This window comes from Capra hircus, chromosome 17 (assembly GCF_001704415.2).
Source record: "Capra hircus breed San Clemente chromosome 17, ASM170441v1, whole genome shotgun sequence".
Lineage (NCBI taxonomy): Eukaryota > Metazoa > Chordata > Mammalia > Artiodactyla > Bovidae > Capra > Capra hircus.
In genome coordinates this window covers 6782208-6911254 of record NC_030824.1, presented here as the reverse complement: position 1 = coordinate 6911254, position 129047 = coordinate 6782208, and the positions used below count along the sequence as shown (strand labels likewise).

The window sequence follows — 129047 nt, the reverse complement described above, 5'->3', positions numbered from 1 at the left end:
CCTGGTGGAGGCAGGGTGGCGACTGCTCCTCCAGGATGCACCTCCCAGTGGGCACTGAGAAGGAGGGCAAGACGAAGCCCCTCCAGAGTTAGCCCTGCTTTCCCAGGGCCCAAGCTCCTCAGACAGGAAAGTGTGGGGCTTCAAGCCCAGAACCCCTACTCCTGGCTGTGTGACCATGGACACATCGCCCAACCTCTCTGAGCCTCTCTTCCTGTACAATGCGGCTGCTGCTGATGCTGGGAAGCCCCCTAGGGTTGCTGGGATGCAGGTGAAGTGTGGAGCACACAGTTGGCACTTCACAGATGCACCGGGCACAGCTGTCTCTCACTTTGTATAGTACAGCTCTTGTCTTCCATAGATGGAGAAACTGAGACCCAGAGAGGGCCAGTGTCTTGTCCAAGGTCACAGAGACTATATCTTGCTGGTTTCAGCTGTGGCTTTAGCTATTTTCCCTGCACAACCCCAAATACCAGCAGAGCCGGGCCTCTGGGTAGACAGACAGGGGGTCTCCTGGGCTGAGTCGATGGGGAGAGGGTGGAATGGAGCAGAGTGTCAATAGGAATAGCCTCCCTTGTTGAGGGCCTTACTCGTTGTCTCAATAAATCCTGAAAAAGCTATGATTTTACAGATGAGGAGACTGAGGCTCAGCGAGGTGAAGTTACTTACTTGCTCCAGTCACACAGTGGTGGGAAGAAGGGTCTTGACCGCAGCCCCATATCTGTTTGTTGAATCAAGGAGGAGACAGTGGACAATGGAGGAACCCTGAGTTATGTGGGTTGGGTCGGTTGCCTCCCCAACCCCAACCCTGGGATGAGAGGTGGGGGTGGTGGACACCATATCAGCAGCATCTGGGGTTGGGGTATGGTTAGTAGCTCCCAAAGTATGGGAAAGGGGAACCCTGTCATCCTTACAGACCACCCCTGAGTCAAGAAGCCTCCCGGGGTGGCAAATGAGCATCCAGCTGACTTCCGCAGCCTCAGGCGGCGGGGTGGGCTGGGCGTTACATCCTGCAGCCCCGCCCACGGGGTGCGGCCAGAGCAGCACCGCCCAGCCCCAAGCAGACGCCCACCGGCCTCCTCCCTGGGACTGCCCTGCACCCGGACCCACTGGGTCAGTCGTGTACAGTCTGGAAGAGACAGCACTCTCAGTGCGCCTCCCGGACTCCTGGCATCCAGGAGCACCGTCTCCAGGGAGCCCACCAGGGCACAGCGGGAGCCATCTCGGTCTCCCCACGCGAGGACCCACTAGTTTCGAGGTCCGAAAGGTAGAAGGCAGAGCCCTCCACTGGAAAAGGTGAGCACTTTTGGGAGCGTCCCTTCCCTGCATTGGACCTGCAGGCTGCTTGGGCAGTTAATCCTCGGGGGCATCTGGGCACCTGCGTTCTCAGTACCCTTGCCCATTTGTCAGTGACTTCGGGCCCTCTCTGACCCTCAGTTTCCTTTTCTCTGCCACCATGGCTTGGAGCTAGGCCTTCCACCTTAAAACCCAAAGAGGTGACTTCATTTTGTGAAAGGCTCTACCTGTAGGATTATAGCAGTGCCTGGTCCATTCGAACCTCCTTTCCCTTTGAATTCTCACAGTAACCCTCCTGAGAGGTGCTGTTACCCATTTTACTGATATGGAAATGAGATCATGGGACTTCCCTGCTGGTCTAAATGCTTAAGTCTCTGCACTTCTACTGGAGGGGCCATAGGTTTGATCCCTGGTAGAGGAACTAGATCCCACATGCCACTTGGCATGCCCACCCCCATAAAAGAGAGTCGTGAGTGGATGGATGTTGCTGTTCAGTCACTCAGTCCTGTCCGACTCTTCCCAACCACGTGGACTGCAGCACACCAGCCTTCCCTGTCTTTCACCATCTCCTGGAGTTTGCTCAAACTCGTGTCCATTGAGTCAGTGATGCCATCCAACCATCTTGTCCTCTGTTGTCCCCTTCTCCTCCTGCCTTCAATTTTTCCCAGCATCAAGGTCTTGTCTAATGAGTCAGTTCTTTGTATTATGTGGCCAAAGTATTGGAGCTTCAGCGTCAGTCCTTCAGGGGTTAATATTCAGGGTTAATTTCCTTTAGGATTGAGTGGGTGGATGAGAGTTGAAGAAATGGGGCCCAGAAACCCCTCCCACCCCAAGGCCTGACTTCAAAGCCCCATGCTCATCCCACTGAAACACTTCCTCCTCAGATCATCTGCTTGAACCCCAAAAGGGCTGGCTTCCCAGAGGAAAGGTCAAGGGGTCCTTGCTCCTGTTTCCGGTCAGCACCCTCAGGTCCCTGAGACCACCTTTCTGCCTTATCCCTGGGGAACATCCTTGGGAGGAGGGACCACGGATGTGGACATTGGGTCACTGGCCCAGCCTGTCACTGCCTCACACACAGAGGAGGAGGGCCCCTCACAGATGTCTAAGGGGGATCCCCAATTTGGGAATCAGAGTGAGGTGAAGAAGTGGGGGTTGTGTGGGGAGCGGGAGTGAAACATGTTCTGGGCAGAGGGGGGTTCTGGTGTAGAGGCCCAGCGATGGGGGCCAGTGCTCTGGCTTCTACAGACTCTCGGCAGTCAAGATAGCAAGTAGAGGCTAGAGCAGTGCTCCCCAGCCTCTTTGGCACCAGGGACCGGTTTCGTGGAAGACGGCGTTTCCGCAGACCGGGATGGAGGGGGGGGTGTGATTTGGGGATGATTCAAGTGCATTGCATTTATTGTATACTTTGTTTCTATTATTAGTACATCACTTCTACCTCAGAGCATTAGGCATTAGATCCCCGAGGTTGGGGACTCCTGGGCTAGAATGATGAGCTGGGTGCAGACTCTGCAGGGCCTTGTAGGCCATTGTCCGGGGTCTGGCTTTGATCCTGAGGGCGCTGAGGAGCTGAGGAGGTTGCGGACTCTGGAAGGACATGATTGACTTTCTTTTCCCTCCTGAGCCCCATTGTTCAGTACGGTTGCCCCCAGCCCCATTGTCATGGACTGGATAGATCTGCCCCTCCCCCAAAGTCATGCTGAAGCCAAGTACCCATGTATGGGACCTGTGAGGATGATAAAGAGTAAATCTGGTCATAAGGATATGAGGCCCTGGAGCTTCCCTGGTGGCTCAGTGGGAAAGAATCCAGGAGAAAAGTAAAGAATGCAGGAGACCTGGGTTCGATCCCTGGGTCAGGAAGATCCCCTGGAGAAGGAGATGGCAACCCACTTGAGTATTCTTGCCTGGGAAACCCCATGGACAGATGAGCCTGGCGGGCTACAGTCCATGGGGTCGCAAAAGAGTCGGAAATGACTTACCAACTAAACAACAAAACGGTGAACCCCCAACTGTGTAGGGCTGGTGCCCTTATAAGAACAGGAAGAGACTCAGAGCTTTCTATCATGTGAGGATATTGTTTATAAGCCAGGAAAACAGGTCAAACCAGGAACTGAATTGGCACCTTAAATTTGGACTTCCCGGCTTTTGGAACTCTAAGACAAAAGCATGATAGCTTCCCCAGCCAGGGATTGAACCCGTGCCCCCTGCATTGAAAACGAGGAGTCTTAACCACTGAGCCATCAGAGAAGTCCAATAAACCTCTTTTGTTTGAGTCTCCCAGTGTGATATTTTTTTATGACTGTATTAGTCATTAGTCAGCCCAAGATGACTAACACACACATGGTTCACTAAAGCAAAAATTCAGTTCCTTGGGACTTGCCTGGTGGTCCAGTGGCTAAGACTCTGAGCTCCCAATACAAGGCACCTGGGTTCCATCCCTGGTCAGGGAATTAGATCTCACATGCCGCGGCTAAGAGTTCGCATGCCGCGACTGAAGATCCTGCCTGTCGCAGCTAACACCTGGAGCAGCCAAATAATGAATATTTGTTTTAGTGACTCAGTTCCTTACTGTACTAGTCACGTTTCAGGCGCTCAGTACCTACATTGGTCACCATACTGGACAGTACAGATACAGAATATTTTCATCGCTGCAGGAAGTTCTGTGGACAGCGCTGTGCTGGAGAGGTCACTCAGGGTTCTGGGAGGAAAATGTTGTTGGAGGAGGAGACCAGTGAAGGCGGGGTACCAGGAATCCAGTGAGAGGTGCCAGTGACCAGCACCTCCCATGCTGCTGGAAACACAGCAGGCGCTCAATAAATGACCACTGAATGGGCGAATGGGCTGGATTTGAGTGAGGTCATGGGGATGAAGATGAGACGATGACCTTGGGAGGCCAGCAGGAGGCTGAACTGATAGAGTGAGGTGACTGGTTCAAGGGCCAAGGACGACACCTCGGTTCTGGCTCGGGCAGCTGAGTGGACGTTGGGGCTGTTTCCTAAGGTGGGGACCTGTGAGAGAGGCAGGTGGGTGGTGGGGGACAAGGATGAGCTCATGTCTGGGTGCTGGTGCCGTGGCCACGTGGAGATATCCGGGAGCCCATTGGATTTTGGTGCCCAGAGGCCGGCAGTGAGGTGTGGGCCAGGTAGAGGTGTGAGAAGAGACACAGATAAAGAAGAAGCGGCTTGGCGGGGGCTGCCCGGGAGATGACATAGCCCGAGCAGCAGCAGCAGCAAAGCCAGGGGCAAGCAGTGCTTGAAGGGCCAGGCTCACTAGGCACCTGTCAACCGGGACCAGCCAGCCCTGGGTGCAGCCGGGTTTCTGGTGACTTTGGAAAGAGATGATTCGGGGCGGGGGAAGAGAGAGAGAGAGAGAGAAGAGGACAGTGACAACTGGCCCGGCCAACTGGAATTGAAGAAATGGCTGCAGGTCTCGAGAAGCTTGTTGGTGAAAGAGTTAAGGCTGTTACTGAAGGCGATGCTGGCTGGAGGAAGGGAATTTTTTTCTTGGAGATGGGAAAAACCCAAGCTTGGTCACAGGTCACGGGGAAACGGGGTGGGGTGTGTTAAAGATTAGGGGGAGGAACAGGTACCGTTAATTCAGCGAGGTCTGGTAAGTGGGGTTTGAACCCTGCTTGACCGTCTGCAAGCGATCCAGTGGCTGACCTCCGCATCCCAGCCAGGTGGCTGTGTCTTATTTATCCCCACTTCAGAGATGAAGAAACTGAGGTCGGGGCACTTGGCAATCTGCCCCCATCACTCTGGTCACCCTCTCCTAATTCTGCAGAGGCTCCATCTAGGCCAGCAGGGCCTGGTCTTGAATCCGGCCCCTCCGGCTCTGACCCCAGGGTGCGTCCCAGACTCTTCCTCCTTTGGGGCTCAACAAACCATAAAGTGATAAAGGAGCACCACGATTCCCAAGTGGGAATCATTTAGCCAGAGAAAAAGAACAAGAGATGCCATTCATTTAGTGCTGATATTTCCAGACTTACAACACATGTATGCTGTTGGCTCTGTTCCCGAGTCCGGCACCGTTCCCGAGTCCGGTGTCCCGTGGGTCTGAAAGTGAAAGTTGCTCAGTCATGCCTGAGTCTTTGCAACCCTATGAACTGTATAGTCCATGGCATTCTCCAGGCCAGAATACTGGAGTGGGTAGCCTTTCCCTTCTCCGGGGGATCTTCCAAACCCAGGTATCGAACCCAGGTCTCCCACATTGCAGGTGGATTCTGTACCAGCTGAGCCACAAGGGAAGCCCTTCTTTCACTGGGACTGCCCCATTTTAATCCTGAGGACCACTCACTATGCTCAGGTTTTGTGCCATACACTTTGCTGAGCCTTTAGATGTGATCTCGTTGTACCTCACAGCACCTGTGAGAGACAGACTCTCTTCAGCATGTGTGCATGCGTGCTCAGTCGTGTCAGAATGCTGACACCCCACCAACTGTAGCCCGCCAGGCTCCCCTGTCCATGGGGATTCTCCAGGCAAGAATACTGAAGTGGGTTGCCATGCCCTCCTCCAGGGGATCTTCCCAACCCAGGGATCAAACCCACGTCTCCTGCATTGGCAGGCGGATTCTTTACCACTGAACTACTGGGGCAGCCCGTGTAGACCCTCTTACTCTGCCCTTATTAAGGAGAGGCAAGGGAGGCACACAGAGACAAAGCAACCTGCCTGAGGCCTCTCAGCATGTCTTTGGCAGAGACAGAAGTCAAAATGAGGTCCATTTGCTGCCAAAACCTGTGCTCATGGGCCAAACCGCTTCATCTCTTTTCAGATTATAGCAGGAAGTCTTCTTTTTCCCTCTCACCTCTGGTTTGCTGACTGAGGCAGAGGAAGAGTTGGCATCCAGCTCTCTCAGGCTCTCATTCTCTTCTTCCTTAGGGATGGAATTCTCCCAGGCTCTGGGGGTAGGACTCAGTTTTATCTGCAGGGAGACTGCAGCAGTCTGGCTGGACAAACCCATGTTTGCATGCACTAAAAGCTTTTTGAGATCTGGAAGCCGTAGGGAAATAGGGACAGATGGAGCCATAGATTTATTCCAGAAATTGTCTCATTTTCTTTGCAACCTCTGATAATTACTGTGTTGGAGGCGGGGGTGGGGGGGAGGTCAGGAAAATGCCTGGTCATTTTCCACTGGACTCGTGGAGGGAGAGGGAGTAAGGGATAAACGTCTGTTAGTTATTAACAGGAGAAGGCATCTCCCGTGGCCCTTCCAGCCCTGGATACCGGAGAGAACCCTCAGTGTCTTAATCAGTGTAGGTGACAGAGAAGATTGGAGAAGTGGATGAGAACTGACCCCTGACACTGAGCTGGGCAGTCTGCTTCTTGGGATCAAACCCTATAGCAGACTGCTAAACCTCTGGAAAGATAGCCTGGTTAAGAGGGTGTTTCAGCCATACAGGTGCTCAGAAGCTGAAGTCTTGGTTTCGCTTCCCTGGGGGTGTTGAGGAGAAAGAACCTAGCAGGATGGATTTGTCAGTGAAGACCTCTCCTCCTTCCTACTTCATTCAGTCCCACATCGGGGCACTCTGAACCTCAGTTTCCTACCTATAAGACTCAGTCCCACGCCCACCCGCAGCAATAGCCATTGCTCAAAGTGAGATAACGTCCTCCCAGTTCCTGTCTGGGTATCTGTGCTGAAGCCAACTCAGCCTATCTTAATGTAGAAGGAAACATAGATTGTTTACAGTTGCTTACTATTGTAAACAATGCTGTGATAAGCAACTCTGTGCCTGAAATCCTTTGTAGCACCTGCCATCTTTCCTTAGACCTGGTTCTCAGAAATGGCAACCTACCTCCAAGGGTCCCCCCCCAGCCATCTACAGCTCCTAATAGTCCCAGCCTTTATGTCGCCTTCCATGCTGAATTATGCTGACCTGAGTGGACAGTGTGACTTTCTTTTTCACATTTTTATTTAACCTATTTGGCTGCACTGAGTCTCAGTTGCTGCACTGAGTCTTAGTTGCAGCATGTGGGATCTTAGTTTTGGCTTGTGAGATCTAGCTCCCTGACCAGGAATCAAACCCAGGCCCCCTGCATTGGGAGGGAGGAGTCTTAGCCACTGGACCACCAGGGAAGTCCTGACATCGTGTGACTTTCAAGGCTAAGTTATAAAAAGCATTGCAGCCTCTGTCTTGGTTTCTTGAATCTCTTAGTCTGGGGAAGCCAACCACCATGTCCTGAGGGCACTCAGTCAGACCTGAGGAGGAACTGAGGCCTTACACCAACAGTCCCCCTGTTTGTCAGCCATGCTTGTGGACCAATTTGGAAATGGAAGTGGGGTCTCAGGCAAGCCTTCCACTGACTGCAGCCCTGGCTTTCACCCGACTTCAAATTCATGAGAAGCCCTGAGCCAGAACCACGCAGTGGAAGCTTCTTCCAGATTTCCAGTCCACCAGACATGATAAATGATATTTCAGTTTTAAGCCAACCTGTTTTGGGTGATTTGTTTCACAGCCATAGGTAAATAATATGCTGAACCGAAGACCAGAGCATTCTTTAGACACATGATGGAGAGTGCCATTTTTTTTTCCTTTTTATATTGCCAGATTGTCAGCACTGACTTTGACATGTAATTGACCTGATGATTGAAAGTGGCCTCTTGATAGGAGCTCCAATTAGCTCTGGAGATGTGGAGTATATTGGAAAGTCCCATATGTGCCCAAAGCTTCCCAGGTGGCGCTAGTGGTAAAGAACCCACCTGCCAATGCAGGAGAATCAAGAGACGCTGGTTTGATCCCTGGGTCAGGAAGATTCCCTGGAGGAGGAGGAGGAAGTGGCAACCCACTCCAGTATTCTTGCCTGGAGAATCCCCGTAGACAAAGGAGCCTGGTGGGCTTCAGTCTGTGGGGTCACAAAGAGTCAGACACGACTGAAATGACTGAACATGCATACACACATGTATGTGATCAACAGCCCTTTCCAGGCTGTTCCCATATGCAGATTGGTTTTTGATTTGTGGTCTTGAGCCCCTCCAGGAAAAGATGTTCACAACTTGCTTCTGTGCCCAGCTAAAACTTATAATAACCTGAGTTGCACAGCAGAGAAAGCCCAGGCTGTTGTCAGTTAATTGCTCCTTGCTTTCTCTGGATTCTCAAAAGCTTTTGAAAGCATCAAAGATAAAAACATCTGGCTCACAAGGACTGTTTCACCAGAGGACATACAACTCGAATAAGGGTTATTATGAGCAAAGTGGCTTCCATGCCTCTGACTCATGTGCTCTGAAGATTCCCCACATGATGTACAGACCTGGGGAACCTGCCTGAGCACTTGGAGAAATACCAAGGGCTCCATTCATTCGATCATTAATATGCTCAGTAAATATTTATTCAGCATCTCAGACACTGCTGAGATGATTCAGAGGCGTGTAAGTCATGGTTTTTGTGCTTGAAGTCATTCACAGAGGCAGCAAATGGCGTAAAAAGTCCATAGTTGTAACTGTGTACTGGGTTCAAATCCCAGCTAACCTGTCTAACAAACTGTGTGACCCCGGACTGGTTTCTGCCCTTCTCTGAGCTTCAGTTGCCTCTTCTAAAAGGAAAAGATGATAGTAGTATCTGTTTGCAATGGTTTGAGGTTTACATGAGATATGCCTATGAAACAATTGGTTCTGGACCTAGAACCCGGCATGAATTAACAAGTACTGAGTTTTTTAACGGTTGGTAGTAAAAGGTCCCACAGGGCCTCGAATGAGCTCACATCAGGAAACACGACAGACTCATATAAGTATATTTTTAATTTTATTGAAGTATAGTTGATTTGCAATGTTGTGTTAATTTTTGCAGTGTAGTAGAGCCATTTGGTTATACATCTATATATAATATGTATTCTTATTCATATTCTTTTCCATTATGGCTTATCACTGGATACTGAATATAGTTCCCTGTGCTATACAGTAGGACCTTGTTGTTCATCCATCCTATATATAATAGTTTGCATCTCCTAATCCCAAACTCTTTATTCATCCCTCCCACTGCCCCGTGGCAACCACAGATCTGTTCCCTGGATCTGTGAGTCTGTTTCTAACGAGTACTGACTTCGTTACTGTTGGTAATACAGTAATACAATGCCTCAAATGAACCCACATCACAAAACAAGACAGATTACTATTTGAATCCCGACTGTGTGACTGCACACACATGCCTGCAGCAGTCGGAGCCTCTATTCTTGATCTGTTGCTGCTGCTAAGTCGCTTCAGTGTCCGACTCTGCACGACCCCATAGACAGCAGCCCACCAGGCTCCCCTGTCCCTGGGATTCTCCAACCAAGAACACTGGAGTGGGTTGCCATTTCCTTCTCCAGTGCACGAAAGGGAAAAGTGAAAGTGAAGTCGCTCAGTCGTGTCTGACCCTCAGCGACCCCATGGACTGCAGGCTTCCAGGCTCCTCCGTCCATGGGATTTTCCAGGCAAGAGTGCTGGAGTCGGGTGCCATTGCCTTCTCCAGTTCTTGATCTGTAGACTGGGTCTAATCAATGCACCTTCCCAGCTTATTGTGCAGATTAAATAAGACAGTGTCTGCCTATGGACACTCAGCACACAGACCTGTATTGTACAGTAGCTATTTCTGTAGCTACTGTAGCTATGATCAGAAAAGCAAATTATTGCAATGCAGTTTTATAATTGCTGTAACCAGGTCTTTCCCATGGTTCTTGAGGACTGGGCATGGATTTCTGTAACCCATTTGTGTAGCTAGGAACTGACAGAGCAAGTCCTCACTTGACTCTGGGGCTGGAACTCTGGCTGCAGAGGCAGGACCCTCGGTGGCAGGCAGATGGTCCTGGAACTTCCAGGAATGATGGAGCTGTTACGAGAGTTTGTCAGACCACGGTCCACGATTCTGCTCACCATCAACTAGCTAAGTGAAATTAATCAATGCAGTCACGTCTTTGAGCCTCAGTGTCTTCATCCGTGAAGTCGTGTTAATGATGACCGTTGGCATGCACTGAGCGCCAGCTACGTGCTGGACGTTGTTTTCAGTGTTTATATTCATTAACTCACTTAATCTTCATAACAGCCCTATGAAGCAGTTGCTAGTATCACATTCCCATTTTACAGATGGGGAAGGCGTGGCACGGGGAGGTTAGCTCTTTCACTCGTAAGTGGCCTGGCCAGGATTTAAACCCAGGCAGTCTGAGTCCTCAGCCAGCGTTCTTTTAACTCTGTGGTGTGCGTGTGCTCAGTTGCTAAGTTGTGTCCAGCTCTTTGTGACCCCATTGACTGCAGCCCGCCAGGCTCCTCCATCCATGGGATTTCCCAGGCAAAAATACTGGAGTGGGTTGCCATTCCCTTCTCCAGGGAATCTTCCCCACCCAGGGACTGAAACTGCATCTCTTGCGTCTCTTGCATTGGCAGGCACATTCTTTACCACTGTGCTACCTGGGAAGCCCTTTTGACTCTGCAGCTTTATTTTTTTAAAAAAATAATATTTAATATAACGTCCATATTCCACCTACTTCTCACACTACCAGGCTTCCCTGTTAGCTCAGCTGGTAAAGAATCCACCTGCAATGCAGGAGACCCTGGTTTGATTCCTGGGTCGGGAAGATCCACTGGAGAAGGGATAGACTGCCCACTCCAGTATTCTTGGGCTTCCCTGGTGGCACAAATGGTAAAGAATCTGCCTGCAATGCAGGAGACCTGGGTTAGGAAGATCCATTGGAGAAGGGAATAGCTACCCACTCCAGTATTCTGGCCTGGAGAATTCCATAGGCAGAGAAGCCTGGCAGGCTACCGTCCATGGGGTCACAAAGAGTCGGACATGACTGAGCAACTAACACAGTACTATTGCCAGGCTCTGTTCTAGGCACCGGGAATACATCAGCTGGAAGAATTTCTGCATCCTGCAGACACAGAGGAAGAGCTCCCGAGACCCCTGCATCGCACGGTTCCTTCCTGCTGCCAGCAGTTTGGGAGGCAAAAGCATCTGTGTCTCAGAGGATTTGTTCTCCCATCTCAGCCCCCCTTTGGGAAAAGCCGTTTTTCTCGCCTCTCAGAAGTGGAGGGACACTTCCTTGGGAAAGAGAGATGATCCTCCATCCAGCTTTTTCTGCTGGGAAAGGTAGCCGCTGATGGGGACTAACATCAAAACCTGTAAAGAAAAAGGGAACAAATCCAAACCACTTGACGGGGGCTCCCATGGCCCTGAGAACCGCAGGCTGGTTTGATGTCCCTCTGCGTGTTCAGGGAGTTCTGATTCTGTACGAGAGCACAGTACCCATTAAGTTCCACATGCAGCCCTGAGACAACAGTGTTTGGGTACAGGGTGTAGGGAGAGAAGGGTGCAGGTGCTGAGTTAGGAAAATTTTTTATTTTAGCTGCACCATGCTGTGTGGCACGTGGGATCTTAGTTCCCCGACCAGGGAGTGAACCTCATCCTTGCCAGTGAAAGCACTGAACCCAACCAGGTCCCAACCAGGACCCATGGTCCCTGGTCCCAATCACTGGACTGCCCACGAATTCCTGCAACATGATTCTTGTTTTGTTTCTGACTGCACCTCGCACCATGTGGGATCTTTGTTCCCCGGCCAGGGATCGAACCTGCATATCCTGCATTGGAAGTGTGGAATCTTAACCACTGGACCACCCAGGGAAGTCCCCTTCCTTCAACACGATTCCTGATTCTGCAAGATGGAGTCATAATCTCAGGTTTCCTGCTGAGCAGAAGCCTCAGTTTCTTCTTCTGTAAAATGGGCGAATAATGGGCCCTATCTCCTAGGTAGGATTGCTATGAGGATTAAATGGGATCTTTCCTGTAAATCCCCTGGCCCAGCCAGACTTAATAAAGTTCTGTGTTGGCTTCCCTGGTGGCTGAGACAGTAAAGAATCCACCTGCAATATGGGAGATCTGGGTTTGATCCCTAGCTTGGGAAGATCCCCTGGAGGAGGGCATGGCAACCCTTTCCAGTATTCTTGCCTGGAGAATCCCCATGGACAGAGGATCCTGGTGGGCTGCAGTCCATGGGGTTGCCAAGAGTCAGACAATGCCTGAGCGACTAAGCACAGCACAGTACATGTTTGACTCAAGGTTTCTCAGTCTCACCACTCTTGACTCCTGGGACCTAAGCCTTTTTCGTTGTGGGCTGGGATGGGGTCTGTCCTGTGCACTGCAGGATATCAAGCAGCATCTCTGATCTATACACACTAGATGCCAGTAGCACCCTCCTAGCTGTGACGACCAAAAGTGTCTCCAGACAATGCCAGATGTCCCCGGGGAGGAGGTGAGGAGCAAAACTGCCCCGAGCCTGGTTGAAAACCTCTGGTCTAAGCCTTTCTTGTTGCTATTATGAACATTAGTTCCCTTCTCATGTGAGGCTGAGGCACCTGATTTGCAAGGGGAGGCCAGGTTGAGCTTTGGAAGCTGCAGCTTTGCTGCTGCAGACTGCCTGGGCAGTTTGCAAGGTTCGTAATAAACCTCAATCTCAGTAATGAGATTGACGCGGATGAGTGATTTTTTTTTTTTTGACCAAAATTCATGTTTAAATTTTGGAAACTCTTTACAGGAGCATTGTCTGGAGAAATTGTTCCAGCTGGGGTTCTGCTGAGGTTGTCAGAGGGTGACACTGGGCTTGGAGTCTGGAGAGAACACCTTGAATTTATAGAATTTCTCCTTTCCCTTTAAAAAGGTAATGTTTTTCAAAATTTGTATCATTGAATGAACTTTGCAAAAGAAGTAGAAAACTCAAAACAGGAAGTGTAAAATGGAAACTCACCCGTAACTGGGATCCTGTCACTCAGAGATAATTTCTATTGCGGCATGTGTAAAGAAAATTACCAGCCAGTATCACTGATGAGCGTAGATGCAAAAATACCATTACAAAATGTGTGTTTTATAAAGACAGGACATACTGTTTTCTGACCTGCCTTTTTCATCTAACAGCGGCTGGAACATTTTCATGTATCATTAAACGATGAATATTCTTCCATAAAATTTTTTTATTTTTCCTGCTTGAAAACCTCCTGTGGCTCCTGGCAGCCTGGAAATAGTCAGGATTCACAGGAGGAAAAGGATGAAGCCACACTCCTTGACTCATGTTGTCCAGGTGTTACCTGGACACATGGAGGCAGAGACCATGGACCCCATGAAAGGAGAGGGCAGTGGTTGGGTTCTGGGAAGCCATTTTTGCCTCCAGGGCGAGGCGCAGACATTTCTGGCTGCTGTGTATCGTCTCCAGTGCCTAGCCCTGTCTGTCTTTCTGATCGTGTCCCTCATTCATAGCCTTCTGTCCAGTTCCTACCCTGGAGTGTATTGATATTAATCCATCTCGTCTCATTGTTACCCTGGAGGGTTGTTTCCCTAGCAGACAGTGGTGTGATAAGCATTCTTCTGCATAAACAGTTAATCCTCATTATTTGTGGACTCTATATTTTCAAATTCAGCTCCTCGTTAAAATTTGTGACCCCCCACAAAACCATACTCTCTGTCCTTTATTAGTCATTCGTGGGCATGTGCGCATACAGAGTGGAGAAAAATTTGAGTTACTCAATGCACAGGTTGCGAGCTGAGGTTGAAGGAGGTAAAGCTCTGTCTTCTTGTTTCAGTTCGTACTGTGAACAAGTATCCTTTCCCTATAAATCGAGTACCACATTTTTAGCATTTGTGTGTTTTGGCATGATTTTGCTACTTATAATGGCACCCAAGTATAGTGATAAAGTGCTGTTTAGAGTAACTAAGGACAAGAAGGCTGTACAGTGCCTTATGGAGAAAATACATGTGTTAGTTTCGTTCAGGCATGAGCTGTGCTGTTATTGGCTGTCAGTTCAATGTTGGTGAATCAACTCCGTGCGTGTGTGTGTGCTCAGTTGCTCAGTCGTGTCCAGCTCTTTGAGACCCCATGGATTGTAGCCCGCCAGGGACCTTTGTCCATGGAATTTCCCAGGCAAGAAGTGGGTTTTCATTTCCTTCTCCAGGGATTCTTTCCAACCCGGGGATCAAACCCGCATCTCCTGCATTGGCAGGCAGGTTCTTTACCACTGAACCACCTGGGAAGTCGAATCAACTACACACACACACACTCACATATATATATTTCAACAATGTACACGTTAAATAAGATATCTTCAAACAGAAGCGCACATAAAACCATGTTATATATTGATTGGTTGGTGAACATGTGACCAGAAGCCTGTAGGTACCTAATATTATATTTCTCCCAGAAGCAATGATTCAGTATTCACTCATTTAGTGTGTGTGCTGACTTTATAGAATATATCTCTTGAGTAATGAGAGTTGATTGTGATTTTGCACGTCACCATGATTATTGCCTTAGGTTAAATTTCTGAGAGTGGAATTACTGAGCCCACATGGAATGCCTCTACTGAGGTCTTTTCAGTTTGTATCAGTTACTTCTTACTGCATAACAAACTTGTTTCCACCTCTGTAAAACACTGATTTTTAAAAAGCCATATTACTTCCTGTCAACTTATGAGGAATCAAAGAGGTAGTGTCTGGCAAGTTGGTTAACTCTGGGCCTGGTGAGCAGTATGTGCTTTATAAGTACAAGCTCCATCATAGCATTTACTTGTATTGAAGATCTGTAGCAGGTACGCTCACAAACATAATCATAGGTTAATGTTATTTCTCCCCATTGAAGAGATAAGGAAGCTGAAGCCCAGGGAGGTAACACGACTTGTCCAAGATGTCAGAGCCAGGAAATGGCATGACCAGTCATTACATCAGAGTTTCTACCGTCAGCTCAGTCCAATAGGGCTGTTGTGCATGGACTCATTATGATGGCCTAAGACTGAACCCACAGTATCTCTGAGGTCTGCCTGTACCATATGACCCAGCAGTTAAACTCATGGACATTTTTCCAGGAGAAATGAAGACCTGTGTTCACACAAAAACCTGTACATGAATGTGTATAGTGTCCATAGCAGCTTTATTCATAACAAATGATCCCAAACAGGAAACAGCCCAGATCTTCTTCAGTGGATAAAGGGTTAAACAAATTCTGCTCTCTATGGAATATTACTTAGTCATAATAAGGGACAAAAGAAAAACAAAAAACTAACAACAAATAGTAATAAGGAGCAAACATATAACAGTCTCGGTGCATCTCCAGAGAGTTATACTGAGTGAAAAAAAGCCAGCCCCCTAGGGTTGCACAATATATGAATTCATTTGTCATTCTTAAAAAAAAAAATTTTATGTACTTTTTGGCTGCACTGGGTCTTTCATTGCTGTGAGTGGGTTTTCTCTAGTTGCAGCAAGGGGGGCTACTCTTCATTGTGGTGCACAGGTTTTTCATTGCAATGACATCTCTTGTTGCAGAGCATGGGCTCTAGGGCCCAGAGGCTCAGTAGCTGTGGGATATGGGCTTAGTTGCCCCTCAGCATATGGGATCTTCCTGGACCAAGGATCAAAGCTGGGTTCCCCACATTGACAGGTGGATTCTTAATCAGGGGAATACCAGGGAAGTCCCATTTGTCATTCTTAAAATCACAAAGATTATAGAAACTGAGAGCAGATGAGCCGTTGCCCGAGGTTAGGAGGGAATGGGGGCAGGAGGGAAGTGGGGGTGGCTGTAAAGGGGCAATGGCAGGGGTCTTCCTGGTGGTGGAAATATTCTGTATCTTGTATCAAGATATAAATATCCAGAGTGTGAGATTATATTCCAGTTTTGCAAGATGTTACCACCGGGGGGAGGGCTTCCCAGGTGGTGCTAGTGGTTAAAGAACCTACCTGCCAATGCAGGAGATGTAAGAGACACTGGTTCGATCCCTGGGTCAGAAAGATCCTCTGGAGGAGGAAATAGTAACCCACTCCAGTAGTCTTGCCTGGAGAATCCCATGGACTCAGGACCCTGGCAGGCTAGAGTCCATGGGTTGCAAAGAATTGGACACAACTGAAGCGACTTAGCAAAACACACACCACTGGGCCCTAGAGCCCATGCTCTGCAACAAGAGATGTCATTGCACGTGATCTCTTTGAATTATGTCTTATATTTACATGTGTACTTACAATTATCTCAAAATCAAACATTTAAATTCAGAAAGGCATTCCAGACTATTATATATAGAATGGATAAGCAATAAGAACTACTGTACAGCACAGGGAACTATATTCAACGTCCTGTGATAAGCCCTAATGGATAGAGTATGAAAAAGAATGTATATGCATGTATAACTGAATCACTATGCAGTAGAAATTAACACATTATAAATCAACTATACTTCAGTAAAATAAATTTTTGAAAAAGACATCCTATCCATTGCCAATCAATGATTCCTTGTTCTATTTTGCAGAAGGAAGCACTCCAAACAGTGAGAATCAAAACTGATCAATGGAGGGTGAATTTTAATATTCCCCAAGTTTTATCCCCTTCTGTCACTCAAGCAGGGGTCTTGCCTACTGAGATTATTTCAGTAATCTGAGATTACTTCCAGTCTTTCATTTAATTAATAGTTTTATCATTTGTTAATGCTTCCATAGGGCTAATCCAGCTCAGCTTCCATGTTGCCCTGGCAATCTAAGACTAACGTCCCCATTTGCTACTAAGAGAAACTAGAAAAAAAGATTTTCTTAGGAGCTTCCAAATGCAGGTCTCACAGTTCTTTCTTCTTCATACATGAGCTGGCATGTGTATCATGTAGGATATGGGACCATTCTTCTTTTTCCTAATCACTGAATTCATCTTCATCTAGCATCTATCTTTTCAGGCTTCTTCAGAAATCGCCAGCTTTTGAGAGCAGAAGACACAAATCAGGCATCTTACCTGCACCTAAATCTCTCCATCTGCGGCCAACCTGGGCAGACCCAAGGTTTCCTTTCAGACCCATGAAGAGGTTGCTATGGATTCAAGAACAATGGGATGATTTTTTTTTTTTTTCCCCTCAAAGAGTTACGCAATTTTCCAGCTGCTTCTGGAAGTAGCAGCTCTCCACTGAGCACATTTGGGTCAGGTGTGGGGTGAGGTGGGGATGTGGCATTGCTTCTGGCTTTGGTTACTTTCTGTGAAAGAATCATCTTCTTCACCCTAAGGATAAAACTGGAAGACAAATGCCTTGGGATCCTTCTCAGTATATTTCATGGTTGTGGTATGGTGGTGTCATCTGTGGGGAACTGATGTCCTAGCAAATTTTGCTTTAATTTTATCATTTATAGAACTGGGAGATGGGAATCAACACATTTTAAATAACTTCTGCATGCCAGGCACTATGCTGGATGCTTTGCCATGCCTTAATTCATTGAATCTAAACTCCTGAATCTTCAAAACCATTCACTGAAGTAAGCACTTGGATGAGTCCCCCTATATAAAGGAGGAGAACTGGGTGCAGAGAGGGGAAGTGACTTGCCTGAGGTCACACAACTGTTAAGATGTGGAGCCTGGATTTAGAGCCAAGTCTGTCAGCATCTAAAGTCCATGTTTTTTCTATTCTGTCATGCTGCCAGAGAGGCATTTTAATGTTTAGCGAAATGACTAACTGAGGGCTTATGCCAAGTCAGTCTCTTTGATAAGTGTATTACTAACTGGGACCTCATGGAATCCTTCCTAAGGTGCGTCTATTATCTATATTTCACTGAGGCTTAGGTGGGCCAGTGGTTAAGGCTGTGGGTCCAATGTAGGGGGCGCTGGTTTGATCCCTGGGGAACTAAGATTCCATATCTTGGATGGTGCAGCCCGCCCCCCCGACCCCAAACCCTGAGGCTTAGAGAGGAAACATAATTTGCTTTGATAGCTGTTTTGGTTCAGGTGGACCATGCTTTACATAACACACACTTCTGTGGCTGATACTGAAAAATTCCTCATTGTTAACTGCAAAGGTGTTTTGCTTTGGGAAGTAAATAGCCTACCCCATCAGAAGATCTGCTTTGTCAGTCCAGTTTACCAGGCCTGAAGATTAGCTTCCCCAAATCTTGACATTTCAGAGCTTGGTATTTGAGAAAGGGACTCTGGCTATCAAGCGGACAGCTTCACGCTACAGATCAGGAAATTCAGGTCCAGGGAGATGAAGGCAACTGCCCCAGGACACACAGTCTGACAGCAGCAGAGATGGACTCGAAGCTCTGCGCTCTGACGTTTTTAGGCCTGGGTCGCCCAGTTATTAAGTCAGGGACTTCGGCCAGGAAAAGAGAGGGAGGGACCCTGTAATCCTTCATTTCCCCACCTGCGAAATTGGTCAAGATAGGCCCTCCTGTGTAGTGGTGGGGGATACGCGGGTGTGGGAGTCCAGGGGCCGCCACCTTGTGCTAGCAAAGTGACAAGGTGTAGTGGAATGAAGATCTCAGCCTCAGGAGTTCCCAGAAGGGGTGGGAGGGTGTGCCGGCTGCAGAGGCGGAGCTTCGGGAGCCAGAGGCGGGGATTCGAGGGTTCTGGGCGGGGCTTGAGATTTAAAACAGTTAGATGGGCCCTGGGCGGGAATTCAGTCGTGTCCGACTCTTTGCGACCCCATGGGCCGCACCACGCCAGGCCTCCCTGTCCGTCACCAACTCCCGGGCGGGAATTGCGATGCCACAAATGAGGGTTGTTCGCCCGTGGGCGGGGCTTCTAGAAGTTGGGACTGGGTTTGTGACGCAGAAGGGACAGTTCTGAAGGGATGGGAGGGGAGCTGGGCTTAAGGACCCAAGAAGCCGGCGAAGGGTTCGGATGGGGCAGTGGGCGGAGCTTAGAGGAGCTGATGTTCCGGTTTTAAGGGACTCTGGGGGAATTTTTGAGGAGCCAGGGAATGTGGCTCGGCCGAACCAAGCAGGTCAGTGGGCGGGCTCTAAGGTCGCCGCTCCCTGTTCTGAGGGGGCAGTGGGCGTGGCTCTCCGGTCACTCCGAGGGCTAGTGGGCGGTGCTTGCGCTTGGGCACCGCCTTCTTCCAAGGCCTACCTGCATCCCTCGGCGCGACCAGAGGAGGCGCTAGGGAGAGAGAGGCGTGGAACGCGGGGTGGGAAGCGGGCTTCCCCTCCCGGAAGTGGGCGTGGCGTGCCGCAGTGCGGCGGCCCTGGTTGGGCGCGGCACGGCGCGGGGCGGGGCCTGCGTGCGGCGGCGGGGGCGGTGGCGGCTGTCCGCGCCCCTCCCCCGCGCAGCGCTCAGTGCCAGGCGGGAGGCGGTAGCGGTTGGAGGCTTTGCCGGGTTTTGCGGTGGGGACTTCGGCAGCGGCGCCTCAGGCACCTCGGCCCCGGTGAGCTGCGCGCGCCCGGCAGGGCCGCTTGGGAGCAAGCGAGGCGGGTGGACGGATCTGTCCTCTCAGCATGTGCGGGCGCCGGCTGACAGGAGCCGGCGGGGCGTAGGGCAGGGCCCGGTGGAGCGGACAGGGTTGGGTGGGCGCGCGCGGCGCGGGTCCCTGGGTCGGGGGCCCGCCCTGGCCGGTGTGCAAGGGGCAGGGGTCGGGGCTGCTTCGGGAGACTTGGGGTCCGGCGGGGCGGGGAGTTGAGGACCGAACCGCTCGGCCTGAGGAGAGTAAACCCAGGTCGCCTGTGGGGAAGAGGCTGCTCAGGGGAGACTTTTAGGGGTCCGGAACCCTCCTGGACGGGTGAGGAGCCGCGTGAGAATGGGGCTACCCCGGGAAGGATTGTAGGGGTCAGGGCTCCGCCGGGTTGGGTGGGGTCTTGGGTGGGGTGGGGCTGCGAGAGGCCAGGGCGCTGAGCCCGGGGGCGCCAGGCCTGGGGGCGGGGCTTGAGCCGCCCTGGGGAGCGAGGAGGGGGCGGGTGCCAGGGTCCGGGCTCGCGTGGGGTCTGGGGGAGCTGGGTTCTGCTTGGGAGAGGTGAGGGCGGCGGTCTGGCCTCGGGGTGCCTGCTTTGGGGTGAGAGGCCGGCGCTGGACCCTGAAGAGCTGGGTTGGGGGTCGGGAAGGGCGGGGCAGGGCTGGGTTTGGAGTGATGTGGGTGGGGGCGGTTTGAGAGGAGGCTGAGCCGGGCGGTGGGAGCCGAGATCTGGGACTGGCGGGGGAGGGGCGAGGGGGCAGGGGAGAGGAAGAATGGGGCAGGAAGGCGGCAGGGTCGGGGGCCTGGAGCGTCCGCGTGCGCTGGGTGATTCAGAGCTAGGCTCGGGTGAGAGCGGAGCAGCTGGCGAGGGACGCAGTTAAGACGGAGCGCGGTGCAGGTGGGGCTCTGCTGCGCCTAAATGACTGAGGATGAGCTCAGATGTAGAGGCTGGAAATACGGGAACCGAGCCCTCCCGCCTGTCCACACAGGCGCGCACACTCTGCTCTCCGTCTCGAATGATATGAATGTGTTGGGGGCAAGTGGCCGGCTGCGGGAAGAGCCGAGAAGAAAGGGGCTTCCTTTTGCAGGAGAGGCGCTGGCCCTCCCGTCCTTTTTTGGGAGTGTTCAAAGGGTTTTGATGGCTGGAAAAGGAAACGTAGGCTTTTCTGCATCGCGGTTTAGAATCACATCCTATATTTGGCTTTAATGTAGGCTGTCCTTGTTTTGTGGTGTCTGAAGTCCTTGCTCTACATGTTGCAAACGTGGGATTCAGGGTAAGAAGCAAATTGCAAGTCGCTCATCTTCCCCAGGGGAGCAAGATACAGAGGCCTTTCTTTCGTATAAGACATTTAAGCAGAATTGAATATAGTGCGTGTTTGTAAACTGGTTCTGGGGAACGAATGTATTTACTTTTGGAAATGGTTACAACAAAATAGCAGGCCCTCTCACTTAAGCCTTCCTGCCCAGGGTTCCAGCCTCAAACAGCACTTGTAGGGCTGGTAGTCACTCTATAATAATACATTTCATTGTCCTTATCTGGCAGAACTCTCTCCTGACACCAGCCTGCTAGAATAGACAGAAACATGATTAAGTATAAGCAGTTGCTTTGTACCGTCTGCTGTTCAATTGTGAAGGCAAATAGATATCTGTTTATAGGACTGCGCTTTCTGCACTGCCTGTAAAACTGAAGACATGGGAAGACTCTATTTTGGACTTGATTCTATGTATTTCAGGAAATTAATTAAAGGAAACATTTTTTTTTTCTTTTGCCTTGGAGGTACATTTCAAATTCACAGCACCATGTTTGGATATGAAGCCTAATAGTAACTCTTGGGTCTGGGAGTTTGCGTAAATAAATAGGAGGAGAAAGTGAAATAAAACTGGGAATTGTGTTGTATATTAGGCCTCCCGGTGCCATGTTCTGTGGTGGATGTTTGTCGTGTGTGTTGGGGATTGAACAAAGATTGGTATAAAGGTTGGGTACACACCTTTTTGACAAATCAGGAGTGTCCCTGTCTGTGTTTGTTTTCAGTTATTTGTGGAAGGTACATTAAAGCCTGATGGATTCTGATGGACACATACTAATGAGAGATCACTGCACAAAGTATTACATTTTTCATGATCATTTGTTTCTTTGCATGCAGATTGTGCTAATCAAATGTTATGTCTATTACTTAATATATAGTTTGGGATCAGATTCAGGACTGATCTGATGTGTATGACAGGACTTTTGATGTGTATGCTGCTTCATGATTTTTTTTTAAAATTAAGGTGTAATTGACATGTAACATTGTTTCATGTGTACAGCATAATGATTTGATATTTGTATACACTGAAATGATCACCACAATAAACCTAGTTACCATTTGTCACCATACAAAGTTACATTTCTTTTTTCTTTGTGATGAGAACTATTAAGATTTAGTCTCTTGACAGCTTTCAAATATGCGCTAGGTTATTGACTGTAGTCACTGTGTTGACTGTAAAATCCCACGACTTATGCATGTTTTTACTAGAAGTTTGTACTTCTTGACTCCGTTCACCCCTGACATATAGCCCTTTTTAAATACTTGGATTTTTTGATTTAAGTTTTATGCTTACCACAGCTGTCGCTGTTGAGATTCACTCCACCCATGAAGAGAATCACTCAGATACCTACGAAATGGAATGTACAAAAGGAGAAGCGATCAGTTCTTAGTTATGTCACTGGGGGTGTGGAAATTCATTTCTGTAAGATGGCAGATTATTTCTTAATACTTTGTTTTGTTGCAAACAGTGTTTTAGAAATATTATATTAACCAAGTTGTTTTACCTTTGATTTCTTTTTCAGAGGTGGAACAATAAAAAAGTTTGGGTGCTATTTTCAGATGCAGGGTACAAATCCAGGTTTGTTTTCCTTTGGATTCATCCTATTCCTGAATTATAAGAACTCTTTTCTGACATGTGTATGTCTTTTTAAACATAAGATGCCTTTTCTCTATTAAAACATGGAAATACTCATGAATATTTTAGTATGACCTAGTACCCAGAATGTTAAGTAATAGAATCTCTCTGGGTTTTCATTGCCCTAGTTCAGATCCTTTAAAATGAGTGAACAAGATTCTACACTCCTTTTGAGAGCTTATTTTGTATTTCAGTGGCACATAATGCAATCCTTTTTGTTTTTTAACTACTTTATGGAGCTATAATTCACATATCATGCAATTCACCCATTTAAAGTGTAGAATCCACTGATTTTTGGTATATCCACAGAGTTGGACAGTCATCATAACAATTTTAGAATATTTTCATCGACCCAAAAGAAACCCTGTACCCATTAACAGTCTTACCCCCATCCCTCAATTCTTCTCCCTTCCCTGCTCTAGACAACTGCATACCTACTTTTTGTCTTTATGGATTTCCCTTGTTTTGGACATTTTCTATAAGTAGAATCATACAATATGTGGTCTTCTGTGTCTTTTATTAAGCATAGTGTATGGAAGGTTTTTCTCTGTTGCAGCATGAGTAAGTACTTCATTCTTTTTCTAATAGTTGAAAAATACTCTGTTCCATTGCTTATCCCTTCATCAGTTGATGGACATTTGGGTGTTTCTCCTTTTTGACTATTATGAATAATGCTTCTGTGAACATTTGTGTCCAAGTTTCTGTATGGACATATGTTTTCCTTTCTCTTGGGAATTACTGGGTCATATTGGTTACTCTGTGTTTAACTCTTAGAGGAACTGCCATATTTTCCAAAGCAGTTGCACCATTTTACAGTCCCACCCGCAGTGTATAAAGGTTTCGATTTTTCTGCATCTTTGCCAACACTTGTTATCCTCTGACTGTTTGATACTAGGCGTCCTAGTGGGTGTGAAGTGGTATCTCATTGTGGTTTTGATTTTCATTTCCCTCTTGTCCTTTGGGATCCGTGAAACCTTCCTTAGTCCTCGAAGGCAGACATTGTCCCTGTCCTCATACCTCGGATATTCATCACTTCCATCTGCTACAAGGAACTGTATCTGAACTTGAGCTCACAGTCTGAAAGGCACCTTCCTATAGAAGGCAGAATGTGAGAGAGAAATGGACATGGAAGGCAGATCGAGATTCGCTTGCTCATAGCATGGTCTCTAGTGCTGAATGATTATTTTTATTGAAGTTAACTGGAAAGATCCTGAGGTCAGTGGGTTTGTTTCTCTGGTTATTATTTATACCTTTGTTGTCTGTGTCAAAATAACATAAAGTACAGAGGTAATTCCCCTCTGCCTTTCTGGCAGAGTCCAGCTCTTACCGAAAAATTGCTCAGATGTAAACTGAGTGTTTGAAACATTTTCCTGAGGGCAGAATATTCTCATCCAGGCTCTTTCCCCCTGATAAACAGTGATGACTGGCTCACAGCCTTCTCAGCAGGGCAGATGGCCAGGGAGCACATTTGGTTGGTATGATTTAGCCACACCAAGCGCAAGCAGGCTTACCCTGATGGTGTTGAGTCAGTCAGTCAGTCAGTGCTGGAACTGCTCGTGTGCACCCCTGATGGTGGGCGAAAATTGAGTTTTAAAGGCGCATACTGCCTTCCTTTTCACTTGCTCTTGCTTCTCTCAGAGCATCTGATTAACGCTTTAATTAAAAATACTCCAATTAGTATCTTCCTAAGAATTAGAAAAAAACCAGTTGGCCATTTGAGGTTATGTTTTCTTTTTTGTGTGGTCACTGAAGTGATTGGAGTGGAGTGAGGTAAATTTCTAGGACTCCCTTGGTGGTCCAGTGGTTAAGAATCTGCCTTGCAGTGCAGAGGTGATGGGTTTGATCCCTGGTTGGGAAACTATTAATAAGATCCCATACGCCGAGGGGCAACTAAGCCGAGGTGCCTCGACTACTGAGCTTGTGCTCCACAACTAGAGAGTCTGGAGCGGATCCCTCATGATGCAACAAAGATCCCGTGTGCTACCGCAGCCAGATAAATAAACAAATGCTTTAAAAAATAATAATAAATTTCAGATTTCTTCTTTGTCTCATCAGGCTCAATGAGCTATCTGTTCTTACATTGTTTCTTGCTCTGAGAGTTTTGTCTTTAGAGAAATTGAAGCAACGAATAATGCAGACCTTCAGAGCCAGACTGAGGGGGTTTCACTCTCTACTCCTGTTTTTAATAGCTGCGATTTTGTCAATTACCTGACCTCCCTGAGCCTTAGTTTCCTCTTCTGTGATACAGAGATGCCAACAGTACCTTGCTAGGTTTTGAGTAGACTCTGAATAAATTTGTGTTCCCTCTGTCTTCACTCTTAAATTAATGGATGGAATTGGGGAGAATCAATGAGGGGAAGTTTAATAACATTTTATTTTTGATGTTAAGCTATTAGTGTATGGATTCTCACTCCTACCTCTGCATTTTAGACTTCATATCCAACTTGAATCACTGGAGAGGAAAAAAGTGTTTAATTTTAGGATAGGAAGGTAGTGTTAAAAATGAGACAGTTTTTGGCCATCCATCTGAATTGGAACTGTCTATTCAGACGAGCTTCTCTTATGCAGGCCTTAGGCTTGTATTCAGTCTGTGTATTTTAAGGAAAAAGATTTAGCTACTGGCAAAAAGATTGGTCTTTTTAGGATTTGGAAGGAGATTGTGCTGCAGTGTGTGAGATGCTCACGGGATGGAGTACGATGTGAGTGGCAGTGTTGTGAGCAAGTGTAACGTTCTGTGTGGGAATAGAGCCTCCGTTGTCTCATGGGATGTTAAATTAGGCCTGTCATTTGAATCCTACATTAATGACAAAAATCATTCCTTCGGTTTGCCATAGTCAAGAGAAATCAAATTAATGCGGAGGTTGGGGGTGAAGGTGTACTCTAAGTGGAAGTAGAAACGCTTGTGTTTTGCATGACTGAAGGTGGGAATTTCACAATACATATTTTTCCCCCTTTGGTCATGCAAGTATCTCCATTTTAAAAAATTATGAATAATAGATCATAGTTTTAGCTCTGGTAGGTCACTGTCTTTTGACAAATGTATCATTTTAGTGGGTTTGGGAGATTATTTCTCAGGCCCAGAGGTCCTCAACTTGATGCCCGTGAGGTTCAGCTCGGTCAGTCCAGCTGCCTGGGCTCCAGCTCCCTGGTGACTCTGAATCACAGCTCGAGCGGAAAGTACCTCGCTGGCTTGTTCCTCATCTGATGACCAGGGGACTGTGGTCACGGGCGTTTGAGAGACTTGCCAAGATCAGGAACTTGACTGTCCCTCCCTTCTGCCTCCACCTCCTTTCATGGATGGTGTAAGTTCACTTTTGTAATTGGTGGTGTTGATTTATACTATAGTGTGGATTTTTTTTTTTTACAGTGTGAACCCCGATGGGCTTTCCTTGATTTTTAGTCCTTGACACAATGCAGCAATTCCCTCTTAAGCTTCCACTGTGGTCTTTTGCCAAACTTACACACTGAGCCCACTCACTGTCATTCACTTCAGTTCCTCATCCAGATTGGTAGTTAGCACCAATTTCTTTTTTCCGCTTCTCATCTGCAGATTGTTCATGTACTAAACTAGGAAACTTGGTCCAGATTTTCAGGGTTTCTTTTTAGATGTAGTTTGGGGAAACGTGAAAATACTTGGACTCTCTTGGATAGTCTTTGGTAGACGTCCTAGTTTCCATGTAAAGCTCCTTGACACTATTTTATTGACCCCTTTTTGTATCCTCAATCTTGTAATCTGACCATTATAGTATGTAGTTATGGTAAGGATTTATCTTGGGTGTTTCAAAGACCAATTAATATTGCAAAGGTCAGCCCCATTAGGCCATCCATACATGAAAAGGCTCATTTTGACAGGAACAAGATCTGACGGGTACTGAAACTACAGACAGGTGTAGTGAAAACCCCATGGGGCTGGCAGAAGTTGATCATTGCTTCCCATTGTGGTCATTATGTTTCTGGGGAACCAAGGTAACCTGGGCAGATGGCCATTTGGTGGAAGAGCCTTTTTTGCCCCATTGTGAACTCATAGTGTGTCCCATGTTCTGACAATTGCTGAGGTCTTCATCCTGTATGAACAAAGCCATAGTTTTTTCAGTTTTGTAAATGGCCGTAAACACACGTGGGAAAGAAAGTGTTGGGAGAGTGAAGCCTTTGGGGGTGTATTTTCCACTCTTGACATTATCAGATTCTTGACAAAATTCACAGGCTCCCCCTCTGTAGGATGAATGTTTACTCACCATTATTTGCTTACTGCACATGAAAGATACTTAAATTCCTTTTCATAATGGTCAAGCATTCTTTTCTAGTTAAAGACTCTAATTCCTTTCATTCTTAGGAACTTAAAGAATTGAGGCCGATTTATTAATATAAGAACTCAAGCGCTGCCTGAGCGGTGACTGAGAAACCCATGTAAACTTGAGCTATCATCTCCGTTAAGCAGAAGGATTTATTAGGAGACTAGTCACTTTACAAGCTAGATGATAAATTAATTTTGCGGTTAGTAGTGTCTTTAGTTTAACATTTTCATCCTAGTTTTTCTTGGCAAGCAGGCGAGAGGCCAGAGCCAACAAGTGTTGGCCATAGCTCTTTGGGGCGATACTTAATAAGATGCGTGTTGTCCCCTTAGACTCCCTGTCTTTTGTGTGAACCGCTGTTGCTTACAGTGTTACAGAGGAAAAGGGAAACTGGAAGTGTGTATGCTTCTTTATTTTAACCCTGCGATGTCCTTGACCTTTTGCGGTATAGAGCTACCTTGCATGCCCTGGGCTGAATTACAATGTCAAGTGGAACAAGTGATATGTCTTACCTGCAAAGGATAGTTGTGAGTCACTCGTTCCCTGACCCTGAGCAGTTCAGCTGCAGCTTCTGTTCTGGAGGCAGCGTGTCCATTCAGTCCCCAACCCAGGACTGGGTTGCATTCCCAGTCTAACTCAGTTATTTGGAACCGAGAAGGCATTTTTTTGGTATAGATTCAGTGTTATAGCAGTGGGTAAGTTCCCAGCCTAGACTGAAGAAATCTGTTTAAGTCACAGCACAACTTTTAAAGTGTTAGTGATGATAGCTGAATTCCAGGCCTTGGGAGCTGGGAGTCGAGTAAGGAAGGAACCCAGCTCTCCCCGGTGCCCAGTCCATGCCTGTCTGTGCAGGGACATCCTGCAGCCTCAGGCCACAGCAACCCTCCAAGTTCAGCTTGCTTCTCTCTTGACTTGAAGCTTCCACTCCCCTGTTCAACTGATCTCCTTTAAATAGTAGTGGCAAAGCAGTTGGTTCAAATGCATTTCTACTAACTAATGTGCTTCTGGAGGGCCACAGTTCCTACGAGACTACCACTGTCAGTGCGAGAACAACTGTGGCCCTAATTGTCTTAGCTTATTTTGTTCATGTCTCTTGCCCCTCTTAGAGATCCAGTATTACTATTTTTACAAAGGAGATTCCTTACTGATAAACATCATCTCTGTGAAATGTTGGCCTGTAGTCAGTGTAACAGAGTTTCAAGGGAAAGGTTGAGGGAATTTGAGCGGGCTCGGGCAGAGCCCATGTAGGAGGCAGCCCTGGTTCCTGGAATTGGGAAGAAGCCTTGTCTGCTTTGGAAAGGTTCCTTCTGGAGAGCAGATGATGACATAGTCTCCCATATCCACAAGACCTGGGAGGCGGTGGACCGGCTGTGTCTGGAGGTGGAGGGGAATATGGTCAGTAGGACAGAGGGTAACATTGGCGACTGGCTCGTTGGTGGCTGTGCCTCTGCTGAAGTCCCCAAGGGCAAAGGTGCTGAAAGCACAGTAATCACTGGTGTTGATATTGTCTGAACCATCACTTGCAGGAAACCAGCTTCACAAAAGAAGCCTACAGAAAGTACATCAAAGATGATATAAAGTCAATCAAAGGGAAACTTGGAGAACAGAGACCAGAAAGAGTAAAACCTTTGATGATAGGGGCTGCAGAACACATCAAGCACATCCTTGCTAATTACTGTCAGTTCTTTTATTGATGAAAACATGAATCCAGATGGCAGGGCTGCTCTGCTGGACTACTGTGAGCATGGTGTGGCCCCGTATATGGTTTTCTTTAGGGATGGTTTAGAGATGGAATATGTTAATACACTTGGCAGTTACTTTGGGTCTGTCACCTGTCGTCATAACTGGCTGGCTGCTGCTTTTCATCCACACAGCACCAGGGCTTAGACAAATGGGACTGATGTCATCTCAAGCTCTTCATTTGTTCTGAACGGTGATTTATTTGGCACAAAGGCATTGTTTTTAAGAAAACATGTCATGTACATTGTCTAAAAATAAAATGCATTTAAACTCAAGAAAAAGAAAAGTTCTTCATTGAAAACAGTGAATCTGCTCAGCTTTTTTTCAAAACACTCATGATCTTTTTTTTTTTTCTCTCTCTTTTCATTTGGGAACCGCAACTTAAAAGGGTTTTAAGTTTTAGCAGTGACTTGGTTTCTGGAATCTTGGAGTAGTGCTAGATCAGGTCAGGGTACTAATGGCTGTAAGTTGGGGTGACTTGTGCTGGCCAGAGCTGTGTGCTAGTCTCCACCTGTATTTCTAATCCTTTATAAACTCTTATCACAAAGCCCCTTCTTTCCTCAAACAAAGGGAAATAATTGATCTTTCCTTTTTGTTATTACCTCTTTAAAGGGTTTGGATTGTTTGGTTTTTAAAAACATCTTCAACATTTTATGAAACTAAGTATAATAAGGATTAGGGACTTGATTTTCCTGGTGTAGGTAGAAAAGACTTCTTCACAAAGTGTTCATGGCAGGCTTAATGTTTGGATTTACTTTTAATATGTGTAATAGTTGTAAAAATACATTACAAGCTTCCTCTAGCCCCCAGGTATACAATTCTTGATGCTGAATTCTCTGTGTGGGGCCTGAGCCCTTTGGGGGTTGAAAGGACAGGGCGGTGGAGAGTCAGTGTCTCTGGGACACTGGGTTGAGGCCCTGCCCTTGGGTTTACGAAATAGCACTGGGCTGACTCAGGGCAGGTGTAACAGGGGAAGAGTGATGTTGACGGATAAGGCAGATGACCCAGATCGTCCAGGGTCATGAGAACAGAATACACGTTTATACAGTGCATTTGAGTAAAATGGAAGTATGGTTTAGCTATGGAGTTATAAAGGTAGATGGAAATGTAAGTTATGGGTGTCACTAACGTTACTGATTTCTGTGCTAATAGTAATTACATTTTGAGCTAAACGAGTAGAAAGTTTAAAACAAGTAAGTGTGGAATTATTATTTTCCAGTTTGTGAAAGTGAACACTGGCACCACTATATGCCATGTTCCTCGAAGGCAGAGAAGTCTCACGTTTTTTGTGCCTTCATTGCCCAGTCCACTGCCGTGTGCCTGGCATACAGTAGATGTTCAGTAAATGCCAGTCAGATAATTGAACTTCAGTTTTGCATGTTATACTTGTGCTAGGGATTGTTAGTCTTCCTATTTTGCTAGAAGATGAAAGGAATAGAGGGAATTTTCTGTGGTGTAGAAGGACTGCTGATTGTAAACATTTGCTGGTTAAATTATCTCAGGATAAGCTAGTCATCATTTTCATTTAAATGTGTTAGCATATATATACACATTTACTCACTGAAACATGTTTTATCTGTGAAGCAAATTTTGGAGTTCTAGTTATTTAAAGCATGAATTCTAATGAACTAATTTATTGAGTAAATTGAAAGTACTGGTAGCATGGAGTTCTCAGGGCTTTGATTTGTGGTTTGGTTAGCAACTTTGGGGCTTCCCAGGTGGCGCTAGTGGTAGAGAACCTGCCTGCCAGTGCAGGAGTCACAAGAGGTACCGGTTCGATCCCTGGGTTGGGAAGATCTCCTGGAGTAGGAAATGGCGCTCCACTCCAGTATTCTTGCAACTCTGACTTTAGAAAGACTCTGAAGAAATGTCCTAGTGGAAGTATGCCTTTGGCTGGAGAGTTTTTGTCAAAACAGGTATGGGAAGAAACCTGATGTGTACCAAGGTGAGGATTTATAGTTCAGGTAGCCCTCGAAAAAATGGAGTTTTCTTTTCTTGTCTTTCTCCTTCTGTCCAGTTTCCTGTCCTTTAATATACTCGCTGTAAAGTGCCCATAGTGGGCACTGCAGGGCTCCCAGGCCAGCCCCAGGGAGTCACAGGGCAGGTCTCAGCTCATTTCAGTGGCTCCTAGATCTCCAAGAATTTAATGTGCTTGAGTTCATTTCACTTGAAAAATTGACAAGAACCAACTACATTAAGGTAGGGTGAATTGGGCATCCTTCCAGCTGTTGAATCATTTAGGAGTTCATTTGTGCAGTTTTAAAATTTGAAAATCCGTAGGCTTTGGTTTATATCCTGTTATAACATGTGATCACAAAAAAAGAATCATTTTGTAGCTGCATTTTTGTGTGTGTTAGTTTGGCCATTTTTAGAGGTTCCTGCAAACTATACATGTAAGTTTGTTATAAATGTAGTTTTTTAGACAAGTACTGTTAGGGGGTGGGACACCTCTGGTCTTTCCACTGGCCTTCTACTCTAAATGCTTAAGGGATTCTTCCTGCTTTCATTTGAGGCATTTGAAAATTCTCTTTTAGTTACTATTACGTAGTCCAATTAATTTAACATAAAGGATTAAGGGCTATGATTTTCTTTTCAAATCGTTATCCAGTTTGGAGGGAAATTGGATTTGGAATGGATGAGGTTACAGTTTTACCAGCTAAGGCTGGTAAAAGCTTCTAGTAATAGAGAATTCACTCCCAAAATACTTAGCCCAAATGATAGCTCATTTTGCTTCTGAAAGTGAGCTTTGTCTCCATTTCCCTGGAGGTATTTCCATTTTATTAGTAAAAGAAGATGTGTGACATTTCCCACTTAAAGAACTGAGACCTTCTAAAGGTATTGAGTGGAGGCAATGGCACCCCACTCCAGTACTCTTGCCTGGAAAATCCCATGGATGGAGGAGCCTGGTAGGCTGCAGTCCATGGGGTCGCTAAGAGTTGGACGTGGCTGAGCGACTTCACTTTCACTTTTCACTTTCCTGCATTGGAGAAGGAAATAGCAACCCACTCCAGTGTTCTTGCCTGGAGAATCCCAGGGACGGGGGAGCCTGGTGGGCTGCCGTCTCTGGGGTCGCACAGAGTCGGACACGACTGAAGCGACTTAGCAAAGTATTTATTTGATAGTAATTACATTTTCCCTAGTGATGTTACATTTTACAGTTTCTTGATTGTAGACACTGATATTCTGAGTTTTTTGTGTTTCCCCCCTTTAGAAGAGAGGTGTGCTGATGAAGTAGTTTGTAATTTTACCAAAAAGGATTAGACAAAATGATCTGTCCAGAGGTGCAGTAAGACTTCAGGAGTACAGGCGTGTGCACGCTCAGTTGCTCAGTTGTGTTCAGTTCTCTGCAACTGCATGGGCCGTAGCCCCCCAGGCTCCTCTGACTATGGGATTTTCCAGGCAGGGATACTAGAGTGGGTTGCCATTTCCTTATCATGCTTCACAGATAGAGTCTTTTCACAAAATGGAAGGTTTGTGGAAACCTTGCATCCAGAGAGTCTGTCAGCACCGTTTTCCCAGTAGCGTTTGCCCACTTCACGCATGTGTTCACAGTTTGGTAATTCTTGCCATATTTCAGACTTCTTCATTATTATACTTGGTATGACGCTCTGTGATCAGTGCTCTTTGATGGTCCACTGATGTTTTGGAGCATCATGAACCACGCCCATGTAAGTGGTGAACTTAATCAGGGGGTTTTCTAACTGCTCCACTACCTGGCTGCCTCCTTGTTCCTCTCTCCTTGAGCCTCCCTATTCCCTGAGACACAACAGTGTCGAAATTAGGCCAGTTCATAACCCTGCAGTGGCTTCTAAGTGTTCACGTGAAAGGAAGAGTGTTAGGTCTCTCACTTAAATCAAAAGTTAGAAATAATAAGCTCAGTGAGGGAGGCTAACAGACTTCTTGGGCCAGTTAGTCAAGTTGTGAATGCAAAGGAAAAGTTCTTGAAGGTCGCTGGTGAACCTGGAATGATAAAAGAAAGCAAAGCAATCTTATTGCTGGTATGGAGACAGTTTTGGTGGTCTGGAGAGAATACCAAACCAGCCACAGCATTCCCTTAAGCCAAAGCCTAATCTCGAGCAAGGCCCTAACTCTCTTCAGTTCTGTGAAGGCTTAAAGTGAAGAAACTGCAGAAGAAAAATTTGAAGCTAGCAGAGGTTTCTTCATGAAGTTTAAGGAAAGAAACTGTCACTTAACATCAGAGTGCAAGGTGAGGCAGCAAGGCCTGATGTAGAAGCTGGAGCAAGTTATTCCGAAGATCTAGCTCAGATTATTAACGAAGGTGACCACACTAGACAACAGATTTTCAGCATAGATGAAGTATTCTTCTAATGGAAGAAGATGCCACCTGGGACTTTCATAGCAAGAGAGGAGAAGTCAGTGCCTTGCTTCAAAGCTTCAAAGGACAGGCTGACTCCCAGTGGCTAATGCAGCTCGTGACCTAAGGTGAAGACAGTGCTCGTTTACCATCCTGAATATCCTAGGGCCCTTAAGAGTCACTCTGAATCTACTTTGCCTGTGCTCTATAAATGGAACAACAAAGCCTGGATGACAGCACAGCTGTTTACAACGTGGTTTCCTGAATATTTTAAGCCTACTGTTGAGACCAACTGTGCAGAAAAACATTCCTTTCAAAATGTTACTGCTTGTTGCTGACATACTTGGTCACTCCAGAGCTCTGCTGGAGAGGTAGAATGAGGTGAATGTTGTTTTCCTGCCTGCCAACACAGCTTCAGCTCTCTAGCCCATGGATCAAGGGGTAGTTTCAACTTTCAGATCTTACTATTGAAGACATAACGTTTTTGTAAGGCTATAGCTGCCATAGATGGTGAGTCCTCTGATGGATTGTGGCAAAGTCAATTGAGAACTTTCTGGAAAGGACTCACCATTCTACATGCCACTTGGATCATTCATGATTCATGGGAAGAGGTCAGAATACCAACATTAACAAGAGTTTGGAAGAAGTTAATTCCAGTCGTCACGGATGACTTCAGTGGAGGAAGTAACTGCAGATGTGATGGAAATAGCAAGAGAGCTAGAACTGGAGCCCCAAGATGGGCGTGGATTGCTGCCACCTCCTGATCAGACTTGGGCAGAGCGGCTTCTCACGGGGGAGCAAAGAAAATGGTTTCTTGAGGTGGATTCTGTTCCTGGTAAAGATGTGAAGATTGTTGATATGACAACAGAGGTTTTATTTAGAATATTACGTAAATTTAGATGATAAGGCAGCAGCCGAGTTTGAGAGGATTGAGCCCAATTTTGAAAACAGTTCTGTCGTGGGTAAGATGCTGTCAAACAGCTTTGTGTGCTGCAGAGAAATCTTTCGTGAAAGGAAGAATCAATTGATGTGGCAGGCTGTTGTCTTAAGAAATTGCCATAGCCACCCAGCCTTTCACAACTACCACCCTGATCTGTCAGCCATCAACCAAAAAGGATTATCACTCACTGAAGGCTCAGATGATAGCTGGTTATTCAAAAAAGCAATTAGGTATTTTAAAATAAAGATGCATACATTGTTTTCAGATATTATGCTGTTGTGCGCTCAATAGACTATGTGCTCGCTAAGTCGCTTCAGTCGTGTCTGACTCTGTGACCCTGTGGACTGTGGCCTGCCAGGCTCCTTTGTCCTATGGATAACGTGAACGGAACTTTTATATGGACTGGGAAACCCGAAAATTCTTGTGACTCACTTTACTTTGAGATGTGCTTTGTTGCAGTGGTTTGAACCTGAACCTGCATTATCTTTGAGCTGTGTACACCTGTGCACTTTCCTGTCTCTATAAAATGGCTGAAAATTCTGGAAACAGGGAGATTTTTTATTTTAAACAGTGTTAGTTTTGTTTTCAAATAGCTTGTTCAGTATGTTTACCTTCAAGCTCTGGGGCACCTCTGTGGGCAAACTACCTTAATTTTAAAGCCACAGATTGTTACTAATCTGAAAAGTCATGTAAGTAATTTAAATATTTCCCTCTAGCTTTTGCTGTTTTCAGATACCCTGCTTATAAAGAGAAGGCTCTTGGGATCTCCTCCTAAAAGGTGGTTCTTCACCCTGAATTGACTCCCTGCCCCATGTACTTTGCGTCCCAGCAGCACAGTGACTTTGGTGTGAATATTCGATTGCAGGGTCTCCTCCTGGAGACTGCCAGCTCCATGAGAGCCTGGCCGGTCTTCTTAGCGTCATGCCAGGCACATGGTCAGAGCTCCGTAAATAGTTGGTGAATAAATGCATGATGAATGACTGGGATTAAAGACCTCTTCAGCATTCACAGTCGAGCATGTGTGTTATGAGTATAACCCTATGGGTGCTGGTACTCCATTCTCCTTGAATTGTGTGTGTTTTATGGGGGGATGTAGACTGCATTCCAGTGAAAGAAACGTTCCGTATAGACTTGTAGGCTTTAGATTAATACGTTTAATAGTAATTGTATTAATAATAGCACCATAGAAATTCTTTTAGTTCTCCCACTTTTATATGAAGAAACAACCAACCATAGGACTGAATTGATTTAGTGGTTAGGTGACTGTGTCAGGATTTATCTTGCATCCAGGCCAGAGTTATTCCTACTCTACCTCCCTTGAACCAGGGTCAGGAGTGTGTTTATTTGATCACTGCTTGCCCAGGGTATATGGTATTAAAAAGGGAAGACAGCGGTTCTTCAGTTGAAGGAGATTAGTGTGTTTTTTTGACATTGCTACTTTTTCCTATGGCTAGCCTTATGAGGGTCTTCATAAAAATGCCTCTAAAACCCCACAGAAAGATCTGGGAGTCCGATAATTTCATTTCCTGCTCTAAGTATATTGCTAAAGAATTATTAAAATTTTATTCCAAGAGAAACTCCACCTCAGTAGTGCATACAGACTTAGCAAGTTTGAACAGTCATACACAATGTGCTTTCCCCCAGCTGTTGATAAGAAAAGTAGGTCAACAGTATAGAAAGAGCATTTCAAAACACATTCGTCATTAATTTTTAAGTGAGAGTGCTGGGCCGGTCATGTCGGTAAAGGTTCTGCAATTGGGATGAGCACTCTTGGGATTAATTTGGCTCTTTGAAGAGGGAGGCAGAACCAAGCTTCTGAGCCTGGTCTCCTGTGGGGCACTTTAGGGAAATGCTTCAGCTCAGAGGATTTTATTTGGTTCCATTGTGTTGTCTGGGCAGGCGGCGCCTGTCTCTTCGATGGGGGATTCTTCAGCGATCCTTTCTTAAAGCTCCAGGGAAGCATGGCGTGGCGTGTTTATGAAAATGCTGGTGATAGCTGGGAGATACAGGGCCTGTAAACATGTCACCCTTATATGTGACCTGGGGGAGACCTGCCCTTCCTTTGATAAAGTAATAAAAAAAAATTCTGTCATCGAAGAGCTAGAGATGGCCCTCGCAACCTTTTTAAAGTTCTTGATTTAGTAACTAAAATTCATGGCATGTCATTCTTCTTCATTTTAAGGGAGTTCCAGCACAGACCCCTTTGGTTGATGAAGGGTCTTTCTTTAAGACAAGCATGCGAGCGCTGAAGTGGGATTTTGAGGTTTCGTATTTAGGATCTTTCTCTGTCGCTCTTTTGCTGTTCACGTCATGCTCGTTTCTTTTTTAAAAGTTGCAGGCTTATGGAGTGTGTTGACAGTTAATTGTGAGACGTCTGCAGCCTGCCTCGTGATTTGGCGCAGGTTGATAGCTTGTTTGGGCTCTTGTCACTGCATTTTTTGCTGTCACTCTGAGCTGCACTTCCTACTCTGTGGCATCGGGGAGCGCCTATACTGGTTATCATTTTAGGAACTCTTTGTAACTCTTTGTAACTCTTTCCTATGAGTACAGAGTTATAAACTGTAAAAGTAGGAGTTCTTTTCTTAGAAAGCTTTAGAAAGAGTAAACCTGTTCTTAGTAGCTCACCTTTTAGAAAGTATTCTTTTTTAAAGAATGATTGATCTTATTTTCAGCTGTGCTAGGTCTTGGTTGCCGTGCAGGGTTTTCTCTGGTTGGGGCACACGGGGCTCTCTCTAGTTGTGGTATGTGGGCTCTTCACCGCGGTGGCTTCTCTTGTTGTGGAGCACGGGCCCTAGGCTCGTGGCTTCAGTAGTTGAGGCACTCGGGCTTAGCTGCCCCAAGGCATGTGGGATCCTCCAGGATCAGGGATCGAACCCATGTCTTCTGCAACGGAGCAGCTCCCAGGGAAGCCCAGAAATTATTCTTGACATGTAGATCTCCAGCTTTTTATACATGCCTGGCTCTTCTCTTGGACAGTTGAGCACAGAGTCCCTTGACTTAAACCTAAGGGTTTTCAATCAGAAGCAAAGATGGGTTTCCTTCGGCATGCCTAATGTGCTGTGTCGCCTGTCTCAGTGTATTTAAATGCAAACAGCCAGCTTCTGTAGTTTATAAAGTGTGAGCCAAGTGTCATTTCCTATTTTAAAATGGCACCAGCAGGCCAAGTGGAACTGTGAACTGTGGAGGCACCGCATGGAGGAGTTCTGAAAGGCGTTGCTGGCTGACGTGGGAAACCCAAACTGTATGTGTGTGTGGAGTTTATCACTGAAAAAGTATGAAAGTTCAGGGGGTGAGAAGTTGAACTGCCCTGTACTTTGTGGTTCGAGGTCATCCTGTCTCTCTCTGAAGTGCTTTATCTTTGGGCAAGTCACGCAGTGTCTCTGGACTAAAAGTGAAGGGCCTGGAGCTGATGACCCTTTTTACTCCAGGCTGCTTCTGTGGGGCCCGGTCTGGATACTTCTTGATAAATCTTACTTGCATTTCTTTGTATTTTCTTTCCAAGAAGCATTTAAAAACCAAAATGTCGTAGGATTCTTGGGTCAAAGCAAAGTGCACTTATTGTTGGTATGCCTCATTTGTGGCATTTTATCTAGAACCTGAGTGGATGAGGGGATATCAGTGTTTGGAAAGCTATAATGAGTGAATTTTCACCCATTACTTTTGCCATTTTTTTAAAGTCTTTTATTGAATTTGTTACGATATTGCCTGTTTTACGTTTTTTGGCAAAGAGGCCTGTGGGATCTTAGCTCTCAGACCAAAGATGGAACCCACACCCCCTGCATTGGAAGACAAAGTCCCAACCACTGGACCTCCAGGGAAGCCCTGTCACCATTCCTGGTGTCATGATGAATTGAACCAATATCAAGGCTGTTCCATAGTTGCAGTCAGTTGTCTTAAGTGGTCAGCAGTTTTTCTAAAAAAAAATTTCCAACATCTCTGGAGTGCAAACTTTCACCCTTAGCTGCTGTGTGTGAGGACTGTTGTGTGTCTGTCTGACTTTCTGCTGTGCTTAATATAAAGCAGACTGTTGCATGTGGTCTTTTTCTTCTTCCTTTGTAAAACAGCTTCTATTAAAGTAAGTAAATTAGGCTTTTTTTTTTTTTGGAGGATCTCATAAGTGGATCTATTAAGGGACTGGATGCAATAAAAGTAATTTGTTAGGTGAACTCTTCAAGTATCACTGGTGGGTTTGGTTTAAGGAAATTCAAAAAAGCCGAGCCATCTCATATCCAAAGGTGATGAATCTTGAATTTTTTTAATCAGAGTACCTCCCGTATTTGCTCTTGGTGTCTGCTGTCTTACGAATGTACATCCTACATAGGCCTGCGTAATACCTTTATAACTTCTCACAAAGACTTTTTAACTGTTGGCGCTGCCATTTAAATAGCGGATTTGGGGACCCTTGTTTCCTCCTCTGCTGTCCTGCTTGCCGCTTTCTATTAAATAACGTGTCTGATCTCTCCCCACATCTAAAAGGGCCAGAAAAACAGCAGCTCAGAGGGAACATGTCCTTTCCCTGTTCGGACACTCTGGAGTCTTCCTGTGGTTGCTGCTGCTCAGCCTCCTGAGGTCTTGAGTGATCTGGACTCTGGAATGGTCTCGGCACATGTGCCGAGCAGGATTTTGCTGCTAGTAGGGGTTTTCCTGTATGTGTTCCTAGCAGGATGTGCTTCCTTTCATACACACCATAGAAGTGCATCTGCTGGAATCTTTAAAACAGATAACTTTTCAATAAACAGGAAAATGTCAAAATTGTGGTCCCTTTTTTATGAGATTGATGGAAGCAGAGAGAATGGAGAAAAACATGTAGTAACATTTACTCAGGTGTTTGAGTGTTTTATTTGGTGCCATTACAGTATTATAAACACCCTGTTTTGTCTATGTTTCCCCCTGTAAACACCCAACACATTTCTTTTATGGCCTTTGAAATAAATTTTCTCTGTTAACTTGACTAGGCATTACCGCAAGAAGCATGCCTTTAAATTCTGGACGAGGTCGATGATGATCAGCTGATTGTGAGATGGAAGTTTTCTTCTGAGAATGATTTTTAGCAAACTTTGCTCTGATGCCTGTAAAATAGGTCCCTAAAACATGGACCTTATTTTTCAGTTTGTTCTTGGTTAAAATGTTTACCCAACATGTAAAGAAAATTTTAATAATTTTTTGTTTCTCTAGCTGAACTGTTAAGTATTGTGGGCATTAATAGTCAGCTTGTAGGTTTTCTCTTTTTAGAGTCTTTCTTTGCAGACCAGCTTGCTGTCTGTATTTCTGGCTGTGCTGGTCTCAGTTGCTGCGCTCGGGCTCTCACTGGTTGAGGGGAGCGGGGGCGCTTTCGGCGGCAGCTCCTGTGCTCTTTGTGGTGGCCTCTCCCTCAGCTCCCAGGCTGTAGCACACTGGGCTTCAGCAGTTGAGACGCACGGGCTTAGTTGCCCCCAGCATGTGGGTTCTTACCAGAGCAGGAATCAAAAACCCGTGTCCCCAGCATTGGCAGGTGGATTCTTAACCACTGGACCATCAGGGAAGCCCTAGATTTTCTTCGTGAAGCTGAAAACAAGAACATATTATCTACTGATTAGAAATTTATGCAGGAATGTAAATTGGTGTAATCACTATGGAAGATGGTATGGAGGTTCCTCAAAAAGGTAAAAATCGAACTGCCATATGATCCAGCAATTCTACTTCTGAGTATTTATCCAGAGGAAACTAAATTATTGTCTTGAAAAGGTATCTGTACCCCTGTGTTCATTGCAATATTATTTACAATAGCCAAGATAATGGAAACAACACAGATGTGTGACAGATAAATGGATGAGAAAGTGTAGTGTTGTGGAATATTGTTCAGCCATTAAAAAGAAGGAAATTCTGCCATTTGTGACAAGATGGATGGATCTTGAGGGCATTATTCTAAGTGAAGTAAATCAGACAGAGAAAGACAAATACTCTTTATCACTTACATGCTGAATCTTAAAAACGAAAGCCAACACAAAACCCAAACTCTCTAGGAAAATAGCACATTTGGTGGTTGCCAGAGGTGGTGGGTTAGATGGGTGGGTGAAATGGGTGAAGGGGTCTAAAGATACAAACATCTGGTTATAATATAAATAAGTCCTAATATATAGCCTGTCGACTATAAAAAGGATAAATGAATTAAAAAGAGGCTTGCCATGATGGCTGCTAAACAGTCAAAGACTTAACTTTTAATCTGCTTGCTTGGCTTTCAATATCCTCTAGAAACTTGGGCAGAGGAGATGTGTCTGTGAGAGTGTTTTATAGTTGAACCTGTGCTCTCAGCCTGTTCTTACAGTCTTTGTCTTTCAGAGATTCATCAGTTTTTATTATAATGAAAATCATTCTAGAACAGTCCCAGTCATACTGGAAATTTGGGCGGAATGATCAATTGCTTATTATAAGGCCTTACGTAAGGTTCATAATTCCCAACATTTTGTGAAAATTAAAAACCACATTGCATTTTTTCTATCTAAAATCAGTTTATTTTGAAATTTGTAAACATTGATTTGCTTAATGATTGCTACATTGTCTCCCTCTTTATTACCAGAGGCTCCTTAGTTACTGTGATCATTGGAAAGAAAAGGCCCTATGCAGTTCAAAGAACTTGACTTGAAAGACTAATGGGCAAGCAACCTCTCCAAGATTGAGCTCTGATAAGATATTTGAAATTGAATGTATTCTATCCTTGGACTTTGTGTATTTGTTCAGGATTGTTTCATCTATTCTTTTTAATATAACTGAAAATTAAATTTACTTATAAAATGCCTTCATTTGGGGGATGCTTTAGTTGTGTAATTTGGGATATGATATTTAATAAAAGAACACCTAAGTTTGATGGTATGACACTTTGGAAATTTATAGCTGAACATTTAAAAAATTGGTGAAACACTAATGTGGTTTGATACTACTGGCTTCTTTCTCAAGAAGAGGTTTGTTTTTCTGTAGTAAACGCAATGCTGACGTGGGAGAATATAAAATTTTGTAAAGGTTCGTTGATAACTGATGCTAGCTCATTAATGTGAAATCGTACTTTTGGCTCATAAATTGGCAGAAAATTGACTTGGTTTTTTTCCCTTGGGGTAGGGAAACCTATTAGCAGGCTCTGAAATAACAGTTGCAGACATTTATCGGACAGTGCTTACTATGCTTCAGATTCTATGCTAGGAACATTGCATATTTTTAAAAAACATTTTTATTGAGAGATAATTCACATAGCAGACAGCTCACCCTACTTAAAGTAAACAGTTCAATGGTTTTTAATATATTCACAAATATGTACAGCTGTCACCACAAATCATAGAATATTGTCATCACTTCAGAAAGAAAGGCTGTACTCTTTAGCTATAACCTCCTGTTCTGTGATACCCCTTCCTCCTCGACAGGTAATCACTAATTTGCTTTCTGTGTCCATGGGTTCGCCTATTCTGGGCCTTTGTGTGAATAGGAATCATAATATGTAAGCTTTTGTAATTGGCTTCTTAGCATAATAAGGTTTATTTAAGTTGTAGCATGTATTAGTATTTTTTTAAATTGCCAAATAATATCCCTTTGTGTGGATATATGCCATTTTGTTTGTCCATTCATTGTCCAGTGGGTATATCGAGCATTTGAATTGTTTTCACCCTTTGGCTGTTGTGAATGTGCTGCTCTTAAAATTCTTGTTCAAGTATTTGTCTGACTACCTGTTTTTAGTTCTTTGGGGTAAGTTCCTAGTTGTGGAATTTCAGGGTCATAGCGTAACTCTGTTGAATCATTTCAGAACTGCCAGATTGCCCTCCCAAGCAGCTGCGCTGTTTTACATTCCCACTACCTGTGTCTGAGGGTTCAGATTTCTCTGCGTCCTCATTGACACTTATTCTCTGGCCTGATTCTAGCCATCCTGGTGGGCAGAAAGTGGTATTTCAATGTGGTTTTGATTTACATTTCCCCAGTGACCAAAAATATCCAGCATCTTTTTTCCTGTGGTCATGTATGGATGTGAGAGTTGGACTGTGAAGAGGGCTGAGCGCCGAAGAATTCATGTTTTTGAACTGTGGTGTTGGAGAAGACTCTTGAGAATCCCTTGGACTGCAAGGAGATCCAACCAGTCCATTCTGAAGGAGATCAACCTTGGGATTTCTTTGGAAGGAATGATGCTAAAGCTGAAGCTCCAGTACTTTGGCCACCTCATGTGAAGAGTTGACTCATTGGAAAAGACCCTGATGCTGGGAGGGATTGGGGGCAGGAGGAGAAGGGGACGACTGAGGATGAGATGGCTGGATGGCATCACAGACCCGATGGACGTGAGTCTGAGTGAACTCCGGGAGATGGTGATGGACAGGGAGGCCTGGTGTGCTGCGATTCATAGGGTCGCAAAGAGTCGGACACGACTGAGCGACTGAACTGAACTTTCTTGTGTTTATTGAACATTTCTTTTTTGGAAAGATCTATTCAAATCCTTTGCTCATTTTGAAATTAGATTATTTGTCTTTTTTATTACTGAATTGTAGGAACTCTATACTAGAGACAAGTGCCTTATCAGATATATTATTTCCAAAAATTTTCTCCCATTCTGTGAGTTGTCTTTTTACTTTCTTGATGGTGACTTTGAAGCACAAAGGTTTTTAGTTTCAACGCAGTCCATTTTGTATACTTTTTATTTTTGTTGCTTGTGTTTTTGGTGTCATATCTAAGAATCCTTTGCCAGATCCAAGGTCATGAAGATTTACTTCTGTTTTCTTCTAAGAGTTTTAAAATTTTAGCTCTTAGAGTTATATCTTTGATCTATTTTGAGTTAATTATTTTATATTATGTGAGGTCAGGGTCCAGCCTTTTTTTTTTTAATCATGCGTTTATTATGAAAATATAACACATTTACAGAAGACTTGGAAAATACAGAACAAAGTTACATCTAGTTCCGCTTCCAGCTTCTTTTGTGTCTGTTCTGCGGTCTCAGCACCATTTGTTGAAAAAAAGAGGCTTATTCCCCACATTGAATCATGTTGAAATCTGTTGATCAAAGATGTAGAAAGAACTTTCAGTTCTATTCCATTAACTTATATGTCTGTCCTTGTTCTGATTTTGTCAGATACTTTTTCTGTGAGATGGTCATGTGATTTTTGTTCTTTATTTGATTGACACGTTACATTGATTGATTTTCAGAGGTCACACCAACTTTGCATGGTGGGAAAAGTCCCACTTGATCACGGTGTAGATTCCTTTTCACATGTTGCTAGATTTGGTCTGCTAGTATTCTGTTGAGGATTTTTGCATCCATATTTATAAAAGATATTAGTCTAGTTTTCTTGGGATGTCTTTGTCTGCTTTTGGTATCAGAGTAATACTGGCCTCATAAAGTTAGTTTGGAAGTAATTGGTGAAGAACTGGCATTGATTCTTTAACATTTGACAGACTTCGCAGTGAAGTCATCTGGACTCAGTGTGTCAAATACCGTTTTTAATTCTTATTATGAGGTATCATCTCTTTCATAGATGAGGAAACTGAGGCTCAGAAAGGTCAGTGGCAGAAGTGGAACATGAATCTGGGTTACCTTGTGTCGAGGACCAGGATGGTGAAGATGGCCGGTCTACTGTGTGCTTGCCTCTGACTGTATAGGGCGCTCCTGCTGCAGTCCCGGTAGCAGGGGCTCGGTTATGGTCACGTCACCTTTGTGTGTACTGTGCCCGTTTCCAGGCAGAGACTCTGACCCTGCAGGAGGTTATGACTTGCCCTGCTGAACCCCGACCAGGAGGTAAACGGCATGCTCCGCGCTCAGAAGGCTGCCTGACTCGCGAGTCCACCCCGTTCCCTGCTCCTCTCTGTTGTGTGCAGTGTGAGCAGCCGTGCCACACGTGGGCAGCTGAGCCCAGATGAGGTTCGGCCTCGGGTGTGGATGGCCTGGCCCCGACAGCGCAGCGCGGCCAAAGCCCTGGCCTCCCCCTCTCTGCTCTGTCGCTAACACTCTGCTCCATGGTTGTAGCAAAAGAACCTCTCACTCTGACTTCCTGTACTTGGGATGGAAATCTGTGTAACATATGTCACTCTGTATAATACAGAAGTGACTTTTAAAGGTATTTTAGTATGTCAGACACCCAGCAGCTTTGTGAGATGTTTTCCAGTGAAGACATTCAAAGCATATTTATATTAATATTCATATTGTTGGTGAGATTAGATGGTATCCTGGCCTGTTTGAGTGAAGAGGAAAAACTCTCCATTTTTCAAGTTAGAGGGCTTCCTCACGTGTCTGTTCACGCTGACTGCTGGCAGCCTGAAAAGCTGACCCAGTGCCTGCGTGGGTGGAGGGGCTGGGTGGGTGGAGGACTTCCCAGAGAGGTGATCTGGGGGGCAGGCGAGCGCCATCTCGGCCTGGCATCCAGTGTTCTGGGACCTGCTGGGACACCGGGGCTGGAGGCTCCGCTGTGCAACCCCAGGCTGTCTGGGTGGCACTTGCTGGCACCTCTGCTCACCTGTGCTGTGCTGTCCTGTCCGGAGCCCCCGTGTGGCTTCTGGGGCGGGTGAGGGCAGCGCCTGGCTGTGCCACACGGGAGGAGCAGAGCTGGGTGGCTGCTCCTAACTAGGCTGTTGGTCAGTTTTCCCTGTAGCCCCCCTCCGGCCCCCAACACCAGTTTCCCTTCTGAGCGCTGGGCCTGGCGTCCTTCTGTGAGCTGCTCCTCCGAGACCTCTGCTGCAGGGAGAGCGCTCACTTCTGCCAGCTCCACGGGCTCGACAGCATTCCTCTTGCACAGGCTCGTGGTCCCATTTGCTCTCTGTAGGCTCCTTTCCAGTGTCTGCTTCTCTTTTGGCGTTTATACCTGTGTTTATTCCTTTACTGTCATTTTATTAGGATTTCGGGAAGGAGTGGAGAGAAATGCCATTCATGAATTTCTTTTGTAAATTACCTTGTCCTGTAGTTCACGTGATTTCCTTTTGGGATTTTCATGTTTGAAATCTGTAAAATCGTTACTTAAGCGGGATCAACTCTTTGGCACACAGTGCAGGTCTCCCTTCCTCTGCGTTAACTGCACTTCTGAAACGCCTGCTGGACGGCCATGGCGGGGGTTCCGGCTTCTGCGGCTTGTGGAGGTGGTCGGGGAGGGAAGCGGACCCTGAGACAGGCTGACTGTACGTCGGTTTTTGTATGGATGTGCTTTTCCTTAGGTTTCACCACCTTGTGGAAGCTGTCTTGTCTTCTCCAGCTTGAGATGAATTCATTCTGCTGCATGGATGGAGGGCCCTGGCCAAGTGGGAGGAAATAATTTACCGTCTCCTCACTGAGGGCTTTCGGCATCTGCTCTTCCTGGTCAGCTGGGAAGGTCTGGCAGCAGCTGCTCTGAGGAACACGGGTGCTCAGCAGCCTGCCAAGGCTTTGTTGCCTCAGCCCAGCCACATGCCCTGGGCTTCTGCACTTAGCAGTGGGCCCAGAGCCATGAGGAAGGGAATTTAAGGGTGGGGGCTGGTGGTAATTAGCGGCCGCCCCACATGTGTCCCATTTGGCACGCGTGGACAGGTATTATTTGCCCTCTTCTGTCCTTGGGGACAGGGGGACCAGTGTTCAGCTGAGTTGTGAAGGTTTGCCTGTGTTCCATCGTCACTTGCGTTTTCCGGGGGCTCCTTCCTCCCTGGCCAGCACGAATGGAATGTCCTGTGTGAACGGACAGGAAAACGACACTGCGGTGCAGCCCAGGAGGCCTCAGTCAGGCGGGGCCTGCTGCTCCTCAAGCCTGACCGCTTTCAGGGTTGGACAACCCAGTGGAATTTGGGGTCTGAAATGACCCCTGAGGAAGCCCGGGAACACAGGCTTGGTGTCCCTTCCTGTCCCCAGGTCCTCTGGCCTCCTTGGGAATTGGCTGTGCTGAGTGGTCAGCTCTGACATACTGGTTTCCTTTCCCCTCCCTGAGTTTTTCTTTCCCTCTGCTCACGGCTGCTGGCACGATGACCCCAGGCCTTTCTCCATCATGGCAGCTTCGTAGCCCGGCCCCTTTCTGCCTAATCAATCTGGTGTGCTAGCGGCACCCCTCTTGTCATCCAATTCATCTCCACTTTTCATGAAAGCTTTTGCCTTGCTTTTTCTCTTCCTCAACCTGGTTTTGGCCCCATGATAGCATAAGTAGTCAGACTCCAGGTAACAGCACCAGAGATGTGGTTCTTAGTTGCTCTGATTGTTCTGCTTGTGTTGGAAGCCTCTTGAAGGCAAGGGCGGTTTATTTGTGAATTCTCCACTGCTCGTAGCTGGTCTTGTGGAAACATTCGTGAGCAGACACTGTTCTCAGATGGCAGAGTGCTGATGTCTGGGGAAAATGCTTAAAAATGGAAAAATTACCTTGGCAGACTGAGGAAAAAGCCACAGTATCATAATTTGGGGGAGGAGGGGATTCCTCCGCTTCAAATCAACCAAATGACTTCACTTTGGAGTTTTCCTTATCTATAAAGGGGTGGGGATCATAGTGGATCGTCTTTCGAGTCCCACCCAGCCCTGAAAGGCTAATTTCCTTCATTCTTTACCTTGATCTTTCTCTTAAAATTAAAACTAATGAGCTGTTTCTGGATCTCGAATTTGGAATTTTTCATTTCTTTGTAATTTTTTCCCTGACACATTTTGCAGTTTTCTCTGAGTACGTGCTGCTAAAGGAAATTTGGGTTTGCCATTTGGCCACCATTTAGGAGAGCAGACAAAATGCTATACTGTTCTGTTTTGTTTTGTTTTGTTTTTTTTTCTCCTGACTTGGAGCTCTTTATTTCTAAAAGTAAATTTTCTCTCAGGGGCATGATTTTAACTTACTTTTTGTCCTCGCACAGACACGATGAGGCGAGTGGTACGACAGAGCAAGTTTCGGCATGTATTTGGACAAGCAGTGAAAAATGACCAGTGTTATGATGACATCCGGGTTTCTCGAGTGACCTGGGACAGTTCCTTTTGCGCTGTCAATCCCAGATTCGTTGCCATAATCGTAGAAGCGAGTGGGGGAGGAGCGTTCCTTGTACTCCCTTTGCACAAGGTAAGTCATCTGACTTTCCATCCTGTGAGATGACACCCTCCAGTAATCTCTGTTTAGCCTGTAATGGATTGATTTTGGAGACGGATAGTTCACTCAGCATTGTGTGATTTCTGGGGCCATTAGACTCTGATGTAGTTGAGGTTAAGTTCCACACGCTTTACTAACCACATCAGGTTTTCTCTGGCAGAGAATCATTAAGCAGAATGGTGAATGCTGTTCTGGACGTGCCCTCTATGGACAGGAAAGACTCTTAGGGAGATGCTGTGAGTGCGGAGAGGCACAGGGACTTCATGATTTGGTTAGTAATCAGCCGCTCGCCTTAAAAGATTCCCGAAGTGCAGCTTTAAAAGCAGTAATGTTCTTAAACGGGCAGAAATTGTAAAAGATAGATAAGAAACGCGTGTGTATGTGTGAGTGATCATGCGGACTGAGACTTCTTGGTTTTATTTTGTTTTTGAATGGTAAGTGCGATGAGAGCCCGAGAAAATGTCCCCAGACAATGCAAATTGCAAGTCTGTGCAGTAGTAAGTTTCAGCATAGGATCTAAACAGCGTTCACAAGTGGTAGAAATAAAGGCTCTCTACTGAAAGTGGTTCCATGTGATTTTCAGCCTTGCTGGGCTTCCTAGTTCTCCCTTCTGACTTCATCCTTCCAGAGAACCCTCTCCAATATGCGGGAGCAGATAGGCGGTTTGTAACTTTCTGACCGTTCTTGAAAATTGTAGATGAGGTCTGTGCAAGCTTTAACAGGAAATCCCAGAATTGCAAATAATGGGGGGGTGCACAGGCGGGAAACACTGAAGGGAGAGCCTGGAAAGAGTCATTTTCTGATTAGCTTTTGGGAGGAAAATAGGTTTGGTGAGTCCTGAGCCCTCATGATAAGGACGCAGAGGCTGGGTCACGTCACAGCTGTTTCCACTCTGCTGGGAACAGTGGGTCTCCCTGAGCCCGAGCCCGGGCGTGTCTCCTCATGATGGGCCGTGTGATTCTGAAATGGTTACGGTCCGTAAATTTCTGTCAAAGTTTGTTTCCCATTGTATTTTGGTGTTTTTTTCTTAGGAAGACTTTTGCTGGGAAAGCTTCCAGTTTTTTTTGACTTTTCATTCTCTCAGATGCTCGTGACTAAACTCGTTTTATTTTAGCATCTGATCTGCACCTCGGTGACTGGATTGATGTGGTATTATACAACAGAACCATCTCACTACAGAAACAGGACATGGATGCCTTTGGGGAACAAATCTGATATATGTCTCCAAATGTACTTTCTTATTGGCAAAGTTGTCTATCATTTTTTAAAGAAGACTCTTCGTTAAATTGAAATTAAATTTTGTACTCAGATACTTTCACTTTTGTGGAGAAGACGTCTGCTTTGGTGGTGAATAATTCATTCATTTCAGTTCAGCCGCTCAGTCGTGTCTACCTCTTTGCGACCCCATCGACTGCAGCACGTCAGGCTTCCCAGTCCATCACCAACTCCTGGAGCTTGCTCAAGCTTGTGTCCATTGAAGTCGGTGATGCCATCCGACCATCTCATCCTCTGTCATCCCTTTCTCCTGCCTTCAATCTTTCCCAGCAGAATAATACATTACACTGTTACAACTGTACTTACCTGATTGTGGAGTGGGATTTGGAATCTGATGCCAGTAGTGCATTTGATTGCCACAACTTTTTAGTTGATTTGTCTACCAAGAGCAAGGAGCACTTGAAAACTTGACTTTCAGTGGTGTCTTAATGGTGGCTAGCTAAGAAGACACCTCAGCTTGTTAACCAAGATCAGGCTCTGAGGCACCGCGATCTCTTTTGAGTTCAAGAGGATAAATTTAAGACTTTGGTTTTTTTTTTTGGCTTCAAAGAAATGGAACAAGCCAATTAAGAAACCCAAAATCAACTTCCAAGTGGCTAATCTTCCCCTGAGTTCAGACAGTTCTCTTCAAGTCCCACATCCACAGAAGGCTTTGTGAATCCACCTTAGCTTTCACCAACCATGGGAAGCTTAGGGTTCTGCTTATACCGTGTAAGGGAGACTTGTGTGCAGGTCCAAAGCCAGCTGGATCCGGTGCTTTGGTTTTTAACATGAAGTGGTCAATAAGTAGGTTTTGCCATTTTGTTCTTTAAGCAACTGTATAGGAATTAGGATAGAATAAGTTGCTTCAGAAATTGTCATGTTTGAGCAAAGTGGTGGTTTTGGAGGTGCCTCCAGGGCCTGTCTTTCCCAGGCTTGTAATAGCATTCTGTGTGGCTTTGGTCCTTAAATATTAATATGTGTTGGAGGAGGTGACATTGGCATGAACTAAGCCCAGTGACACCCATTGAAAATAAAGCCAGTACTTGGGGCTATCACATTTTATAATCAGTGGGTTCACACATACTCTGGGGTTTTTGTGTATTAAAGCATGTGTGTTGCGCCCTTAGGATCAGCGTGGTGTTGAGGAAGGAACACGGGCCCGGGAGGCAGGAGCCGGGCGCTCAGTGCTGGCTCAGTCACTGACTTCTGGTGGGGCCTGGATTCCTCACTCTGTCCTTCTCTGCCGTTTCTCTGTCTGGAACGTGAAAGGCTCTGTATTATATGAAAGCGCCTTTCTGCTTTGGCAGTTCCAGATGATCTCGGAAGTATTTCCTGTCTCCCGTGGCACTCAGTGTTAATATGCTTTCTCATTTGGCTACCCAGGAGTCAGCAAGGGAAATGCTGTTGTTCCTTTTTTCCCTCCTTAGTGCCAACACGTAACTTTGCGAAGGAGGTGCCTGTTTACTCCTGGTTGCTTTTCCACCAAAGGCAAGGCTGAGCCAAGCAAAGAAAAGTAATCCTTGGCCCCTGTAGACAGTCCTGTGTCTCAGGAGCTCTTGAAAGGCTCTGCTAGGATGGCAGGGCCTAGCCCAGAGCCCTGGAGTGTCAGATAACACTCCCCTTTCTTTTCTTCCTAAGACCCTGTCCCTTAACTACTTACTACCCGTGCTTTTAGAAAATAGAACTCTGTTCCACATTGTCAGGAAACCTACATTTCTGCAGGCTTCGTAGGGCCAACTGCCCCCGGATATCTGTTTCCTTTTAATTTTGGTTTAATAGTATATATTTGAATGAGGATCATAAGTTTTACGTTTTCACAGTGATGGTTCATTGTTGGATGTGCGCAGTTGGTTAGATGTGCATGTGATCAGTTGGTCTGATCGTCTGTAATCTCTGTCCTCCAGGAGTGCTGTGTCTACCTTTTGTTGTGGTCAGTTTCCTTCCACCCTCCCCCCACTCCCCTGGAGATTTCTGGTGCTGAGATGGTTGTCTCCCCTTTAGAAGGGCAGCCTTGAAGGAGGAAAACACTCAGGACCCTGAGTGCATGTTGAACCCTTGATCCTGAACAGGATTCTGCCCTGGAAAAGAGGTCCTGCGACTTCAGTGTCTTGGCAACTTTGAAAAAGTTTTATAACGAGGTGCTGCTTTTGTTTAAAGGGAAGGGAAAACCAAATTCCCACATGTAATATGAAGCGATGCTTGAAATGAAGATTGCAGGAAATGATGCTCTGGGTGTGTGTTGGACTCCTGTGTGTGAGGATGGCAGTCTAGGATTTCTCTAAACATGAACCTAAGGAGATGCGTATGCTTTTAAATAACTATCTCAGAGATTTCTGGTAATGTGTGTCGCCCCCTGCTCCCCACCCGCCATGTCCTCCCCCCATGACCTCTGCCGCTGCAGTTTTTACCCCTGGTTATAGTCAGCCAGGCTGGTTTTGGCGGTGTTTTGGGGGTTTTCTGTCCATATTAATATTGAATATGTGTGTATTGATCTTAAGATGTATTGTGACTCTTTCTGAAAGGCTCCCCATTTTAAAACATGGTCCCTGTGAGTTTCTCTTCAAAGTTAGTGTCAGCAGTACACTAACTGGTGTACTGGGACTTATTGTAGCCTCATGAGGCTTGTGGTTAGAGTCTAGGAGAATCATGGTCTCTGTCTTCCAGGACTTTAAAAATGGAAAGAGTATTAGAGACAAATACATTGATGTGTACACAGCAAGAGGTAAGCTTAGGAATGAATATGTTTATTTAAGTGTATTGGTTTATGAGGTTTTTATCCAGAAGATTTTATAGGATTTTAAGGGGTCACTCACTGCCGGGGGAATGTGGAAAGTACTGAGCCCTGAGGTGGGGCAATTTAGATTAGCACACGTGATTCAGGGTTTCTTCCTAATGGTTCCATCAAGCTGCGGCATGCTGTCCTGTCATGACTTCTCAAGGTGTGGCCTAGTACATGTTCTTGTTCTTTGGTCTTGCAGAGGATGAATAATAGCATTCTTGCCGAACAGAAGTTGGCTCTGTGGTTTTGGCCGTGGGGGTTTTTTCCCCACAACTGCACAAGCTGCCATGTCAGAAGCATAAAAGTCTGGCCCGCTGTGCGCTCTACCACGTGGGCCTGAGCAAGCCTTCCTGAGTGTGGGAGCCATACTCAGGACGTGGGACGGAGGCATTGCCTTCCCTCTTGTGAGCCACTGTGGCTTACGTGAGCACGGCAGTGTTTGTGGGTAGGTGTGTGCATGCACGTGTGTACACACACACACACACTAAAGCTGCCGATCACAGAGAACCTGGAAATCCTAACCTGAACAGGGGTTGAGGAAGTTGGTTAGACTTCTTTGCTCGCGATCTCTTATCCACTTGGGTGTAGGATGCAAAGTGGAGGGCTTCTGTCTTCCTTCCTCCCTGGACGGTTCTTACTTGGGAGGATTGACATGATTGCTGATTTCTTCTTCCCAGCAATTGCCTTGGAGAGCAGGTGTGCTCTTGGCCATGCCAGGGTGGATGTGGCTCAGTCTTTGCTAACCTTCTGGGCCTCTGTCTCCTTTCTCCTCTTGCTCCTCTGGTGTAGCTGTGTGCTGCCTTCTTATACATCGGTATGTTTCTCCCATATATTTTATGGGAATCTTTGGGATCTTGCTTTATTTATGTCCGTGAACTATCTTTCCAACTCATTTGTAGCCCTTTACAACTAGAGTTTTGTGAAAGAATTCGGCCCTACAGAAATCATCTCAGTGAATATATTCTTTTTTTTTTTTTTTTTTGAATTTTTTTTTTTGAAATTTTTTTTTTGAAATTTTTTTTTTTTTTTGAATATATTCTTAGTTCTCTCAAGGAATGGACATTGCTAAGCCTTGTAGATGCATAGGAAAGAAATTAATCCACTACATAAGTAGCTGCCGTAGGGCGTTAGGACTGAATTCTTCCATGAACTCAGATTGGCAAGGGCTGCTTTAGAGTACTTTTCTGTCATATTTGTTGAAGAAGAAATTTGTTGAGGAAGAAATCTTGATTGACTGTAGTCAGTATTCTAAGTGCTGCTGCTTGACATTTAGTATCCAGCTCAGCGTTTACCTCTGATTCACTGAGACAGTGGAAATCACACTTTGGATTTCCTTAGCTGCTGTCTCAGGCTGCATCCTCACATTGTCAGGTAATTATACTTTTAGCCAGCTAACAGATAAAGGGAGGGTGATGGGGATGGTGTGTAAGCTGGATGGCTGTCTGTGCAGCAGGGCTCTCCATCGTCTCACTTTACCGACTGTGGCAGCAGCCTCCAGAGTGGCCGCCAGTGGTCCTCACCTCCTCGTGTCACGCCGTCAGGCGGTTTCCTCCCACATTAAATGGAAGTGACCTTTGTCGCCGCTAGGATATGGAGGAATCAATGGAGTGTGGCTTCCGAGACTAGGTCTTAAAAGCATATTGACTTCCACTTTGTTTCTTTTGGAGCTGCTATGTTGTAAAGACCCTCAGTTAGCTTTATGGAGGTCCTTGGGACCGCCTGCCAGTGGCCAGCACTGACTTACCAACCTCGTGAATGTGCCGTCTTGAAGGTGGATCCCTGCAGCCCTGGCTGACACCTTGACTTATGAAAACCCTTATGAAAACCAGCTGGAACCACCCAGATAAGCTGCTTTTGCACTCCTGACCCCACAGAAACTTTGTGAGATGAGAAATATTTATTGTTTTAAGTAGCTAAATTTTAGGATGACTCATTAAGCAGTCGAAGACACTTGGCCAACAAGATCAAACCAGACAGTTCTAAAGGAAATCAACCCAGAATATTCATTGGAAGGACTGATGCTGAAACTGAAGCACCAATACCTTGGCCACTTAATATGAAGAGCCAACTCATTGGAAAAGACCTAATGCTTGGAAAGATTGAGGGCAGGAGGAGAAGGGAGCTGCAGAGGATGAGATGATTGGATGGCATTGTCGACTCAATGGACATGAGTTTGAGCAAACTCCGGGAGGTAGTGAAGGACAGGGAAGCCTAACATGCTGCAGTCCATGGGATCGCAAAGACCTGGACACAACCGAGTGACTGAGCAACAACACTTGAGCAGTAGTGATAACTAAAACACTGTACAGTTGACACTTGAACAACTAGGGTTACAGGCACAGACCCCCAGGCAGCCGAAAATACACATTTAAGGTTACAGCTGGTCCTCTGTATTCATGGTTCTGCATCTGTGGATTCAACCAACTGTGGATCTTGTAGTGCATATTCATTGAAAAAAATTTGCATCCTAAGTGGACCTGCCTAGTTTAAACCCGTATTGTTCAAGGATCAGCTGTATTCTCAGAATATGATGCTTACTTGACTCATAATGTTAGATCACACAATGGGTAAATAAATAACTCAAGATAGTCCTTTGCGTGCATGCTCAGTCACTTTAGTTGTGTCTGACCCTTTGTGACTCTATGGCCTGTAGCCTGCCAGGCTTCTCTGTCCATGGGGTTTCTCCAAGCAGGAATAGTGGCGGGGGTTGCCATGCCCTCCTCCGGGGATCTTCCCAACCCAGCCATCGAACCCATGTCTCTTATGAGGCTCAAAGGCCTTTTGGGTAATTTTAGATACTCTTTCTACCTCTCCTTTAAAAAAAAATCTATGTAGATAAATACATATAGATATATAGGATTCTTTAATAAATCTTAAATGAATATTGAGGGATTGTGTGCAGTAGCAAGAGAAGTTTATGTTAGATGGCAAGATACTTTTATCCTATGTTCTGTGATTTTGTCATAACCCAAAAATGTGTTATAAGGTTATAGTCTGCCTTAGGTGTAACTTCAGATTATGTTATTAATTTTGGGAGAAAACTGTAATGTTAACATAGATGGTGGGACTAAAGGTGATTTTTATTTTCTTCTTTATAATTATCTGTACTTCTTTCAAAATGTTTTATAATGAATTTATTACATGTAAATATTATTTTTAAAAAGCATTATCATTAATATTACCAAAGTGTATACGAAGAGCTAATTGTTTAAACTTTAATGAAAGCTAATTCAGTACTTTAGAAAAATTACATTAATTCATTCACATGCTTATTTATGAGACATTTGAGCACCTGCTCTGCCAGAACATGTGTTGGATTCTTGCTCTTAAAAAGGTTTTGCCAACAGTTGACACTTATCCCTGCAATGGGGAGATATGTTTGTGCCTAAAGGGCTCTTGACACAGCTATGGGAAATGAGTTCTCACCGAGCCTCAGAAGTCAAGGAAGATGTCACAGAGAATATATACAGTCTGTGAAAATAAAGTCTTCCAGGATAGAATACTGGAAGTTGGGTTTCTCCTGAGCATGGGAGCCAGAGGTGAAACAGAAGAGGAGCCCAGCCAACTCACTAAACTCGAGTGAGAAGAGGGGCCTGTCCCCAGGAGGGCAGAGAACCAGGGAGAGCCCTGTCCCTCCTCCCTGCATTGGGAAGACCTTTTCTAATGTTGGAGAAATAGAATGTTTGATTAGGGGGGAGTTAGGAGGAGCTGTAGAACAGCCTTTTGGTAGAAAAATCTCACACTTTTGGGCCATTTTTTCCTTCACTTCCAGTGTAAATAGTGCAGAAGTGGAATTTTCCTTCACCATTATATGGAGGAAAACCAGAGTAAGCATTGCTCTGCATTTTAGGATTATTGTTAAAACTGGATCCATATAGCATCTTTGCACTGTTTCAGCCTCAGAAAGTGGTGGTGATTTCATGTCATATTCACGGCATCAAGAATGTGCTTGGCGGGTCCCATTCATACATCATGTCTTAGTTTTTGCGTACAGCAGGGTTGCTGTCATACACCTGTTCTACAGTTGCAAAAATTGAAACTCAGACCGAGTGACTGCCCAGAGCTCTGAGTTCTTCCATGGATTAGAACTTTGAGTCTCTATTTGATTTGTACATGTATATTTTTGATTAACATTTATTTTTTCCACTGAGGGTGAAAGATGTAAAAAAAATAGAAACCATGGCCCAATTGACACTTAATCCTTTGCATTCTTTCTCTGGGGTTGGAAGGCTTAATAACAAAAAACACTAGCCTGTCAGGGCTCCGATTCTTGCAGCTTGAGAATTGTCTCGAGGTTTGGAAAGTGCTTGGTCTCCACCGTGCTTTGCGCGCAGACAGCGGCTGTGACGGAGTCGCAGCAAGCTCACATCATTGAAGGCTTCCTTTAAGTGCCAGGCATCGTGCTGATAAGTGCCTTCTTTCATGGACTAGTTCAAAAGGAACGGCAGTCTCCCGATGGCGCTTTTCTCTGTGACCCTCAGTCACTGCCAGCACCTGCTGGATTTGCATTGGCTGCGACTCGCCCTGCTGTACGCCGCTGACAGGCAATTTCCATCCCCACAAATAGCGGTGCCCCGTTTTGGAGAGGGCTGGCGATGCCGGTAGCCCTTTGTACAGATGTGGACGTTTGGCACAGGGTAGCTTTGGTATGACGGGCCAGAGCATTTACGCAGGGCCAGTGTCCTGATGTGTCCTGGGATGCCCATTTACTGCCTCCTGAAGTAGATGCTGCCTCCTGCCCTGAGCACCTTAACCGTTGATGGTACGGACAACTGTGAAGGGCCAGGGGGTGGGGGCCGGCAGTGGCGGTGGCGGTGGCAGGCACCAGGTGCAGAACAATGACTTCCAAACTGTGTCCCGAGCTGCTGGCCCCAGGAGCGCCGCACGGCCTCATTACCACATGAAGCGCCGCAGAAGGACCTTTGCATTTTCTCCCAGTGACTGTTGGGGGGCCGGGGGGACACCCTCCTCACCCCCAGTTATTAACAATGGAGCACAAAGTCCTGGCAGAAGGAACCTCACCGTGTACCCGGGGGCTATTTTTGATTATAGCAAGTGGCTATGTCTCAGCATATGCCCTGGCAGATGACGCCGCACCCCCCCCCCCACCCCGCCCCTGATCCTCCACCCTCCCCTGGAGATGAGCAGGCAGCCTGTCCTTTGTGCGTTTCCTTGGCTGGCCTCTGGCGCTGCTGCAGTTCACTGATATGTCCACAGCAGCCGGCCCGCAGGCCTGACAGGCTCTGACAGTGGTTTTTACCATATATGGCCATCAGAGCTCTGGGGCTGTCAGCCGGCCAGCATCGTTTCCTTCCTTTGCTTTGATTGGCTGCGCAGCGGGCTTGGAGAATGGTGGGATCTGGGAGTCTGTGGTGAGGGGAAGCCACTGAGTCAAGTGCAAAGAACGTTTAACTCTTTCCTGGTTTTCTGGAGCCTGTGAGCCCGGGCTGAGCACACAGGCAGTGCTGCTGGCAGAAGCCTCTGTGTATAAACGTGATGATGATCCCACGTCGGGCACGCAGTGAGGAGCAGGTTTCTACATACCAATTACGCTACTAAAATAGACCCCAGGTGCCGTAGACACATTCCTGCCATCCCTGCTTGTCCAGAAGCGTCTTTATAACCATATGTAGTAGACATTCTGCTCGCGCCAAGCTGAATTCTGCGCTGACTGGGGGTGGGGCCTGAGCTGAGTCCAGGCTGAGCCGGAGGGCAGTGATGAGCACGTGTTGGCCTTCTCAGAGGAGCGGGGACTTGGGTTTCCTTTCTGGCTGAGCTGTAAGTCGGGAGTAAATGATACAGGCTACTGAATTGGGTCTCTGCTCTGGTGCTCCTGCTTGTTTACAACCACTGCAAGATGTCAGCTGCCTTGGCCATGCAGCCCAAAGCATTTGCCTAAAGAAAGAAAGGAAAAAAAAGAGCTGTGATATTTTTCTGGTTTTCATCCCCACTTCAAGGAAGGATGGGTTTCTGCTCTAAGGCCTGTGGGTAAACCAGTGCAGAGCTGGGATTGAAAGGGGTGGTTCTGGGGCTTTTCCTCATTCATGGAGGGTCCTGTGGGAGGAACCCCCAGGGTCAGGGAGATGACACTCAGGACAGGGGTTCGGCAACCAGTTCCTGTCCTTTCTGAGTGGATATTGAATACTTTGTTTTAGTTTCCTGTAGTTGCTCTTACATTGATGGCTCTTTTGCTCTCCAGCTTTTCCTTTCAAGCTGAACTGTGTTTTGACTCATTTCTGCTTCGTCATGGGTTCCTAGTTTTTCTTTGTTCTCAGACCAGAGGTGGCATATGGAATTATCTGTCTGCAGTGATGAGTTTCGCTTTATGAATCTTCTGTTACATCGAGCAGTTAAGAGATAGGCCTCTCCGTTTGCTGTCGTATATTTAGGCGTGGCTGAGCCAGGACATGCCAGCTCTTCCACCTTTCTGCTTTTGGATGATAAAATAGCCATAGTTTTACAGTAACTGCTCCCAGATTCTTCATGGACTTTTAAGATGGTCTCCTCTCTCTTCATCCCAGTTTTTAAAGAGGACATGCGGTGCCAGAATGGTTTGCTTGGCATTTTCACTTGTGCCCATAGAGACTGTTCCTTTTTGCTCACAGGCAGGTGAGGGCCCCACACCATGCCTGGCGGCTGTGATGGCCGGCTTACTTTCCAGCGCCCGGTAACCCAATCTGTGTGTGCTCTTCCTGAGCCCCTCCTCTCAGCTCCACCTTAAGGTTAGCGTTTCTGGTTCCCTTAAGGTAAAACCTCCTCAGAATGTTCCATTCCTGGGCCATGAAGGAGCTGTCACTCTTGGTCACCGCCTGTCTGCAGGCCCTGTGCGGTGTGCATTGGCCTTCCCAGTCAGCTGCTAGGCGCCCAGCCTTGCCCCATGGACCATTCTCCCCTGCACCACCCCCCGCCCCTACCCCCACCCCAACCAGTCACTGTAGCTCCTTCCTGTGGAGGAGCAGGGCCTGAAGAGATTTCAATAGAACGCATATCCACATAAATAATACTGCTTGAAGAAAAAGGAAGTTGAAAAAAAGAAGAAAAACCCACTTCAATAGTTACCCTTTTTTGACTCCTTTGAACTCTGCACAGTGTGAATGGAGGCCTTATGCCCAGGCTCTGCAAACTTTTCATTTGCGTCCAAGCACATGTTTGACTTACCATTCTCCTTGCAGAGAATGAGTTTTGAGGGAATTATTCCAAGGCTGGTGGTGAGAGACGATCCGTGCCTCTGAAAAGATCTTCTGATGTATCAACAGTATGATAGTTACTGAACTTTGGACACGTCAAGTGATTTTGATCAGCATTTTTCCCTAAAATGAAAACCTGTATGAATATTAAGTAGGGATGAACAGTTTGGAAAAATCTTTGTTCCTTGAGCCAGGGTATGGGGGGAAGCTGTTTGGGCCTTACATCTGAGAATGGTGTAACCAGTCCAGATAATAAACTCAGATTATCATAATGAATTATAAAATGGCCGAATTATAAGAAGACTGCAGATGAGAAGTTTGGAGGGAAGTCCTGGGAGCTGCCTGTACTGGACTGACTGAGGGAGACTGCCGAGGAAGCAGGCAGAACCCACCCGGAACAGCTTGCATGTCTGACTGAATCCAGAGTGTAGACTAGGACATAGTGTGTGGAATACCCTCAGCATCTTAAGTGGGAATATCTGATTTGAATGATGGAACTAACATGTGTCACTTTTTGACACCATGGGAGTTTTGTTTTGTTTTGTTTTTTAAACTTTACAGAAACATGTTGGTTGTGAGAAAGAATAAGCCTGCCAGGTAAAGTGTTGTGTGGCTTTTCCCGAAGGTCGCTTTTAGAAGTAACCAGTAATTATTAGATTGAGCCTCCTTGGCACCAGTTTGGTAGCATCTTCAATTTAATATTGAGCAAGCTAATGTGTGGATTGAAAGCAGTTACCATGTCAGGCGGTCTGTCTTAAATGAAGAAAGTCATCCTAAATGATTAATGCAACGGTCTTATGGAAGCGTTCCAGAGTTGTATTTTGAGACTTTGGGAGGGTGAAATGTCTGCACCTGTAAAATACACCATTAGCTTCCTTGAAAATACCTCCCAGAGTGGAACTCCTTTATAGAAGCGTCTGTGACAAGACTTCTGTATGTGTCTGTTTCGTATGTATCAGAAGTGCTTTGATTGCATGGTAGTGTCTTCAATGAAGGTGATGAGTGCACTTCCTAAACATGGATTCTTTTTTGAAAGGAGATATGACAGGTAAGGTCAGGAAGATCCTCTGGAGAAAGGAATGGCGATCCATTCCGGTACTCTTGCCTGGGGAATCCCACGAACGGAGGAGCCTGGCAGGCTACAGACCGTGGGGTTGCAAAGAGTTGGACATGACTGAGCGACTAACACTCCACTCTATGACACATAAGTAAGACACACTGTTAGATGTAAGTGGAAGCAGTTGTGGTTTCCTATTCAAGCTAATGGGAAATACGTTTGCAATTAGAAATATTTTGAAGAGTTATGTGGAACTTGCTATGCCTAAGGAGGAATGTTTTTGCCAACTTATTTAAAATTGCATTCCTTCCTAGAGCAGTTTTACAAAGATATATTTACTAATGCTTAAATTTTGATTGTTCACCACCCCCCCCAAAAGAGACAGGAAGGCCTATGGGAGGAAAGTGTTCCCAAACTCTGTGGGTTTATTGAAGCAGCAGTCTCCAGGAGCTGTGCTGAGGCTTGTAGCCACTTTGAAATATTTGAGGACTTTTCCCAAACCCAGAGTAAATGACAGCGCCAGTGTCCTGGTGGTTCTCAGCTACCAGGAGTGCTGGCTGGAACCTGTCGGAACCGTCAGCCTCAGCCTGGGCCACCACGTGGAAACTGCTGTCCCAGCTGTCCCTGGTGCCAGCCGCAAACGCACTTTGGAGAGCCATTTACCCGGGACTCATATTGCTGGGTCTCCGGCAGGCCGCTGAGTCCTTTAGGTAATAATAGTCTGTAAGCCAGTGCTCTGACCTGTTTCACTGATACGTCCCACAAGTGTAGGCATGGGGTCTGAGCCAGAGCCTTTGGGAACCTTGGTGTTGGTCATTTTCTCCACTTGAGTTGACTTGCTAGTAATTCTCATCACTTGGAGTTTTAGCTGGAGAGGTACAATAGAAGTTGTTCTATGGCATGTGATGGGGATAACTAGTAAATAATCAGTATATTTAAACAATTATTCAAAGCAGGAAATTTATATCTGACTGGCTAGTCTCAGCTAAGCTTTGAATTCCATGCTAGCAAAGTAGTAATATTCTAGATGATGTAACTGAGGTGACGCATCCTTAATGAAACAGTGGACTGATTTGTTAGGAAATGAAATTATTCTATATATAAGCCTTGGTAAATTGATGAGTAGTTCTTAAATCGCTGTTTAGCCAGAGACGATACTTTAAAAGCAGTTATTAAGTTCTTGTCAGTCTTCCTTCCATCCTCTGCATTCATTTAAATTTGCTGCTTAGATGTGCAGGTAAGCCATGTTGTCACCATGACTTGTAGTCATGTCTTTCTGAATGGCCCTTCACAATCTAGAATTAGACATGGATTCCTCAGTTTATTCACTGGATGATAAATGAGGATGTATCATGATTATGAATGAGAAGTGCATTCTCATTAGGTCCAGGCGCAGAAGGACTTTGTTAAATGATATGCCCTCATCTTTACCATATAAGGCCGTTATTGTATAGTTTCCTTCAGTTTCCAGGGACTTGAGCTCTCAGCAGTTTGTAATTGCCCAGCTCCGCCCTTTAAAGATACATACTCATGGGTGAAATATGTTGTTGTGCTTTGGGTTTGATTTTATTGCGGGTAAGAAACTATTTGGATGTGCAAGCCCTTGGAATCAAGGGCTGATGCTTGACTGTGTTTGGAGAGCATCCTGCGTGTGAAACCATCAGTGCACATTGAAAACAGCAGTGTTTCTCACACGTTCAGCCTCGTGTTCCTTTATCACTACCAGACATTGAGTCTATTCCCTTCCTGCCGTGCTGCAGAAGGATGTGACTTTCCCTGCTTTATTTGTTATAAGGATTTAGGGCGATGTTATAACCAGAGGAAGCAGCTGTTTGCAGGGTATCATTTTTGATTAACTTTGGGTTTCTGATGACCAGCTCCCAATAATTTCCACTTTACTCATGCCTTTTTCACAACCTCATGGCAAAGTGGAAATTGTCTTTCCCTGTAGAAACCTTGTAGGATTGTCAGTGATATTTTCGATCTGTGCTTCTTGGCTTTCTCTGTTGCTATTTTTTTATCTAGAAAATGGGAATAATAGAGTTGCTGTATCATGCAGGTAGTTGTGATAATGCAGATAAAAGATCTTCATACAGTTCTTAGCATGTAATGTAAGTCTTCTGAAAGCACTAGTGATTTTTATTACTGATTTTTTTAATAGAAAAGAGGGAAATAAGTGGCACTTGTCCTTTAAATGACATCCAAGTCCCTGTGAAAATGTTGGGTCCTTTAGTACTTTTATGCTGTAGACTTGTTGGAGCTGAGTTGAGAATGCAGAAATGCTTCTTACTTCTTACTGTTCTCAGGTACCTTATTAACTTTTGGCCAGGGTTGTGTAATTTTAACCTAAAAAAGAAAAGTCATTTAGTAAGCTTCTGAGTATATAAGAACAATTAGTTCCCTGGTGGCTCAGCCAGTAAAGAGTTAGCCTGCAATGTAGATCTGGGTTCAGTCCCTGGATCAGGAAGATCCCCTGGAGAAGGGCATGGCAACCCACTCTAGTATTCTTGCCTGGAGAATCCCCATGGACAGAGGAGCCTGGTGGGCTACAGTTCATGGGGTTGCAAAGAGTTGGATAGGACTGAGCAATTGAGCACGCACAGCACAGCATTAATGTACTCCCAGATTCCCCTCAAGATTGCTGTATACCTAAGAAAAAGCTCTTCTTAGCCCAGATTGAAAAAAAATATTTGGTGTCCTTAGCTTTTGAGAGCTTAGTGACTGTCCTCTACCATTAAGAATGCCACAAGTGGTTTGCTAGGGAGAGCCCCCGAATGCAGACACCCTGAGATCAAATAAAACAATTCAGGTAGAAAAATTTTCTAAAGTTAAACATTTTTTTTAAATGTAAATTAATAACAGTGCATTAGTGTGTTTCTCAACTTTATTATATTTTAATTATTTTTAAAACTAGGAAACAAGTCATACATAATAGAACACTCCTGTGCTCACCCACGAGATTAAACAGATGTTAAAATTTTGCCATGTTTGTTTCATCTCTGTTTTTGAAAAACAGTAAAGCATAACAGATGTAGCTAAAACACCATTCCCCTTTTCATCTTTTTTTCTTCCCCAGAGGAATCATCTTCTCGAAGTTGCTGTGTATCATAAGTTTGTACTTTTATTACATGTACTGCTGCTGCCGCTGCTGCGTCACTTCAGTCGTGTCTGACTCTCTGCGACCCCATAGATGGCAGCCCACCAGGCTCCCCCGTCCCTGGGATTCTCCAGGCAAGAACACTGGAGTGGGTTGCCATGTACATATACCTATAACACAGACTATTATTTTCTATATGTTAAACTTTTATGTAAGTGATGCTTACTTATTCTTATACCAAAGGACAGTTAAATTGCTTCTGCTTTTTTCACTGTTTCCAACAGTGCTGCCATGAATACCCTTCTTGTGCGAAATATGGGACAGACCATGTAGAAGTGGTATTGCTGAGGGGTGGGCATCTTCCACTCCAGTTGTTTCCAGGCTGCTCTCAAAGGAATTGCAGCAGGTTACTCTCCTGGGTGCAGTTTTTATGAGTTCCCCTTTCCCAACATCTTTGCTAGCACTTGTATTTAGATTTCTAAATTCTTGCCAGTTTTAATAGGGGTCAAATATTATTACCTTATTTTATTTTATTTTAATATTATCAATTTTATTTAATGGTGATTCACTACATATCAATCACTCTACTAGGTGACTTAAACTTTTTTTTTTTTACTTTATAATACTGTATTGGTTTTGCCATACATTGACATGAATCCGCCATGTGTACCTGAGTTCCCAGTCCTAAACCCCCCTCCCACCACCCTCCCCATATCATCTCTCTGGGTCATCCCAGTACACCAGCCCCAAGCATCCTGTATCCTGTATCGAACCTAGACTGGTGATTAATTTCTTACATGATAGTATACATGTTTTAATGCCATTCTCCCAAATCATCCCACCCTCTCCCTCTTCCACAGAGTCCAAAAGTCTGTTCTATACATCTGTGTCTCTTTTGCTGTCTTGCATACAGGGTTATCATTACCATCTTTCTAAATTCCATAAATATGTGTTAGTATACTGTATTGGTGTTTTTCTTTCTGGCTTACTTCACTCTGTATAATCAGCTCCAGTTTCATCCACCTCATTAGAACTGATTCAAATGTATTCTTTTTAATGGCTGAGTAATACTCCATTGTGTATATGTACCACAGCTTTCTTATCCATTCGTCTGCTGATGGACATCTAGGTTGCTTCCATGTCCTGGCTATTATAAACAGTGCTGCGATGAACATTGGGGTACACGTGTCTCTTTTAATTCTGGTTTCCTCAGTGTGTATGTCCAGCAGTGGGATTGCTGGGTCATAAGGCAGTTCTATTTCCAGTTTTCTAAGGAATCTCCACACTGTTCTCGATAGTGGCTGTACTAGTTTGCATTCCCACCAACAGTGTAAGAGGGTTCCCTTTTCTCCACACCCTCTGCAGCATTTATTGCTTGTAGACTTTTGGATCGCAGCCATTCTGACTGGTGTGAAATGGTACCTCATTGTGGTCTTGATTTGCATTTCTCTGATAATGAGTGATGTTGAGCATCTTTTCATGTGTTTGTTAGCCATCCGTATGTCTTCTTTGGAGAGATATCTATTTAGTCCTTTGGCCCATTTTTTGATTGGGTCATTTATTTTTCTGGAATTGAGCTGCATAAGTTGTTTGTATATTTTTGAGATTAGTTGTTTGTCAGTTGCTTCATTTGCTATTATTTTCTCCCATTCCGAAGGCTGTCTTTTCACCTTGCTTATAGTTTCCTTTGTTATGCAGAAGCTTTTAATTTTAATTAGATCCCATTTGTTTATTTTTGCTTTTATTTCCAGTATTCTGGGAGGTGGATCATAGAGGATCCTGCTGTGACTTATGTTGGAGAGTGTTTTGCCTATGTTCTCCTCTAGGAGTTTTATAGTTTCTGGTCTTACGTTTAGATCTTTAATCCATTTTGAGTTTATTTTTTGTGAATGGTGTTAGAAAGTGTTCTAGTTTCATTTTTTTTATAAGTGGTTGACCAGTTTTCCCAGCACCACTTGTTAAAGAGGTTGTCTTTAATCCATTGTATATTCTTGCCTCCTTTGTCGAAGATACGGTGTCCATAGGTGTGTGGATTTATCTCTGGGCTTTCTATTTTGTTCCATTGATCTATAGTTCTGTCTTTGTGCTAGTACCATACTGTCTTGATGACTGTGACTTTGTAGCAGAGCCTGAAGTCAGGCAGGTTGATTCCTCCAGTTCCATTCTTCTTTCTCAAGATTGCTTTGGCTCTTCGAGGTTTTTTGTATTTCCATACAAATTGTGAAATTATTTGTTCTAGCTCTGTGAAAAATATCGCTGATAGCTTGATAGGGATTGCATTGAATCTGTAGATTGCTTTGGGTAGTATACTCATTTTCACTGTATTGATTCTTCCGATCCATGAACATGGTATATTTCTCCATCTATTATGTCATCTTTGATTTCTTCCATCCATGTTTTATAGTTTTCTATATATAGATCTTTAGTTTCTTTAGGTAGATATATTCCTAAGTATTTTATTCTTTTCGTTGCAATGGTGAATGGAATTGTTTCCTTAATTTCTTTTTCTACTTTCTCATTATTAGTGTATAAGAATGCAAGGGATTTCTGTGTGTTGATTTTTATATCCTGCAACTTTACTATATTCATTGATTAGCTCTAGTAATTTTCTGGTGGAGTCTTTAGGATTTTCTATGTAGATGATCATGTCGTCTGCAAACAGTGAGAGTTTTACTTCTTCTTTTCCAATTTGGATTCCTTTTATTTCTTTTTCTGCTCTGATTGCTGTGGCCAAAACTTCCAGAGCTATGTTGAATAGTAGTGGTGAAAGTGGGCACTCTTGTCTTGTTCCTGACTTTAAGGGAAATGCTTTCAATTTTTCACCATTGAGGATAATGTTTGCTGTGGGTTTGTCATATATAGCTTTTATTATGTTGAGGTATGTTCCTTCTATTCCTGCTTTCTGGAGAGTTTTTATCATAAATGGATGTTGAATTTTGTCAAAGGCTTTCCCTGCATCTATTGAGATAATCATATGGCTTTTATTTTTCAATTTGTTAATGTGGTGAATTACATTGATTGATTTGCGGATATTGAAGAATCCTTGCATCCCTGGGATAAAGCCCACTTGGTCATGGTGTATGATCTTTTTATTTTTATTTATTTATTTATTTATTTATTTTTTCACCCTGCGAGAAATAACATCACTTTATTTTAACTGAAGTTAAGGACAAAAGCTGGCCACATTCAAGAGTTTAACAGGCCTCCTCCAGATGGCTGAAAAATATGGAACGCTTCACGAATTTGCGTGTCATCCTTGCGCAGGGGCCATGCTAATCTTCTCTGTATCGTTCCAATTTTAGTATATGTGCTGCCGAAGCGAGCACTGTATGATCTTTTTAATGTGTTGTTGGATTCTGATTGCTAGAATTTTGTTAAGGATTTTTGCATCTATGTTCATCAGTGATATTGGCCTGTAGTTTTCTTTTTTTGTGGCATCTTTGTCTGGTTTTGGTATTAGGTTGATGGTGGCCTCATAGAATGAGTTTGGAAGTTTACCTTCCTCTGCAATTTTCTGGAAGAGTTTGAGTAGGATAGGTGTTAGCTCTTCTCTAAATTGTTGGTAGAATTCACCTGTGAAGCCGTCTGGGCCTGGGCTTTGTTACCTTATTTTAATTTGCAGTCCCCTGATTACCAGTGAAATGCAGTGCTTTCCATACATCTGTTGGCTTTTCAGGCTTCCTTCCCTGTGGATCCTTGTTCCTGTCATTTGCCCCTTATTCTATTAAAGTGTTGTTGATTTTGTCAGATACACATTTTATGTATACATGCATATAATAGTGTACAAATACAGATGTAAATATTAAATCTCCCATTCTGCAACATATCTTTTTACTTATGTTTTTTGTGAACAACCTACACTGCTGAATTTAGTTTACATTTTTCCCCCATTTTGAGGGATATTTGCATCAATATTTATGTCCTGTAGGTTTCCTTCATGTCAGGTGGTACATTCCTTAGGTTATGGGTTCAGCAGTGTGCCTTGATTTTCTGTTCTCTGGGAATGTTGGTTGGATAAAACTCATCTGTACAGCCATCCAGGTCTGTTACGTTTGGAGTTTACTGACTGATTGGTTTTGAGTGGGCAGTGATATATGGAGTTTACAGTGCTGGTTCTTTTAGGGTTCTGGGTCTGTCTAGGTTTCCTGTTTATTGAAAAACTTTTGATACATCACATATTTTCTAGGAGATGGCTTATTTTTTCTGGAATTTTAAGATTTGTTTTAGCTATATTCCACAAGTTTTGATATGGCATGTATTTACTGACCAGTTTTAACCTTTTTCTTACACTTTCACTTTTCTTTTTTTAACCTTTTTCTATTGGCTATTGGCCAGTTTTGATTTTCTATGTGAATTATTGAGTAATTCAGATGCATTGGAGATTTTTGGTTTATATTTTTCTGTTAATTTTTAATTGTATTGCATTGTACTCAGAACATGCACTTTAGGATATTGATTCCTTTGTATTTTTTGAGATTTATTTTGTGGTATCCTAATTGGTTATGTTAAAAATAAATATTTAATGTGTGTTTGGAAACGATGTTAATATGTGCCTTGTCTTACCTCTGTTGCAGTTACTCATAATTACTGCTGTTCTATACAGTCAGTGCTCATTTACACTGATCACATTTACCAGTTTTTTTGCTCACTGCTTGATTTGGGATCCCAGCTCTTTCTTTTGGTTAACTTTTATTTCCTGAAATAAGCCCTTGAAATTAATTCTTTGAAATTATCTTTGAAATAAGTCCAAGAACTTAATTCTTTCCATAAGAGTCTTTAAATGCTAAGTTTTCAGTATCTTTTTGTTTAAAATGTCCCATTTTTTTGGCCATCCATCACTTTTGAATGACAGTTTATCTGGGTATAGAATGCACAGGTGGTTGTTTTTCTTAGCATTTCCAAGATATTTTCCCCACATCTTTGTTTCTGTACTTGCTTTTGAGAAGTCTGCCCACAGTTGACCTGGTCACGCTCTCTCCAAGTAATTTGTCTCTTCTCTCTGGCTGCTTTTGTTTGAGATTTTGTCTTTGTTTTCGGTGTTTTGGAATTGCACTAGGATGTGAATAAATGTGGGTTTGTTTTCAGTTGTTCTCCTTGGGACTTGTGCCTCTTCAATCTGAAGACTTCACCTTCAGTTAAACCGGAAAAATCCTCCGCGTGCATCTCCTCAGGTCTTGCCTTTCCTGCACCCCCTCCTTCTGCAATGCCTGCTGCAGTGTGTATCAGATCCCACCGTGGGGTTCATGTCTCAGAATGTTTTAAATTACAAAATATCACACATTCAAGAGAGTAACTACTATATAGTTTAAATAATGATAATAGTGCATAATATAACGATAATAATATTAGGAAACAAACACAAGTGAGTTCACCGCCAGCACCTTGAGCAGTAGACTGTTACCTGGGGCAGGAGCTCCGGGGAGGAGCACTCACAGGGAGAGTCAGGTTGAAAACTCCTGGCTGAGGTGCTTGGTGACAGTTCCTTCTTTATGGAAGGGTATGGTCAGGGATGTTGATAGAGTGGGTTCCAGCAGTTGAATTCTGGCAGCATTGCTGGGACAGTACCGCGTGCTTTCCCTTGATTGTGTCAGTCAGTTCTCACATCAGTTCTGGAAGAAAGAACTCGAGGGTTCTCGTTTTACAGGTGAGGAACTGAGGCCTGGCCAGGGCCTCAGGGAGAAAAAGGCAGTGCCACACCCCAGCCCTGGCACCTGGTCCCTGACTTTGCTGCTCTGTGGCCCGTCAGTGACCCACGTGGCTTCTCATATATGACCCAGGTTCTCTATAATACTGATTCAGGACACCCACACTCTGGGTTGAATTAGTTTTGCAAGAGAAAGGGGCAGTGTGTGAAAAAACCCAGGCTTCAGGTCTGTAGTCTGGTCCATCTTCACCCCTCAGCTGAGAACTCAGCTTTCTCCGCAGAAAACCCTCCCAGAGACTAAGGTGTCTAAGCCGACACCTCTGGTTGAGCGTCCTCCTGCGTCCCTGCCTCCGGGCCTCCTGCTGCCGCGCATCTCGTGCTGCGCTGTAACCAGAGCTCTAGATGGACTCCACGCTCGGCCAGGCCAGGCCTCCCTGCTTACCTCTGTCTCCAACACTCAGCTCAGTGTCTGGCCCAAATTGCACAGATAACACATTTGTAACTCTTAATGATGGAGTAAGTTAATAAGTTATGCAGGAAAAACTAGTAATAAGTGCCAGTTTTTCATTGAGTGTTTACTGTATTCTAGTACTATAATTTTTTTATAGATGTTATATAGATCATTGTAATGCTGGGCTATGATTTACCTCATTTCTCATTTCCTCTTCATGGTACTCCTCCTAGGTAAGTATTATTATTACTCATTTCACAGGTGATGAGCTGAAGCTTAGAGAAATTACTTGTCTGAGATCATATGCTATTTAACCAAGAGAGCCTGGGTTTGAACCCATCTCTCTCTGACTCTGAGCCTGTGATCTCTGCTTTAGCACACTGCTTCCCTGGAGATTTCCATAGTCAGTGAAGAAATCCAAATTTACTGATCTTAAACATTTTCCAAAAAGCCTGCTCCTGTGTTGTGACACTTGGCCATAACAGGAGAGGTTGGTTTACACTGTGGTGATCCCTTTCTGTCCACCTGTGTTTAGCACATGTAGAAGGACCTCAGAAAGGACTGGCACTAACCTTTTAAAAAGGAGCTAGCTTTTATGTACCTGTTGTTGTAAGAGCATTTGTCTTAGTTAACACGGGATTGGTCCAATAAGCCACATTGGCTTGTTAGGTTCAAGTGTGTAACATGAGCACATTGTGATGGTTGCTATGACCAATCTTAAAAGTTGTGTTCTTAATGAGATGTGGATCTGGGTAGTGCCTGAGTGCTATAGTGGTAAATTAGAAGGCCCAGCTGGCATTTCTGTTGATTGAAGACAGCAGAGACCTTGGCACATCCTATGTCCTTCAGCCCCTGAGCACTGGTGAAAGCTTTTCTTTGTATTACCGTCACTTGCTTGCTCACAGTGCCATCCACTTCCAGAGCTGTTAATTTGTATATATTCAAGGGTATTAGCTTATTATATTAAAGGTTATATTTTACGCTTTGAGTAATACTAGGTTTTTTTTTCTAAACAGTAGAAACACCTATAATTTACAATTCAGTTATTTGTTAGAATTGTGTTTTGGTAAAAAGTTTTTCTATTTTCCTGTGTCTCTTTATGCCATTGATTAATTAAATCTCTGGTTCTGGAAATGTAGCTCCTTTGTTTGATAGAGCGTCCTCAGTAGTAACTTGGAGAAGGCAATGGCACCCCACTCCAGTACTCTTGCTGGAAAACCCCATGGACGGAGGAGCCTGGAAGGCTGCAGTCCATGGGGTCGCGAAGAGTCAGACACGACTGAGCGACTTCACTTTCACTTTTCACTTTCATGCATTGGAAAAGGAAATGGCAACCCACTCCAGTGTTCTTGCCTGGAGAATCCCAGGGACGGGAGGAGCCTGGTGGGCTGCTGTCCGTGGGGTTGCACAGAGTCAGACACGACTGAAGTGACTTAGTAGCAGCAGCAGCAGCAGTAGTAACTATTTCTAGAAATGCAAGTTGACAGTTCTTATTGGTTGATGTTGGCTGATCTGAATGACCATGATCATTGGTAGAGTGTTGAGAGTTCAGGGTAGAGGTAATAAAGGAAAAATGGATCTGAGAAAGCATACAGACTCTGTGGCCTTGATGATACCTAATAGGTGTGTTTCTCTCTCCTTTCAGACTGGTCGAATTGACAAATCCTACCCCACAGTGTGTGGCCACACAGGACCAGTGCTGGACATAGACTGGTGCCCACACAACGACCAGGTCATTGCCAGCGGCTCGGAGGACTGCACTGTTATGGTAAGTCCCCGTGGTATGGTGGGCACGCAGGCCAATGAGGAGGTTTGAAATGCAGAAAATCGTGGTAGCTTTGATTGTACTATGTAAGAATTTAGCAACATCAAAGTTTAACTTTGGTAAACCATTTTACAAGCCCTTATATCAAGGAGTTGTACTCTATTGTCTTTTTTTCTCCTTTCGCATGAGAGAGAGAGAGAGTGTGTGTTCTTCCTTGTTAACAGTTGACACATCTGCATGGTTGGGAAGATTTTAGAAAAGATAAAGTGACTTTCAAATATTTCCATGAATGCCATTGGACAGCATAACCTTCCTCCCCACCAAAAAGGCAGAGAAAATTGTTAGCATGAATTGCATATTCCAGTGAAATATGATGCCAGAGGTTATACAGATAAATGGGACATGAAACAGATACTGAGAGATAGTAATGAGTTTTTTGCAAAGTGTTTATTTCCAAGCTAATGTTTGTGGACCCTGATTAAGAAAGTCCTTTCTCTGCAAACATCCAACTTGAAAGATTTTTAAAGTAAGTTCTTTATGTTCCCTAGGTTCTGAAAGTAGGTTATGTGTGAAACCAGGCTTTGGTGGAAGCAAGGAGTACTTTTGAAAGTGAAGCTTCTTGTTCTTGATTATGTTCTTCTTAGCCTTCAAATGTAATTATGGGTTTGGATGCATTTTTAACCCTATCCCAACATCTGCTGGAAAGGTTGAGCCTGAGTGCGGAAAGGGAGTCCTGAAGTCAGGTCTGGATGGGAGCAGGTCTTCCCTAAGGCAGCCTCTCACTTGGCAGTGGAGAGCTGCAAGAACTGTGCTCGGGTAGCTCCCTCTTGGGTTTCTGTGCACTGAACCAGACCTAGAAACATTGTTTGGAAGGCTTTGTTAATTATAATTATTTTACATAAACACAAATTAATTCCTGAACTGTGCCATTTAAACATTTACCAATTTTTCTCATGGACTTTTGGCTGAGGATAACTCCTCCTGTGATCTCATGATTTTGGCAGCCAAAGCATATTAAAGAAATATGCTGCTATTAAAAGGAATTGTTCCATTTAACATGTCTTGCTAAACTGATCATTTGAATGGCTGCAGATACATTTTGCTAAGGGAGAGAAACAGTGTTCCGACCCAATGCCAAATCTTAATCTAAGAAACCTTAACCTTTCTTAGAGAAGGGTGTTTGACCCATCTCTCCTCATCTCCAGCATTATTGGTCATATTACCCTTTAAAAAACAAACAAACAAACCACCTTTGTGTTATAAAACACGCTAAACAGGTAAGTGAAAAAGTGAATTGAGAGATTTATGACAGAGTGAACATCCTGTGACCACCACCCAGGTCAAGAAGTGGGATTCTCCCAGCCCTCTCAGACTCTTCCTGTGCCCAACACCCAATCCTGAGCCACCCCTCCCTCCACAAGTAACCAGTAAATTCACCTCCTTGCCTGTCTTTGTGGTTTTAATCATGTAAACGTGTATCTCTGGATGATGCTAGAGCTCAGTCTTCCAAGTTTTAAGAGCTTGGTAGGTCTTTTAAGTCTTTGCTAGTCTACAGGAGGAGCTCCTCCTCCATCCTTTCCTTGTTGGAGATGCCTGACCTTCGACCTGAAGCTTCCAGCAGTCTAGATTCTGCTGATTGCACCCTCATGGTCCAGTTCAACCTGCTTCTCTGTCCTTCAGATTCCCTGCGAGTTGGCAGCTGCATCCTGGAGTGTGATTAGATTTAGATTCCAACCCTTTGACAAGCCTAGAGCTCCAGCTCTGGTTTCCCTCAAGGCATGAGGTCTCAAGACGCCTGTTTTTTTGTTTTGTTTTTTTCTCTTTTTTTAAATTTGCACAGTTACTGGATATCAGTTGTTTTCAGTTTTCAGCTGGTAAAAGTTGTAAGCTAGTCCTCCCTCTTCTCTATTTAGTTACCGAGGAGTATATAGTTCATACAGGAAAGCAGGGTAAACATTTGATTCTTTCCTTTTATTTACCAAGTTTTCAAGATAATGAATTGGTTCTCAGCCTTCCTCAGAAGGTGACCAATTAGTTTTTCCTTTGGAGGTTTTCTTCCCCTTTCATTTCATATGGAACTTATGGATTTGAACTTATTTCACAGTTTTTGATCCATTACAGTTCTTCTTTCAAAGCTCAGCTCATTCAGTCTTTGCTAATAGGAACCTGTCTGTAGTTCCCGAGTCCTTCTGACATGACCCTGCTTGTTTCTATTGCTTCCTTACTCTTTGGTATGTCGAAGTGTCCAAGGCCCATCCTGGACATCTCTAGCCCCACACCTCGAATCGGCCTTTCTCTCAGAAGCTCTGGTTTCTTTGAATGGAAAATAGAATTTCTCAGTCACCGTCTGGGTGCTTAGGGATGCTCATTGTTACTGTGGTGATCATTGTTTATAAGACCGTGTGGTAAATTTGTTCAGAATATACATATATATTTAAAGATATGATACCTTGTGACTTAGTTTTGATCTTGCTAGTTCAAAGTCAGGACTATAGAGTTTTTATCTGACTTCTTTAATAATACATCTCTGTCTCCTTTCTTTCATACCCAGAATCCTGGTTTTCAGGGAGTCAAGATGAATTAAAATATTCTAATCTATCTCATTTGCTGTTTCACAGTATACACACAGTAGTCTCACACCAAAAATACCAATAGTATCACCACTGTCATGATTGCTGAAAGCAGTTAAGAAAAAAGTCATTTGGATCATCTGACACTCCTCCTCTGGTAGATTGTAGACCCCGGTTCTCTGGAAACCAACCTGAGAGGGCTCCCTGCTGGGATGGGCTGGATCCACACTGAGGAGTAGTTCCAAGGGACGGAATCAACTAGGAAAGGCTCGTGGGAACACGTGCTCTAAGCTCTTCTATATTGACAGCGGCTTGTTGTGACCTTTATCAGTTCAGTTCAGTCGCTCAGTCGTGTCCGACTCTCTGCGACCCCATGAATCGCAGCACGCCAGGCCTCCCTGTCCATCACCAACTCCTGGAGTTCACGCAAACTCATGTCCATCAAGTCAGTGATGCCATTCAGCCATCTCATCCTCCATTGTCCCCTTCTCCTCCTGCCCCCAATCCCTCCCAGCATCAGGGTCTTTTCTAGTGCGTCATCTCTTCTTGTGAGGTGGCCAAAATATTGGAGTTTCAGCTTTAGCATCAGTCTTTTCAGTGAACACCCAAGACTGATCTCCTTTAGGATGGACTGGTTGGATCTCCTTGCAGTCCAAGGGACTCTCAAGAGTCTTCTCTAACACCACAGTTCAAAAGCAATTCTTTGGCGCTCAGCTTTCTTCACAGTCCGACTCTCACATCCATACATGACCACTGAAAAAAACCGTAGCCTTGACTAGATGGACCTTTGTTGGCAAAGTAATGTCTCTGCTTTTGAGTATGCTATCTAGGATGGTCATAGCCTTCCTTCCAAGGAGTAAGCGTCTTTTAATTTCATGGCTGCAGTCACCATCTGCAGTGATTTTGGAGCCCCCCAAAATAAAGTCTGACCCTGTTTCCACTGTTTCCCCATCTATTTCCCATGAAGTGATGGGACCAGATGCCATGATCTTCGTTTTCTGACCTTTATACTTGAAGGTAAATTTTTCTGGATATAAAATCCTCGCTCGCAGCATTTCCTTGAGTATTTAAATATCTTATTTGGGCATAAAGTGTTGCTATAAAAAACCAGATGATGGTATAATTTTCTTTCTTTACAGAGTATGTTCTTTTTGCCTAGATGTTCATAAGGTTTTTGTTTTTTTCTTAAAATGTAGTAAATTTTGCTAGACTATTTTTGGTTATTCTGAGTTGGTGTTTCTGAGTATGTGATGTGCTCTTTCAGTGTAGCTTCAGGTCTTTTTTTTTTTTCTTCCCTCCAGGAAAGTTTTCTTGACTTAGAAGTCTTCAAAATTTGTTCTTTTGCTTTGGTTTTTTCCTTCAGGGACTCCTGTTATCCAAGTGCTTTATCGTCTTTCTTTGATGTTTGATATTATCTATCTAGCTTTGATATTTATCAGTTTCTCTCCAAACCTTTCTTCTTCTTCTTTTTTTAGCATTTACAAAGATGTTTAATAGCACTCCTGTCTATTAAAGAAAACACAAAGTTCAAATGCCCAACAGTAATTATGTTTAACACTTGGTATATAGATTTGGATAAAGAGAAATGCTGCTGAGTAGACATTGGATTTAAATAAAGGTGTTGTAGGTATAATTCATTATAATTTATATTATGAATAAATTAGAAAAAAAGGCTGAAAAAACAGTAGAGATTTATTTTTCACTATTCTTTCATTTGGACCCAAACACACCACGCCCCTGCCCCACCAGGAGCTTATTACTTCCCGCCATTAAAACATAATGATGACTCTCCACCAGGCAGTTACAGCACAGAACCAGCCCCTGGTTCAGTGGAAGCAGTGTTTGGGTCTACAGTTTATATCCTAACTTTGCCCCAGCTTGAGGAGCACAGACTCATGCCTTTGGTCATTTGAGACTTTTTAAAAAGCACCAACTGATGGTGTTAGCTGATTTGGACCTGAAATGCCACTGTCCACCAGAGAAGAGGCTCTCATTAGATTCTGAATCTGTTATTTATTTTTCAGAAATCAAAACAAGAAGAAACTTATGAGAACAAGGCCATCCTAGGAATGTTCATAAAACCTCTCTTCAGCTTGTGACTGATATATGAAATTACAGATAAATAAATATCCCCTCCGCAACCAGGTGTGAGGCTTAACCAGCAGCTTCAGAGGCCTAGTCTATCTATTGTGTTCAGAAAGAAACTTTGCCTTAAAAGGTCAGACCAGTAACACTGCAGCCCCAGCAGCCTCTGCAGAGAGCCCTTGCCAGCCACCAGCAGTCAGACACAACAGTGTCCAGCACCAGTCCCCAGGCCGCCATCCCCAGAGTTTCACAGGCAGGATCCATGTGAGGGGAGCAGCCTATACTGCTGGAGGATGGCCCAATACTCCCCAGGGCACAACCGGGCAAAGGATGCCAGACTTTCCATGCACAGGCAAATCGACCACAGTTGAGCCTAGTCAACCTCAGGGCTCTGGTTGTCCCCAGTTGGCCCCCAGTCAATCACCAGGGACAGACAAGGCCAGAGGTCTTGGAATTCCTCGACATTCAGAGAGCTGGCCTAAGGGCTGAGGTTGGCGCTGGTGAAAGCAAATGGTCCCCCAAATGCCTGGGCTGAGTCAGGCCTGAAAGGCGTGGTCAGGAACCCGGATACCTGCAAGAAGAGTGGAGAGGTTCGGATCCTCCGAGGGTTCCATCCCAGGGTCACTGGACCTGGGGGCAGCGGGTGGCTCAGGAGCCCCTCGGGTACGCACACATGGCGGGACCTGCAGACTTCAGCCACACTGGGGTCTGCGGGCCTTGGCCCCCTGCATGGGCGTACCAGAGGCATCCCTCTTACTCATTTCTTGTAGGCTAAAATTTTTCTGCTTTTTACCTTTTATTTCTTTGGGGTTGTTATTTGTGTCTGTTTGCTCTTAGTTTCTTTGTTAGCCTTTGTTTCTAAAGTACCTTTACTTTGAGATCTAATTTTTTCTTGATTTCCACCACCTTGTTCTTGAATTTTTCAAGTTCAGACTTACAACGTTTCCTGTCTTGTTCTCTTAATAATGTCTCTTGAAGCGTGTGTGATAGTATTTAAATCGTTTTTTGGCGCGGATCTTGTTAGTGTTCTGCATTGTCTGTCGGGGTGCTATTCTGTACCTTATTCTCTTTTTTTCTCGTAGTTTTGGGGCCTTTATTTATTTATTTATTTATTTTTGCTCTCTCTTATTTTTATGTGAATTTAGTTTTTCCAAAGCTTTTGAAAGCTGGCTTGCTTTATAAAGCTATTCAAACTTCGCAGAGCGCCCTCTTCTGTCGTTTTCAGGTAGTGCTGGGGAACATCGTGGCTTGCTGTGTATTTCCTGACCTGCTTTTAATTTGACCTTTCTGATTCCTTTGTCCATCTTACTTCGGTCCTGCCCAGCTTTGCTTCCATTTCTTGGAATTGCCTCTCAGTGTGGGCCTGTCTCAGAAGGGAGTCCTCTCTGGCTGGCTTCTAGAATACTGGGGTCTAGCTTTCTCAGCCCCTTCAGACCTTTGCTGTTTCAGGCCCCTGTTCTCGTCCACTGTTGGGGAAGGCAGAGCCCCTCCCGTTTCCGTTGTGGTCTCGTAACGGCCTGCTCTGCTCAGGTCTGTGGGGCTCCCGTTGCTGCCCCATGAGTTTTTCACACAGAGGCCGACAGCACACGGGTCGTGTGGCTGTTGTTGATTTTCCTCCACCCGCTTGCGTCTGGGTCGTCGCCTCATTTCTGTAAATGTGGTCCCTGTGTTTTGTTTTGTCATCTGAGTGCTCTGTGTTTTTCTGCAGGGACTCGGGGAGATCTGCCGCTGACACCACCGTCTTCCCAGAATTCTCCCGTGTTGCCCCTTTATTGGTTTTTGCCAGGGTGAACATTTTGTAAATTTGGGATAAATCTTCCTCCAGCTTTTTTTTAGTCCCTTAAGTATGGGGCTGGTACTTTAATCGCTTAATTTGCCTCAAATCATTTGATATTATTGGGCTAATTACAAAATGCTTTAATAACTCAGAAGTTGAAAAAAGGGTTTTAAGAAGTATTTGATCTCTTACCCCACCTGCTTCTTAATACCTCATTTTCCACTTGTTCTGAAGGTAAAAGAACACCATACAATAGATCAAATAATTTCAAACAGCAGCTTTTATTAATTGAAAAAAGAAGAAGAAGAGAAGTTGGCTCTAGTTTCCTCCTGGTGATAGCCCAGGAGCTGCAAATGCTATCAGGGCCCAGCTCTTGTAGAGAAAGGATGCTGAGAAAGTCCCAGGCCACGTATATATATTTATCTATGCTCTCAGCCTTAGCTACCTTACTTGTTTCAAAAACTAAATTAAATAAATAAACACACAAATACACCAATTGAGAGGATCAAGGAAGGTATAAATATATAATAAGTTATTTTTCTTATAGTGAGTTTTGATGTATACTTACAGAGGATTCATGGCAGTAAGAATATCTTCAACAGATAATTCAGTAGGACAAAATACAACAAAGCCAGTTTACCAAATGAACGGTAAATGATTAAATTAGTTTTAAAAACTGCTTCTTGTATTTATGGTGTAACTCTGCGATGTCCCTGCATTTAAGTGGTGGTTAATTCGTTGTGTGAGCGTTGATTCTGTGCCACTGATGTTAATGCTGATTGCAGTTTTCGAGAAGGAATGCCAGCCTTATGGTGCATCCCGTCATCATTTAGAGGTGGCTTCCTGGAGCCACCTGAAGGTGAATTTACAGGCGTAGTTTGCCCTTGATGTGCTGTTGTCTTGTCTTCTCATGTTTTGGCCACTCCACTTGGCATGTGGTGTGGGATCTTGGTTCTCTGACCAGGGATCGACGCTGTGTTCCTGCAGGGGAAGTGCACAGTCTTAACCCCTGGACCTCCAGGGAAGTCCTGGTGGACTGCTTCTTGAAGTGATGTTTTGTACAAGCAACTAGCAATGATATAAACCCTGCTCCAGGAAACTACTCTGCTCCTAGGTTTTCCAGATTTTTTGATACTGTGAGTTCTTTTCTCTAACAAAATCTCCTCACAGAGAGTTTGAAAGATTGCAGCTGTTGAGTATTTTATTTGGGAAAATTTTAGCTCCAAGAAAATAACAACACCTTATATAATACAAATAACAACCAACGTAGGTTTAGTGAATGGTGTCGATTCAACACTGTCCCTTATCTGCAGACACAAATGCAAAAGAGCAGCTGTCCAGACAGTGGGGCCGCCTGGTTGGCTCTTCCAGAGTCTGGGAGAGGGGATGTTCCCGCAGGAGGAGCACTCTTACTTGTCTTCACCTGGAGGTTCTGATGGTCCCAGATGACGAGGCTTTAATGGCCACTGTTCCCTTTCCCCGAGTCAGTCTTAACACTCCTGTGGACATCAACAGTGATCAGCTCCCTAGTTTAGCCAGTTTTGCGTCCATTGTAAATTTTCCTGTTGTGGGCTTTGCCTTGAAATAAAGATGGAAGTGACGTGGTTGGTGATGAGAGCGCATCCCCCAGGGCTCCAACCCCTGTCAGTCATTCAGCAGGACTTGTTATTTCCATTCTGTCCAGATTGCATCTGGGCCATCGGCCAAGTGGCTATTCCTTGGCACATCGGAACCCCACTCTCAGTTCTTGATTTTCTCAAGACCAGCGTTCTCAGTGTCACGGTTCGTGAGGGGTGTCCTGCCCGCGGGGGTGGTTGGACGGCGGCTTCTGCGGGGGGGTTGCTGCTCTGCAGCGGCTGTAGTCTCAGCCTCTCCCTGTCCCTTCAGATCAGCGCTTTCCTTCATTCTGCCTTTGGAGTTGATTTCTTCTGCGTTTAAAAAACGCGGCCTTTGTGGGGAATCCTCCTTTTTGTGGCCATAACTGCAGTAGCTGGCCTGGTAGCAAGTTCACAACGGGTAATTAAGGCAGGGAAGTGGTGTCTGGAAACACTTTCTGTTTGCTTTAAATTTGCGCTGTGTTTGAGAAATAAAACCGTCAAACAGATAACACTTTAAAATGACTGCTTTGAGAAAAATCCGCTTTTCTTAATTTTCCTCACTTTTTTCCTGTTAGAACTGTACTCTGGACCTGTCTTTTTTCATATTCAGAAATTCACGTGGGAAAAGGAGGCCAGTCATTCCTGAACAGGGGCTTAAAGTTGTTTTTTTCCAGAACCATATTGGCTTTTCACTCACTGATTCACTTTTTCATCTGAAAGCCCTAAAGACTGATGGCATTTTTTCCCCCTTTCTTTGGCTCAGAGGTTAAAGCGTCTGCCTCCAATGTGGGAGACCCAGGTTCGATCCCTGGGTCGGGAAGATCCCCTGGAGAAGGAGATGGTAACCCACTCCAGTATTCTTGCCTGGAGAATCCCATGGACGGAGAAGCCTGGTAGGCTACAGTCCATGGGGTCGCGAAGAGTCAGACACAACTGAGCAACTTCACTTCCTTTCTTTCTTTCTTTCAAAACGAAACAAGATAACACATTGCCTTAGTAATGTATCATCCACACAGAAAATGCCAGGAATACACAGTATTATTTTAAAAAATAAGAAAAAAGCCAGGAGGTGAGGGGATAGCTTGTAGTGGCTGCCAGGCTGAATGCCCGCTGAGGGTTCAGCAGAGGGTGTCTGAGGCCTCTTTTCCTCGCTGCTCCCCGAGTATGAGTCTGGAAGAGCAAGTGGTATCAGAGTCCTTGCCGAGGCCACGGAGCACAGAGGAGCTAGCGGACCAGCCTGGAGATGAGAGCTGATCTTCTCTGTGCTGACTGGCCGGGCGTGAACTAGAGCTTTCACACGTGGGATAGCTTGGACATAAATTAGGCAGTTAGGTACAGGGCTGAATTAATTTGAAGACAAATTAATTTCATTGTCAAGAATCCTGCTGTTCAGACTTAAAATTACATATTGGGGTCATAGGGGTCACAGTTCCAACAAGAAAAATAATCATGAACGTAGATCCTTTTTATTTGCCAGGCGCTGTTTTAAGCCTTCATGTGGTGATTATATTTAATCACTGTTAACAGCACAGTGAGGCAGGAGCGTGTCCCATTTTACTACTCAGGAAACCCAGGCCCAAGAGAGGTGACAGTTTAGTCAAAGGTCACTCCGTTTGCAGTAGTTCACCTTTGGGTGGTGCTTAGGGGTGCAGAATGTTTCAACGTGTTTGACCTTTCCAGTTACCCTGAGAGGGCAGAGCTGCTGCTGTCCCTTGAATCGAACAAGGAAATTGAGGCTCCAGGAAGTGAAGCCCCTTTTTCATGCTGACGTGGCCAGTTAGCGTCCCAGCTCTGGCGGAGACCTGGTCTCTGACATCCTGGCCAGCGTCCACACCAGCCTGCATCCCAGGTCGTGCTCAGGAAAACTAAACATAGACTGAATGGGACTCCCGCGACCTCTCTAGTCCAAACTGGAAGGCTGCTGTGGTGGTAGCAGGGAGCCCGGCAAAGGGCAGAGAGCCACGTGCCAGCAGGCCTGTGAGCCAGCTCAGCGCGCACCACGCAGGGCTGTGTCCACTTCGTGTGGAAGGACCTGTAGGTGTGCCAGGCCTTTCCCGAGTCCACCTTCCTCCCTGCAGAGGCTGGAGGGCTGCTGTCTGTGTCTCCTCGCACAGGAGTTTCCCCACACAGTCACTGTCCCCTCCTGCTAGACTCTCCTGCCAGAGTTATCTTCTTACTCTGCTGTCTCCCAGCCCCTCAGCCAGCCTCTTTGGAGCGTCTACTCTTTAGAAAATTGCTCCCTACAGCTGTTTTCTTTTAAAACTAGATCCTTGATTTCCTTCCTTCCCTCTGCCCTTCCTTCTTTCCTGCTTCCACCTGTCACCTAACTCCTATTCATCCTTAGAGGTGTCTCCTCAGGGAATCTTCCTGGATGTACCAGACTCAGGTGGCAGGAAGGCAACCTCGTGACACTTAATTTTCACTCCACTTAGCTCATACCAGTGTCACGTTGGTAATGTAGACTCTGTGGTTTCCTAGTGAAAAAGACAAGTAACAACTACAGCTAACACTTACCCAGAGCCTGCCTTAGGCCAGGTGTTGTTCTGAGTGCTTTAGATTCATGTTGTTGCATTGGTCTCCGGACAACCCCAGTGAGAGCAAATTCCTTATTATTCCCATTTCATAGGCGAGGAAGCTTGAGGTCCAGATAGGTTAGGTGAATGTCCCTAAGGTCATACAGCTGATATGTAGAAGAATTAGGATATTCCTCACCCCTGCACTGTACTGGGGGCACTGACTGTGTGCCAGGCACTGTTCCAGGACTTTCTCACGGCACTAAATGAAGTCTGACCCTTTCCTGTGCTGAGCCCTTTGACCATCACCGTAAGAGGCCTGGGCTGGAGTGGAAGGAAGATCTGTTTGGCTCCCAAGCCCATGCTCCAGCTTTCTGTTTGACTTTGCTGTCTTTGACTTTCGGTCTCATAGACTGACCACTCTGCTTTGTTAAGACTATAAACCTCTTGAGAGCAAGATCTAAGTTCAATTGTCCTTCTCCTCCTTCCCTGGTAGTGGGCCTGTGTTACGGTGGCTACTCAAGGAGAGTGCTCTAGAGTGAGTGACCGAGGTAGTACGATGGGTTAGGTGTCTGCGTGAAATGCATAAGCCTTGTTGATGGAACCATGGATCTGCCAAAAGTTAGATAAAGAAGGGACAAAGAATTTCCTCATTTTTAAAAGTATATAATAAATATTATGCTCCATTACTAAAATATCCTTGCCATCCAAAGAAAAGATGGAGGAAGAAACTTGAGAAAGAAGAGATGAAGTCCCGTTATGAGCTCTCATGTTTAAGACAGGAAATGCTGATTATATCCAAAGCCACCCATCACTCCACGCCTCATTAGGGATTTAGAAAATGCACTATTTAATCGGGGTCAGTCAGGCACTGAAGGTTTTACGATCCTTGTGGGAAAACCCGGCAGCCCGTGGTCACAGTGCCACCTGGAGACAGCATGTGGAATTACATGCTTTCTGTCCCAAGCCTGGTCAGAATTCATTTTGCAAAATGCATTTCCTGTTGAGTCATTGAAGTCCCACTTCCTAACTGTTTCTCTGCCGACTTCGTGCTTTGATTAAATCAGTACTTGTTTTCTATTCAAAATTTCTGTCCTGCTTTACTTTCAAATAGCCAAGTTCAATGTTGAGCTGTTTTACTGATCATAAACCCTTGAATCAAAACAGGGGAAAGCAAACAGGTAACACTAGAGGGTAGCAGATACCCACACTCCAAGAGAGGGGGCCACAGGCCAGAGTCTGTTTTGTTCGGAGGAAAGAAGCCTGGTCTGGGTGATGGGTGGGAAGGAGCAAGGTCGGTCCCCCTTGCCTTCCCATGCTGGTTCACATCTGGCTTAAAATCCGCTGAATGATGGAGCATTCAGGGGAAATTAGGTGGTTTTCCTAAGCCCTCAGAAGTCAGGTTTATGAATAATCCCATAATTCACGACTTTCCTACAGTCCTCAGACTGGCACCCTTTTTGTTCTGATTCTTTGCAGGACAACAGAACTGAGCTGAACCTTAACCACTCCTAATCCAGACTCTGCCTCCACTAAGCAATTGAAAACAGACAGTTGTTTGTCTCCTCCTTAAAAATCCCCAACAAAGGAAAATTCTGTTTCTCACTTGTTCCACTGTTGAGCATGATTTTTTCCACTGGCAAGTTCTAAATTTGTTACGAACTAGTTGCATAAACTCTTTTATGGTAGAAGATTTACTTAATCTTCATACAGAAGAAAATAATTGTTTTAATCTTCTCAAAAGTTTAAATGTTATTTAATATCTGGTTTTAACAGCTTTATTGAGATTTAATTTACATATAGCTCACCCATTTAAAGTGTACAATTCAGTGGTCTTTAGTATATTCACAGATATGTGCCACTTATCACCGCAGACAATTTTAGAATGTTTTTACCACCTCAGAAAGAAACCCCATGTTCTGAGCTGTTGCACATGCACACACACCACCACCCCCCCAGCACTAAGCAACCACTAATAAACTTTCTGCCTCTGTAGATTTTCCTTTCTGGACGTCTCATATGCATGAATCCTACAATATGTGGGTTGTCATCACTGGCTTCTTTTACTTAACCTAACATTGTCAAGCTTCCTCCATGTTGTAGCATCTGTCAATGTGTGCATGCTCAGTTGTGTCCGACTCCGCAATCCCATGGACTGAATCCTGGCAGGTTCCTCCGTCCAGCGACTCTTCCCCACGCGGGGATCAAAGCTGCATCGACAGGCGAATTCTTTGCCGCTGAACCCACAGGGAAGCCCAGTGTGTCGGGACTTCATCCTTTCTTTGGTCATGTATTCCTTTGTGTTTCACATTTCTTGTATTCGTCAGTTGCTGGACATTGGGTTGTTTCCGCCTTTTGGCTGTGATGAATAATAATAGGTTTATGGTGCAGAGCATATATTTTCCTTTCTCTTGGGTAGATACCTAGAAGTGGAATTGCTGGATCATAGAGTAACTTTGTGCTTGATCTTTTGATGAATTTCTAAACTGTTGCCCAAAGCGGCTACACTCTTTTTCATTCTAGCCAGCAGTGTATGAGGGCTCTGAATTCTCTACATCCTCCCCAATACTTGTTGGTATCTGTCTTTTTAATTCCAAACTTCTAGTGGGTATGAAGTGATATGTTATTGTGGTTTTATTTGTGTTTCCCTGGTGGCTGATAATGTTGAACAGCTTTTCATGTGCTTTTTTGCCATTTGTATATCTTCCTTGAAGAAATATCTAGATTTCTTGCTCATTTTAAAAAATGGGATTACTTTTCTTTTCTTATTGCGCTCTTTATATTGTCTAGAAAAACTCGTTTTTCAGATATATGACATAAATTATTTTCTCTCATTCTGTGGGTTGTCTTGTCCCTTTCTTGATGGTATCCTTTGAAACACAAAAGTTTTTAATTTTGATGAAGTCCAATTAAGGTTTTTCTTTTGTAAGAACATTTCTTCAGTATTTGTTATAAAACTCTTAGGTATCTTTTTATTTTCCCAATGTAAAATTATAGAAAATATGATGTTTGAAAAACTATGCCGCCACCCAAGAACCTCTGGTGGGTAGAGTTTGCTTTCCCCTCAAGACCATGGGCTTACCTAGGTGTTTTCACCCCAGTGCTTCTTTTTGTGGGTGCTTGCTTCAGTCATTTTCTATTTTTCTTTCAATTTTTTGGTGTGGTTCTAACTGGAGAGTTTTTAACTTAACAGTGAATATAAAATAAAATCTCCACTAATAGTAAGTAGAAGCCAGAGAGGCCTACCTTTTTTAGAGCTTATGGATATTTTGTTCTTTGTTATCCTACTCCATTTGAAAACCAGCTATTCTTGTTTCACCACATTCTACGTTTCACCTGGAGACCACTGTGCGTTCTGTTTACGCACAGTGAGGCTTCCCACAGGATGGTCCCAGTAAATGTGATAACAAAAGCCGACCACTTTCATGTGGATCACCTTTCTTCCTCTTCCAACAGGTATGGCAGATCCCAGAAAATGGACTCACCCTTTCCCTGACCGAGCCCGTGGTCATCTTAGAAGGCCACTCAAAGAGAGTTGGCATCGTAGCCTGGCACCCGACAGCCCGCAACGTGCTTCTCAGCGCAGGTAGGAGCTGAGCGGCCTCTGCTTTCCTCTCCCCCTCACTCCCCACAGCCCCGTGTTGGGGGAGCAACAGACATGCTCCGACTGTGCTGGCAGCTGTGAAATCAGAAGAACCCAGGGTGGGGTGCAGGTGTGCCCCAACCCACGTGCGCCCGTGTGTGTGTCTGTCTGTTAAGGCCACTTGGGCAGGTCCAGTGGAAGCTGTGGACTTCTTGTCTAGAAGCAGGAACGGACATGCACTTCCTTAGTGTGTCTAGCACTTTGTGACGCTAGTGAACCTCAGCAGCCACGGTTCCCGCTGGGGCTCCCACAGCCCTCTGTTGTAGTTACTCCTGATGTGGTAGAAGGAGCCCAGGTAGGAGTCAGGAGCTCTGGTATTGCTGCCAGTGTTGGGTTGATCTTGTTAGTTTAATATGTTCTTTCCTTTTAAAAATACTTCCATGTTTCTCCTTGTAGTCCATGTATATTATAGAGAATATATATAAACAAAAAGGAGAAAATAAAAATCACTTATAACCCCATCACCCAGAGGAAACATCATTATTACCCCATTTTGATGTTTCCAGAAGATATTTCTGTGTGCATAAATGATTTTACGCACAAAGAAGGGTTCAGACTCCTTCACGTGACCTGCTTTCTGCACTTGCTGGTGCACTGTGGTCCTTTTCATACATACTGTGTGATATTTTTAATGACTTCATTAATAGTCCATTGTCTGGGTACCTCTGTTTATTTAGTTAGTCCTCTGTTTTTAGACGTTGAGGTTGTTTCTGCCTTTTTACTGTTAAACAGCACTGCAGTGAATCTTGTGACCAAGTCCTAGTTGTTCCCTACTGCTTTCCCACTTGTATAGTTTCCAAGTTTCATCTTAAAGAAATCTTTTTCTTTCTTCAGAAATATGAGCGTTTATCTACTATCATAGAAGCAACACAAAGGACAGGAAGGAGCTTTGTTGGGTGATGGAAATGTTCTAGATCTTGACTGTGATAGTGGCTAGAGGAGTATATATATCTGTCAAAGCTTAACCAATGTATACTTTAAATGAGTGCCTTGTATGCAAACTGTACCTTAAAAAAATTGGCTTATTAAAAATGCAGTGCTAATGTTAGAGGTAGAACTTTAAATTCTTTGACTTTACCAGTAAAAAGGAGGGGAGAAGTCCAGTTTTTAAGTAGGAATGAAAGGTATTTGTAATATAGTACGTTAATTTAAAAATCTAATGCCTGGTGCCTGTTGAAACCAAGAACTACTTAAAAAAAAAAAAAAGATTCTGTTTTTTTAAATCACAATTGACTATAACTGGGAACCCTTCCAGTGTTTTACTCAGAACCTCAGTCTGATAAGGAGAAAAAACAATTCCAAAGGTGGAATACCATCATGGAAAATACCCTACTGCCTGCCTCATCGAGGTCAGACCTAGGGTATCATCGGCAGACCAAGCCCAATCTCCCTTGTACAAGCTGAGGAGAATGGTTGATTGCAGCGTTGTGTATATTTTAAGACTATATGATCCATCCACAGTGGCTGGAGTTACTTACTTGCCTGTGATGAAGGAGGAAGAAGACGGGTCAAGTCTCCATCCCAGAATTTAGTGCCAACTCTTCATACTGTTGTGCAGCTTTTTCACCCATTTCCTACTTCTAAAGAGATGGGAATAGCAGACCACCTGACCTGCCTTTTGAGAAATCTATATGCAGGTCAGGAAGCAACAGTTAGAACTGGACATGGAGCAACAGACTGGTTCCAAATAGGAAAAGGAGTGCGTCAAAGCTGTATATTGTCACCCTGCTTATTTAACTTATATGCAGAGTACATCATGAAAAAAACGCTGGGCTGGAGGAAGCACAAGCTGGAATCAAGATTGCCGGGAGAAATATCAATAACCTCAGATATGCAGATGACACCACCCTTATGGCAGAAAGTGAAGAGGAACTCAAAAAAGCCTCTTGATGAAAATGAAAGAGGAGAGTGAAAAAGTTGGCTTAAAGCTCAACATTCAGAAAACGAAGATATGGCATCCGGTCCCATCACTTCATGGCAAATAGATGGGGTGAAAACAGTGGCTGACTTTATTTTAGGGGGCTCCAAAATCACCACAGACGGTGATTGCAGCCATGAAATTAAAAGACGCTTACTCCTTGGAAGGAAAATTATGACCAACCTAGACAACATACTAAAAAGCAGAGACATTACTTTGTCAAAAAGATCCATCTAGTCAAGGCTATGATTATTCCAGTAGTCATGTATGGATGTGAAAGTTGGACTATAAAGAAAGCTGAGCACCAAAGAATTAATGCTTTTGAACTGTGGTGTTGGAGAAGACTCTTTTTTTTTTTTTTTTTTGAGAAGACTCTTGAAAGTCCCTTGGACTGCAAGGAGATCCAACCAGTCCATCCTAAAGGAGATCAGTCCTGGGTGTTCATTGGAAGGACTGATGTTGAAGCTGAAACTCCAGTACTTTGGCCACCTGATAAGAAGAGCTGACTCATTTGAAAATACCCTGATGCTGGGAAAGATTGAGGGCAGGGGGAGAAGGGAACGACAGAGGATGAGATGGCTGGATGGCATCACCGACTCAATGGACATGAGTTTGGGTGGACTCTAGGATTTGGTGATGAACAGGGATGCCTGGTGTGCTATGATTCATGGGGTCCCCAAGAGTCGGACACGACTGAGTGACTGAACTGACTGAACCCTTAGGTAACTTAGCTGTCCTGGTTATCAGTAGCTAATTTTTCTCAGTGTTTGCAGAATTGGCTTATTGACAAGAGTTTTGCCTTCAGGATGTCCATCCTTCATGTTGCTTCCTCCTTGTGCTAATGTCCTGGAAGCAGCAAGTGGTGCTTCTTTTTAAAGGGGCTTCGAGGACGGGGGGGCTGACCGTTGAGGGAAGATGAGTTGATGAGCTGAGGGGCTGTGGCTCAGTTGACCTGTGGCCTCTTCGGGGATCACATTCTGAATTTATGTGCCTATTTAATGGCAGTTTGTGCTTCTCAAACCAGGCCGGTCTTGGCCTATTTTTCTTTCCTTTTTGAAGATAAAAATCTGCTATGAGCAGATGGCTGGGCATTTCCATTCACTTACTGTAATTTACATGCTTTGGTCCAAGACTGTGTCTTACAGCACCATTGATTGCAGTAACCTCCTACCCAGTCTTTGTCTTGAGCCTCCTAAACAGTTATTTAAACCCTTTATTTTTAGTTTCTCTGGAAAAGAAAGAAGCTGTATTCGTTCTGATGCATGTTTTACTAGAAAAGGAAACTTGCAGTCACTCAGGGTCCACCAGCCCAGTTAACTCTATTTTGAAAAAAATAGGATTTTATTTTCTTGCAATGCTTTGTTTTTGTTTGCTTGGTGTTCTTGTTTGTTTCACATGAACCCAGACTTAACAAGTTGTATTTGTCCTTTACCATGTTTGTTTTACACAAATCTCTTTTTTCTATGGTCGTTTCAGGTTTTGACTCCTGGCAAGTGGGGCTTCTTATAATTAGCATCTTCATTTCAGTACATATGTGTATTTATCCTCCCTGTGCTTATGGTTTTCACAGATGTGTTGTTGTGCAGGCATTTCTCATCCCTGAGGGTGTGGTTCTGCTTGCTTGCAGGCTGTGATAATGCCATCATCATCTGGAACGTGGGGACCGGGGAAGCCCTGATAAACTTGGACGACATGCATTCAGACATGATTTACAATGTCAGCTGGAACCGGAACGGTAGTCTGATCTGCACAGCCTCCAAAGACAAGAAAGTGAGAGTAATTGATCCGAGGAAACAGGAGATTGTTGCTGTAAGTATTCTTAGGGCAACAGCCGCTGTATTTATAGTGCTCCAGTGGGTGAGAGCTTTCTGCTTTTTAACACAGACCAGAGAGGCTGGGCTGCCAGTCCGTGGACCCTTGCTGTGTTCAGAGACCCAGCTGTGAATCAGAAAAGGCTTGTCCGGGCTTCTGTCTCCCAGTCGCCCTTCTCTTCAGAGCTGTGCATATGCAGCTTTTACCCAAGCCTTCCTGGTAAGACTTCCTTGGTGGCTTAGATGGTAAAGCGTCTGCCTGCAGTGTGGGAGACCTGGGTTCAATCCCTGGGTCGGGAAGATCTCCTAGAGAAGGAAATGGCAACCCACTCCAGTATTCTTGCCTGGAAAATTCCATGGACAGCGGAGCCTGGTAGGCTGCAGTCCATGGGGTCACAGAGTCGGACACGACTGAGCGACTTCACTTTCTTTTTTTCACTTTCTCCCTCTCAGTTGGCAACCATTTCTCACAGAGAGACAATTTTTTAAAATCAGTTTGCTTAAGAATTTGCAAGTCTAGGGCTTCCCTGGTGGCTCATTGGTGAAGAATCCACCTGCCAATGCAGGAGGCATGGGATCAATCTGGATCTGGGAAGAGCCACATGCTGTGGGTCAGCTAAGTCCACACACAACAACTGTGGAGCCCGTGCTCTAGAGCCTGAGACCGCAGTGCAGGAGCCCGGGCCCCTCAGCAAGAGAGGCGCTGCAGTGGGAAGCCTGCACAGCACAGCTAGAGTAGCCCCCTCACCACAAGCAGAGAAAGCCCTCACGCAATAGCAGAGACCCAGCACGACCAAAAGCAATAAGCAAGAAACATGAGTTGAAGATACAATATCACCCTTAAAAAAAAAGACTTGGCAGGTCTAGATCAGCTAACCCACCGAGTTTTAACTGCATGCTGGCCTAGGACTACAGGTAGCTCAGTGGATTCCCTCCCCTGCTCCTCAGTTGGTTGTTAAAGGGCCTGATGACGCAGAGCATTCTTCCCTCAGCAGAGCATGCTTTGTCCTGCCCTCTGAGCTAGGCCTCCGCAAAATCACACATTATGACAAAGATGGACGGACAGGCCTTCAGTCACTTCTCCCCTACTCTGTGCCGCGTCACAGCCCTTCTCTGAGAAGGTAGCTCTTGCCCAGCATTGCTTTATATGAGTCAGGCGACAGGCATGGCCAGTGCTTATCAAGGCCCTGTGCGTGTGGTTTCTCCACTAGAACCTTCCATAGGGCAGAGCTGGTGGGCTCCCACTGAATAGATGAGGCCAAGGAAGGGGTTAACCAGACTCGACTTCCTATCCCTGAAACTGCTGGATGCCATAGTGTATACCCACCTTTAGGTTATTACCATACTTTTGAGAAGCAAATGTTCGGCAGAGCCCTTTCACATGTTTTTGCGGAGGCTGGACTGGAGTTGGTGGCAGGGGCTGGTGGAGGGCTGAGGCCTTTCAGTCCAGGCCTGGCGTGCTTGCTCGCTCTCCAGCCGAGGGGCCTCGGCCAGATCCCTCGGTGTCTCTGCTTCCTCCTCCTTCAGGGAGGGGAGGTGGTCAGCACTGATGTGTGCATATCACACACAGGTGCGTGCACACAGTCACACCTTTGATGTGAGTGGCATGTGGGGTGTAGCTGGGTTCACTGAGCCCCCGCTGTCCCTCACTTTTCCTTCCTGCAGTCTGACTATGTGTAAAGTGCCTCTTTGCTTTCTCACCCAGGAGAAGGAGAAAGCACATGAAGGAGCCCGACCCATGAGAGCCATCTTCCTGGCCGACGGCAATGTCTTCACCACTGGCTTCAGTCGCATGAGCGAGCGGCAGCTGGCTCTCTGGAACCCGGTATGTGCCGTCGCGGCCCTGCCACCCCTTCACAGCCTCGAGCCTTTCCTTTTCTGAGCTCACCTCGAGGTGGGTCAGTAGATGGTAGGGTTCTTGGTGTCATATGCTGAACTCCTGCTCATCTTAAATTGGATGTGATGTTCTCATCCTCACTGGAGACTTACTGCTGAGTGTGTTTTAAAAATGCATTCTTGATGCTCCCAAGGAGTCCATGTTTACTGTTGTTTTTCGAAAGAATGCGTGAAGAGTCCACTGTCTCAGACTTGGGAAGTAAGTTCTAAACTTAGTTAAAATGTTTTCTAAAGAGCGTGATCAAATGTCTAGATCAAAGTAGTCCTGCTTGGGGAAATGTTCCTGACAGCACAAGTGGGGAAAGTACTGGACTGCGTGTAGGGTGTGCCCCCACTCTGTGTGTGCTCGTGTGCTGCAGGAAGTAGGCCAAAGCAGTCGTCGCCCCGCGCTGGACTGTGGGGTTATGGCGAATGTGATGAGTTTTGTATTTTTCCTGTACCTTTTAACTTTCTAAGGAACATGAGTGTTTTTTTTATAAGAAAAAAGTACTTTAAAAAGAAAGTAGTCACAGAAGAGAAGGACTGTCTTGTGTCTCATGGGATCACACTGATGGGTGCGTTAGTTATGCAGTCAAGTCGACACACTTCAGGGAGCTGGATCTCATATAGTATTCTTACTGGTAATTACACATATGAATATTGCATGTGTGTTGTTTAAACTTTCATTATTTTAGGGAAATGGCTAACTTAGAGATGAAAGAATGTACCATCTTATGAAAATTCATCTTTTAAAATGTGTGTGTATGTACATGTGTTTGTGTGTGTACATATATGTGTGTGTATATATATACTTTTTCTTCCAGAAAAACATGGAGGAACCAATTGCTCTTCACGAAATGGACACTAGCAATGGGGTTTTGCTACCTTTCTACGACCCCGACACTAGTATCATTTACTTATGTGGCAAGGTAAGCAGTAGTTTTCCTGTTTGATCTTAAGTTTAATCCTGTAAGAAGAAAAGTTTATCCTTCAGAGCTTTAGTAGATGGGCAATTGTATAGAGCACTTTGTAGATACGAGCTTTTGACGGCCTCAGAGACTCTCCAGAGGGTTCTCACTCCTGGAGTTCTGTTAAGAGCCAGATCTTGGATTATGTGGCCCAACTCAAGTGTCAGAAGGTGACATTCATTACAGGAAGACCCCACACGAAACTCGGAACCCCTTTCTGCTGCCTGCTGATCTCTGCCTAACTTAAGTGCTGGCAGCTTTATCTTCATTACTGTTACATCATTTTAGAAAGTGGTGGCCTCAGCATCTCTTCTTTTTTTGTAGGTTCAATAATCATAAAGAATTTTTGTAGTTGAAGTAATTGAATTAATAAAAATAAATCTGTTGATGTGTTCCCTTCCCCAAACCTGTCAGATAGTCCCTCGCTGGGTGAAGCTGGGGGTGTCTTATTATTACTTCTGGTTCACAACTGATGGAGTGAGCTGCAGACCTGCTTGACATTTTTATAGGTCAGTTACTTAGAAACTGAGATCTTGTCTGTTTCCTTGAAATTTGTACTTGCGATGTTAACAGCATCCATAGACCACATCGTCAGCCAGATGTTACTAGCACTGGGTGGAAAGTTATTGTGAGTATGTAGAAAGCAGTGTGTGATTAGCTTGTCTTCATTGCTTTAGATAGTTACGTCATTGAAACAGATGGAGATCATAGGAAAGGAGAGGAGGGTGGAGCACTGCCCAGCTCTTTATCACTTCTTCCACAGACCTCTTCTGTCCCCTCTGCCAGGCAGGACTGCCTTCATTCTCAGTTTCATGTAACTGCGTGATAGTTATTTATACTCAGGCTAGTGTACTCAGGTCTTTAAAACACTCTGGACCATCTACGCAAAATGATCACAGAACCTGACAGATTGCAGTGAGATAGCATTCCAATCTGAAGTTAAAGGGTGCTCGCTGAAACTAATGTTTCTTCACTAGAGAAATCTTACTTCTCCTGTTGACTGGTGTTAGTGCCCTCAGACCTGTGCCATGAAGGAATGTTAAAATCATTCCTTTGGGCGATGAACCTTTCCTCCCCGACTGCCTCGGTGTCAGATGCAGCGCAGGACAGTCAGAGCCCTCAAGAAGAGGCTGTTTGGAGGGCATGCTAGCCTTGCATGAGCGAGGGCTTGTCCTGCCAGAAAGCGAAACCATCTGAGGCCAAGCCTCGTAAGGGGAGGAAAAGGTCAGTGCTGTAGTGGAGTCCCAGTCAGTGCTGAGTTCAGGGAGGAGTCAGACGCCCACCTAAACCAAGTGTTTTGGCTCACGTCTCCTATTTCTCGTAGGGCGACAGCAGTATCCGCTACTTTGAGATCACGGACGAATCCCCTTATGTCCACTACCTCAATACGTTCAGCAGCAAGGAGCCGCAGAGGGGGATGGGCTACATGCCTAAGAGGGGACTCGATGTCAACAAATGTGAGATTGCCAGGTAAAAGAATTGATCTTGGAGAGCATTTCGAAGGCTTACGCCGTCCGTGTTCTGTGAGAGCTGGTGACTCTACTGTGCCCAGTCTTTCTACCTCTGTGTGTGCAGTAGAATCGTAGAACTAGTGTCTCATTTCCTTCTTAGAAACATGGGATTTGAGAGCAAGAAGGAACCATTCAAAGTCATTTACTCCAACTGTGCCCTCCCCGTCCTCCAGATTATAAACTTGAAACACAGCAGTCAGTGGCTTCGCTGGGGTGACCCACACCCTGATTCAGTGACATCTTTGTCTCTCGTCTGCAGGCTGCAGCTCGGCCAGTGCCCCTGGCAGGCAACCAGGGAGCCTGTCCCCAGGATGGAACTGAGGGGTGGTTCTCCTGCCCTGTGGGGGGACCTGCCAGGGTCCTAACTGGCTCATGGACCCCATGGATCTGAAACTAGAGAAGCAGAGATCCATAGCCGGTGTTAGGTTAGTTGGCTTAGGAAGCCCATCTGTGTTGTGTAACATCTGCCTCTCTCTGCTACTCTGTGGAGTTTTTAAAAATGCATATCCCATGATGCTAGTGACTTTCCTAAGGGGCAGGCTTTTTCCTCAGTACCAACCAACTGCTGGCCATTTTAAACAAAAAAAATAGCTAGCACAACATTAGCAAGCATATGATCATGCCACTCATCTTTACAGCACTGCGTTTACAAAGTGTGCTAAGCTGGCCGCACAGATAACTGACACATCTGTAAAAATAAAAGGAGTTTTTATGAGCCCATTTTTATATAATCACTGCAGGGTTTTGTTTTTTTTTAATACTTCACCTCTATAGCTGGAATAATGAAGCTGTCACAAATACTCCTGAATTGCGGTTTGAAGTGATGGGAATGTGGTTCAAGGACTTCCCCGGTGGCCCGGTGGTTGAAACTCTGTGCTTCCACTGCAGGAGCCGCGGGTTCAGTCCCTGGCCAGGGAGGCAGGCATGCTGCACAGGGCAGCCAGGGGCAAACGTGGTTCAAGACAGGCTGAGTCTGAGCTTCAAAATTACGTTCAGGATTTGGGAACGGGTTTATGCTACTGTCATCTAAAAGTTTGAAGATGCCATAGTCAGCCCTTCGAATTTGCGTGTTCTGAATCTGTGGATTGAAAATACTGAGGGGAAAAAGTTCCAGAGTCCCAGAAAGCAAAACTTAAATCTGCGGCATGTGGGACACGATTTACTTAGCATTTGCGCTGTGTTCACAACTGTTTACCTAGCATTTACGTCATCCTAGGTGTCATAAGTCATCTAGGATGATTTAGACTGTAAAGCACTGCACCATTTTGTGTAAAGGACTTGAGAGCAATGGATTCCCGTGTTTTGGGGCATCCTGGACCCGTCCCCCGTGGATACCGAGGAGCGACCATTTAAGTGGGTCAGTCAGGACGCCTCCTGTTTACTGTTACTGGGGTATTGTTGCGTGTGGGGCACTGTGTTAGCCACATGACCCAGGTCCCCTTTCCACACCGTGAGGTGGGTGCGGGTATACCCCCTTCATGAATGAGGAGCTCAAGCCGGCTGAGATGGCCACAAGCCCCGGGCTGGGAGTGGAGCTGGCCGTGCAGCTCAGGCCCGTCTTCCCACCACTGAGCTGACTGCACAGGTTTGGGGTTTGGTGTTCCTACTCTTCTCACACTCTGAATAATTCCAGATTTTTCTTGAGTGTTACCCCTGATGTGGTTTGCTCAGATGCCAACATTTAATTCCTAGGATTATTTTCATTTCCTTTTTAAAAACCCTGTTTATACTTATGAATGTTCACCACCTCATGTTGGCGGAAGACCTGGCATCCAGGTCACAGAGACCCTCAGAGTGGTGGGTGTCCATGGTCTCCTGGCTGTCACCTCAGTGGTTTCCTCACAGGCGGTTCCTCATTGGTGATGTTGACCATTTCCCCACAGCTCGTCGGCCCCCGATCAGTGGCACTTGACTGTCACCGTAGCGCCTGGCCTCTGCCCCTGGTTCACGGCCCTGTCCGCCGTTCCCCAGCATAGCTCCTCCCACTTCCCCTTCCTCCTCTGTGGATGGGAACACTGAGTTCTCCCTGCTCACCAGGATCCGTCAGATGAGGCGATGGGCAAACGCAGCATGTACAAGAGTGCCTACTAAGCCTGTTCCTTGGCCTGTTTCACTTAATACAACTTTGCCTTTATCTCTCTTTTGAAGATTCTTCAAACTTCACGAGAGGAAGTGTGAGCCTATTATCATGACTGTCCCCAGAAAGGTAAGTGCCCAGTTGTCTGGGTGACCTATGTTTAAAAAGAGCTTTAAGCATCCCACAGCTTTCTTCCTCACCTGTGAGTCTCGTCTGTGCCTCCTGTAGTCTGACCTTTTCCAAGATGACTTGTACCCTGACACGGCAGGGCCCGAGGCGGCCCTGGAGGCGGAAGAGTGGTTCGAGGGGAGGAATGCCGATCCGCTCCTCATCTCGCTGAAGCACGGGTACATCCCTGGGAAGAACAGGGACCTCAAGGTGGTCAAGAAGAACATTCTGGACAGCAAGCCCACGGCGAACAAGAAGTGCGACCTGATCAGCATCCCAAAGAAGACCGCAGATGCGGCCAGTGGGGTAAGGCCCGCCGGGCCTGGGGGGTGGGCTGGCCCAGCCTGGTCCTCCCAGAAGCGCCTGCCAGCCCTGGGCGTCTGCAAGTACTGTCCCCACCGGACAGGCAGGGCTCAGCTGTGATAACAGGCACTGTCTGACCACATGGCATTCATGGGTTTGATTCTTTTAGTTCTTTTTTTTAATGATGACTGGGATGGAAGTCAGCCTGTTACTGATGCTGGGGAGAGGAGGTCCTGGAAGGAGGTCCCGGAAGGAAGGAGTGGTGAGAGAGTGTAGCAGTTGCTGGGTGTTCGAGTGATGGAAGGATCTGGAGTGAGTGGGACTTAGAGGCTGAGATGACCCTGGGTGTCTTAGCAAGAGTCATGTCAGGGAGCAGAGGCTGGCAGTGAAGACCAGTGTGGCCCCGGGGAGGGCAGAGGTGAGCCAGGGAGGGATGGGGGTGGGGTGTCGGCAGGCTGTGGAAGGGAGTTCTGGGGGCCAGGAGGGCCGGGTGTTGTTGATGACGAGAGGAGTGGCAAGCAGAGGACAGGTGCCCTCAGGCTGTGGCCAAGGAGGCTGCTTGAGGCACCATGACTTTGGAGACAGCAGGGTTTCCTCCTGAAGAATCAGCTCCACCAGGGTGAAGCTCAGGCTCTTAGAGGAGCCACAGGGCAGGGGATGCAGTTCCCAGGAAGGACCTTCTGCAGGAGCTGGTGGGTGCTCGGCAGCCTCTAGAAGGTCACCCTCACCCTGGCCGCATAGAGGGTGTTCCTGCTTGAGGAGGGTGACAGGGGTGTCTGGAATGTGGGGCAGCCTTATAGGCTTGCCCTGTCGGTTTCTTCCAACAACTTAACTGTATCCCAAGAGTCCATCCAGGCAGGTGCACAGGTGAGGGGCCAGGAGTCATGTTGCACAGTTGCTCTGCTGTGGGGTCAGGGGAACAAGCCGGCGCTCATTGCGTTCCTATGAGGCCCAGCCTGCGACCTGCTACTTCCAAGTAGAACGTCCCGTTTGCGCCCCGTACATGCTACCTGTGCTGAACTTCGCTGCCTTAGTCACCCTCTTCTCTCCCCCCTTTTTTGTTTCCTTAGCAAAATGAAGCCAAGTTGGATGAGATTTTAAAAGAGATCAAATCTATAAAAGACACAATCTGCAATCAAGACGAGCGTATTTCCAAGTTAGAACAGCAGATGGCGAAGATAGCAGCTTGAAGGTCCACCCCACCCCCAAGATGGGAGCAGGAAGGCGTGGTCCCGGGGAGGGCGAAGGGAGGCACTGCCTTTGGAGACATTCCATTTCAGATCTGTCGACCAGCGACAGGCCACGTTCCCGTAAGAACTCAATTCGTCTCCCAAATTTGCAGAAACAAAATGTGATTTAAAAGCTGAGCTTTTTACCAGAAAACTTTTTTGATGTTTTAAGTGTTATGTGACTTGTGAACTTCTAAAAGACAAAAGTGCTACTTTGAAAATCCCAGATATTCTGAATTTTAGAAACCCAACCAATTCTGATTCAGTGTCCTGCCCAAGTACCTTTTCTTTCCTTTCTTTTTTTTTTTTTTTTTACAAATAGGGACCAATGCCACATTGCTTTTTATATTTCTTTTTTTTTTAATGTTGCCAAAACCAAAAGTAGCTTTTTTTTCTTTATATTTTGCTACTTTGCAGTATTTGTGTGTGGGTTTTTTTTTTCTTTAATTTGAAAGGGACAGCACTGTGTATGTTTATAAACTAAATGAAGATAAGATATTATTTTGTATAAACATTCATCTGAGAACAGAGCCGTAGCCACACGGTGCTGACTTCTCTGCAGCACAAACCTGGTCATCTTAATGACTGTACAAAAGGAAGACTTGAAAAATCACGTGGATTCGTATTCCCACCCTTCCCCTCCCATTGAGTCTTCTGATCAAAAAAAAAAAAAGGCTCATATTGAATCATTTTCTTTCTCTTTTCTAAAAATTGGGTGGTTGTACCAGAATGGAATTTTGCTTCTTGGTTATCCTGTGCTTCAGATGATTATAATCTAACCTAAACTAGCATGTGTTTCTGCGGTTTTGTTACACACATAGAAACTATTGCCTTCATCCCTTTTGATGTCATATTTCAGGTTTTGGTCAATACTTGACAAGGGTGCCCAGGACAAGGAGCCACAGATGCTGTGGAGTGTTCCTTCTTGTCAATTTCAGCAGCTTACCCAAGGTTAGACGGGACACAGACCAGGGAACCCGGGGGGAGTGTTCGCCCCGCGTGTCGCCCTGCGTGGTCCTCTGCTTTCCCGCCTGTCCTGCACTGGGCAGCTTCCCACCCCCACCCCCAGCCAGCATCCCTGCAGCTCCTGCCCTTCCTTTCTCCCTTCTGTAAGTAGCTCTCCCTCTCAGGGCTTCCCTCCTCTTGCGTTTCGGTCCTAACTGCATTCTGCTAAGCTGCGGCCAGAGGGTGCTGTTGAATACCGAGACTGAGAAGGGCCAAGAAGGAAGCAGACATCTGCTGTAGCTTTGATGGTGTCGTTTGTCCCTGTGCGCCCTCTACACAAACTCACCCGCGCCCCCTGCAGCGCCTCCAAGGCTGGGTCCAAACCCAGAGGCTGCCCAGTCCTGGGCCAGACATTGAGCTTCCAGGCCTGCCCCGCTCCTGGGTTAGCAGGAACCCCTCTCCATTTCCATTTTCTCAGAGCACATGCCTGAGGAAAAAAAAGGTGTAAGGAGCCCTTTTAGAAGAGCTGAGTGATGGAATAGGAATCGTGCCATGCCTTTGGGACCACGGCGGGGACACTTGGGCGTGTGTCTGCGGGTGTGGGGCCGGGCCGGGACTGGCTGGAATAGTTTGTGAGCAGGGGGCCAGGCTGAAGCAGAGTGTGGCGTCGGTGGGGTGGAACACGTGTCCAAGCTGTCCATGTGTCCACGTAGAAAAGGTACCATGTTCTTAGCCAACCCTGGGATTGCTGTCTCCGCAGTTTCAGGGTATTTGAATGTTTGGTGTGGTTTTGTGTGTACGTGTGTGCTTTAAATACTCAAGTGGATAATGAGATATAAAGAAAACAATAACTACAGTGGTTTATATTCAAGCTTGTATGTGTTTCTTTATCAACACAATCTGCTGAAGACCTTCATTATTAAGATTCAGAAATGCTCTAAGGTTCCGATACCCAGTTAATTAAGTGAGCAAAATTGTTGGTGGTGAAACACTGTCGGGAATATGGTTTGGAGAGACAAGGAGGCAGGAGCCGGTTATTCTGACCTGAGTGTGTAGCTTATGGCTTATTTAATGAACGGATTCCCCGCCAGGCTCAGAGTTGGTGTTTGACGCTCTGTGGGTTATTTTTCTTGTTTTGCCTTTTTTCTTTTTTTAAATCCAAGCTATCCGAGAGAAGACCCAGTGAATTACTCCTAGATCGGCTCTTATAGAGCAGCCATCGTATTCTGTCGAAACACTTGCTTCCATTTTAAAAGATAAAAGAAAAAAATTGATTACAAAACAGTGTCTGTGTTTATTTCACATGTCCGCTGTCTTTGAGGCAGCGAATGCCTTGCTCCCTGACACAGTGTCTCTGACTCAGTGGAACCTCCCCCCCTTTCTCGGAGGGTAAGTATGGGGCATGTATGAGTGGGCCCCCTGGCTCTGGAGGTGGAGTGGTGTGCAAAACCCATCTCCAGCCTTCCCCAGGGGTGGATCTGGGGCAGACTGCCTAGTCTGGCTGAGCCCCTTATTGTGAAGGAGGGACGAGAGTTCAGGGGAAATAGAAGCTGTGTCTGGTCACCCAAGGAGCCCTCTGCACAGCCACGACAGTTCCTGTGACGAGCTGATTCCCTGGGAATCAGGGCTTAGGAAAGCATCTCTTTCTTGTAGAAGCCCAGTACCCTTGGTTTGACTGTGATTTTTATTCCAACAAAAGGTTTTCAAGGTCATTTGGATTTCGTGGCCCTCTCTCAACTCCCCTTTCTACACTGGAAGCATTATCCCATGACATTTCAACGATCATAGCAAAGAATTCTCACTGTTTGTTTTCTCTAAATGTCTGTGACTACGATGACCCATTGGCACGAAGCCTCCCCTCCTCAAATTCCCTCTCCCAAAGTTGCTGTAGTCTGTGGGGAGAACAGAGGCTAGGGCCGTGGTCTGCACGTCCGTCTGTATCTGCAGGAAGTGAAAGTCGGCCGCATCCGTCTGCAGCCCCTCAGCGCCCCCCGTCAGGGTGCACACTCGTGGTGCAGGGTGTTTACGACTGACTGGTTTTCCCCCCTTGGCCGCCTCGCTTCGTTGCCAGAAGACCAGGGTGTTAGCCCCAGACAGACAGCCAGGCCCTGTCAGGCAGAGCTTCTGGTTTCGAAAGGCTACTTCCCTTGCCGCTGTTCTCGGCATTCTGTGTCCAGAGGAACTTCTGTTGGCGCTTCAGACTCTCTTAACCCTCAGTGGCCCTTCTCTTTCCGCCAGCGCATCCCCAGGCCCTCAAGCCATCATGGGGTCACAGACGTGAGTCATGGTCAAGGACGCCCACCTTTCCTTCTGTGGATGGGCTGGAAAGTTTTTCCTCCACTCCTGGAGAGAGTGTATGTAAACTGGTACCATTGCCGAGCGTAGGTTGATAGGGTATATCAGAAGCTTTAGATGTTTTCACCTCTGGAAATTCTATCCCAAGGAGGCTAGCGGGAGGCATGTTTGGGAATTAGAGGAGTAGGAATTAGTTGAGCAGCTTGGGTTCATTATTACCCACCCCAGAATAGGTTGTTTTTGACAAACCCTCTTAAGGATATGGGGGCTTCCCTGGTAGCTCAGCTGGTAGAGAATCTGCCTGTAATGTAGGAGACCCCAGGTTGATTCCTGGGACGGAAGGTCCTGGAGAAGGGAATGGCTACTCACTCCAATATTCTTGCCTAGAGAATCCAATGGACAGAGGAGCCTGGTGGGCTACAGTCCATGGGGCCACAAAGAGTTGGACACAACTGAGTGACTAAGCACACAGCTTCGGGATACGTGTATATGTAACGAATATCTATATGTAGGACAAAGGCCACAAATGTTGCTATGTAGGGTAGCAGTTGTGGGTAATTTTTCATTAACTGGATTTTTTTCCTGAATTTCTCAATTTCCTATAAATGTCTTAATTCCCAGGAAGAAGTTAATAATGTACGAGTGATAAATTAATACTCGTTAAAGCAGGAGGCATTGTCACTCAGTGATGGGACATTAAAGTCGCACTGGGGGCAGGGACTCCTTAGGGCCTCCCAGCAACACCAGTGTCCATGCTTCACGGGGTCCGTAGTTAAAAGGAAATTTTTTTGAAAATTGGATGATTGCTTTACAATGTTATGTTGGTGTCTGCTGTTTAACCGTGCAAACCAGTCGTAACTATAGATACAGATAGAGATACACTGGAGTGGGTAGCCATTTGCTTCTCCAGGGGATGTTCGCAACCCAGGGATCGAACCTGGGTCTCCTGCATTGAGAATACAGGCAGATTGTTTTCTGTCTGAGCCAACAGGGAAGCCCAGGTAGAGGTCTATATATATTCCTTCCCTCGTGAGCCTCCCTCCCGCACATTCCACCCCTCTAGGTCATCACAGAGCACCAGGCTGCTCTGCCAGGGCAGTACAGCAATTTCCCACCAGCTGCCTATCACGCACGGTAAGCATGTGCATGCCAGAGTCACTCAGCTCAACTCGTGCCACCCTCTCCTCCCCCCACCATGTCCGTGAGATCCTTCTCTCTGTCTGGGTCTCAAGAAACTTTTCTCTTCAAATTTAGAAGGAAAAATAAGTCCCTTCTTATCTAGACTTAAGAATGGGTAAAAGATTTTAAATCCTAAAGCAATAGAATGAATCACAGAGGAAAAGGCAGATTGGCTGCATAAAAAGCAAATTATATATTCAATACTTGGCATAAAAAGTGAAGGCCATGGAAAGTGGGAAATATGTTTTCAACCAACACGATATGGGGTAACATATTTTAACGTGCTTAATCTCAGTCCCAGCTGCCACCTCTGTCTGGACAGGGATGGTTCCACCTCCCTGGTGGGGCATGTCCAGTTTTATTAATAAGTCCAAGAGGGTTTTGATGTGCAGGTAGCAACAGTCTTCGTCCCATTCCCTGGAATTTTGTCCACCACCTACTGGTTTAACACAGACGTAGAAGTGGAAGGGGTTTGTTATGGGACGCTAGTCAGAGAACACTTGATTGAAGTTTCTGAAAGAAAAGTAGAAAGAAATTACTCCGGATATAAAGATCTTTGGGGGTCAGGTAGCTGCCAAGTTTGGTAGCTGGGTTGCAACGTTGAGGAAGCTGAGTTGAGAGAAGCTGGTGGGCTCTGTGAGATTCAGTGTAGTTTCATGTTACTGCATGGAAATGAAAATGAGAAAGCTGATCTTCAGAGCCTGAGTTCATGAATGGAGGGTGGCGAGTGCTGTGGGGAAGAACCCAGCTCCCCTGAGTGGAGAGCAGTGCTTGGAGCTGGGGTCAGACCAGATGTTAATCCATTGAAGCAGTCAGCTCAGGAGATTGAAAAGCAAGTGGACAGATTGTTACCAAAACCACTAGGTGCTGAAGTGCTGAGGGTTGGTTTTGTTTTTTTTTTTTTTTTTTAATGGAGGCTTCCTCATGGTGATCTGAAAGACTCAATATTTTTGGAAAATATGACATGGTGGGTTTGGAGCAGCACTGGGGAGAAATGATTCAGACAAAGGCCTGCAGACAGTTTCGGGTGTAGGAAAAGCTTTGGGTTGAAAGAGGCGAGGGGGGTCATCTGTGTCTGAAAGGGGAAGAGCAAGTAACTGGTCTGGTGTCAAGTGCTGCGTGCGAGAGCTTTAAACACCAAGTACCATCCCAAATTCACGGCCGGCTAGTCTGGGGGGGGGGGGTACAGACAGATCACAGTGTGAAGGGGTCACACACAGGGTCCTGGGGGCCCTTAGCTGCTGCAGCAGCTGAGGGTGGGGCGGGGAGCAGGGCAGCCTTCACCTTTACAGCCCTGCTGTCTTCTCATTACTCATTTCTAAACCACCCCTCCCCACCATGGTTCCATTCATCTTGGCATTCACTGAGGAAATACTTATTTTTATAGTGAGAGGTTTTTAAAGGGCCTGCAGAAAAATTGGAGTAGAGCCAGTAACAAAGCGGCCCAGCCAGGAAAGGTTGCTTAGTGCCCCGTGGGTCAAGAAGTCAATCTTCAGGGTTTTAGCAACAAAATCCCAGCTCAGGGGCTCTAGTGATGAGGCCTGAGAGCTGGGAAGTTGCCCCATAGATAACAGGAAGTTGCTGCAGATTCATTTCTGTGCCAAGATGCTATTTGGATTCTAAAAGGTAAGACAAAGCACTTCCTGGTCAACACACTGCCATCCTCAACTGCAGTTTCCCAAAGTGATAAGCCAGTTCTTAGAGCCTGGGCAGCTTCTACCAGGGCAGTAGATTAAAATGTCCCCAAAGACCGCAAGGTAGATATCCGCATGTAGGCCCTGAGCACCTGATTTCTTACCCCTCTTACAGGGCGACCAGCCATTTGAACAGCCTTGTAACTGGTTCCTCTACCTCTAACCCTACCCGCCTCTTCCCTTTTTTGCTTCCAGAGTGACATTTCTCAGAATAGAGTCTGTCAAGGTCTCTGGGGGAGACACAAATGGTTCCCCTCTTGCCTCCAGCTCTTCAGCCCCCCTGTATGAGAGCCCCTTTGACTCACCCCTGCCTCCCTCCCACCCACCCCACCTGGCTCCTGTCTCCTCTCACAGCCCATAAATCACTCATGTCAGCTCCAGCTTGAAAATAACGGCCACATGCCAGCTACTGCTCACACCACCACTGTAACCCTGGTAAATCATGCCCCCTTCCTCTCTGAAACGAACTGACCTGCATTATGTTTTCCCAAGAAACAGAACTAGCAAGACGTGTTCATAAATGTATATGGTGAGAGGTTTATCAACAATGGGCTCACATGATTGCAGAGGCCAAAATCCCCATATCTCCAGTCAGCTGACTGGAGACCCAGTGTTTCAGTTTTGAGTCCAAAGGCAGCAAAACTGCTCAGAGTCAGGCAAGGAGTTCGGTCTTACTCAGCCTCTTCTATTCTAGGCTGATCTTCAACTGATTGGATGAGGCCCACCCACACTGGGGAGGGCAATCTGCTTTCCTCAGTCCACCGATTGAAATGTGCATCTCACCCGGAAACACCTGCACAGACACACCCAGGATAACACCTGACCAAATATCTAGGTACCCTGTGACCCAGTCAAGCTGACACACAAAAGTTAACCGTCATGCCTTCCTCACCAAGCTTCCTGTTGTCCCCCACTTTAGTCTGTTCTTGGCACCGCAGCCAGAGTAACCTTTTAAGATATTACGGCAGGGTTGGGTAAACAAAAGCCCACAGGCCATATCCTGCCTGTTGGAAGTTTCTGTGTAATCCACAAACTAAAAAGTGGTGGTTGTATTTTTTTTTTTTTTTTTGCATTTTTAAATGGCTGTAAGAAAACAGCAAACACACAGAAAAGAACAGTGACAAGTAAAAATTGTATCAAATTCAAGTTTTAGTGTCCCTAAATTTTATTAGAACGTGACCGCACCCATTTGAGCAGTATCTGTGGCTGTTTTCGCTAGACATCCTCAGAGTTGAGTAGGTACTAGGAGACCCAGGGGCCACAAAGCCTGAAATTTGCAATCCGGCCCTTTTAGAAAAAGTAGCCTGACTCCTGTTTGTAGGCTCCGAACCTTCCACGGCTTTTCATCCCACTCAGAATAAAAGGCTGGAAGATCCTCAAGGCAGGCCCGTGGCTTCCTGACCTCCTCTCTCCTAATGTCCTGTTTGTCAGAGGCCTCCTACCTCTGAGTTTCCACCTGTGCTATTCTCTCAGGACCACCCATCCTTCCCCCACCCCCAGTATTTGCAGAGCTCCTAACACCACCAGCTCTATCAACTCTTTAAGTTTCTGTCTCTCCCAAATGGAATGAGGACAGTACCAGTACTTGACGCTGGTATCTCTAGAATCTGGCATATGCTGTTAATAAACATTTGTTGAATGAGTGAATTGAAAATACAGACATTATGGAGATGAAGGTGCCTAGTGGAATATCTGGGCAACAGTACTTTGCTTCCAGAATATGACCTTCCCCTGACCACAGTCCACCCCAGGCTGGACCAATGAACCCACCACCTTCAGTGGCAGCAAGTCCTTTACAAAGGAGGTGGATTTGGGGTTCGGGGAGCAAGCAGGTGGGGCAGAGGTGCAGTGATGGAGAAAGCACCCTGGTTCCCTTCTGCTCCCTGAGTCCATGCCTGAGATCCAGCTTTCCGAAACACCCTAGGAATCCTACTGCTGCCTAAGCCAGTTTGAGGTGAGTTTGTCTGCAACCAAGACTGCTTCTTCATACGGCTCTGTCTCCCCCATTAGAGCCCCTTGAGTTCTGAAGTCCAGAGTTCATCTTCATACCTTTAGTGCCAAGGAAGGCCCAGGGCTTGGGGTGGCTTGTTGGAGGCATTGATTTCTTCAACTGCTATGTTCCTTGGAAAAATCACTGAGTCTGGAGCACCTTTTTAAGATTTGATTGCCGTCTGGCCTTCCAGTCTGGGACCAGCCCCTGTGCCAGCCAGTGTCCACCCTAAGCTGATCCAGTGAGCCCTGGAGAGTCCCTCTTTTCACTCTGAAGGACTGGCTTACTCTGTAGGCTTCCATCGAAAGCAGCCAGCTCCTGGAGCTGCCCGGAGATGGAGCCAGAATCAGGCTGAAGGTCAACTCCCCGAAGTTCTGCTCTCATTGAGAAGGGGAATTGTTGCAGGAAGAGACCCCTTCCAGGGCCCAAGGGTCAGCTCTTGTCTAGCACTTGGTAGTGAATTGTCCTAGGAGACACAGGTGCTGATGAAGAGACTTTATTGGGAAGGGGTTCCAGCTCCCCGGGTGGAGAGCAGCAGGGTAAGGGAACCCGGGAGAACGGCTCTGCTAGGTAGCTGACAGTCTCAGGTTTTATGGTGATGGGGTTAGTCTCTGGGTTGTGTCTGGCCAATCATTCTGACTCAGGGTCCTTCTTGGTGGCAGAAGGACCACTGAGATGTGGTCCTTCTTGGTGTGGACCTAGAGGCCAAGGTGAATTCCAGCAAGAATGCTGGGAGGTTCATAGGAAATATGGACTGGCGTCTCCTCTCTCTTCATCCTTCCCGAATTCTCACTGGTGGTGGCTTGGTAGTTCTGTGTTCATTATCGGAATCTCCTGTTGTAAGATAACTCATGCAAGTGGTTACTATCAGGCCAGGCCAGGGTGGGCAGTTTCCGTCGGTGTTTCCCCTAACAATGATGTCCTGGCTCTGGTGGGCCTTAAATTGGCCATTTTCCCCTTCAGACATTCAAATCAGCAAATGGCATTCTGTGAACCCTCCTTTGTGTCCACGAGGGTGTTGGGGAAAGGGGAAGGGAAGGGCAGGCATTTGGGTGTAGTCCCCTCTGCCTCTCCAGGGCAGGACCTTTTATTACATTATCTCTGTTCTCTATTTTAGGAGACCTTTGTTTTCACTTGAACCAAGGGTCCCATGGCAGGTAAATTTGAAAACTGCTGCGTCTCCAGCTGTGCCATGCTCAGTCACTCGGCCGTGTCTGACTCTGCAACCCCGTGGACTGTAGCCTGCCAAGCTCCTGTGTCCATGGAATTCTCCAGGCAAGAATACTGAAGTGGGTTGCCATTTCCTATTCCAGGGGATCTACCCGACCCAGGGACTGAACCTGCATCTCTTAATGTCTCCTGCATTGGCACGCGGGTTCTTTACCACTAATGCCAGACTCCTCTTTGTCTGAGAGGAAGCCAGAGGCTTTGCTATCTGGCCTACCTGGGCTCCGATCCCCTGGGCCCTTCCCTGGGCCCCAGTTTCCTCAGTGGCCACTTAGGAAGGCAGGCATGATTCTATGAGACGCCACCCCCATTTTCCTGCAGTTTCCTCCATTTTTAGGGAAATGGACGTAGGGTCACGCAGGAAGTGGACATCTTCTGGGGGAGGGGCCCCAGCGAGTTCCCAGCAAATTGCGAAGATCATCAGATCTCAGCTACTCCTGGCCTTTCAGATACAGTCCCTGCTTCTCCACATATTTCCAGAATTCCACAAGTTTTGTCTGTTTTTCTTTTCTCATTTTCCTCAATAACTGACCAGCTTATGTCTGGTAAATACCAGGTTGAGGCTAAATTCTGCTGATTTTGGCCACCTAATGCTTCCTCTCTGTCTCTGTGGTATTGTTTCGTAAGAACGGTGTTCCACACCCTAGTCCCCACCCAGAAAAAACTAAGGGACCAAATGCAACCATACGATACTCCTTGCCACAAGCAGAGCCGTACAGGTGGCGGTGAGGCTGCTGGGACGGGGCGCCCAGCGTGTGACTGCGGCCATCACCATGTGGTGGCTGCAGTACCCTCACCCATCACCAGATGGGCAACGCGACCGCATTTAGCCCCCAGATGAATATTTAGGAATGTCCCAGTGTAAGAAGGTTGCGGGCTGTTTGGATAGCAAATCCTTAGTTGTTCAGCTGGGGACCCAAGGAGCCACACCATTCACTTTAAGACAAGGCTGCTCCAAGCTTTAGTTAATGTTCAGGGACACATTTTCCCCAGAAGACTCCTAAATGGGCCTTGGTTCCCAGTCTAGCTCACCCCTGCACTCTGACAGAGGAAATTAACGCTCAGTGGCTTTCCTGGTTGCAATTCCCACCCCACACCCCCGCTGCTCATGTCTTGGTGAGGAGTGATAGGAAGTCCTACATACCCTCTGCCCACCTCGGTGGCCCTGCCTGCTGTCACTGGCAGGCCTTGACAGAGTCTTTCCATTGCTTGGCACTAAGCATTCAAGTCTCTGTTTTGCAGATGAGCCAGCCTCAGAAAGCTCACGTGAATTCCTTAACGCCACACAGCAAATGTGAAGCAAAGACCCAGTTCTCCTGATCCTTAGGCCTGTGTTTTCTACCAGGCCACGTTTAGTGCCCCTGCCTTAGGCTTTTGGCCTGACCACTAACCTGAAGGCCCCAAGATGACAAGGACAAGTATGTTCCCTGCTTGTGGCTCATCCCAGTGCCTGGCGCTTGTCAGGGCTCAATAAATGTGTCCAGTACTGAGAGAGCCAGAAGCATAGACTTAAGTGGACCAATGTTTCATTCTGCCCATGGGTGGGGACCAGGTGGGGCCCTTCTCCAATCTGGCTCTCCTTATAGCCAGTGACTTCTGTTTTTCTAGATCAGGGATCAGCAAACTGCAGCCTGTGCGACAAATCTGGCCCTGCATCTGTTTTTGTAAATAAAGTTTTATTGACACACAGCCATGCTCATTTGTTTGCATGTGGACCATAGCTGTTGGACAGATCCACAAAGCTGAAAAGCTTTGCTTTCTGGAATTTTACAGAAAAAGCTCCCTGATCCTATTCTAGGGAATGAATTGTTCTCTGAGAGTTTAGTCTGTGATGTGAGCAGGTCCCTAAGTCCTCTCCAGAGAATCTTCCGTGGAGATCTTCCATAGTCAGGATGAGGAACATTTCGAGAATGTCATTGGCCCCATTGCTGCAGCCAGGGGGACATTGGGGAACCTGACAAACAAGGTTGGGGGTGGGAGGAACTGATCCCCCAAACACCATAAGGATATAAACAGTCAAAAACCGCATGCAGCTTGTCTAGCCATCCTGAAATACAGGGTGTCTGTAAAGTCCTTGTACCATTTAGAGCCTATTTCCTGATGATAAAGCTGACATATACATCATTATATACGCTTTTCTGTTTAAAAATACAGAAAAAGAAAATATTCAGAAAGAAAGGGCCACTGTTATGCTTACAGGGCGCTGTAAGCTTCTTTTTCAGTCCATCCACTAAGCAACCACATCCAGTTGAAAGTATGCTGTTTGTACACTTTTTACACCCCGTCCTTTTCACCTAACAAGGTACAAGTACTTTTACACACATTTAGCATAAGTGTGTCAGACTCTTTGTGACCCCATGGACTGTAGCCTACCAGGCTCTCCCTCCATGGGGTTCTCCAGGCAAGAGTACTGGAGTGGGTTGCCATTTCCTTCTCCAGGGGATCTTCCTGACCGAGGGATTGAACCCGGGTCTCCTGCATTGCAGGCAGACGCTGAGCCACCGTAACTTCAACCCGTGCATCTTTATCCCATCAAAGGACAGGTTTCCATACTGTGGGACTTGCATGTTTCTTACCGATATTTCTCTTAGGTGAAATGTCATTGCTTCGATCTCTGAAGACATTTGGAGTACTTTTCTGGGTTCCATCTGTAGAAGTGGAAACCCACTCACTTTGCATGCTTGCATCTTACTGGTGTTTAGGTGCTGCAAGGCATGCTTTTATGGTTTTTGCACAGACGCCGAGAACCAGCATGCTCTTATTACTGTTTGCTCCTCCACCAGGCAGACCTAGCAGCACGAGTCTTGCCTTGACGTAGCTTACCTGCTGCTGAGTTACTACCGTCCTCCTTACATAGACCACTTGCTGGGTATAGAGAAGATTCACCTGCACTCTAATACTCAGCCGGCATGAACACAAGCCAGGGGTGTAGACTGGGGGCTTTTTTTGGGCTGCCTGGACTCTGCCACTGACTCTGTGTGACCTTGAACAAGGCACAGCTTTGCTTTGAGCCTCAGCATCCTAACCTCCAAAGGCTGCTGTGAGCCTACAAGCAGATAGATGCACAGAGTCCGGTGCTTAGCAGAAGCCAAGGTAATGTTAAACTTCTGTATTTTAAGGCTTTGCAGGAGAGGAAACTGAGGCTCCAGAGAAGTGACTTGCCTGGGTCACTCAGCTTGTAAAAGGCCAGTTGCCAGGCCCCTGGTCTTGTGAGTGGTCCCCTCTGGGTCACTGCTCCTGGATGGTTTTTCAAAGCTTACAGGGACATAAGGGCCCAGGGCCAGCCTGTGGAAGAATTAACTTTTCTCTCAGCTGTGCCAGAATCTTCTGAGAAGCAGCTTGAAGCTGCACAGGGGCCAGGGAGGAAAGGCGGTGTCTGGGGAACATGGGGCCCTGCCTCTGCTTGCTCTGGACCCCCTGGCCAGTACTCCCACCCCAATTCCGCAGGTGGGGCCAACAGCCTCCGGCATCCCATTCACAGTTAAACAAATGACCAGGTCCCCTGGCCCTGTGGCTTGAGAGGGCTGCTCCCTGCTCTAGGATGATCAGCTTATCCCGGTTTAGCCTGGGACTGACCCAGTTTTAACACTAAAAGTCCCACATCCCAGGAGCTCCTTCAGTTCCAGCAGGCCTGCCTCATTGATCACCCTTTGTGTAGACTGTCATCCCTGAGCCAGACTCTTACGGGGTCTTTCCTGCTGCAAAGTCAGGGCTGCTCCCCTCTCCACCCCGGCAGGTGGGTGATTGCCCCATTGTTCGTTCCCATCAGAGCCTTCTTCCTGTCTCTCTGACTTGGCCATTAGCATTCACCCCTAGTTCTTGGACAAACTTCCATCTTTGGAGGGCTTCCTGTTTTATGGATCAAGCACTGGGACCTGGATGGGGGAAGGCACCCTCGAGTCACACAGGTCTCGGACTCCTGGGCAGCCCTGTTCCCTTGACCTCTGCGTCTTGAGAACCTCGTCATTGACTTCATACCTGTGGGCCAGGTGATGGGCTCTGGTTCGGGATGACCTGGGGTTTGAAGTGGACATCTGGGGCTGAACCTAGCAGAGGGACTGCCCCGCCTCCAATGGGCTTGTGAACCCTGGCCGGAAGAGATGTATTAATATCTGGAATGCTTATGATCGGGGCATGTCCTTCCTCCCCTGGGTGAGGCGTTCAGAGTTTCTCAGTCCCTGCCTGTGAGGGCTGGCTGTTCCCACACCTGCTGGGGAGGAGCAAGAATCTCTGAGTGTCTCCCTTCTTCTTTGGGGGCTTCAGGTTCCCTGCCTGTACAGACTGAGTGTGTTTGGGTCCCCTTCTGGCTGTAGCTTCCCAAAGTGATCAAGATTCTGTCATGTGAACACCCACTGGGGCTCTGATTTTCAGTTTAAGACAAACCAGAATGTGGTCCTCTCTGTGCATGTGTCCTGAGCCCCACCTTGGATTAATACAAAGGCACTGGGCAGACCCTGGAAGGCAGCCCTCCCTGTTCCTTGCCCTCCTTGAGAGTCTGCATTCTCAGGCCTCCCAGCCTGGGCTCCCAGCTCTGCGCTCTCCTTGGGATGTTGCCTTCTCCCTGGGCTACTGGTCCTCTCAGTGGCCACTTCTCCTTGGAAGAGTCTCATGTCAACTCCCTCCCCTGCCCAAGGTAGGTTTGAGGCCCCTCCCTGGCTCATCCAGGGGTGACATGACCACACCACTCTGTCCTAATGATCTGTTTACTTGTTTACTTGCTGGCTTTCTCATCAGATGAACAGCCACAAGAAGGCCAGAGCCCAGAATTACTTGCCTCAGAGCAAAGATGGTGGGGTGTCAGAGTTGGCTAAAGAACCAAAACAGGAAAGGGAAAACAGACAGAACCTGCCCTCGTGGATTTTGCAGTCTGTCTCCCCAGAGCGGTTCTTGATTACAGCTAAAAGGACCACTTGGGCACCTTCGAGAGATTCTTGGATCTCCAAAGAAAGGTTACATTTGATTTGCAAAGCTCAGGAAGATCTGTGATTTGAATCTCCCCCACCCCCAATTCTTTTCTTGGCCAGGAATCGAGAACCATCCTCCTTTGCATCTGGTCAATCCCTCCCTTGCAGGGCGGGGTGCCTTCTCATCCCCACCCTCCATCCCTGTGGTAATACTGTGGCCCTTCTCAACTTGAGCCTCCTCCCAACTACTCCCCCACAAGTTCCCATGTGGTTCGAGGTGCTTTCACGGTTACAGGAACCTGAGAGTGACCTCAGGCTCCGAGGGGCCCTGTCTCCCACTCCCCACCAGGCTTCATCAACGTCTCCGGAGCTGTCACAAACAAGGGGGTGTGGGCTGTCATGTGGCTTTGAGTAACCACACTCTCGCTTCCGTCTTTTACACACGGCCATTGGGGGTTGGCGCGATCCAAGGCCACGACAGGGGTGCCACAGCTGTGCTCGGCAGCACAGGCTGGGTCCTTGTCGCTAAAGCAGAGGAACCACTTCTCCTGGGCCCACGAGGTGGCTGTCCCATGGTCTGCTGAGCACGGTAAGTGCCAGCTTGCAAAACCACGGGGAGTGGCTGGGTGGTAGAGTCCCCAGGGGCCAGCAGGCCTGCCTGACAGACAAGGGCAGGGTGGGGGCCAGCCCCGGGCAGGGCCTGAGCTGCAGCCGCTGGAAAGGGCATCCCAGCACTCTGGGCACTCGGGATTGAGGTGTGCATAGAGTTCATAGCTTAATTCTGCTGTCTCTTCTGGGTCCTACCCCCCTCAGCTTTCATCTGTCCCTTCCCACGAGTTTTGCCAGCAACTACTGGCTTGGGGGTTACTGTGAATTTTTTTTTTTTAAGGAGAAATCAAGAATGTTTCCCTAAAAATCATCCTACCCCTTCATGGGTGGGAAACCAAGGCCCAGAGAAGAGATTTGCTCAGGCTGTGGATCCATTTAAAATAGCATTTTTCAGACCTGTGTTCTTCACGTTTTTATAGGACTGAGGAAGGGATGCGTGTGCACAGCAAATTATTAAAATATTAGAATTAAGAAACTACTGCTAGCAAAAGAGAAAGTCAGAATAATGATGAGAATATTCCTGTTTTGTGTCTGGAGTGCTTTAGGGGCATATAAGGGCATGGTGGGGGGCTGGTGGCTCAAGCAGTGAACCCCTATACACACACATACACAGAGACAAGGAAAGGATCAGGGCCGGTAGGCTCTGGTTGCCTGGAAATCTTTTTTTCTCGGAATGTGGCTCTCCTTGCCTCAGGCAGGCCACACCCTGCATGGTAGACGTCTTCCTCACTGGGCTTGGCCGGCAGACCCGGGAGACTGAAACTGAATGGGCTGGGCTGCAAGGTGAGCACGGCCTGGGAACCTCAGCCTTCAGAGGGGTGAGGGAGTCATCTGAGAACTCTGTGCCCCCTTTCAACAGATGAAGAAACCAAGGCTTAAAGGGGTGAAGCAGCTGCCCTTGGCGGCACGGCTGGGAGGTGGCTAGGCTTGCACTTGTGGTGGCCCCATGTGGGGCCCACAGAGATCCCAGGTTTTGGTCTCTCGATCTTTTGCTGAGCTGGAGCAGGCAGAGGGTGGGGGTGGACTCCGGCTAGAAGGAAATAGGATTGTTACCGGTTGCGCTGCTCACTGCAGGATAGGACAGTCCATCGAGAGACAAGGTGTTGGTACAAGGAAGAGCAACTTTATCCGGAAAGCCAGTTGGCTGAGAAGACGGCCCACTAGTGTCCGAAAGAACCATCTTACCTGAGTTAGGATCCAGGCTTCTTTCATACTAGAAGGGGAGCGGTAGGGTGGCTGGTTGATGCAAACTCCTTGGAGTTGGAATCCTTTGTTCTTGCAGCTATGCGCAGTGGTTCTGGTCACGGTGTTCCTATAAACCTCTATCAAGACAATTGTTATTTTTTGTTCGGCAACTTTTTAATCTCTATATGAATGGAAAACTGTTATACCTTTAAAGGTCAAGTCTGGGAGGCAGAGCCTTGAGAAACAGTATGTGTATTTCTGGCTATAGGTGACACTTTTTTTTTTTTATCTTTACAAAGTGCAGAGCCAGAAGGCCTAACCAGAGGCAACCGAATACGAAGGTTAGAGCTAAAGGAGTAGATCTAACGTGGAGTCAGGTCTGTTCTCCCCTGTTACAGTTCCCTAGTGTCCATGCCCATTCCACAGTGTTGGCAGCGGTGGGGGTGGGGAGGGTGGGGGAAGGGTGGGGGTTGGGGGAGGGGGAGGGTCAAGTTGAGAAAGGCCACAGTATTACCACAGGGATGGAGGGTGGGGATGAGAAGGCACCCGGCCCTGGAAGGGAGGGATGGACCCTGGCTACTTCCTGCTGAACAAGAGCAAGGAAGGGGTGATGGTGGAATGGAATGTATCACCTTGAAACTGGAAGTGTTCCCAAGTCCTAGGCCGAGCATAAGCCGTTTGCATCATGAGGACACTGCCCCGCCTTTTTACAGTTCTGCCACACTTAGACAAGCGGACTTCCCAGGTGGCTCAGCCTGCCAGTGCAGAACCTGAAGGAGATGTGGGTTTGATTTCTGGGTTGGGAAGATCCCTTGGAGGAGGAAATGGCAACCTACTCCAGTTCTCTCACCTGGAGAATCCCATGGACAGAGGAACCTGGCAGGTTACAGTCCATAGCATCACAAAGAGTTGGACACCACTGAGTGAGCGTGTATGCACACTTAGACAAGCGCTTGAACACACACACGTGTGTGTATATATGTATAATTCCACTTTACCTATATATAAACTCTAGCACTTGAGGGCACCGAGGCTGCTCTGCCATGTGCTATCTTTGTATATTTCCCCTGTTGGCCACACTTGGACAGAGCTTGATTAAAGCATTTCCTTTCCAGCAAGTACCAGTGAAATGAGAGAGTGAAGTCCTCATTACTTATATGGTAGGAGGCTGACTTGAAACAGCAACTTAAGATCTAATGGATTGCAAGGCCGAGTCTGTGGACCTATTGGCTACAGGCTCTCCTGGTCAGGAGAAAATACCAGGAATCCAGTATTTCAAAACGGCTTAATTTAAGCTTGCTTCTGGGAACCACTCTAATCCATTGCAGGGCAACTGGCAAGGTCTTATCCCTAGGTACATGAGTAGTTTCCAGTCAAGGTGATACTTGGCTTACATTTGTAGATAGAAGCAAGCGCTCTGTCACTGATGTTAGGCAATACAGATTGGGGGATAATTTGCCTTTCTTGGGATGCCATTGGCCCATACTTCTGGTCTTACCTTTCTGTAGACCTCAGGAAGATCATCTAAGTTTTGTCCATTTTTCTGGGTTTTCTAGGAGAGTCCTCTGTAGGTTTCAAAGCAGGTTTTGGTGAGACTCTTATCTAGCGGTCCTGTCGGAAAAAGTCACTTGCGCATTTAGTTTACAGAGGTGATCTTGGTCTAGGATGAGGATAAGGAATTCAGGCATGTACAAGAAACTATATTTTAATATCAGATTTCCTAGTTGGCCTTCCAGTGGTTGTGAAAATGATCATCTCTGTACTTCCCCTAACACCCCTGTGACCCAGATTCTCTGTGCTAACTGAGGGTTTCAGTTCAGTTCAGTTGCTCAGTCATGTCCAGCTCTTTGTGATTCCATGGACTGCAGCACGCCAGGCCTCCCTGTCCATCACCAGCTCCCAGAGTTTACTCAAACTCATGTCCATTGAGTCGGTGATGCCATTCCACCATCTCATCCTCTCTCGTCCCCTTCTCCTCCAGCCCTCAATCTTTCCCAGCATCAGGGTCTTTTCAACAACTAAACTGAGGGTTTACTATGGAGTTTGTTTCCCCCGTGTCTACAGAAAATCAAGCAGTTTGCTACTTATCGTCAGTTTTACCCAGGGCTCCTGTGGGGATATTTGAATTGAGTGTCGTAAATCCAGAGGAGCCTCAGGCCTCCTCATTCATCACCTGAACATTCTTCCCTCTCTACCGTCCGTCTGATCGGCCCCACTCCTATCCTTTCCTATCCGCTTCTGCTGTTGCTGCTGCTGCTAAGTCACTTCAGTCGTGTCCACTTCTAGCCCTCCTTTAAAACCTTTTTTTTATTGAAGTATAGTTGGTTTACAACATTGTGTTGTTTTCAAGTATATAATACAGTGATTCAGTTATGCATATATTTGTCTATATCCTTTTTCAGATTCTTTTCCGTGTATAGGTTATTACAAAATACTCAGTATAGCTCTCTGTACTACAGCAGGTTCTTGTTGTTGATTTTATATATAGCAGTATATATAAATGTTAATTGCATATTCTTATTCCTTCCTGACCCCCTTTCCCTTTAGTAACCATAGATTTGTTTTCTATATCTGTAGGTCTATTTCTGTTTTATAAAAAGGTTATTTTGTATCTTTTATTTTGAGATTCCACAAATAAATGATATATTTTTCTTTCTCTATATAGCTTACTTCACTTAGGATAATCTCTAGGTCCATGCATATTGTTACAACTGGCATTATTTTGTTCTTTTTTAATGGCTGAGTAGTATTCCATTGTGTATGTGTGTATGCAATACACATGTACACACCACGTCTTTTTTTAAGTAATTTATTTTTTATTGAAGGATAATTGCTTTACAGAATTTTGCTGTTTCTGTCAAACCTCAACCTGAATCAGCCATAGGTATACATATATCCCCTCCCTTTTGAAACTCACTCCCATCTCCCTCCCCATCCCACCCCTCTAGGTTGATACAGAGGCCCTGTTTGAGTTTCCTGAGCCAGACAGCAAATTCCTGTTGGCTATCAATTTTACATATGGTAATGTAAGTTTCCATGTTACTCTTTCCATACATCTCATCCTCTCCTCCCCTCTCCCCATGTTCCTAAGTCTGTTCTCTATGTCTGTTTCTCCATTGTTGCCCTGTAAATAAATTCTTCAGTACCATTTTTCTAGATTCTGTATATATGTCTTGCTGCTGCTGCTGCTGCTGCTACTGCCAAGTCGCTTCAGTCGTGTCCGACTCTGTGCGACCCCATAGACGGCAGCCCACCTGGCTCTCCCGTCCCTGGGATTCTCCAGGCAAGAATACTGGAGTGGGTTGCCATTTCCTTCTCCAATGCATGAAAGTGAAAAGTGAAAGTGAAGTCGTGCCCAACTCCTAGCGATCCCGTGGACTGCAGCCTACTGCAAGCTCCTCCATCCATGGGACCTTCCTGGCAAGAGTACTGGAGTGGGTTGCCATTGCCTTCTCCGGTTTATATGTCTTAGAATATGGTATTTATCTTTCTCTTTCTGACTCACTTCACTTTGTATAATAGGTTCTAGGTTCATCCACCTCATTAGAACTGACTCAAATGCATTCCTTTTTATGTGTGTATGTATGTATATACACGTGTGCACACCACATCTTTATCCATCCATTTGTCAGTGAACATTTAGCTTGCTTCCATGTCTTTAGCCCTCTTTTTCTTTAATTTCAGGCGTTCTCCTCCCCAGTGTCCTTTCTCTTTACAATAAGTCCATTGTTTCGTACGTAGTGCTGGCTTACCTTTCTTAGAGCCTCCCGTCTTCCAGGAATCCAACACAGCCGTTAGAAAAAGAGCATTTCACCATGGTCTTCTGTCTGTGTTGGTTCTCTACTGTTGAATACCTCAAAAGCAATGTCTACCAACTGAGGGTTCATTCTAAAGGCACCGTCTAATTTTTACAACTTTCTCCTGATATCTGGGGCATGTTGCCCCCTCAAGTTTGCCTTTTTCTTCGTTTCTAGTGATTTCGGGGCCCTCAGGATTTGCATCTTTATAGAGTCTGATAAATTCTTCCACCAGATTTAGAGAGGCCTTCATTTGATTTGTGCTAAATTCCTTGAACTTTTTCAAACTCTTGTTTTGGGACCCCTTTTTGAAGCCCTGCCAAGATGCACTTACGGTAGTGCTCTAATAAGGGCTTTGGGAATCCCTGGGGGCTCCGTGGTCAGGACTCAGCGTTTCACCTCTGTGGCTCCGGGTTTGATCTCTGGTCGGGAACTAAGGTCCGTCCGCATGCTGTGCGGCATGGCCAGAAACAAGCAAAAACGGACATTGCTCCCCGGCTAAGGCTCCCAGTCTGGTTCAGCTGTGGGTGCTGCCAAGCGGGCTTTGGGTGCACCATTCGGGTCCATCAGGTGGAGCTGGTATGCTTCTTCCCTGGCCTGATCGGTGACCTTTCTCCTTTCATCGCCTATGAAGACCACATTGAAAAGACTGTGTATGTCTGTTCAAGTAGGGTGGTTAATGGGTAGCAAAACAATTCTGTCCTTTGGAAAGAATCCTCCCTATAAAGAGGGTTGTCCAATTAAATAAAGCCAAGGTTGAGAAGGGTCTGTGCATCCATAGAAACCCAGCCAGCTGGCCTTTTTCATTTATGCCCTCTATGGGGTAATTGCCCTGCTCTGCGAGTGGCTCCCGGTCCAAACTGGGTGCCGTGTTGGGTCTTGGAAAGTGGCACCAGACCAGGTTCCAGTGCCCAGGAAGATAACTGATCCCTTTAAGGAGAGGGAACCAGTCCAACCACTTCCCAAGCCCCAGTGTTGGGAAGTGGGGCTGGAGCAAGAAGAATGGGGGGCAGTGGGAGTGGATATGTTGGCATAGTGGCTGCAGCGGCTGGGACAGCCAGCTCCGCCAGAGGAGCACTTCAGGTCGGGGGCAGTGTGGCTTCCGTCTCCTTCCTTTCCTTTTCTTCCTGTCACACAGGTTTCCCCTTGGGCTTCTTTTCAAGCCTTTGAAAAGCCTGTATAAGGCAACAACTGTAGGACGTTTCTCATCCTGATACAATTGTTTGCACAGAGGGGATTTTATCATTCTTCCCCACTTCTTCACAGAATGGCTCTAATTTCACGATTGTATTGTAATTTAGAGAGCCATTCAAAGGTCAGTGTTTCTCGGATCCTAATAGGTACAGTGGCCCCACACCATTATGGTACAATGTCCTCTTCCTCTTAGTCATAGGTTCATAGCTGTAATCCAGAGAAGGCAATGGCACCCCACTCCAGTACTCTTGCCTGGAAAATCCCATGGATGGAGGAGCCTGGTCGGCTGCAGTCCATGGGGTCACTAAGAGTCAGACACGACTGAGCGACTTCCCTTTCACTTTTCACTTTCATGCATTGGAGAAGGAAATGGCAAGCCACTCCAGTGCTCTTGCCTGGAGAATCGCAGGGATGGGGGAGCCTGGTGGGCTGCCGTCTGTGGGGTTGCACAGAGTTGGACACGACTGACGCAACTTAGCAGCAGCAGCAGCGTAGCTGTAATCAGACCACTCACTTACCCAAAATGCACCCCCAGAAGACTCTTTTTGGAGATATTTGAAACATCCCCCATCTTTTAAAGGCAGACAAGGTGGAGGCAGGCTTGTTCTTCTATTACAGGATGGCTGGTGTGTGTGTGTGTTCGTGTGTTGGTCCGTCTGTCTGTCTACAGATAGCCTCTGAAAATTGTCAGTTCTTAAGCCAAAACCAAGTGTAGGTCTCAGTGAATTCATTTGTGGAAGGACCTCACCTCCTCTGTTACCAGACCAGCAAATCTGGGTATGACAGTTGAGACTTGAGGGTTTTTTTTTTTCCATTTTTTTTGTCCACATTGGAGGGGCCTGTGGGATCTTAGTTCCCCAACCAGGATTGAACCCACGCTGCTTGCACTGGGTTGGAGTCTTCACCACTAAAACCACTGGGGAAGTTCCCAGAGCTGGGTGTTTTGGAGGATGAGAGGAAGGCAAAAACCAAACCTTAGATGTCACCATGGTTTGTGTCCCTGTAAAGGTCCACATAACATTCACCAGGTATGAAAAAAATGAAAATGTTAGTCACTCAGTCACGTCGGACTCTTTGTGACCCCATGGATTGTAGCCAGCCAAGCTCCTCTGTCCGTGGAATTCTCCAGGGGATCCTCCTGACCCAGGGATGGAACTGGGGTCTCCTGCGTTGCAGGCAGATTCTTTACTGTCTGAGCCACCAGGGAAGCCTGGCTGTCCCCTCCGGTATCCTCACCTGGAGAATCCCATGGACAGAGGAGCCTAGTGGACTGCAGTCCGTGGGGCCGCAGAGTTGGACACAGCTGGAGCAACTGAGCACACGTGCGTAATGTCTTGATAGCACTGGGGTAACTGATAAGAAAAGGTTGGGAAGCGCAGGATGGCACATGTGAGGCCAAAAGCCTGCAGAATGCACGTCCTGTGCAGCTGCGAGCCTGTTCCCAGGTCTCACTTCGGTGTCCACTCCTGCAGCACGCCTTTGATGAGCCCCCAGGATGCCAGGCCTGTGGGGACTGGGCATCCACTGGAGACTTGCAGTCTGAAGGAGGTGGCCGGCCATGCTGCCTGCGCTCCAAGGGACCAATACCACAGCACCTACCAAGCACCTGTCTGTCTGCTAAGCCCTGGGCATGTAGCATGAGTCATAAGAGTCTCTGGTTCCTATTTAGCATTTATGGACTGATGGGAATGAATGTTTTGAAAGTAAATAAGCATTTTTTAAAAAAAGGTTTAAACACCCAGACTAATCATTCCTGGGCAATCTGGGAGGGCTTCTTAGAGGAAGCAGCATTTATTCTGGCTCCAGAGAATGTCCAGGCCTGGTTCACAGGTGGTACGGAGCTGTGACTATGAGGTGGGCTCTGGAGCAAGAGCACCCAGGTTCAAATTCCTGCTCCTTCTCTTACTGGCCATGTGGTTCTAAGCACCAGGTGAGCCTCAGTTTCCCCACATTTCACATGGGGTTAATATGAGGAGGCTGTGGGGCCTGAGTGAGCTAATAATTCATGCATAGCTCTTAGAACAGTGCTCCGGGCGTTGTCTACACTAGGTACATGTGATTCACAAACCACAGGAGACTGACGCTGTGTAGGGTACCCAGGCTTCAGGGGCTTCTGGCCCTGGCTCTTTCTGACTGACAAGGTCAGAAGTGTGTCACAGCTATCCCAGGCTTGCAGATTTTTCAGGGATATGACCTTCCGTGCAGAATGATGATGATAGCAGCTGGCCTTTAGTGAGTGCCTACCAGGTACTAAATGTTCAGCCTGGACCAGCTCACTTCAACCCGTAATAACCCCACAAAGCATAGGCGCTACTGGAATCTTGTATTCCAGATAAGGAACTCACGGCTCAGAGAGGTGGGTTCAGTTGCCCAAGGTCACACAGCTTGTATGTGACAGAGGTGGGACTGGATCTGGTTTGATATTGGATTTGATCCTGAGCAGGGCCAGGGCCTGCCTGTTACCAAAACTGGGGTCCGCTGTCTCGTGTGCAGTCAAGCCAGTCTACTGACACCATATTGTTGGGGAGGAAAAGGCAGTGTTTACTGCAGGGTAACAGACAAGGAGTCTAGGACAGCTAGGGCTCAAAAAGCCGGAACTCCCCTACGAGCCTTTGCAAAGCACGTTTATTTTTTTAAAGATCTTTTTTGGTGTGCACCATGTTCAAAGTTTTTATTGAATTAGTTACAATGCATGCTTCTGTTTCTATTTTTTAGTTTTTTGGGCTGCAAGGCATGTGGGATCTTAGCTCTCCAAGGATCGAACCCATAGCCTCTGCTTTGAAAGGAGAAGTCTTAACCACTGGACCACCAGGGAAGTCCTGCAAAGCATTTTTCAAGGCCAGATGAGGGAAGGAGGAGAGTTGCACAGTTCTGATTGGTTGATGGTTAGGTAACAGGGCAGCATCACAGAGGTTAACAACATCAAGCCTCAGGTGCCAGGTCTGGGGGCTACGTGTACATCCGCCTGGTGGGAGAAGGGCTAGCATCTGTAAAACAACTCAGGAAATGTGCATCAGGTACTGTTATCTAGGTACTTCAGGGAAGAGCTAAAGCAGAGAATATCCGGGGGGGAGGAGGGGTGCGGTGTATGTCCTAAGAAGGCCCCACAGTGTCCTCCTTGATCACATGTCCAGTCCAGCAGGACTCAGACCTGAGCTGGGATATCGGGGTGTGGGGAGGGGGGTACTCCTGGGGTACTCCTCCATTGGATCCCCTCTCTTGAGGCTGCTCAACCCACACCCTGAAATGTTCCATCCTTCAGATCCTCAGATTTCAAGCTTTTGAATGCTGGTATTCAGGATTCCAGCTGGGAGGTCCCAAACTTCTTGAGTCCCATGAGCGTCTTTCCTGAGTGGTCCAGGGCAGCTGTGCAGAGCTTGAGGATGGGGTGGGGGTGGCCCCCGGCAGCTCGCTAGTCTGCACTGCCTGAGTGCGGCTCAGGCAGAAGTACCCCAGTTTAGGGTGGAAGGAAATGGGCAGTGTCTGACCGCCTCCGTCGGGCAAGCGACAAGACAAATAGGATGTGGCATCTCCCTGCCCCTCTCTCTGTGCCCCACCCACCCCTCTCCGGTGGTAAGTGACTATTTTCCTGCCATCAGAGGAGAGAAGAGGCAAAAGGTGGGGGCTGAAGGAAATGGCTTCACTGCCCTCAGCCTCCCCTTATCTGTGTAACAGGAACCAGAGCGGCCAGCGCTGGGGGGATAGACGAACGGGCCCCCAGATGATGAGGTAGTGAGACGATCCGTCCACAGTGGGGGTTTATACCACGTTGCTTCGTTAGGGTACACGTGTCCAGGCAGGGATGAAAGTCATTATTCTACCTGCCACAGATGGTGCTTGCACTCTGCTCCTCTCCTTGTTACCCACGAGGCTCTTTGGAGTCACAGAGCCCTGGGAACTGTGTGGGTTTCAGTCATATGGGTGAGGCCTGCCCAGCTGCAGCCTGGCTCCAGGCTGCTGTGTCCCCGGTAACCTTTCCCTTGAAGCCAACAGTATGGTAGGTCCCAGGGTCCTGGATTGCCTGAGACTGATGGGGACAAGGGATGGTCAGTGCTAACACTGGGAACATTTGGGATGAGCTGGTTGGCTTAGGCCCAGGCAGGGAGATACTGGCTTTTCCCAGTGCTCCCTGTTGCATCCCGAACAGGCAGGGAAGTCTCTGCTCTCACACAGATCTTGGCAGCTTCCATAACGTCGGGAGGTAGGGAGGTCGCCACCTCCGTACCCTTCCTGAGTCAAAAGGCCCTCCCCCACCACTTCTCTGCTCCTCTGTCCGTAGCCCCCTGCTGGATGCCAGCATCAGGGGACCTTCCTGCAGCATCTCGTTCGGTTCTCATCTTTGAGACAATACTACCCATCTTACAGATGAGGAAACTGAGGCTCAGACTTGGTAAAACGATCTGCTTAGGTTATACAGCAGCTCAGTGGTCTCTCTTCCACCCCAGGCTGCCTCTGTGTGAAGGGATGGGTGCAGGGGGAGAGCCCACCTTGGGAACCACAACCTGGCCCCTTCCACGGCACCCTCCCAACCTCCCTGACTCACCCAGGTCCCTCCCTGACCCAGGAGCCAGTGGGTTGGGTCTTCTGCTTTTGCTTCTCCCTTTTTGCTTCCAGGAAGTAGCTGAGAGCTCTGCCTTCCAGGAACCAAGCACTGCCCAAGTGGGGATAGTAGGGGTAGTGCCCAAGCTCATAGTTACAAAATATGTCCTAAACATGGCTTCTTCTTAAAGTCCCCTGCCATCAGGAAAGTGGGGCCAAGGTTAGGCCATATACTCTTTCCCAAGGTGCAAAGAATGTCTGCCTCCCAAAGGCAAATGCAGAGGCAAAGACTGTGTGTGCGTGCACGTGTATGACACACTTATTAAGCATGAGCTGAAAGCTGGCATTTTTGAATTCATTATCTCATTGCATTCTCCCCAAAACCCAATGAGATGGGTGGTGTTTGTTGTTCCCATTTTACAGATGATGAAACTGAGGCTCAGAAAGGCAAAGATCTGAGTCAAGGTGATTTCACTTGTAAGGGACAGAGCTGAGACTTGAACATCCTTTGGTTGGACCTCAAAATCTGTGCCCTCAACCTTGTGCCCTGCACAGTACCCAGTACAGAGAGCACCAACCTTTCTGGGCGTTATGACCTTCAAGGTCCTCCTGATTCCTTCTTTGCCCTCCCTCTCCTAACTGGGTCCCCAGTGGCAGGCACAAACCCGCCAAGCTAAGCTGTGTTCCAAGCCTTTGCTCCTTCTGCCCTCTCAGCTAGGTCTCTCCACAAAGCCTTCCTGAGTTCTCGCTAGCTTCGAATCTTGTCTCCGCGACTTGGCAGCCGTTTGGGCAAGTCGCTCTACTTCTCTGAGCTTCATCCCTCCTCAGTAAAATGAGGATATCTGTGACAGCCAGATGTGTCTGGTGCAAATATCATTGTTTAGTTTAAGAAATTATTTTAAAGTAAGATCAGACTGATATTTTAGAAACCATCGTAATTTTAACTAACATGGGAGAGGTTGAATTGAGTCTAGAAGCAGAGGGTCTATGAGTGAGTTACAGACATTCAACAAATGATGAACAACTGCTCTCTGCTCTGAATTACATGAAGTACAAGGAAAGTACAATGAGAAAATGCTTTGAAAAAATAGATATATGTATCGACAGATGTATACTGGAATCACCTTGTTGTACACCTGAAACTAACCCGACATTGTAAAATCAATTACACTCCAACTGAAAAAAAAAAAACAAGGAAAAGTTTTGGAAATTATCCAGGCTCTGCTCCACTCTAGAATGAGCTGGTCAGCTTAGCCCCAGGAAGGGAGATATTGGCTTTTCCCAGTGCTCCCTGTTGCATCCCGAGCAGGCAGGGAGGTCTCTGCTCTCACACAGGTCTTTGCAGCTTCCCTGACATGGGGAGGTAGGGAGGTCGCCACCTCCGTATCCTCCTGAGTCAGAGGCACCCCTCATCTCCTCTGCTCCTCTGTCCGTAGCCCCCTGCTGGATGCCAGCATCAGGGGACCTTCCTGCAGCATTTCATTCAGTTCTCATCTTTGAGACAATACTGCCCATCTTACAGATAAGGAAACTGAGGCTCAGACTTGGTAAAGCAATCTGCTCAGTTTACACAGCAGCTCAGTGTTCCCTCCTCTGCCCTGGGCTGCCTCTGTGTGATGGGGTGGGTTGGGGGGAAAGTCCATCTTGGGGACCATAACCTGGCCCCTTCCATAGTACCTTGGATTGCATATTGCTGAAGGGTACTATGTCAGGGAATCGAGGAATCTCACCCCAAAACACAGGTGTTGGTCACCACAGGATTCTCAGCTGCAAGATTTTGAATCCCACAAATACCAGCCACTGCCAGGGGCAGAATAAGGGGAGAGAGAGAAACCCAGGAGGCATGAGTGTTCATAAGGCCAGGAAGAAAGACCAATCAGATGGCCAAAGAGAGAGGCACTGCCCTTTCTGGCTCCCTGGTTCGGAAGGAGGCTGAGGGGTGACACGAAGACAGACAGTCACTTTTGCTACCCACAGGCAAACGAGATGACTGTCAGCTCCCTGAGGACAGGCTGTTCACAACAGATTTGAGTTTTTCTCCTGGCCCCAGATAGAGCAGTTGATGGCTCTGAGCCCTTGAGGACTTACAGGATAGATTTACCGAAAGAACCAAAGTAGCTGCTATTTACAGAAGCTGGAGATGGGAGCAAAACGCTAAGAGCTTTCTAGGTATCACCTCATTTTATCCTCACAGTAGTCTACAGGTAGGTGCTGTCATCCCCATCATGTAAGCGAGGACCTACCCAAAGGGAACTGGATCAAGCCAACACATTGAGAAAGGATGGGAAGACTGAGAGTCTGAGGGACGGGCCAGGGTTGTGTGGGATGGGAGCCAAGATAAGGGGAACAGAGGGGTGCAGAGAGAGGAGTCAGCATCACACTCCAAGAGGCCTCAGAGGGCCAAGCGAGCATCTTTATCCTGTAGTCCCGCGGTCACCAAACTCTTGCCCCATCGATGGACAAGATAGGTACATTGCTATATTTACAAATTGTATACAGGTACCGCTGTGCTCATGAGACACTGTAAACGTGTACAGAAATAGAAGTTAAGTGACGTAGAAGTTCCTGTAAGTAGAAGAGCTAACGTTATCTTTCCACGCCTCAGTAGACTGTCTTGTCCACACTGCACGGGGTCTTCGCTGCCGCACGTGGACTTTCTCTCGTTTTGACGAATGGGATGAGCGGGCTGCTCTCCAGTCGCGATGTGCAGGCTTCCCGTTGCGGTGGCTTCTTCCGTCACAGAGCACAGGCTCTCCGGCTCGCAGGCTTCCGCAGACGTGGAGTGTGGGCTCCGTAGCGGTCGCTCAGGGGCTCTGGAGCACAGGTTCAGTAGACGTGGTGCGCAGGCTTAGTTGCCCAGTGGCGACATGGAATCTTCCCAGACCAGGGATTGAACCTGTGTCTCCTACACTGGCGGGTGAATTCTTAATCCCTGGACCACCAGGGAGGTCTGAGGCAAATATTAATACATTTGTGTGCACTGGGCCAAGGGAGTTGAAGAGCGCCCCCAGATGGATTCACTGATGCTGGTAAGTAGTAATAGCTGCTATTTGTGGAGGGGCATCTGTGCACCAGGCGTGTGCTGGGGGGTGAGGATGCCCCAGACCAGATATGTTACCAGCTGTGGCTGTTCAGGGTCACGGTCAAGGGCGCTTGGTGGGCCCAGGGGTGTAGCTCTCCTGACGTCCCGTTGTCCATGTCCCCCTCCAGGTGCCATGCTTCTGCAACTTCTGCTGCTTCTGGCCCTGCTGGGCCCTTGCAGCAGCCTCCAGCTGGCGGAGACCAGCAAGAATGAAACCGTGAAGGCTCCAGGCCCCCTATACCCAGGTGATGATGGGGGACACCCAGAAGACGATGAATCAGACTATGACTATGTAGTACAAACAGACCCTCCGGAGACGCTTGACGATAGCACCGAGGTCCCCAACTTTCTGCCTATGGTGGCAACGCTGGGGCAGAGAGAGTCTGCAGGGCCTACGCCACCTGAGTCATTCATTCTAGAGATGTCCACAAGGGACTCTGCTGTCCTGAATGCCACAGGGGCAACCACTGAGAAACTGAGCCCAGAACTGGTCACACTGGTCTCTCTGACCAGAGAACTGGTCACTGAAATCCCTCCCAAAATGAAGGATCCGTCCACAGAGCTGGCTGCAGCCACAGAAGCCTTGTCCACAGAACCCGCGCCCACAGAGGCCCCGTCCACGGAACCCAGGCTTACAGAGGCCCCGTCCACGGAACCCAGGCTTACAGAGGCCCCGTCCACGGAACCCAGGCTTACAGAGGCCCTGTCCACAGAACCCGTGCCCACAGAGGCCCTGTCCACAGAACCCGCCCACAGAGGCCCTGTCCACAGAACCCGCGCCCACAGAGGCCCCGTCCACGGAACCCAGGCTTACAGAGGCCCCGTCCACAGAACCCACACCCACAGAGGCCCTGTCCACGGAACCCAGGCTTACAGAGGCCCTGTCCACAGAACCCGTGCCCACAGAGTCCCTGTCCACAGAACCCAAAATCATAGAGACTCTGCCCACAGAACCAGCCACCACAGAAGCCCCTTTCAGGGAGCCCACTACCATACCAGCCCTGCCCACAGATCCAACCACTGTGGAGGCCCTGCCCACGAGACCTGCTACCACCAGGGGCCTAACCACAGCCCTTCCCGTGGCCTCTGATACTCCCAAGGGCACCACTGTGGCAGCTGGCGACTGGTCTGATGACTTCACTGGGAGCTCTGTGGCCCCGATCCCCCCAGAGGGCCTGCCGGACCCGGGCCCTGTGAAGCAGTGTCTGCTGGCCATCCTCATCCTGGCCCTGGTGGCCACCGTATTCCTCGTGTGCACCGTGGTGCTGGCCATCCGCCTCTCCCGCAAGAACCACCTGTACCCCGTGCGCGATTACTCCCCCAGCGAGATGGTCTGCATCTCGTCTCTGCTGCCCGAGGGGGGCGAGGGGCCCGCTCCCACGCCCAACGGGGACCTGCCCAAGGCCAAGGACCAGGGCCGGAAGGCAGGGCCGGGGGAGGACCGTGAAGGGGATGACCTCACCCTGCGCAGCTTCCTCCCTTAGCTGCTGAGCTGCTGAGCCGGGGCCCATGCCGAGGCTCTAAGCTGCGGGTCGGACTGCCTTGGATTCCCCGGGAGACGGGAATCTTCAGGGCGGGGACCCGGGCCGCCACACGCAGGACTGAGAGCAGCCAGGCTCCAGGCACCAAAGCAGGCCTGGCAAACAGAACCTCCAGTAGAGGCTGCAGACGACCCCCCAGCTCCCTGCCCAGCCCCCGTGTGTCCTGGGCTCCCTGTAATGCCTCTGTTCCCCGGCGGCTGGAGTCTCATGCTCATGCACCCAGGGGGGCTCAGAGTTTGTCCCTGCCGCCATGCCCACGACCCTTTCCTTCTACGGCCACAGCACAGGAAGGTGGCACTCGGCACTGGATTCCTTAGTTCACTTCCTGTCGTCCCCCCTCATTTGGGGAATCTCTTGGGGAACCCACAGTGAGTTGTGGGGGCTGGGCAGGTTCCTTAGGGGACCTACAAGCTGTTGTCTAGTGACAGCCTAACCCCATCCTGGCCTCCCTCGCCTCCCCCCGGGGTCTTGAGGTGCTCACAGAGGTCTCCGGGGCCCAGCTCAGGGCCCACGATGGCACAGACGCTCAGTAAATGTTTGGTGGTGAACAAGTGATGGCTGAGTGAATGCTTCACGCTGCCTCCTTCAGGTGGGGAGTGGGTCCTTTTGCTGTTCCCCCAGCCCCAGGGCCCTTAGGAAGCCCCCTGCACAGGCTATTAAGGTTACTTCAGGGGGCACCTTGGTGTATCCTTGGGCGCTGGGCAAGGGGTTCAGGCTGCTGGCCCCAGGAACCACTTTGCCCAGTGCTACCCATGACACAGTTCAAGCCTGCAGAATTTGGTCCCCCCGCACCCCAAATCTCCGCCAGATACCCCCTCTGAACATCAATGCCATGCACCCCAGAAGCCCACCCTGACCCTTCTCTGTTCTGCATGAGGCTCATCTCCCCTTAACACCCAGTGGCCCCCTCCTCACAGGGGGAGCCTGGCTACACCCCACAAGGCCTTCCTACAACTGACTGGTTGTCTTACAGAGTCTGAAGAAGTGAAGTGAAGTCACTTCAGTCGTGTCCGACTCTTTGCGACCGCCTGGACTGTAACCTGCCAGGCTCCTCTGTCCATGGGATTCTCCAGGCAAGGATACTGGAGTGGGGTGCCATTTCCTTCTCCAGCATAGAGAGTCTGGGGCCCCGTAAACTTTTTCTTAAAGGGCAAGATCATAAATATCTTAGGTTTGGCAGCTCATGTGGTCTCTGTTGCATCTTCTCAACTCTGGCATCCTGGCACGAAGGCCACGATTGACTCTGTGTCACGGATGAAGGGGTTTAGCTGAATTCTATTGAAACTTTGTTTAAGGCAGCAGGCTGGGTCAGGATCTATAAGTTAGCTTGTCCCTGACTTCATTGTAGGGTGACCAGATGTCCTGAGACTTTCCTGGTTTCAGCACTGAAAGTCCTATATCAATGGGATATAAGGCTTTCAGCTCCAGCAGATTAGGACAGCGACTGGCCCTATTTAAGCACTGAAAGCCAGGGGGACTCTGAGGGTCAGATCAGGAAGCCAAAGCCTTAGAGAGAAGAAGGGTGTGGTTTACTTCCTGACATGGCTGAGCCAGGGTTTCAGACTTTTGATCTTTGCTTCCTAATGCCTTTTAGTCATTTCTGTACACGGGGAAGGAAACACACACACACACACACACACACACACACACACACACACACACTTCTACCTTCTAGAACATTCATCTCAGGGGACTTTTTCTCTTCTAGAAAAATGCCTCCAAGGGCCTCTTTGGGAATTCAGGACCTCCTCCACTCCGTGGCATAACCTGCAGAGAAAGAATTCAAAGAAAAGATCGAATTGGGGCAGGGGAAGCGGGGGTGTTGGCTGCAACGCAGAGAGAGGGATGGGGGAAAGGCAGCAGGAACACGAAAAGCAACAGGGCCATAGGGAACAGAGTCAGGGATAAGCGAGAACTGCCTCGTTCTGTCCCCCCTGCCCCCTTGCCCTCGAACCTCTACAACAGCTGTGATACACCGGAAATTGTGTTCAAGGTGCTTTGGTTGGGGCGCTAGTGGAGCGGGCTATCCGCCATGGGCGGGGACAGGCAACCCTGCAGAAGGCGGGTTCCTAAGACAGCAACAGTGTTTCACTTCCCCTTTATCAGGGATCAGAAAACTCAGCTGGTGGATTCCACATCACTGGGGTGGGGCCCCAGAGGCTGGAGGACTTGGGGGACATTTCAGCAGTTCCTCTGGGACTTTGCTACCCCGTCCATCTCGGCAAGGAGCAGGTCTCCGGGCTCCCTTAAGGGCCCCGGCGAGCGCCTCTGCTCCCGCACGTTGGTTTTCCGTCTTTACCGGAAGAGGACCGCTTCTCTGCAGCCCTCCCTTCAAGGTGCAGGATTCGTCAGCAGCGGAGATGGCGAATGCTTGACGATGCCACCAGGGGGCGCCCACCACCAGCTAGTGGAGCCAAGGGCAGCCTGGCGCTTCGCTTGGTCCAGTCTCGGAGGATGAAGGAAGGATGGAGCCAGATCCGAGCTCCAAACCCAGTGGGGTGCTGGTATATATTTACCAACTGGCTTCTCAGATGGATTGGTGGCCAAAGCACGATTTGCAGTGCTTGCCAATGTATTTGCTGTAAATACTCCCATGGCTGATTTTGAGCAACCAGCCATTTATACGGTAGGTCATACAAAAAATGTAAATAACGCCAATGGCGTAGATAAGATGTAGTAAGATCATGAGGAAGCGATGAGTTTTAAGCATTGACGACCTTGGTTTTTAACATAATGTAATTTAATTTTGTGTAACAACTGGTTCAAATAATTCTGAAAATTTGACAGCTGGATCTGAGACTGATAGAGGCCGGCTCCTGCTTCCTAGTGCGTCCTTCCACTTGTCTGGACCTCCCTTGCGCCGTGAATTGCCCCATCCATCCACTGAGCACGAATATCTGCTATGTCTCCATGGATCCCCTCGTAC

At 46.6% G+C, this 129047-nt stretch overlaps 2 protein-coding genes and 1 pseudogene across 4 annotated transcripts; all 3 read left to right on the top strand.

The window, feature by feature from the left end:
* On the top strand, positions 19280-98167 carry CORO1C (coronin 1C). Of its 2 annotated transcripts, XM_018061087.1 has the most exons (11): positions 19280-19396; positions 46431-46630; positions 69775-69897; positions 83894-84023; positions 87626-87807; positions 89515-89634; positions 90509-90613; positions 91977-92122; positions 94312-94369; positions 94469-94714; positions 95782-98167. In XM_018061087.1, exons 2-11 carry the CDS (start codon positions 46436-46438, stop codon positions 95899-95901), a joined length of 1425 nt encoding a protein of 474 aa, XP_017916576.1. In that variant the 5' UTR covers positions 19280-19396; positions 46431-46435; the 3' UTR covers positions 95902-98167. The 2 variants fall into 2 exon arrangements, with proteins under 2 accessions (XP_017916576.1, XP_017916575.1); XM_018061086.1 differs by lacking the exon at positions 46431-46630 and having other exon boundaries at positions 19322-19396.
* Positions 27879-28825, top strand: LOC106503038 (annotated as a pseudogene).
* Positions 110614-126672, top strand: SELPLG (selectin P ligand). Of its 2 annotated transcripts, XM_018061085.1 has the most exons (4): positions 110614-110763; positions 112268-112345; positions 124709-125310; positions 125489-126672. In XM_018061085.1, the coding sequence occupies exons 3-4, from the start codon at positions 124714-124716 to the stop codon at positions 126062-126064; spliced, it is 1173 nt and encodes a 390-aa protein (XP_017916574.1). In that variant the 5' UTR covers positions 110614-110763; positions 112268-112345; positions 124709-124713; the 3' UTR covers positions 126065-126672. The 2 variants fall into 2 exon arrangements, with proteins under 2 accessions (XP_017916574.1, XP_017916573.1); XM_018061084.1 differs by lacking the exon at positions 112268-112345.

Excerpts from the sequence above, each read along its gene's own strand:
- SELPLG (XM_018061084.1), top strand. The coding sequence starts at position 124,714 with ATGCTTCTGCAACTTCTGCTGCTTCTGGCCCTGCTGGGCCCTTGCAGC. Across the intron at positions 125,311-125,488 it reads CAGAACCCGTGCCCACAGAG|TCCCTGTCCACAGAACCCAA; the intron begins GCCCTGTCCACA and ends GTGCCCACAGAG.
- CORO1C (XM_018061087.1), top strand. The coding sequence starts at position 46,436 with ATGAGGCGAGTGGTACGACAGAGCAAGTTTCGGCATGTATTTGGACAA. Across the intron at positions 87,808-89,514 it reads GGAAACAGGAGATTGTTGCT|GAGAAGGAGAAAGCACATGA; the intron begins GTAAGTATTCTT and ends TTTCTCACCCAG. Across the intron at positions 90,614-91,976 it reads TCATTTACTTATGTGGCAAG|GGCGACAGCAGTATCCGCTA; the intron begins GTAAGCAGTAGT and ends TATTTCTCGTAG.